Below are 140,535 nucleotides of genomic sequence, written 5' to 3'. Positions count from 1 at the left end.
CAATCTTATAATGACATCGATAACAAATATTAATTCATGGGTCATTGACCTAAAGTACCAAAATAAGTCAAAATTATCTCACTTAAAATAAAATAATAATTTACCCTTAACCTAATTAAGAAACTACATCATGCCACTCTCTATCTCTCTCCTCTCTCATTGACCACTTCTTCTTCTTCTTCTTCTTCTCTCTCTCTTTCCCCGATCTGTACTGTTTTGCAAAGGGTGCGGCGCCGCTACTATACCAGAGATGAAGGCAGTGTCAGCCGAGGAGCAACAGAGCATGGTGGCTCTGTTTATGGAGATCGTCGCTGGCCAGACCGGCGAGACTGCCCCCACGGGTTGGGTAGACCATTGGGGGTTGAGGGTGATGAAGTCAGTCGGGTAAGTGTTGTTGGCATGGATGCGACAGACTTTAGCGGTGGTGAGGATTATGAATTGGGGCTTTTCGGCGGCAAAGAAGGACTTGACGTCATTTTGGCGTGTGAAGTCGAGGTTACCATAAGTGCGGAGAACGAGGTTGGTGAAGCCTAAGGATTGGAGCTTGCAGACGATGGAAGAACCCACCAGGCCACTGTGGCAGGCGACGAAAATCTTTGCGGATTTGTTGGAGAAGAAGGAAGGCAAGGTGGCATCTGGGGATACAGAAAAAGAGAGAATGAAACCAAAGGGATCTGAGCAAATGTTCATGTATAACTACGAAATCAAAATGATGAGGTTGATTGTGGTTACCAGGATAAATGGTCAAAAACCCTTAAGTCGTTGGTGAATAAGACAGGGCAATACATAGAACATGATTAAAATTGCGTCCAAAACTGACTCATTCAAGGCGTGTACAATTCTAGCTAGTCTTGAGGCCCGTGCTTTTCAAGCCCATTGGTTTTATACTTTTTAGTTTTGACTATTGGTTTATTAGCATATGTGCTCCTAATACAAATACTATATTACCATATGGATAGTAGAGGTGGCAAAACGGGCCACTAAGTACGAGCACGGCACTGGCCCGGCACGACCCGAGCAAGTTAGAATAACGGGTCGGGTTGGGCCTAATAATATTGGCCCATTGGCCCGGCACGGCCCAAACACGACATATTGTGGGCCGGCCCGTTACAAACACAAAATTTCATTTTGTTTTTAAAAATATTAAAAAACTACAATGATGAGATTTGAATATGAGACCTTTTTATTTAAAATCTCATGACAATTCCACCAATGCTTTCTTTTATATTGTCAAAATAATGAAACAAAACATTATATCCTTGTTTTGACATAAGTATTTTTTCTAAATATTGAATATATGTTTATTAATAAAGACTAATCTCATAATAATACAACTATAGAATGAAGGAAAGAATAATAGATACTAAATCTTCATTATATTAATAAAGATTAATCTCACAATAATATACTAAAACAATATATTTTGAGTTTTTTTCTTTCTTTCTTTCTTATAGTGGAATATAAAAAATTATTAGAAATCTAATCTTAAAAAGCTAAGATTAAGAAAAACGTTGTAGAACTTAATTTATTTTAATTTTCTAAATAGTTAAATAAAATTAATTTTTATTTGTTCAAATTAAGATTTTAAAATCGTGCTTTATAGTGGGTAGGCACGAGCACGACCCGTTATTGACCCGACACGAGCACGGCTCGCCACGATAATAAATGGGCCGGCCCAAGCACGGCACGAAGCACGACTAGGCCCGCTTGAAATGGGCCGGGCCGGCCCGTTTGCCACATGTAATGGAGAGCATAAAGCAAAGATGGGTTGATGACGTCAGACGCGACGTCATCCAACGACACGCGCATTTTCAATTTGAAATGAATTAGGTGTATTACCCACAAATTGGTTTGAATTCAAAAGTAGGCACATGGAATTGCTAATTTGCTATCTCTATTAGTCTACTTCATTAAACTACTTTTTCCCTTCCCCATTAAATTTTAGAAACTACTCTAAATGAAATTTAGGAAAAAATAAATAAATTCTAGCAAATAATAATATACTTATATAGTATTTTGATCATTTCTTATCTAGCCAAACTACTCTTTGTTTAGCTTGTTTAAGCTTCGTCTTGTCTCAATTCGCTCTTTATAATCGAAAGTGGGTTCCCAACTTCCCATATATATATGACTTATGCAAGTTTGGTTTTCAGGTTGATGCCAAATTGAGTGATATATACTTTTTGAATCAAGGCAGAAGTCAATATATTTATCACAAGTCAGAATGACCATTACATACCCTCCTACTACCAGTTAGGAGTGGGCAAGAAATTGTACTAGTACAGTAGTACCCACAATACGTAGAATCTAGGGCAGTTATTTGACATTAAATACAATGAAATAGCATGAATCTTCTTTCAGTATCACTCCGGCCAGAAGATTCCCTAAAAGACACATAAATTGTGCGTAGCTCCCTAAACTAAGGAAATTATTAAAAGTAAACTAAGCTACTAACATATGGTAGGTCTAGGGCTCACACCCAAACCCAATTCACTCAGACCCAATTGACAGCAGCCTAAAGGATCGTCCCACTCAAACACTAGTAAAATAGCCCAAGTCTCCATCTCTTTCGCACAATGGCTACAACCATGACCACGATCACGTTGATGCCGATTCGACGCCTCCATGACCACGTCGTCTCCAATTCCAAATGTCGCCGACAAAGCAACTCCGACCATCCATGAGCCCTAGACGCTGAAACCCAGGCAAAACCTGAATACAAACCGGTTTGAGTTCACCTAAATGCCAGAACGATGGAGTCTACCAGACACAGGCGTTGCCGCTTGGAAAGGAAGCGGATCGAAATCCAGTCCCTCCCAATCCGCCATTGACATCCCCATAATCAAAACAGCCCAACCACTGTGCTTGAGAGGTGTTGCACCAAGCTCGCCGTTAAAGCCCATCCTGCCAAACTTCACGCAGCGAAAATCCAAGAAAACTATCCCCAAGCCCTTTGATGAAATCACTCGTCTGACAGCAGGTCACGAAACTTCGGCAAAGCCAGTGGCTCTCCCAAACATCGTGCGCCGCCGGATGAGCACGAATGCACAGATACCATACTCTGGTTTTAGGACACGTGCAAGCGCGTTCTTAGGTTTGAGTGATATATACTTAAAACTGAGTTAATGTCATTTTATTTTTCAAAATGTACCAATAGGTGGGCTAATTCTAGTAAAAAAAAATTTTAAATATCTTATGCATAAAACCGCCCTTCTAAATATAAAAGAAGCAATTGATAAATATCATATTATTTTGCTTGGAAGTTGTTTGAAGCCCCCTAGCTTATGTAAAGAAAAGCCGAATAGCGCCGCAGGCCCACAACAACTGGAGTGAAGGCCCAACCCAATAGCCGAAAAGATTACACCGAACCTTATCTACAAAAGCAATAGTCTCAGACTCTCATCAAAGCCAATCTAGAAATTACAGAGATCAGAAAATGAGGGCTAGGGCAAATTGTTCGATTCAATTTCCTCGAATCGGTGGTCCTAGATCTGACGGCGGCTGCGATCGACTCGGTACTGGGCGCCGGCAATCGTCACTGAGCTCGGCGCCTGCAATCGACTATGTAGTCGGCACGGGCGATCGACTCGGTACTCGGCACCGACGATCGATTCGGAGCTCGGCGCCGGCGGTTGTTTCAGTGGTTCGGTCCGCCGGTTAAGTCGGTGGTTGAATTCGTCGATGGCGGTCGATTCGGATACTCTAGGGTTCTCGAAGATGGAGCAGGTGAAAATTTCTTTACGTCTCAGTTAGCAATCAAAATATTCGTCGTCTCCTTCAATATTTTGCTTTCAACAGCAAAGAAATTACTCCGATTGCGCTAATGCTCTATCTACTTTGTTTTTTTATTGGTTTAGTACAAAAATTGGCGAAAGCTGTTCATGATGCATTGGATGTTGCCTTTTTTTGTAAACTATTTTGGTTTTGATAAGACCTTTTCGACACTAAAATTATCATTTTTAAAGCTGTTCAGTGTGGTCGTCTCTGTGATTGAATCAGAGCTGGCTTCTTTTCTTAGGGACTTGCTCAATAGTGAGAAGTGCCTCTTGAAATAGAATAGGAACTCAAATTTGAGGCATAAACTGTACACCTTAAGTTTTGCAAAGAGAGATCGTCATTGTTCGTGATAATTTGTTTTCTTTTCCCATTGCTATTTTGTGGTAGAGCCAGAAAAATATATCGGTGGGGCACACCCCAAGACATGTTGTGAGGTGAGAAACTGAAGATGGAGAGGTGAGAGGTGAGAGGTGAGGGGTGAGGGGTGAGGTCTGAAATTGAGGTAAAAATCTCGAACCAAAGGAACATGGGAGAGACTGTAGTTAAATTTTTAAGGTGACTATGTTTAATAACTCCACACTTTACCTGAAAAATCAAGTTGGGGCATGGCCTCCCACATATGCTTCTAACCACAATATGTGAAGTGGCCTCTAGTAACATTATGTGAAGTAGCATATATTGAAACATTTTTAATTTGAATAAGAATATGCTTATTTTGTAGAGAGAGACCAAAAGGAATGGAAGTTTACATTTACTTTTCTACATGTTTAAGTCGGTAGATAATGTGATCTCTGAAATATATTTATTAATGAGTGCTGCATTTGCTAAGATATTATTAAGCATTATACTGGCAATATAAAAAACTTTGGCTATATCACTCGCTTTGAATGAACTAGAAACCAGGTTGGATGAATGGGTTTTTGTTGATCAAGTTGGCTTATATGATGCATTATCTTCACTTGATTGGTCCCAAAACTAATATTCCAGAGCTTTTGTGTTCTTCGTCGTTGTATGGATAAGGCCTATTCCTAAAACAATACGTCCATTTGTAACTTTGTTTCTAACTATAAAGAGTTAGTCAAGAATCCTTTGTCAATAATTTCCTGTTGAAACGTCTGTTAATTTATGATCAATCAATTGGATCTGACTTGTCTTCTGTTCTGCACAACTCTTCATCAACACTGTTTGATATCCAAGACTTGCTATTTTTCCTATAGACTGTAGTGTTTTCTGCTTTCTCCTCTCTCTCTCCCTATTCCTTTTTGGATATGGCTGGGTAATGAAAATAATTATAAATGTTTTGAGTTACATGGTTGGGATTGCCCTACTACCTTTTAAATTTTGATATTTTTTCCTGGATACCATTACTTTGCTGTCCAGCTGTGGGGTTTCTACTTTCTCATTTGAAAGATGCACTTGTTGAGCTTTAGTCCTATACTATCTCTCGCTTATGCTATGAACATGACATCCAGTTATGCTATCCTAAAATCAGAAAGCTCGTTGGATTTTTGGAATGTGGCCCAGTTGACCTGCTACAGAAAACAGTGGTTTGTATACTTGTGGGAGTTGCCGAGGTCTACTGCTACACAGCAATATTGGATATCTGCTTAAACAAGTGGCAAGATTTGTTTGCATTGGGACAATGGCAAGATTTCAGGTATTGTCTGTTCTTATTGTTTGGATTGCATCTTTACTTTAGCTATGCATACTTCTATTTTTGGGAAACTTGATAGTTATTGTTTCATCTATGTCTCTTCTGTTACTGATTGGATTATATCTCTGTTATATGGCCTAATAGGCTTACCATAATCTGATGGCGTTTCGAAGGTGCAGTCAAATCGGTACTTGGCGGTTGTTTCTGTGGTTCAGTCCAAAGGATAAGTTGGTGGTTCAATCCGTCCATGACGGTCGACCTTGATATTCTATGGTTCTCGAAGATGGAGCAGGTAACAACTTCTTTACGTCTCAGTTAGCAATCAAAAAATTCCTTCTCTCTTTCAATATATGGCTTTCAGCAGCAAAGAAATTAGTCCAATCTGTCTACTTCTTCTTTTTTTCCCAATGTTTTAGTACAAAAATTGGCGATGACTGTCTATATGCATTAGATGTTGCCTTTTTGCCTTTTTGTCTGCCTTGGTAACTATTTTTGTAGTTTGTATACTAATTTTTTTTTTTTTTAATATGACCTTTTCAACACTAAAATTCTCCTTATTAAAGCTGTTCAGTGTAGTCATCTTTGTGATTGAATCAGATCTGACTTCTTCCTCAGGGACAGAAGTGCCTTAGGAACCAAGATTTGAGGCATAAACTAAACACTCTTAAGTTTTGCAGAGATAGATGGTCATTGTTCTTAATAATTTTTTCCCCATTGCCATCTCTGGTAGTGTCAAAAATATATATCAGTGGAGCACCCATGCTAAGACATGGTGTGAGGTCAGAAAATGAAGATGAAGATCCGAGGTAAGGGGTGAGGTCTGAAAGTGAGGGAAAAACCTACAACCACTGAAACAGGGGAGACTGTTAGGTAAATTTTTAAGGTGACTATCACTACAATTTTTACTCAAATACCTGAAAATCTGAGCTGGGGCATAGGGATGTGTTGCACCCCTAACTACAGTATGCGAAGTAGCATATATTGAAACAATTTTTTTTTGTAAGAATATATATATCTATACTATTATTAAGAGAAGAGAGTTTGCTCTCCAAAACTATTTTTTTTTACTAATTTAACCTTTATATATTAAAATACTATGAAATATAATTAATCAATAGGGATAATATAGTAAATTGTAAAAAAAAAAAGAATAAAAATATTTAAAAAAAAAAAACAGAAAATATGGTAGTTGTATGAAAAGTTTTCCCACTATCTTTAACTTCTCTCCACACACATAATGGGTGGGCCCTGCTAGTATGTATATATATATATATATATATATATATATATAATATATATATAGAGGCCCGATCAGGAGCGGACGTCCGCACTTTCGTTAAAGTGCGGACGTCGATGCAGCAGCGGCTTCCAGGCGGCAGCGGCGGCGCGGGGCTGGCCGGAGGGAGGCAGGAGGCGTCCCAGACCTCTTCTGGGCGGCGTTCGAGGTCGGAGGAGGTCGGGCTTGCCGGTTTCTGGGCAGCCACGTCACCTGCAGTTGCAGGTTCTGTGCAGCACCGCATAACCATCGCCGGCGACTCCACCGGACCGCAGACCCCTCCGCACGACCCCCAGCGTCCCTCCGGCAAGCCGCGCCGTCGCCGTTCGATCGAGGCCGGAGGAGCGACGTCCGCACTTTTTCTGGGTTGCGGACGTCCGCTCTCGAACGGCTTTCTATATATATATATATATAAGAGAACCTTTTTTAGTCTGTGGCAACATACTTTTCTATCTGTTTAACTTGGTAGATTGTGATCTCTTTTGACTGTACCACTCACTTTGAATGAAACTAGAAACCGGGTAGGATAAATGGTCTTTGTGGATTATGTTGGTAGTTTGATGCATTTTCTTCACTTGGTTGGTCCCAAGACTATTATTCCAAGGTCACTTTGAATGAAACTAGAAACCAGTAGGATAAATGGATTTTCTTTGTTATCAAGTTGGCAGTTTGATGCATTTTCTTCACTTTGTTGGTCCCAAGACTAATATTTCAAGGCTTTTGTGTGTTCTTCGTTCCTTGTATGCATAAGGTCTATACGTAGAAATTAGACGTTTCAAAAGGAAATTCCTGACAAAGGATTCTTCACTAACCCATTATTGTATAGAAAAGAAAATAAACTGACATGATTTTTTATTAGTTTATGTCTTTATGATCAATCAATTGGATCAGACTTGTCTTATCTGTTCTGCATCAACTTTCCATCAACACAGTTTGATATCCAAGATTTGCTGTTTTCCTATAGACTGCAGTGTTTTCTAAGACTATTCATTTCTGGATATGGCTGGATAATGATTATTATAAATGTGTTGTGTTACATGTTTAAGATTGCCTGACTACCCTTTACTTGTTGATCTTTTTCCTAGGATACCATTACTTTGCTGTGCAGCTGTGGGGGTTTCTACTTTCTCGTTCGAAAAATGCACTTGTTGAGCTAAAGTTCTATATTATTCCTCTTATGCTATGACCATGACATCCAGTTACTTATGATAAAAAAGCCTGTTGGATATTTGACATGTGGCCCAGTTGACGAACCACAGTGGTACTTTGGTTTATATACTTGGGAAGTCTCCAGAGGTCTACTGCTACACGTCAAGATTGGACATCTGCTTAACTGAGGTGTTCTGAAGTGTCACCCAAGCCAGAGACCAAGCAGATTTGTTTGCATTGGGACAGTGGTAAGATTTCAGGTATTGTCTTGGTCAAGTCTTGGTAAAAACTATGAAAGGAAATTCATATGAATTGTTCTGAACTTGGCATTTCAAATTTTTGGATGCTGCAGATCAACTAGTCTAGTTGGATGTTGAAGATGATCAGGGTGAGGACGAAGGGTGAAAAACAGTAGAGGGGACCTTCAAGAGGGTGAGGAAAATGGCAAAACAATGGGACCTTCGGACTTGTATGCAGTGCTGCACCCTGCTAGTCAATGGTTTTTGGGGGAATTTTTATATTTTTTTTTCACTTTATCAACTGTTTTTAGATATGTCATTGTAAACCAGCAAATCTGCAAAATCATAACAAAAGAGAGTGAGAAATGAAATGAAAAAAAAAAAAAAACATAGAGGTACAAAGTAAAAAGATTAGTTTGGGTTCGTCGTTTTGGGCCGCCTAAAACATGAATTGGGCCTATTCAATATGCTGCAACAATGTGGATTGGGCCTCTTGAACAAAAATTGGGCCTATTTATATCTTAAATAGTTAAATGTGCTGCCACAATGTGGATTGGGCTACTTCAAGAAGAATTGGGCCTTTTGTTGGGCCTATCTGACTTGAAACATTAAATGCGCCGACAACTCTAATTAAGCGCCATCAGGTCGGGTCGATCATTTATTGCGCCGCCAGCAGTTAAACTGGGCCTCTTCAAGGTGAATTGGGCCGCGAAAACATGAGTTGGGCCTCGTTTTGAGCCCTCATAACATGAAGCATTAAATGCGCCGCCACCCCAATCATTGTCATTTAATGCTCCGGTCGGGCTAATCATTAGCCGCCACCTGTCCGCCATAACGTAAATTGGGCCTCGGGTTGGCCTCTTCAAGATGAATTGGGCCGCAAAAAATGAGTTGGGCCTTCTTTTGGGCCTTTAATACATGAAGCATTAAATGCGCCGCCACCTCAATCATTGTCATTTAATGCTCTGATTGGGCTAATCATTAGCCGCCACCTGGTCGGGTAAACATTTAATGCGCCGCCATAACGTAAATTGGGCCTCTTCAAGATGAATTGGGCCGCAAAAAATGAGTTGGGCCTTCTTTTGGGCCTTTAATACATGAAGCTTTAAATGCGCCGCCACCTCAATCATTGTCATTTAATGGTCTGATCGGGCTAATCATTAGCCGCCACCTGGTCGGGTAGACATTTAATGCGCCGTCATAACGTAAATTGGGCCTCAAATAGGGCCTCTTCAAGATGAATTGGGCTGCAAAAAGGGCCACAAGAAACATGAGTTGGGCCTTCAGTTGGGCCTTTGACAAAATGCATTAAATGCGCCGCAAACACAATCATTGTCATTAAATGCGCCGACATTTTGTCGGATCAATCATTAGCCGCCAGCTGGTCGGGTAAACATTTAATACGCCGTCATAAAGTAAATTGGGCCTTGTATTGAGCCTCTTCAACATAAATTGGGCCTTCCATTGGGCCACATTAAACAAGAGTTGGGCCTTTTATGACGTGAAAAGCACTAAATGCGCTGCCAACTAAATCATTTTTATTAAATGCGCTGACATATTGTAGCTCAATCATTCAATGCACCAGCACAACGTGAATTGGGCCTTGTATGGGCCTATTCAACATAAATTGGGCCTTCAATTGAGCCACTTCCAACTTGAGTTAGGCCTTCATGACATAAACATTAACTCGGATTATTTATGGATTTGGGTTTGTCATTTTCTCCCGCTTCAAATAAATTGGGCCCCCTTTCAGGGTAATCAAAAAAGAGATACGCCTACTGTGGGCCTTGGGTGAGACAAAACTTGGGCCTTAAACATTAGTTGGGCCTTTTGCAACTCTTATATTTGAATAGGCTTTTGCGCAATTTTTCTTTACCTTTTAATTCGTCAATAGGTTTCGAAAAAAAAAAAAAAATAGTCAATTAATAAATCTGCGATTTTTTTGGGGACAAAAATTCACGTAATTTCAGGAATTGCTTTGTGGACCAATTTTATTCTCAGTGGACGAATTAGAGCTGAGATCGGTTGATTATAAGCGCTTTTAGACATTTTCTGAAATGCTTTGCCACAAAAAAATAAAATACTATAAAAATGTATCTTCCGAGAGATTGCAAGTCTTTGGATAAGAAAGTTGACAAGATAATAAATAAATAAATAAAATGTGCAAGCAATTAATACAAAATAGTTAAAAATGCATCCCAGAGTCCAGGCCCATTTCAGAAACAGAGACGATACAGCAGTACTGGAAATGGAACACCGTAACAGAATCACTTGAGCAGACACCGAATTTAAAAAGCAACAAGCAAGACAGCAACCCTAGAGGCATAAAATACCAAGACAAGACAAGCAAATACTATCCTTTTCCCTCTAAAATAAAACAGTATCAATAGGGAAAAAAAACTTCCTGGATTGATCATAAACGCATTACTAACAGTTTAACAGCCACAAGGGAAATTACAGACAATGGAATGCACTCATTAGAACATTATACTTGACAAACATACCCACAAATCAAAGTTCAAGTCCTTGATATTTCTTTAATGCGCCAGAATATTTGTATATATATAATAGAAGATAAGAATCGCTAACCCAGACCAATGCCAAAAGCAGTAAAAATCTCTGTAACTAATGGTTGATTATTACCTTTATTAATCCTCACATGAGCCTTGAGGGTAAACTATGTTATGCTATGTTGCGCTCTACTATAACATATTGCGCTCTACTTCAACCAATTGTCAAATTCCTGATCACCTAGCAAACAGAAGATGAAAAAAAAATTTGAAAAATGATATACATATATGAAGGATATCAAAAAAGTTAACAAAATAAAATGATTAGTCTTTAAATGTTCTGAACCCGACCCCAATCATAGTTATGGGCAGTTGTAAGGTTGGACATAAGAAAGTAAAAGGAACTAAAGTGAGATCACCATAGGGCCAGACTGATACCCAACTAACGACCAACACATTGTTTGACAAAACAGAAACAAATCTTTCTTCATAAATACAGTAAAGGGAATATTATTCAAATATGCAAAGCTTATATGAAAAACTCTGGCAAATGATATACATATAACTTTCTCTTACCTGTTTCTTATCACAACATACCGATCATGCTTTCAGTCACTTGCAGGAAGGATCCATCACTTCAAATCTACCAAAACCAATGTTCTGTGAGTCAGAATGGACATCTATATCAGTAAAGCAAAGTACAAGAAATCAATATTATTTTGCTGGAACCCCTCACTCCCCTGTTACTTAACATAAGTACATAAACAAATAAACTGACATGATTTTGAAAGGAGATAAAAAAAAAAATGAAAAAAAAAAAGGATGGAGCTGAAGAAACTGATAAAATAAAAAACCAAAAAGAATCATTGTAGGCAGCTAACAGCCCATCTTGTGCTACCTCCAGCAATTTAATTGTAACTCTGAAGTCTCAAACATCATGACCATAGTAGAAAACAACCCTACGGCCCACATAAAATAGGTACATAGATAAACCAACATTGTAACTCATCCACATATTCAGCAGTATGAAATCAAATTATCCACAGGTAAAAGCACTGCTGTAAAAGTAACTCAAGACCTTTGGTCTCTACCCGGACCCCGACTGAATGAAAGGGCATCAATTCAAATCCTGGATTTTAAAGACTTCCTAACAATTCTCAGCTTCCCGGTGAAGACTACCACCCCATTCATCCGGGAAGGGAAAGAGCCTATGTATTTGCCACACAGGTAAAAAGAGAAAAATATCTAAGTAATAACATTGCTTAGATAATAACACTTCAAAGACTCAGTAATAACATTGCTGTCAAAGTAACACACAGGTAAAAAAAGGAATATATGGAACTCATCTACCAACTCATGCACAGTAACTGCATCTATCTATTTGCTACAAGAGGGTATTATCTACATCTAAGCACATATCATCGCACCCGATGAACATCAAAAAACAAACTCATAAGTTTCCAGCCGCCTACAGCAAATAAGACCAATCTAATTGCTCAAGCAAAGCAACTGCATCTACCAAATTTCTACTAAAAATTGCTCCTCAAGACTTTCAGTAGGAGATAAAGATAATTGAGATAATAAGCAAGTGGAAACATTAAACATCAGGAACAATGATCATCAACAAACACACTCACAACTTTTCAAAAGCCAAAAGCAGTCGGTGACCGTAAATTTAAGGATAAAATACACAACCACACACTCATCATTGCTTAATAGATTGAATACATGAAGTTTGAAGCATTGAACCTACCCAAATCAACGATCTATAATGATTTGTTGTGACAACTCCCCAGTTATGGGCATCTAGCTCCTGCAAGGCAATTATACGAAACCCTAACCTGCAATCATCAATCGAAATTAAATTAAACACCAATCGATTCCTGAAAACCTACTGTAAAATCAGAACCCTAACTCAGACTGATCCTCCAAAGCCAAACCAAAGAGAGAAGTTTACCGCATCGTTCGTGCTCCTCCTCAGCAATGAACTCCCAATCGGCATCACTCGTATCGATCGAATCGAAGACCGGAGCGGTATCTCGAACCAGAAACGGCACGCCGTATTGGAGATCGGAGAGGTAAATCTCCGTCTTCTGGAATCGAAACACGATGAGGCAAGGGCGCGTGATTAGCGGTGATGTGGCTCTCGTCCATGAGAAGGAGACGATCGGTTCCGTCGTCGGTGGTGGTGTTGGGCGAAACCCTAGAAATGAGTTTGAGGGATGAGAGGGAGAGAGCACCGGAGCGAATCGACTGGTGGAGATCTGTGATTACTAAAATTTGGCGAAATATGAAGCCTTTGAAATGATCAGAGTTACCAATTTACCCCGCACAAGGAGTATTTCCCATCCTTTTCGAAAAATTTAGAAAATTAAATTTGCCAGAATTTAGTCAATTTAAATGAACATTTTTGTAAAAGTAGAGCGTTAAAATTTAGGTTAATTTTCACGTTAATTGTCCACTTTTTTATTCCTCAAAGAGTGCTTCAGTTATAGATTTGTGCTTAGCAAAAAAAAAGTGTTTTAGACTTGAAATTTTGAGATAAAAATTTGCTCAATTTTAAAAAAAAAATTTAAAAACTCTGAATAAATGATATTCTTATGATATGTGAACCGAGTTAAATTGGCCACAAAAAAAAAAAAGTGATCAACTCTTTGAGTCAAAATGAGTATTTGTTATATATGTACGAAATATATTATCAACAACAAGAACAATTAAAATTTTTAAGACTAAAAAAGACTCTTATCTTTAAGGAGCCGCACAACTTTTCCTATCAAACCCTAGGAACTTTGGCGTTTGTCAAGCGGTACTCGTTCGGTGGTGGCCTAGCGTCAGCGCTGATCTTGGTCGCGGTGATGTGGGGGCAGCTGCCGGACGGGTGGTGGTTATCGGCCTTGCCTTCGGGTCTTAGGGAAATTTTGCTTGGAGGTGGGACAGTGATGGCCATCGACATCAAATCTAGTTTCGATGCAGCGCTGAGTTGGGTGAGATCGCAAGCAACGGTTTATCATGGGTTGGTGTCCGGCGACATGGTTTGGTTACCAAGCAACGGCAGCTCGTGGAGATCAATGGCGGATCGAGATGTTTGGGTTTCCAGGTGGGTTTTGGTCGCATCGTCGCATCAAACTCTATGGAGACGACGGCAAGGTGGGTCAAGACTTCTAGGGGTGTTGTGGTGGCTGGCGTGGTGCTTTCGACGATGCTGTACAGTGCGGCAGGGGCTGGTTTGTGCCATGCCAACTTGTTGTTCTTTTGGGCTTCTGGGTAGCAGCCTTTATTTCGGGCTTTAGGGTTTTCAAGGTTTAGTTTTTATTCCAATAACTCCCTTTTGTTTGGGGAAGGTAGTGAGTTTTGGCCCAATTTATGTTTGCTTTTTTAGTGAGCTCTAGTCTACATTGCTATGGTTTCTTTTTACACCAAGTTAATGAATCTCTTAGAGTACCACAATTGAGTGCATTGACGAAGGGAGATTCACGGTAGTTTTCTTAGTGTAAGCTGAGATTTGTAGTTTTGTAGGCTCTTGAATATTTGCGCGACAATGTACTAGTGGATGGTACCTGTATTCCCTTACCTGCTTGACCACTGATTTAGGGTGCAAGCATATGGGGTTTATTTGTATGTGCCATTCTAGCTTTGGAATTAAATTAAATCTCTATTACTCTGTCAAAAAAAATAAAAAAAAATTAAGACTAACGAGATAATGGAGGGATCTCAACATCTTAAGTATGAGACTTGTATTATCTATATCTATACTATTATTAAGAGAACCCACCTTGTTAGCCAAAGTGGGTGTGAATTTACGTAAATATCCTTAGACTATAGGTTAATTTAAAATACTTTTTAATATATGAGAGGTGTTATGGTAAATAGCAAAATATAAATATAAATAAAAATTCAGAAAAAAAGAAAAAGAATTCATCCCACTTTCTACATATATAACTTCCCACATCTTACAGTTGTAACTTCCTACTTTTTTTTTCCTCCAAAAAATAAAAATAAGAATAAAATTGTTTAACACATGCATCGCATGTGTCAATAAAGACTAGTTATTATTAAGAGAAGATGTTCTGTCTAAAAATTCTGACAGAAATGACCCTGAAAGATTAAAAAACTTTGAGAATTAATTAAATCATTAGGGCAATTATGACAAATTATATTTTAATTAAAAAGATAAAGAAAAAAAAAATCTCATAACTCACTTTTCTCTCTGCAATAACCGTTTTATTCCATTATCTTTTCTTTTTTATTTTTTGAGAAAAAAAAATATTTGTATATGCATAGCATGTGTGGAAGAAGACTAGTGTATATTAATGAAAGTGGACAAAAACCCTTAATGAAGGCTCCTTGACCCAAAGCACTAAAATAAGCAAAAATCATCCCACTTACCCCAGCAACAGATTTTTGTTCCCACATACACAATTTAATATCAAATGACTATTTTACCCTCGACCCAATTAAAAAATGACAACCATTGCCACTCAACATCAATCTCTCTCATCCCACTCTGACTCACTCAGCTCGTCGCCGGTCGTCGAAAATATCCGGTAAGCTTATCCTCTCTCTCTCTCTCTCTCTCTCTCTCTCTCTCTCTCTCTCTCTCTCTCTCTCTCTCTCTCTCTCTCTCTCTCTCTCTCTCTCTCTCTCTCTCTCTCTCTCTCTCTCTCTCTCTCTCTCTCTCTCTCTCTCTTCCCCCCCCGGTGAAGGATCTCGGCAATTGGAGTCGTTTGCTGCTTCACCGGATTTGATGTACCGGGTAAAGTTCGACCCGGCCACATTGGAGCTGGTTCCGTAGATGGAGAACGAGTTCGGCGTCAAATGTCGTTGTACTAGAGGTAGAAGACGGTTTGGCGAGTCGAAGCGGTATCCATGAATCATAATTGAGGACGTCAGGGTCAAAGGGTTCAATTCCGGCAACCGGCACGGGTTAGTTCACTTGGTTCCCTTCTGCATCGTTGTCGTGGAGGTTCAATTGGTTGTGAGTTTTCGTTACCTTGGTTGTGGGTCTTGAACTGGAGGTTCACTTGGTTCTCTTCTCTCCATAACGAAGTCCTCATACAAAATTAAATCAAAGATTAGCTATGCTCTGTAGCTCTGAAGAGGTTAATTAGCTGAACAAAGCATCCATGGAAATAGAGACGAAGCAAGCCAGCAGCCTGGCCAATGTGAGTTTACTATTTGGTGAGATAAACTCTTCTGCACTTGTTGATATATAAAATAGAAAGGAAGGCCATCACGTGCTCTTGTTGATATATAACACAGAAGAAGGCTATCACATTGACATGTGTGAACTAAAAGTTGGAAAATGCAAAATTCTATTCCTATAATATTCTGAAGGTTTCTTATTTTGGAGCATAAGTGCTTTAATTGCTACTAGCTTTTTCTACTCTTTTGTGAATTTGTTCCGTAGACTTCAAAAGTTTATTGGAGGTTTGTTAAAGGTTTATTGGGGGGCAATAGGCGTCTATTGGGGGACAATAGATGTTTTGAATTGATATAATCTCTTCGTTTTTTTTTTCTTTAATCAAAGTTTTATTTGTCTAATTTTAAGAAGATTAGTTCTCATTCCGGTGACAGAAAGTTCTCTTGGGGGGCAATAGACATCTATTGGGAGGCAATACACGGCTGATAGTCGTCTATTGGGGTGCAATAGACTTCTATTGGGGGACAATACATGGCTGATAGTCGTCTATTAGGGGGCAATACATGGCTGATAATCGTCTATTGGGGAGCAATCGACGGCTATTAGGGGGCAATAGACTATTGGGGCAATAGACGTCTATTGGGGGGCAATAAAGGTTTATTGCCCCTCTATTAGGGGGCAATAAAGGTTTATTGCCCCTTTATTAGGGGGCAATAGATGTCTATTGGGGGCAAAAAAAACATTTCCGGTGAGATTTTCAGCAAATTCCGGTGGGCGACGGTCGGTGACCGGATTCCAGCGGCCGGTGACCGGAATCCCGCGACCGGTGATCGGAATCCCGCGACCGGTGACCGGAATCCGGCAAAAGTTGGCTGGATTCCGGCGACCGGTGACCGAAATCCGGCGAAAGTTGGCCGGACTCCGGCGAAGTCTCCTATGGTTTCTCTCTCTTCCATTTTCTCTCTCTCTCTAAGTAATAAAGGGGTGAGGGTAAAATGGTATTAAAAAAAATTAAAAAACAAAAAAAAAATCTTAATGGGGTATTAGGGAAGACCTCCTTAGAGTGTTTTGGGTAAGAGGGAATTAAAAAAACTTAATGGGGTAAGTGGGAAAAAATCTCTAAAAATGGGGTAAATGGACAAAAACCCTTAGGGGGGTGTATTGTATTTGGATTTGTGCAGAATTTTTTTAAATGACAGACTTTTTGAAAAGTCCACAGACTCTTTAAAAAGTTGATAGACTGTTATGGATTTCTTAAAACCATTGATTTTAGCAACAGACTTTTATTGATTCATGAAAATCTATATACTTTATTATGAATGACTTCTACAGATTTCCTAAGATGTACAAAATATTAAAAAAAAACAAACAAACAAACAAAAAAAATTAAAACAAATGCAGCTCAAATACAAAACAAAATAATAAATTGTTGTCTCTTCAATGCTCTAGTATCTTCTAATAGAAATTGACTCAAATAAATGATTGTTAGTCTGTCTAACGAGTTTGTTCTTATTCCTAATCTCCCAACAACATAAATATACAATATAGATCACTTGATGTTTATGGTTAATTATTCTCATCAATTTTGTTTTCGCCGATTAACATATATTGTAGCAATATTGGTCAATGTCTTGATCTATAATCAATCAATTGAAATTCAATTGTTCAACCTTTTTTTGAACCATAATATAAAAAATTCAAATTAATGAGAATAATTAATTAATAAGATAAAATTTAGTATGGTTCAAGGTGTTAGGGTTAGACCACAATATTTGAGTTTTAGGGTTTCATAAATCATTTTTATTGCTATTAGGGTTCAAAGTACCACAATTGAACAAAAAAAAAAAACAAAAATCACATTCAACAACTACAATGAACATGTTGGGTATCAAAAAAGGTTGATATCATAAAGGGGGAAATTCTACAATATGTTAACGTATGACATGCATACAATATGTTAATGAGAAACATTAACATACCATAGCCTTACCCTCATAAAAGATTAGAGAAAAGACAAAAAATTAAGAAAGAGAGATGATGAAGGACAAACTTCTTCGTGCGTGGAGAGAAGAACTTTGATAGACCTTTTTTTTTTTTTTAAAGAGGAAACTTTGATAGACTTTTTGAAATCTTTGGTCTGGAGGCTGGAAAATTATTGGAGTTTGGTATGTATAGTTAACACTACAAAGTCCATGATTATCCATGATTTTCTAATTCCATAAGTATGAATGATATTTTGAATACCTCTGTACTTTTATTCATTTTTAAAAGTCCTAATTGAATACCCCTAGATTTTGGTGGAATTCATGAAGTCTTTAAAAATCCTAATTGAATACCTCAAGACTTTCATGGACTGTTAAAAGTCTATATTGAATACACCCAGACTTTTAAATTCCATAGATTTCTTTAAAAGTTCCACTAATTCCATATACAATACACCCCCCTTAATGAAAGTTAAGTATATCTCCAATGACAATGTGGTAATAAACTAATAATGCATCTTAAGAGAATTTGTGTCTGCACATAGCCACTGTTTGGCTCCAATTTTGTTGCAGCTGGTCAACAGTCTCTTTTCTGCGCGGGAGTGCCAGCACCGTTCGGGTGCGGTCGTTGGGGGTGTCCCTTGACCTGACTTCTATCAAGCGATTGTAGACGAGGAGAGCACCAACCTCGTCGTGGGATTCTTTGTGCCTCGTGGTGAGGACTTTGCTGAAGTTTCTTCTTGTTCACAAGTCGATACTCAATATTGCAGATTGAGCAGAGCGAAATCACCGGGAAGTATTGAGATCTTGCTAAAGCGTGACTTTAGCTTGGCTGGGTTGCTAGGGTGTTACCCTTGCTTGGCTGGTTCTGTAACCGTTGTGGTCGTGGCACTACCGTCGGCTCCCGAGGAGACTAGGACCGAAGCACGTTGACAGAGGGTTTGGTGGCACTGAAAGTCGGCTTCTGAGAAGACTGGGACTAGGAGTGTGATCACCGGTAAGAGAAAGAGAAGGAGAGGAGTTGCTCTTAGAGAGGTTTGCTCTAGAGAGAACTTAGATCATCTTAGAGATGTTTGTAGAGTGAATTGTGTTGTTGTTGTTGTTTCATTGTAACCTCTATTTATAGGCTACCATGCCAGAGTGTTTAGCATTAAACAAATGATAGTGGAGCATTAATTGGAGATAAGAAATGATGAATTTTGGAGATAAGGAAGCATAATTGAAGATCAAGCATGATGAATTTCGGAGATAAGGAGATAAGAAGGCATAATTTGAGATAAGGAATGATGAATTTCGGAGATAAGGAAGCACTTTCTGCTCCTTTATTCCTTCAATTTTATCTCCATCAAGCACTCAGTTTTTGACCGTGACTTCTTCATAAGAAATGTTCCACTATGAGTGTAGATCACCCTGATAAAATTTCAGAGCTTTTCATAAAGTGGTTGGTCAAAAAACGCTGCTAGATGGAGATAAGGAATGATGAATTTTGGAGATAAGGAAGCACTTTCTGTTCCTTTATTCCTTCAATTTTATCTCCATCAAGAACTCAGTTTTTGACCGTGACTTCTTCATAAGAAATGTTCCACTATGAGTGTAGATAACCCTGATAAAATTTCAGATCTTTTCATATAGTGGTTGGTCAAAAAACGCTGCTGGACCTCTTACAGGTCTAGTTTTCCAAGCCTCTCTAGACAAGGAAGTTGGACTGATTGTTTGAAGGCCTTCCACTCAAATCTAGCTCTGGCACTCTTCATAAGAAATGATCCTTGGGATTTCTAGATTTAATCTGGAAAGTGTCAGCTCATTTGAATTTTGTTTGGTTAGTCTGCCGCCCCTCCTTCCTTGTTTAGCTCGGTTTCTCCTAACCGAAGTAGGAAAATGTGCTAAAGTTGACTTTTCATGCTTCCATGCTTCCATGCTTCTATAGTAGGCTTTATTTAGCCTCTAAATATATATTTCGAACTTGTCGACAATATATAGCTTGAGCCACTGACATTGGCTCAATTTCTCCAAGACGTGCCTTGTCAGGCCAAAATGCTCATTTTGGGTCCAAACAACCACATATGAAAATTACCATTTTTTTTTTGTTGAGAAAATATGAAAATTACCATAAAAACGAAGTCCGCATATGATAATTGCTAATTTGCGATCTCTATAACTGTATCTTGAGGCCTGTGGTTGTCAGGCCCATCCGTTTTGACTTTTTACTATTGGTTTCTGCAAGCAGATATGCGTTGATGACGTCATGCGTCTGACGCTTGAGGTACTCCACGATTGACGTCATCCAACCGCAAACGCCCTTTTTCATTTCCCACGCTACTAAGAATCTAAGATGAACAATAAAAGCTGGAAATACCACAGCCAGTAAACTCACTTTACCATTGTTCAAGTCAGGCAAGAACATTTCTTTCATTTTTCTTCACTGGCTTTGATTATTCTAGCTAGTGTACAAGTCTAAAAAAGAGCACCATTGGTTTGGAGGTCAACTGGTCAAAGCAGGGGGGAACTTCTCTTGTAAGTAGATGGAAATCTTTACCAAATTAATGTTTGTTTTCACTTTTGGTGAAATTTGTAATCAGCCAAAATGGTTGGTAATTAATCTTGTACATGGCTTTCCTTGTTCTTGTATACAGCAATGCACGCAGTGCTACATCGTTGATCATCTTTCAATCTGACAAAGAAAAAGCTATTCTGTTTGATCTAATTGATTACATGCAGGTTAAGAGAAGCAAGTGCATGTTGATCATGATGGAAGGTTCAGAAAGCTTCACTGACACTGTGCTTTCTTGGTCTCTTGAAGACATATGTAATGAAAACCTTTACAAGCACCAGGTATCTGATCAGATCTATCTAGAATAATTTTGTGAAACTTGTTTATCAGATTGACTTGATCACCAGGCATAATGAATGCTTTTCCCATTATATGATTTCACTGCGTTTTAAATTCTATGAGCCTATATCTAGTATCTACAAGATATTTTATTTGTAACATCACTTTGCTTAATCTTTTGTGTTTTTTAGGTGGAAAAGATATTAAAACTAAGTAAAACTTTATTTAGTTGTTTATACGTTAATTTTCTGATACTGTCCTTCTTTTGAAGTACTTATGCTCGATCTGCCTTCGGACCTTTCTAGGTTGGAAGCCCTGAATCATTTCAGTCCGACCTTCATCAATATTTTGCTTCTTACAAATATCATTTATAGGAGGACACTCGAGCTCAACTGCAATGCAGGATCGGAACCATGTATAAAGCACCATTTGGTAAAGTAATTTCTATACAAGAATCCAATCCGCATGGAACAAAGCAATACAATGTCAAAGTTGATTCTTGGAGAAACAGTGTCAGTAAGGAATGCAAAACTAGGCCTGGGGATCTTTTTATTTTGGCAGATGCTAAAGCTGAAAGTGTTTCTGATTTACAAAAGGAAGGGAGATCATTGGTGTTTCTAATAGCCATTGAAGTATTCCCAAAGAGTAGGAGTGAGGATGATGGTACTTCTCTTCATTTTAAGGCCAGAACATCAAAAAAGTTTGACGTCAACAGTGGCATTCCGACATCATTGTTTATCATTTTCTTAGAGAACATAGGCCCAAACATAAGAATAGACAAAGCTATGCACATGTGCACAAGTGCTAGATGGAGGGTACAAACTACACTACTTTACAGTTCGATCAGCTTTCATTTCTCTTTAATTTCCAAAAACTTCTTATTTTATTAATTATTTCCAAAAATTGTTGTCCAACTTTGCTAGGTGATTTTCAGTGATAACTTTCTCAAGTCATTCGAGCAACTGATCTCATTTCGTACAAAGATGTCAATACTCAGTTTGCTACTTAAGCTTTCCAGTGGATGGAGGTCTAAAAAAAGTAATGTTGATATAGTTTGTAGAAGCTCTTCAATGATCGTGAAGAAATTCAAAGTGGAAGGCCTATATATTGTTTGTTCAACTGATGTTGTAAAACATTTGAGATACATTCAAGTTTTAAAAATATGGGACATATTGCCTGATCTGTACACTGTCGAAACACTGGAAAATCGCTTAGATTGTTTTTTTGTGAGACATACAAATGGTTTTATCAAGCTCTGCTGCATGAAGTATTTTGAGGGGTATGTCTTACGTTCTAATATTTTTAAAGTGATGTTGCATGTATTTACTCTTTTCTGATTTTATTTGGAATAATATGAAGATGGAAAATTCTAGTATACGTTAATGTATGCCATACATCTTGATACAACTGTTTCATCTTCAGTTTCTTTGTTTAGAAAACAGTAATTAATTTTTGTGGTGTGTCAATTGCAACCAGTGACTTGGAAGTTCCAATGAGCTGGCCAGCCTCCTTGGATGTAATCCGATATAAGGATCTTAGCGTCACTAGTGATTCAGTGGATGACGTGTCTAAGGATGAAAGTTATGTTGAAAATTCAAAGGTCAGTGAGAGTTTGTTGCTGATGAAATTCTAGTTATTCTACTCCTTATCATCTGGGGTGGTGAATCACTTGCTCTCTGACCGTGAGGGTAGAGAGTTGGTTCTCCCATTTGAAGTTACTGACGAAGAAATGGAGGCCATACTTTACAATAGAAGTACCTTCATAGCTGGGCGATCAGGCACTGGGAAGACCACTGTTTTAACAATGAAGTTATTTCAGAAGGAACAGTATTACAATATGGCAGAGGAAGGATTGTCTGCTGTCGAGCAGAGTTCTGGAGGTTTTAATGCAACTGTTTTACGCCAGATATTTGTAACAGTTAGTCCAAAACTCTGTATTGCCGTTAAGCAACATGTTTCAAACTTGAAAAGGTAAGTGGGTTATTTCATGAATACATAACTGATGCTTGAATATAATTAAAAAAATAATTGTTTATTTTCTCTGTATATCTACATACTGAACTGTGAACTCTTGATTTCAAATGCACCATTTTCTTCTTTTAGCAATATTAGATATCTAAGACAATTTATGTTGCTCTATATTAATTCATTGCAGATACCTTGTTAGTATGTAACTGAGTTACTGTACAGTACATGTATTTATGTATGATTCATTCATGTGTATCTCTGGAATAAGTGAATAACTATTCACTACAATTACAAAAGCTTGAACTTAAAGTTACCTTTGAAATACATAACTTCATATGATGACTAATATGATATTAATTTTTGCATCTCTACAGTTTTGCTTCTGGTGTTAGCTGCCATTCAGCTGAATTCGGCTCGATCGGTGATCAGGATGATTGTGATGATACAAAAGCAGAATTCAGGGATCTCCCGAATTCTTTTCTTGATATTCCTTCCAAGTGCTATCCTCTTTTCATAACATTCCATAAATTTTTAATGATGCTGGATGGAAGTTTGAGTAATTCATACTTTGAAAGACTCCTTGACAACCTAAAACTATCTCGTAGTCCACTACAAAGTTCAAGATCAACTTTGCTGAAAAGCTTTATGAGGACAAAGGAGGTCAATTACGAAAGGTTTTGTTCATCATATTGGCCTCATTTTAATATGAAGTTAACGAAGCGGCTTGATGCCTTGAGAGTCTTTACGGAGATTATTTCTCATATCAAAGGTGGTCTTAGAGCTTTGGAAGCAGGTGATGGAAAACTCAGTCAGTCGGATTATGTGAAAATGTCCGAGTGCCGGGCTTCCAATTTATGCCAGAAAGAGAGAGAGATAATATATGATATTTTTCAGGCATATGAGAAAATGAAGACAAGAAATGGTGAATATGATATTGCTGATTTTGTAATTGATATTCACCGTCGGCTCCAACGTGAGAAATATAAGGGTGATGAAATTAATTTTGTGTACATCGATGAGGTACAGGATCTAACGATAAGTCAAATCATGCTGTTCAAGCATATATGCAGTAATGTTGAGGAGGGTTTTGTTTTTTCGGGTGATACGGCCCAAACCATTTCAAAGGGTATTGATTTTAGATTCCAAGATATACGGCATCTGTTCTACAAGAAGTTTGTCTTGGATTCAAGAAGCAATGAGCATAACCAAAGGAATGACAAAGCAGAAATCTCAAAAATATTTCATTTGTCTCAAAACTTCCGCACACATGGTGGTGTACTGAGGTTATCACAGAGCATAATTGATCTACTTTGTCATTTTTTCCCCGAAGCTATTGATAGTCTGAATCCTGAAACAAGTCCAATACATGGGGAATCTCCAGTTTTGCTTCAATCTAGAGAAAATGAAGATATGATCGTAAAGTTATTTGGGAGTAGTGCTACTAATTTTGTTGGATTTGGAGCTGAGCAGGTCATCTTGGTGCGTGATGCTAGTGTTCAAAAGGAAATTTCTAACCCTGTTGGGAAACAAGCTCTTGTTCTTACTATTGTGGAGTGCAAGGGGCTCGAGTTCCAGGTGGTTACAATGTCTATCATTTAATTTGTTTAGTCTTATCATATAAAAGCCGTTGATGATATAAAGCTATGGTATGTTAACATTTCTCATACATCAACTATTTTTACCACTTTAAGAACTCATGTTACCACTTTGAGGACTAATATTACTATTTTGAGGACTCATATGGTAAACTAAGAAAATTTACCACTTTAAGGACTCATGTTACCACTTTGAGGACTAATATTACTATTTTGAGGACTCATGTGGTAACTAAGAAAATTTACCACTTTAAGGACTCATGTTACCACTTTGAGGACTAATATTACTATTTTGAGGACTCATTTGACCACTTTTAAGGCAATTGTATGCATGTCATACGTTAACACATTGTAGAATTTTCCTTCGTGTTGTTGTCCTTAGTATTCATCTACCTCGAAAGATTCTTCTATTTATTTTACTTTCAATTTCTTTGGCTATATATACCATCTGTCATTAATTAGTTTATGTGCGATTCATGTCTTATGTTTGTTGTTTGTTCACTAGTCTTACATACATGTCTTTTTTGTAGGATGTACTTTTGTACAAGTATTTTGGGTCATCACCCATAATAAATGAATGGAGGCTGATATATAATTACATGAAGGAACATGATTTGCTTGATCCCACTTTACCTAAGCCATTTCCAACCTTTGACAGGGCGAAACACAATTTCTTATGCTCTGAACTGAAGCAACTATATGTTGCTATTTCACGTACAAGAAAGAGATTGTGGATTTATGAGGACATGGAAGGTCTCTGCAATCCCATGTTTGACTATTGGATAAAGAAAAGTCTTGTACAAGTGAGGCAACTTGATGATTCCTTTGTAGAAAATATGAAAGTTTCAAGCAGTTCAGAGGAATGGAAATCGCGTGGCATGAAGGTTTGTTTAATTTCTAGTGTAGTAGCATGGGATTGAAAATGAAAGCACTTTTGCTGCTGGTGGTGTTGTTACTGTTGTAATTAATGTTATCAAGTCTCATTATGAACAAACAGAATGAGGGTGTATATGGTTACTGTTATGATTACTTTAAGTATCATGGTGTTATCACTATGATATTAGGATGATCTTACAATTTGTTCTTGTAGGATTTTCAGTTTTCAATTTTTTATTTTTCTTTTTTGGGATCTAACCCATGTTATTTGTATTCTGTAGCTATATCATGAGCGTAATTATGAAATGGCTACTATGTGCTTCCAAAATGCACATGATACTTACTGGGAAAGAAGGTCAAAAGCAGGCGGCCTCAAAGTTATGGCTTACTGTATGCAAACATCAAATCCTGAAGAGGCTAAATCAATTCTTAGGGAAGCAGCTGAAATTTTTGAAGATGTAGAGATGGCAAGTTCTGCTGCCCAGTGCTTTTTTGATTCAGGGGATTACGAGAGAGCAAGTATGAAATTAGCACCCATTATCTTTATCTTTTCGTGACTTCTCTGCCAGTGAAATGGATTTCTTTTTCGTAATATTTTTTTTTTAATGATATTTTCAAGATATCATGTGCTGCATGTGCTGCACTTGACTCAAATTTGTTGCTTGCGTTAAGTTTATATTTCAGGGTCCTGGACTCATAATGTTTTATTGATCCAGGTATGATTTACAAACACAAATGTGGTAAACAAGCACGTGAAAAAGCTGCGGAATGCTTCTTTCTGGCAGAATGCTATGAATCTGCTGCAGAAATATTTCAATCCATAGGCAAGGCAGAGTCTGCTGCAAGATGCTATTACAAATTGCGGGAGAATGAAAGGGCAGGTATGATGTTAAATTTTGTTGTGTTTATGCTGCTATTGAAGTATCATCTGTTTGCACCTGGACTATTAATTTTAAATTTGTCAAGGATATAATTTTATTTCTGCAGGGACTATTAATTTGAAAAGCTCTGGTGATGAACCTGGACTGAAAAGAGCTAGGAAGGCACGTGAGGCTGTCGCCAAGTCTGGCCACGACAATGAGGCAGGAAACGGTGACAGTAAAGCTATGAATCAGAAGTTGGGCGGAGGGAAGCTGCCGACCGGCACTCCCTCGTTGGCAGGTATGATGTTAAATTTTGGAGTTAATTCCAAAAACCATAACCTATTTTGAATGTCCGGACGAAATTTTTTGTTAATTACGGTTCAGTGATTAGGCATCCACATCAGCTTACTTTCCTATATTAGCATGAAACGGTGACACTAAAGCTATGAATCAGAAGTTGGGCGGAGGGAAGCTGCCGACCGGCACTCCCTCGCTGGCAGGTATGATGTTAAATTTTGGAGTTAATTAGTTTTAAATCCAAAACCATGACCTATTTTGAATGTCCGGACAATTTTTTTTGTTAATTGCGGTTCAGTTATTAGACATCCACATCAACTTACTTTCCTATATTAGCATGATGAGTCAACTTCTACTTTTCCACATACCAAATTTACATTTACTCAAAACAATCAATAATTTATTAGTCAATTAATTGAGAGTTAATGTTGTTTTTCAATTAATATGGTATTCTTAAAAACCATACCAATTATAATATGCCATCAACACAACAAAAACCTTAATTGATGCATCGTCATTAAAAAAAATTATAACTTAAATAAAATGATTATACCTTACCATCATTTTTCTACGGTCTATATATATCTTATCTTTTTTCTTCTTCTTTATTCTCATCACTTTCTTCTTGTTTTTACACCTTCATTATAGAATTGTCATGTTGTTCAACTTCATTTTTCAATCAAATAGATATTTCAGATGGATATTTATAAGAAGGTTTTGATCCATCTAAATAGGTAATATTCTACATTGCGCATATCTACCTTTGCACCTTAAGATAAATCGTACAAATGAGAGATATTATGGAAAGGGAGATGCATTTTTCATATCTTAAGGGAAAGGCAAGTTGCTATGGTTTTTTTTTTTTCCGTACTTTTTGATTAGGAACAATGTTAAAACTAAGTTGCTCTTTTTTCATTACCTTGTGCATAGATTTGTTTCCAATTTTGATACCTAGTACAAAGGTAATTTCTTAAGGGGAAAGGCAAGCTACAATGATTCTTCTTCTTTTTTTCTACCTTTTTATTAGGAATCATGTTTAAACTACCTTGCTCTTTTTTATTACCTTGTGCATAAAAATTTGCACTTTTCATACCTATTACAGAGGTAGAGTAGTGTCTGTTTCTTTTTCCCTACCTATTAAGTAAGAATAATATTAAAACTCGACCATGGACTAGTCTATTACTATATCTTTAAGTATTGTTGTGTCAAAGACGCTACTTAGTTTGTCTTATTTTTTCTTTTTGGACTCTATAGATACACTACATTGTTTGAAAATTTATTGACCTTTCATGTAGGTATACATGATATGGTTACATAGATATTTAGTTGCCATATTATTTATTACAATTTCCTTGAGTAGATTTTAGGAATTTGAAATTCAAAATTTCAATATTTAAACTGAAAACAAAGTCATCAAATTATGAGATTTTGATTTGTTTCATTTATTTACCTTGAGGGTCAAAATGGATAACAAAAAAAAGGTGGTTGGACCGCAATTAAATAAAAAAGTGGCCGGACTACAATGAGAATTGATGTAGCAAATTGGACCTTAATTAAAATACCTCTAGATTTTGTTGTGTTTATGCTGCTAAGACTGTATGATATTGAAGTATCATCTGTTGCACTAGCTAGACTCTTGAAATTTGTCAAGGATATAATTTTATTTCTGCAGGGACTATGACTTTGGAAAGCTCTGGTGTTGAACTTGGACTGAAAAGAGCTAGGAAGGCAGGTGAGGTTTTCGCCAAGTCTGGCCACGACATTGAGGCAGGAAAAGGTGACAGTAAAGCTATGAATCAGAAGTCGGGCAGAGGGAAGCTGCCGACCGGCACTTTCTCGCTGGCTTGGTCTGGCGTCGTCGTCGTCTCGCTTCTCGCTGGAGCCTTCGTCGTCCACAGTGTCTACAAGCTCGATCTTGTACTCTCTCTCTATTCACTCTACATTATTATACCTCTTTTGATTTTACAATTTCATTATGAATTAGTGCACGTAAGGTGTTCGATGAAATGCTTGACTCAACTTGCAATCGATGAAATTTGCAGTGGTCTAAAAATCGACCTAGGAGGCGTTAGAAGGCTGGTGACCGACTCGATTTCTTCAAAATTAGGTGGGAATTCAGCTGGCTTGGGCCATCCTAGGCGGGCGTGGGCGTTGTTAGGCGGGTCTGGGCGAGGCTAGGTGCTTGCCGTCTCTCTCCTCTGAGTCATGTCTCTCTCTCTCTCTCTCCCCCTTCAAGTTTCCGAGTATGTTATGAAGCATCAAGTATTCAAAGATCTGTGCTCTGTGCCTAGGGGTGGGCATAAATGACTGAAAGACCGAGAAACCGGAAGGAACCGATCCGGACCGGCCGGTTCGGGTCGGGTTTTAGACTGAAAATAAGTGATTTTGGGCCGGTTCGGTCCCTATACTCAGTGTGCCGGTCCGGTCCCGGTTCTTGACTTGCGGTGACTGCGTGGCCGGTTCGGTCCCTGTACTCAGTTTGCGGTCCGGTCCCGGTTCTTGACTTGTGGTGACTGCGTGGACCGAAAAAACCGAGTTTGTATAGGTGTCTTCCAATTATTGGTTGATTTCGAAGTCTATTGTGTTAGTATGGACATGACCACATGTGATTAGTAAGTAAACCTAAACTCTAAAATCCCAAAACCCAAATCGGTCTTCCTCAGTTCCTCACTTCCTCAGCTCTCTGCGACTCCGCCTCTTTGGCTCTCTCCCTCACAATCGGTCTTCCTCACCAGTCTCACTTCCTCAGCTCTCTGCGACTCCGCCTCTCTGGCTCTCTCCCTCACAACGTCGACAGCAAGGTCATCAAGGCCCAGATTTGGGACACTGCTGGCCAAGAAAGGTACTACTGCTTCTTCTTCTCTTCTCATTGATTCTTTTATGTTTTGGTGGATTTCTGGTTTTGGAGTGGATTTTGGTGCGGAAATGAGTTTGATTTGTGGGATTTGGTGAGTTTCAGGGGCAGATTTGGTGGTTTGTGGTTGCATGTGGGTTTGTTGAGCTCAGATTTGTGTTGTCTCTACATTCCAATTGCTCATCTAGCTATGGGGTTTGCTATCTAGTTTCATTCGAATTTTTCAATTCTGGGTTTTGCAGGCTCAGATCTGAGATCTCCCTTTCTCCCTCTTCTATGTTCTTCATTTTCCCCCAGAGTCCACAGTAAGTGACAAAACTTTGGTTTTGTTTGCGATTTGAGTGACAAAACCATACTTGCAAATGTTGATTGAATGCACTTTTCTCAGTTTATGCTGTTTTATGTTTATATTCCAATGGCTTTTTAACTTTTTTTTGAAATTATTGACTAATCAAAGGTAAGTATTGGTCTTTACAATTTTGGTTATTGAGGTACGTGTTTTTATTTAATTAAGAAAAAAGAAAGAGTTTCTAATCAAAGTTTGAAGCTTCATAGTGACAAAGCCAGCTTGTTACTGACTTACTGGAGCATGGGTTTCTTTACAAGGATGTATGAAGTGGTCCAAAGCACTAACGAGCCACGAGGCTCAGAATAATTTTAGGGTTTGTAGAATTGAATGGAGGAAAAGAAATCGAAATTTTCCAAAAAGAAACAGAGCGACATTGTCCTCTAGCTAGTTGATTAAATGTGTGATGTTTAAATCAATTATGTTTCTAGTTGCTTATAGCGATCTGTGTACTATTTGAATTATATAGTTATAATTGCTCAAATTCTTGTAATTGCAAAACATATAAGTCTGGGTCCAGAAACCAAGTGTGTGTATGTTGTGAATGATTATGTTTTGGTTAATGTGGTTAGCTATATACATGTATATGAGTATATCTACATACTGGTGGTTCACGTGATGATTAGCCATGTACAACAAATGTTGATTGAATGCACTTTTCTCAGTTTATGCTATTTTACTCTTTATACAATTACACTCTCTAAAGTCTAAACAGAAGCAGGTCAAGCAGCAAAATGCAGCAGTGCTGCAAAGATTGACTGGAACCGGAAACCCGAAAAACGGGCATGTTTTGTCCCGGTCCGGGTTTATCCCGGTCCCTGTTATCTGCAACTACGGTCCCGGCCCGAAGTAAGACTGCCGGTCCCGGTCCCTATAAAACCATTGCCGGTCCGGGTTTAGCCCGGTCCCTGTTTTGTGAAACTGCAAGACCGGCCCGAAGTAAGATTGCCGGTCCCGGTCCCGGTCCCAGTAAATGCAGTGTCGGTCTGGGACCGTGCCCAGCCCTATCTGTGCCTCTGTTTTAGTTTTTAGAAAAAGTACATTATCTTCAACGACGCCTTCTGCAAGAGGAACGGCTGTTTTTATTTGGAATAAAATAAAATATAGAGTCTCACTCTCTCTTATTCTCTGTTGTAGCTGTTAGTTTTGGAACTTTTGTCCTTAAATGGGACACTAGGCAAAGGAGAGCAGTTCTCTTTTGTTTTGGGACACCTTTTGTTGTATGACCACTTCAATAATGATCACACGAGACAATGGAGCATAGATCTCAACATCTTAGATATGATACATGAATTGTGTATATCAATGAAACTTAAGTATATATACAATTACAATGTGGTAATAATGCATCTTAAGAGAATTTGTGTGCGCACATGATTGAAATTACCATACAAAAAAATTCGCACATGGTATGTCATCTCTATTAGACTTAATAGACTACTTCATTAAGTGAACAAACCATTCTTTTTCCCACCACTTCAAATTTTAGGATTATCCGATGAAATTTAGAAAAGAAAAAAAAAAGAGTCAAATTCTGAGAGATTATTCAGAGCACCGCCGTGCACTTGCACCAACATAAATGAATGGTTAGATTGCATTAAATACACTTTTTGTTTATTGAAAATAAAGTTGATAATAAATATCAAGGGTTGAGATTATTTTATAAGGGTTGGGTCACTTGCACCGTCGGTGCATAGAATAATTTCCAGTCAAATTCTAGTAAATAATAATATATGTACCTAGTTGGCTAGTTGAAGACCTCCTCGATCAATAAACTATGTTGTCACACGACTCACGAGGGAAAACGTCTTCAGCCGGTGTGTGTGGTTGCGTGCATGTGAAACATCAATCTCATAAATCATATAATGTGACATCAACAATAAATATTAGTTGATTAGTGGATAAGACACCAATGACACGTTTACTTACTTGGAATGGAATGGAATGACTACGGAGTAAAAATACTCCTGTGTTTACTAACACATAAAGGAATCGGAATGATTCCAGGTAAAAGAATTCATGTGTTTACTTACACATGAAGGAATGGGAATTGGTGTAGGTCCCACCTATTTATCAGGAATCGATTCCTGAATACTCATGAATTCGATTACGAAGGGGGGAGATGGGTTTAGGAATCATTCCTCCGGAATCAATACCGATTCCTTTCTTCTCCCATTCCACTTGTCTCCGATTCATGATTATTTTCCATTCCAAGTAAGTAAACGTGCCACAAATAGTAATCAGAACCACAGACTGTAAGTTACAGCCACTGACAAGTGCTTAGTTGGCGTAATCAGAACCACAGAATCAATCAAATTAGGGGCATTTTGTAATTTCCAAAGCGACGGTCGTTAGGGATTAAAGTGGTGACGGTCGTTAAGGTAAAAAAATGGGGGAGTGATTGGTCTATTGTCACAAAATGACAAAATAACCAAGCTCATTCGATAAGCCAGCAGCTCACCATGTCTCTTCTTCATCTCATCGATCAAATGGAGCCTCTGTTCATTAACCCAGCAGGGCCAGAAAGCACATCCAGAGTGAAGGAAGGAAAGTGGTCGGTCAAACATATATCGACGAGGTCTTCGTGCAGATCAATCCGAAGAATTAATTGTGTAGTCGCCTCCAGTCCGGTCGCTTGGGATTCTCTCTCTCATCACTCGCATGTATCGCCTCCAGTTCTTCCTCTCCCCTTCCACCACCATCACCATGTTTTCAAATATATGCAAATGAGACTTAATTATAAGCTGGTGATGTATGAAATTAAAAGTCCAAATTATTAATGGAAGCAGCCAATAGCAGCAATAAATTTAAAAATCCCACCCAAAGATTGATTCTCCCCAGCTTTGTAGTTGATCAATTAATAGTTTTGATTTCTTCAATTCTACTTGGAAGAGTTTGATTTTGCAACAGAAATTAGGGGAACATGGAGAGAGAACTGATGATATCAGTTTGACGTACTAGACCCAAAACGTTGTAAATTTCTCACTCCATTTCTCAGAGAGAGTAATTAAGAACAGAATAAAAGAGATGTGAGAGTAACTTCAGGAAGGACAGAGATGAGTGAGAGTAGATCAACAATAATACAACCGATCGGGTTCACCATGGCGATCGCAAACAGATTGCGACACGTACGAGTCCTAAATCCTTTCTGGAATTCATTGAGTGTGGTGAACTTTTTTTTAACCTTATTACCGTCCTCTGTCTCTAGCACTTGGAAATGTCCACATTGTCCCTCCGGTCGTTTGGGTTGTAAGTTGCGGCCGTTGTACTGATTCAGCCCAAAACAATCCAGGCGTGCACAATTCTAGCTAGTCTTGAGGCCCGTGGTTGTCAGGCCCATCGTTTTGGACGTTTTACTATTTATTTCTTTGCAAGTTTGCAATTAAAGAGTTTAACGTTGATGATGATGTCATGCTCGTCTGACGCTTGAGGTACTCCACGATTTGACGTCATCCCACCGCATATGCCTTTTCCTTTTCCGCATTCCTCCACAGCTAAGTAAACTCACTTTCCCATTGTTCAACTAAGGCAAGAACATCTCTCATTTTTCTTCACTGGTTTTGCTTAGTCTAGTGTACAAGTTTAAAAAAGAGCACCACTGGTTTGGAGGTCAACTGTTCAAAGGGGAACTTGTCTTGTAAGTAGCTGAAAATCTTTACCAAATTAAATGGTTGCTAATTTATCTTGTACATGGCTTTCCTTGTTCTTGTATATTAATGCAATGCATGCAGTGCTAGCTAGATCGTCGATCATCTTTCAATTTGACAAAGAAAAAGCTGTTCTGTTTGATCTAATTGATTACATGCAGGTTAAGAGAAGCAAGTGCATCATGACTTAAAAAGTCTGAAAGTGCATGTTGATTTGTTGATCATGATGGAAGGTTCTGAAAGCTTCACTGACACTGTGCTTTCTTGGTCCCTTGAAGACATATGTAATGAAAACCTTTACAAGCACCAGGTATTTGATCAGATCTATCTAGAAAAATTTTGTGAAACTTGTTTATCAGATTGACTTGATCACCAGGCATGAATGCTTTTCCCATTATATGATTTCACTGCGTTTTAGATTCTATGAGCCTATCTAGTATCCACAACATATTTTGTTTGTAACATCACTTTGCTTAATCTTTTGTGTTTTTCAGGTGGAAAAGATTCCCGAGTCAGTTCAACAATTTGGGGCATGTTCATATCCATTATTGGATGAAACTCGAGCTCAGTTGCAATCCAGTATGGAATCCATGCACAGCGCGCCATTTTGTCAAGTAAATGCCATCCAACAGTCAAAGCCCTATGAAGGAGAAACAAAGCTATATGATATGGAGATTGATGGCTGGAGAAACAGTGATTCTGGCATGGAGTTGCACAAACCCATTCAGGGAGATGTTTTTGTTTTAGCAGATGCTAAACTCGAAACTATATCTGATTTACGAAAGTTGGGGAGGTGGTGGTCACTTGTAATAGTCACTGAGGTCTCCACAGACAAGAAAGAGGATGATAGAACCTCTCTTTCCCTTAAAGTCAGAGCACCGAAAGAATTTGAAGTCAACAATGGCAATGGAACATCACTGTTTTTGGTCTTCTTAGCAAACATAACTCCTAACTTAAGGATATGGAACGCAATGCACATGTGCATCAGTTCCAGATGGAAGGTACACTCATTGGTTCTCAGCATTAATGTTTCTTCTTTCGTTTTACATTTCCAATTTGCAATAATTTAGTGACACTACCAATATTTTTTTCTTCCAATTTTGTTAGGTGCTGTTTGGTGATAACTTTATGAAATCATTCAAAAACTTGAAGTCATTCCAAAAGAAGATGTCAGTGCTGAATCTTCTTCTCAAGCTTTCGAGTGGCTGGAGACCCAAGAAACGAAATGTAGACACAATATGTAAAAGCTCTTCGATGACACTGAAGCAATTTAAGGTTGATGATCTATATATTGTTTTGACAATCGACATTGAAAAGGATTTGAAATACATGCAAGTGTTGAGGATGTGGGACTTATTGCCTGGTCTGTTGGATATCCAAAAATTGGCAGATCGATTGGACTGCATATTTAGTAGATACACAAATCTTTTTGTCAATCTCTGTAGAGAGAAATGTCTTGAGGGGTATGTTAATTTATCATTCTAGTATTATATAATTGATGTTGTCTGAACTTTTCTTTAAGTAGTTTATCTTAAAATTTGCTTTAGATTGTAATGACTTCTGTTGGTTTGTCTTTTGTGACCAGTCATTTGGAAGTTCCAGCAAGCTGGCCCCTCTCTTTGGATGTTGTCCGCTATAAAGATCTAAGCAGCACCGAAAGCATGAGTAATTCTGTTGGTGACTCTTCTGCGAATGGAAGTTGTGTTGAGAATTCAAAGGTCAATGAGAGCTTGTTGCTGATGAAGTTTTACTCCTTATCATCTGGGGTAGTGAACTTCTTGTTATCTGACAGAGAGGACAGCAAAGTGGATCTCCCTTTTGAAGTTACTGACCAAGAAAGGGAGGCTGTTCTTTATGATAGAAGTATATTTATACTAGGACGGTCAGGCACTGGAAAGACAACAGTTTTGACTAAAAAGTTATATCAGAAAGAACAGCAGCACCATATGGTTGATGAAGGTTTCTATGATGTTGAAAGCAATGCAGTCGGGCATGCTGGTCTGCATAATAAAGCTGGACAGAGTTCTTCTTCTGCATTAAATAAAGGGACTGTGTTACGCCAGCTTTTTGTGACCGTGAGTCCTAAACTCTGTTTTGCCGTCAAACAACATTTTTTACGCTTGAAAAGGTGAGCGGATTATTTAAACAAAAAGATGTTAATTTGCTCCTTTCTTTTTCTCTTAAATTAGTTGTTTGCTTTCACTGGATCCATATATTGTATATACTGACCTCTTTAGATCAAGTGCACCATATTTGTTTTAACATTCAGGGTTCTAGAAAAACTGTGTCCTTATTGATTAACTAGCTGCCCTGTAAAATGCAAGAGATATTGTTCTGTTGATCACGATGGATACATGCTATTATCTTTGATGCTTTATAATTGTTAGCACATCTAACATGTGAAATGTATGTAAAATAAAAATAAAAAATAAAAAAACTTATGTATATAGATGTAATGCCTAGTTATTTTTATTGGTTTGATATGTGTATAAATTTTCCAAAAATATAATATGATTATTTTTCATTCATATCTCGTATCTTTGGACAATGTTTTCACCATGCATGGATGCATGTATGTTATGTTTTGCTCCCCTCTGTGTAATAGCATACTTTCCTAGTCATTTATCTGAAGCTCTTTAGACTTATTTCTAGCTGATTCTGGTGCTGTCATGGAAAATCATTTGGTCCTTGTAATTTTATTTCAACTGTAACTATCATCTTCATATTTTATGTGTCCCAGGAATAGTAATTTGAAAGGATTTGTTTTATTTAATGTTCACAGTTTTGCTTCCGGCAGAAGCAGTTTGGTTGATATGGATGATTTTGATGATGAGGAAGCTCAATTTAGGGGTATCCCAGATTCTTTTTGTGATATTCCTCCAAAATGTTATCCTCTTTTCATAACATTTCATAAGTTCTTGATGATGCTTGATGGAAGTCTGAGTAATTCATACTTTGAAAGATTCCCAGACATCACAAAACTACCTCAAGGTCGACAGCGAATATCAAGAGCTAATGTGCTGCAGACCTTCCTCACCACCAAGGAGGTCACATATACAAGGTTTAGCTCATCATATTGGCCTCATTTTGATGTTCAGTTGACAAAGAAGCTTGATGCTTCACGAGTCTTTACTGAGATTATTTCTCATATCAAAGGTGGTCTTAGAGCCTTGGAAGCAGGCGATGGAAAACTCACTCAGTTGGATTATGTGCAAATGTCAGAGGGCCGGGCTTCCAGTTTAAGCCAGCCAAAAAGAGAGATAATATATGATATATTTCAGGTATATGAGAAAATGAAAATGAGAAATGGTGAGTTTGATATTGCTGATTTTGTAAATGATATTCACCGTCGGCTCAAATGTGAAAAATACAAGGGTGATGAAATTGATTTTGTGTACATTGATGAGGTCCAGGATCTTGCCATGAGCCAAATTGCATTGTTTAAACATATCTGCAGCAATGTTGAAGAGGGTTTCGTTTTTTCTGGAGATACAGCCCAGACTATAGCAAGGGGTATTGATTTTAGATTCCAAGATATACAACATCTCTTTTACAAGAAGTTTGTATTGGAATCAAGAAACAAAAAACATGACAATAGGAAAGAAAAAAGACAGATCTCAAACATCTTTCAGTTGACACAAAACTTCCGAAGCCATGATGGGATGCTGAAGTTGTTGCAGAGCATTGTTGAACTGATTTATCATTTTTTCCCCCTCTGTATTGATGTCTTAGAACCAGAAACGAGTATGATATATGGGGAAGCTCCGATTCTACTCTATTCTGGAAATGATGAAAAACTATTCAAAAAAATTCTAGGAAGTAGTGGGATTATTGCCGGAAATATGGGTGGCTTTGGTGCGGATCAAGTTATTTTGGTCCGTGATGATTGTTCTCGAGAAGAAATCTCTAACTCCATTGGGAAGCAAGCTCTAGTTCTTACTATAGTGGAGTGCAAGGGCCTAGAATTTGAGGTAATATTTGTTTATTTAATCTTGCAGATTTACTATCATCATTAGTAGATTACTAGGTTATTGCTTTTGTGATCTGCAGTTAGTTATGCCATCTGGAGGTTGTTCTTTTTTGATGTCGTATGTAATCCCTGTACCTTTTTTTTCTTTCTTTGTCAAAACTTTCCTTGTTGCGTCTTCATCCAATTCTTCATAAATATCATATAAGATGCTGGTTCATGTTGAAATGAAGAGAAGAATATAAACAAAAATATGTTATTGTGTTTGAAATCTATCTTTGTTACATGCATTCTCAGAAACTTAGTCCCTTTTGTAGGATGTACTCCTATACAAATTTTTTGGATCATCACCACTGAAAAATCAATGGAGGGTGCTATATGAATTCATGCAAGAACAAAATTTGCTGGACTCCACATTACCTGAGCGCTTTCCAAGTTTTGATGATGCCAAACACAGCATGTTATGCTCTGAACTAAAGCAGTTATACGTGGCTGTCTCTCGTACAAGACAGAGACTCTGGATATACGAGAATGTTGAAGAACTTGCCAACCCAATTTTTGACTATTGGAAAAGGAACCATCTTGTACAACTTAGAGAACTAGACGATTCACTTGCACAAATTATGCAAGTTGCAAGCACTTCAGGAGACTGGAGATCACGTGGCATCAAGGTCTGCTCAATCCTAAGTTCCTAACATGAGTAGAGAGATACACTGATGATGAGATTAATAATAGTAGGCTCATGTTAAGTGATTATTCATTAGAATTGAAATCATTATGTTTTATTATAACTTTTGTTATCATTAACAAGTCAACTATTGTTGTGACAGCATTATATTTCAACAGTATTAATCTAACATTTTAACATACTTCATTTGATTTGTTTCTTTCAGCTATATCATGAGCATAACTACAAAATGGCCAGAATGTGCTTTCATAAAGCTGGTGATACATTTTGGGAAAGACGGTCTGAAGCTGCTGAACTTAAAGTCAAGGCAGACCATATGCGCACTTCTAGTCCTGGAGAGGCAAATGCACTCCTTAGGAAAGCAGCTTCAATTTTTGAAGCTATAGGCCTGTTTGTACCTTCTGCCAGATGCTTTTATGATTTGGGCGAGTATGAACGAGCAGGTATGATGTCAATATTGGGTCTTCTTATTTTGCCAGCCTTCATATGACAGTTTAAGGGCTATGGCGTTGCATGACACCTTTCAGGGTGTCTTGTTGTACTTGAACATTCAAACTCTTTGCTTATATTAGTTCAATTTTTTTTTTAATTGGTGCAGGTACAATTTATTTGTATAAATGTGGCGAACTGGAACTGGAAAATGCTGGGGAGTGCTTTTATCTTGCTGAAAATTATGTGCTTGCTGCAGATGTGTATGCTAGAGGAAACTTTTTCTTTCAGAGTATTTCTTCTTGTTTACGAGGAAATATATTTCACAGAGGTTTGGAATACATAAAATATTGGAGACAACATGCAAGAGACGAGTATGATCTGGCCAGACAAGGAGATGAGACTCATGAAATGGAATTGGAATTTCTTGAGCATTGCGCATTTCACTATTATGAGGGAAAAGATGACAGATCAAGGATGAAAGTTCTTAGAGATGGGATGCTTTCTACTCGAAAGTTTTTGAATGCTCAGATTTCATCACGCACTTCAAAATATTTGTGGGAAGAAAAACTGCCTGGTGATCTTAAAAGGCCTTCAAACAAAAAATATGAGAAGCAGGTTTCTATTGATTCACTGGTCTACTTCTGGAATTCTTGGAAGGATACAGTTGTACACCTGATTGAATATCTTGGATCAATAGATGTTAATGATTACATTAGTCATGGTGACTCCTTTCTGAATTATTTAGGGGTGTGGAGGCATTTTCATGATGGTCTAAATCCGCTCTATCTTTCACTCATTTATGATATTGACTGGGTGAGAAGTATTGACAAGAGATCTTTCCCAAGAAATGAGGAGTCGGTCCCCATTGATGTTCACCAGCTTGTCTTGGATGCTCAGAGTTATTGGAGTTCAGAGATGCTTTCTCTTGGCATTAAGGTTTTGGAGAAGCTTGAAGTGCTTTACAACTTCGCAATCAATAATTCTGATTCAGTGTTCTGCCAGAGTTGGTCTCTTATCCATATATACGAGGTTGCAATATATCTTCTGGAATCCAAATTTCTGAAGATGACTCATTATCATGCTGAGACACTCCACAGATTTGTTACATTGTCGACTGAGAATTTTGTCTCTTACATATTTCCTTTAGATTGGATGAGGTCATCAAGAGAGGATATGATTTCTCTTAGGCAAATTGATTCTTGTAAGTGTTTACTGCATCAAGTCATAGTTGAGTACATCAGCTCGACAAACAGGCTTTCATCTGGGCAAATGGGATGCATTGCGATGATCATTCTCGGGTCTGGTAAGCTGGATAATGAACTTTATGAGAAGCTTATAAAAAATCTAGACTGCAACTCTCCATGGAAAAAGTTCATTGAGGATCTATGTGACAGTATTCAGTCAGAGCTGCCAGAAGGTTATAATAGTGAGCGACCTAAAAATGCCACAGTTCTAGAATATTCGGTGGCACCTGAGAGAGGTCCTTTACTTGGAAATATCAGTCAAGAACCGAGAGAGGTGTCTCTTTTGTGGAAGTTCCATGGTGCTTTGATCAAAACTTATAGTCAGAATTGGAGTTTACATTGCTACAATATAACACCTGATTGCTTCTTATATCTTGTAGATTGCCTTCTGATTCGGATCTGTTGCTTTCAAGGTTATGCAATCACTACAAGATCTTGTTTCATTGAGCGGCTGATATATAAGGAGGAACATAATCAAGTGATAGTGGATGATGTTCGAATATCTTTTGACTGCATCCTTCAGTTTCTGACTGATGTTCTTCGGGAATTTCTTTTTAATAAGACGGATATGATTAAATGGATAAAAAAGTGTACCAATAATAGTTGGAAGATGTATTACTCGCTACTGATGCAGAGATTGGTTTTTGTGTTATGTCTGCTTTATTTGAATTTTGGGATGGGCTTTGATATTCTCTTGGATTTGCTGAGGAGGAAGTACATCACTGACCAGCTACCAAAGGAGTTCTGCTATGTCCTTAGGGGAATTGCATCTTTACGTGATTCTGTTAGTAGACATGTTGATGTGCTAGCTGGAGCTTTTAAGAAGAGCGGTAATCCTTTGGTGGTTGCAAGTTTTGGGATTGATTGTTCAAGGTTCTTCTGTTCAGATGCCATTATCATCAACATGAAGGCTAACATATGCATGGCTGAAATAGTAAGATCTCTGTTTCCAAAACACTCTATGGTTCGTTCTTCACAAGGGCAAACATACACCACTGAAAACCTTCGGCATTGGAACAGAAATAACTTCCCTGTGGATTTTGATCCCTTGTGGGAAATATTTAAAGGTTTTAAACCAGCAAAGGAAAGAGATCAGTGCAATATATTTTCAGATGCCTCAACAATCAAGGTAATACTAGCTAGCTAGCTTAGTTCTTTACTATATATGGTTCACATTAGCCAGTGAGTCAATGTCTTGAATTTTTCCTTGATGTTCTTTTCAGTTGGATGTGGAGAAGATTATTCGGCTTTTGGCTGCTGCATGGTCTGGCCTTGATGACAAAGAAGAACGAAAGTTATCTAGAGAAGTGCTGAGCATGCTGGATGAATTGGTGCAACTCTATGCCGCATTAGATGGGAGGTCGGCTATAAACATTTTGATTGTCTTCAGATAGCTGTTGTGTCTCTTGATTAGACATCATGATAACTTTTTAATTTGCTATTTCTGGGATTACATCAATCTTAGTTTTACTTCTCTATTTTCTGTTCCCAGCAGCGAACGTGAAGTTGGAAACAATATGGCTACAGTTGCAGAACTTTCCAGGAGGTTGCAGTGGAGAAGTCAAAGATTTTTTTGGCCGGAAAAAATTCAGCCCATCTTCACTGAACTGTATATGGAGCACAATACGAAACTAGCTAGGAAGGCACATGAGGCTGTTGCCAAGTCTGGCCACGACAATGAGGCAGGAAACGGTGATCGACTGTAAAGCTGAGGAAAAAGCATATATATGCTAGTTCCAATTCAAATTAAGCCTTCACAAGTTGATGCTGCCACTGCAGCAGAAACTCAAACTGACAGCTACGGGACTGGAAACATGAAGAAGGCGATGCGATTGATGATGCATGCCACAGAACTCTCTCATTCCCTATTCTCTATTCTAAAGCGCAAACCTCCCTACACTTTTCATTTTCGTTTGTCGTTTTCCTTATGAAAGTGTGTTTTCTATTTGTTTACAACTCCGCTATATATAAATCAAACAGACGTGTGTTTTTGATACAAGTTATTGTAAAACTTGATGGAAGTGTTTTAGGTATATTAATCAAACAGACCAAAGAACATGCAAGAATGTTCACGTGGGCCGGGTCGATCAGAGTATCATCCTTAATCACCGCCAACCTTCATGCAGGAATTAACAAATATTTACAAATTACAAGTGATAGTTTGTCTCGTTGAAGATTTTCTCGATCAATAAACTTGTCACAAGGGAAAAAGTCTTGGGCTGATGTGTGTCATTTTGCATGCATGCGTATGCCATTCCAAACTCAGCAATCATGTTGTGTCACATGAACGATTACTATTCAGGTGATCGGCAAATTAGACGGGTCGAGATAGCCGAAACAGTGTTCTCAAGATTGGTTTCCGTTTTGGATTGATCCAACCCAAACCGTCCGATCGTCTACAGTCCTAGCAAGTCTTGATTGTCTCAGCCCTTTCGGCTTTGGATCGTTTTCTGTGGCTTTCCCAAATAGAGCCCAAAACGTTGAGATTTCTTCACGTTAACGCTTCAGTTCTCCTCTGTTATTGTGCCCACGTCTCTCTGTGCCCCTCTTTCAAAAACAGAGTCTCGGAATTTGAAAATTAACCCCACGAACACGAAACGCCTTCACTAACCTTTAACTTTTACTGCTAGTAATTATAGCGCTCTACTCTGCAGTAGAGTCTGATGACGCCATTTGTCTAAAACCAAAACCCTAGCTAGCTGCTCTCCACGTGTTGAAGTGATAAGAGTATAAGTTAAGGCTAGCTATAAGAGTATAAGTTGAAGTGATTTTTTTTTTTTGAGAAATATGAATTGCATTAATAAGCAATCTAGATAGTTACATCAGAAATAAGTACACGGGAGAGCCATTGTGGTCCCTCCTCAACCCAAACTTGAAATGCAGGAAACAAAAGCGCATTTTTTGCTAAAGTATGCGCTGCCTGATTACATTTCCTAAGGCTATATGTACATAAAACTGAAGAGAAAAAGCGGAAAAGATTTCGCACTTCTTCAACCAAAGCACCTTCAATCGACCAATTGAAGTGATGAACATAAAAAGCTGGAATAAATTTCAAGGCAAGGAAAAAAAAGGAGAGGAGAAGAAATATCAGCATGCACTCGATCGGGTAAGGAAATTTCTGGGTTAGTTACTGTTTCAAATCTCTATCTAATCCAAAAGTGGATTAGTCTCGCTTTTGGTATTGAAAATTGTAATTACCTTAAACTGTTACTAACACATGCAAAGCTTGCTCTTTTCTCTTTCATGATATTGATCTTAATCTGTTGATTAGGTTGATCAGTGAAGCAAGCGTGGAAGATCGATCGACAAAGTGAAGGAGTTCGAGGAATATTACAATGGAAGGTTCTGAGTCTTCTGATGATTTCACTGACATTGTGTTTTCTTTGTCCCTTGAAGATATTTTTAATGAAAATCTCTACAAGCACCAAGTACGTGGTTAGATTTCATAAGTTTTGTTTTCTTAAAATTTGGAATGCTTGGTCTGGAAATGTGTTTGCATGTTTAGTACTACTTGATAGATCATTTAGTTTTTTTTTTTTTTTTTGGTCAAGGATTTTATTTATGCATATCTCTAAACTAAGTAAAACTTTATTTAGTTGTTTGGAAAATTCTACGTTAATTTTCTGATAGACTGTCCATTTTTTGAAGTACTTATGATCGATCTGCCTCCTGACCTTTCTAGGTTGGAAGCCCTGAATCATTTCAGTCCGACCTTCATCAATATTTTGCTTCTTACAAATATCCTTTATTGGAGGAAACTCGAGCTCAAATGCAATGCAGGATGGAAACCATGTATCGAGCACCGTTTGGTAAAGTAATTTCTATACAAGAATCCAATCCGCATGGAACAAAGCAATACGATGTTAAAGTTGATTCTTGGAGAAACAGTGTCATTAAGGAATGCAAAACTAGGCCTGGGGATCTTTTTATTTTAGCAGATGCTAAAGCTGAAAGTGTTTCTGATTTACGAAAAGAAGGGAGATCATGGGGGTTTCTAATAGCCATTGAAGTATTCCCAAAAAGTAAGAGCGAGGACGATGGTACTTCTCTCTTCATTTCAAAATCAGAGCATCGAAAAAGTTTGACATCAACAATGGCATTCCGACATCATGGTTTATCATTTTCTTAGAGAACATAGCCCCAAACATAAGAATATATAAAGCCATGCACCACATGTGCACGAGTGCTAGATGGAGGGTACAAACTACACTATACAGTTCTCAGCTTTCATTTCTCTTTAATTTCCAAAAACTTCTTATTTTGTTAATTATTTCCAAAAATTGTTGTCCAACTTTGCTAGGTGATTTTCAGTGATAACTTTCTCAAGTCATTCAGGCAACTGACCTCGTTTCATACAAAGATGTCAATACTCAGCTTGCTGCTTAAGCTTCCAGTGGCTGGAGGTCTAAAAAACGTAATGTTGATATAGTTTGTAGAAGCTCTTCAATGATCGTGAAGAAATTCAAAGTGGAAGGCCTATATATTGTTTGTTCAACTGATGTTGTAAAACATTTGAGATACATGCAAGTTTTAAAAATATGGGACATATTGCCTGATCTGTGCAGGGTCGAAACACTGGTAAATCGCTTAGATTGTTTTTTTGTGAGACATACAGATGGGTTTATCAAGCTCTGCTGCATGAAGTATTTTGAGGGGTATGTCTTACGTTCTAATATTTTTAAAGTGATGTTGCATGTATTTACTCTTTTCTGATTTTATTTGGAATAATATGAAGATACAACTGTTTCATCTTCAGTTTCTTTGTTTAGAAAACAGTAATTAAATTTTTGTGGTGTGTCAATTGCAACCAGTGACTTGGAAGTTCCAATGAGCTGGCCAGCCTCCTTGGATGTAATCATCCGATATAAGGATGTTAGCGTCACTAGTGATTCAGTGGATGACCTGTCTAAGGATGAAAGTTATGTTCAAAATTCAAAGGTCAGTGAGAGTTTGTTGCTGATGAAATTCTACTCCTTATCATCTGGGGTGGTGAATCACTTGCTCTCTGACCGTGAGGGTAGAGAGTTGGTTCTCCCATTTGAAGTTACTGACGAAGAAATGGAGGCCATACTTTACAATAGAAGTGCCTTCATAGTTGGGCGATCAGGCACTGGGAAGACCACTGTTTTAACAATGAAGTTATATCAGAAGCAGGAACAGTATTACAATATGTCAAAGGAAGGATTGTATGCTGTCGAGCAGAGTTCTGGAGGTTCTAATGCAACTGTTTTACGCCAGATATTTGTAACAGTTAGTCCAAAACTCTGTTTTGCAATCAAGCAACATGTATCGAACTTGAGAAGGTAAGTGGGTTATTTCATGAATACATAGCTGATGCTTGAATATAATTAAAAAAATAGTTGTTTATTTTCTCTGTATATCTACAATTATACATACTGAACTATAAACTCTTGATTTGAATTTTCTTCTTTTAGCATTATATGTCTATATTAATTGATTTCAGGTACCTTGTTAGTATGTAATTGAGTAACTGTACAGTACCTGTATTATATCTCTGGAATAATTATTCATTACAGTTACAAAAGCTTGAACCTGAAGTTACCTAACTATTGTTATGTTCATTGGAAGTTTTGAAATACATCAACTTCATATGATGACTGATATGATATTAATTTTTGCATCTCTACAGTTTTGCTTCTGATGTTAGCTGCCATTCAGCTGAATTCGGCTCGATTGGTCTGTATGATTGTGATGATGCAGAAGCAGAATTTAGGGATCTCCCAAATTCATTTCTTGATATTCCTTCCGAGCGTTATCCTCTTTTTATAACATTCCATAAATTTTTAATGATGCTGGATGGAAGTTTGAGTAATTCATACTTTGAAAGACTCCTTGACAACCTAAAACTATCTCATAGTCCACTACAAAATTCAAGATCAACTTTGCTGAAAAGCTTTATGAGGACAAAAGAGGTCAATTATGAAAGGTTTTGTTCATCATATTGGCCTCATTTTAATATGAAGTTTACGAAGCGGCTTGATGCCTTGAGAGTCTTTACGGAGATTATTTCTCATATCAAAGGTGGTCTTAGAGCTTTGGAAGCAGGTGATGGAAAACTCAGTCAGTCGGATTATGTGAAAATGTCCGAGTGCCGGGCTTCCAATTTATGCCAGAAAGAGAGAGAGATAATATATGATATTTTTCAGGCATATGAGAAAATGAAGACAAGAAATGGTGAATATGATATTGCTGATTTTGTAATTGATATTCACCGTCGGCTCCAACGTGAGAAATATAAGGGTGATGAAATTAATTTTGTGTACATCGATGAGGTACATGATCTAACGATGAGTCAAATCATGCTGTTCAAGCATATATGCAGTAATGTTGAGGAGGGTTTTGTTTTTTCGGGTGATACGGCCCAAACCATTTCAAAGGGTATTGATTTTAGATTCCAAGATATACGGCATCTGTTCTACAAGAAGTTTGTCTTGGATTCAAGAAGCAATAAGCATAACCAAAGGAATGACAAAGCAGAAATCTCAAAAATATTTCATTTGTCTCAAAACTTCCGCACACATGGTGGTGTACTGAGGTTATCACAGAGCATAATTGATCTACTCTGTCATTTTTTCCCCGAATCTATTGATAGTCTGAATCCTGAAACAAGTCCAATACATGGGGAAGCTCCAGTTTTGCTTCAATCTAGAGAAAATGAAGATATGATCATCAAGTTATTTGGGAGTAGTGCTACTAATTTTGTTGGGTTTGGAGCTGAGCAGGTCATCTTGGTGCGTGATGCTACCGTTCAAGGAGATTTCTAACTCTTTTGGGAAACAAGCTCTTGTTCTTACTATTGTGGAGTGCAAGGGGCTCGAGTTCCAGGTGGTTACAATGTCTATTGTTTGATTTGTTTATTCTTATCATATAAAAGCCATTGATGATATATGGATTGGTGTTGTTGTACGTCCATAGTATTCATCTGCCACGAAAAGATTCTTCTATTTATTTTACTTTCAATTTCTTTGGCTATATATACCATCTATGATTATATGCGATTCATGTCTTATGTTTGTTCACAATTCTTAACATACACGTCTTTTTTGTAGGATGTACTTTTGTACAAGTATTTTGGGTCATCACCCTTAATAAATGAATGGAGGCTGATATATAATTACATGAAGGAACATGATCTGCTTAGTCCCACTTTACCTAAGTCGATTCCAACATTTGACGGGGCAAAACACAATTTCTTATGCTCTGAACTGAAGCAATTATATGTTGCTATTTCACGTACAAGAAATAGATTGTGGATTTATGAGGACATGCATGGAAGGTCTCTGGAATCCCATGTTTGACTATTGGATAAAGAAATGTCTTGTACAAGTGAGGCAACTTGATGATTCCCTTGTAGAAAAAATGAAAGTTTCAAGCAGTGCAGAGGAATGGAAATCGCGTGGCATGAAGGTTTGTTTAATTTCTAGTGTAGCCATGATGAGCATGGGATTGAAAATGAAAGTACCTTTGCTGCTGGTGTTGTTGTTACTGTCTTAATTGATGTTATTAAGTCTCATTATGAACAAACAGAATGAGGGTTGATTTATATGGTTACTGTTATGATTATTTGAAGTATTGTATTGTTATCACTATGTCATTATGATGATCTTACAATTTGTTCTTGTAGGATTTTCAATTTTTTTAATTTTTCTTTTTGATCTAACCCATGTTTTTTGTATTGTGTAGCTGTATCATGAGCGTAATTATGAAATGGCCAATATGTGCTTCCAAAATGCACATGATTCTTACTGGGAAAGAAGGTCAAAAGCCGGCGGCCTCAAAGTTATGGCTTATTGTATGCAAACATCAAATCCTGAAAAGGCTAAATCCATTCTTAGGGAAGCTGCTGAAATTTTTGAAGATATAGGGATGTCAATTTCTGCTGCCTAGTGCTTTTTTGATTCAGGGGATTATGACAAAGCAGGTATGAAATTACCACCCATTATCTTTTTCTTTTCGTAACTTCTCTGCCAGTGAAATGGATTTTTTTTTCTTTTTCTTAATTTATTTTAATTATGAATTTATGATATCTTCAAGGTATCATGTGCTGCACTTGACTCAGATTTGTTGCTTGCGTTAAATTTATATTTCAGGGTCCTGGACTTATAATGTTTTATTGATCCAGGTAGGATTTATTACCACAAATGTGGTAAACAAGCACGTGAAAGAGCTGCGGAATGCTTCTTTCTAGCAGAGCGCTATGAATCTGCTGCAGAAATATTTCAATCCATAGGCAAGGCAGAGTCTGCTGCAAGATGCTATTACGAATTGGGGCAGTATGAAAGGGCAGGTATGATGTTAAATTTTGTTGTGTGTCCAAGACTATGATATTGAAGTATCATCTGTTGCACTTGAATCTTTAAATATGTTTAGGGAAGTGTTTCTATCTAGCAGGATGCTATGAGCGTGCAGCTGACGCCTATGCTAGGGGAAATTTTTTATCCGATTGTCTTAGTGTGTGTTTAAAGGGAAAGCTGTTTGACATAGGTTTGAAATATATTAAAAGTTGGAAGCAACACGCAAGAAAAGAGCATGATCTGGCTATAAGAGGAGAACTGGAGTTTCTTGAGAGCTGTGCATTTCACTATTATGAGGTTGAAGATACAAGATTCAAGATGAAATCTGTTAGAAGTGAAATGTTGTCCAGTCGAAAGATTTTAAATGCTCATCTCTCTTCAAGTCCAAAAATATATTTGTGGGATGACAAACTGATTCGTGATTTTCGTGATCTGAAAAATTATTTGAAAGTCAAACAATCTGAAAAGCAGTTTTCTGTAGATTCACTGGTGTACTTCTGGAATGTTTGGAAGGATATGGTAGTTTACTTGATTGAATATTTTGAATCTGTTGAAACCCAAGCTGTTAATAGAAAGAGAACTTTCGGAGACTTCTTTCTGAATTACCTGGGAGTGTGGAGGCAGTTTCATGATGATCTGCGTTTTGTCTACACTGTACTTATCTCTGATGCAAATTGGGTAAGTGGAATGGACAAAAGGTCTTTTCAAATTAACGGGGAGCTGGTCACCATAGATGTTTGGCAGATAATTTCAGCCGCTCATAGCTATTGGACTTCAGAACTTCTTTCATTTGGCATTAGGATTTTGAATAAGCTTGAAGCGCTTTACAGGGTCAAATCTGATTCAGTTCTCTGCCAAAGCTGGTGTCTTACACAGATTTATGTTGTTGCGAAGTGTCTCTTGGAATCCAAATATCTGAAGCTAAGGAATGAAGATTCCTATACACTACAGAATTTTGTTGAACTGTCAACTGAAGATATTGTTGCTTGTATATTTCCTCATGATTGGAGGAAATCTGTAAGAGAGAACATGATTACTCTTAGACAAAAGGGTACTTCTAAAAGTTTGCTCAAACAAGTTGTAGTTCATTTACTTACCAGCTCAAAGAAAAATCTTTCTTATGGCCAAGTTGGAAGGCTGGCAATGATTATTCTTGGGTCTGGTAATTTTGATGATGATGAACTATACAAGAAACTTATGAAAAATCTGAAATGCAGTCCACCGTGGAAGGTGTTCATTCATAATCTGTGTGGGAGTATCATTGCAAAACAGAAAGGGTCTGTACTTATCAATACCAGTCAAGAAAAGAAAGATGTGTCTCTTGTCCAGGGCTTTCATCAGGCTTTGGCAGAAACTTATTATGCAAACTGGAGGGAGCTAGGTTAATGACTATATTTCACCTGATGGTTTCTTTTATCTTATTGAATGCCTTTTGATGTGGGTATCTTGCTTTCAAGGTTTTGTTATCACCACCAAATCATGTTTCATTGAATGGTTGATGCAGAAGGAAGATACCCAACTCACTTCCAGTATACTGGCTGATGTGCTAATATCTTTTGAACCCATCCTTATGTTTCTGATCGCTGTGGTTCGGGAGGTTCTTTATGATAAGAAGACCATGGTTGAATGGATTCAAAGGTCTATCTCACAGTGGGAGGAGTGTCATTCGCTGCTGATCCTGAGATCGGTTGTTATCTTGTGTTTGCTTTATTTGAATTTTGGAATGGGGTATGATATACTCCTAGATCTACTGTGTGGGGAAGATATCACTGAACGACTCCCAAAGGATTTTTGCAATGCCTTGAGGAGAATGCATAAATGTTCTCTTAATGAAAATGTGAATGCTCTCGCTAAAGCTTTTAAGAAGATTGGTAATGATTTGGTGGTTACAAGTTTTGGGGTTGATTGTTCAAGGTTCTTTTGTCCAGATTCCATTTCTGTAGAGATGAAGGCCAACCTATGCAGTAATGAGATACTCAGAAAATTGTTTCAAAGACCACATATTCATGTTCAATATTCCCAAGGTCAAACTATTATCGGGGAAGTTTGCAGTCCTGTTCCTTCTGCTTATGGTTCGGAGGAGACCAAGGTTATTGAGAGTCCTAGGCTTCTTCTATCCAACTCTGGTGTGGTGGAAGATGAGGTCCAACACACTGGAAACAGTAACAAAAGTGACCTTCCAATGGGTTTTGATGCTTTGTGGGACAAATTTAAAAGTTTTAAGTTGGTGGAGAAGGATGGTCAGAGGAGTTTACTTTCAGATGCCTCAGCATTTAAGGTAGTGATTTCCGTTTCTCTTGTTTTTATGGTTCTGATTTTTTTTTTTTTTTTTTTTTTAAGGAGAAATGGATTAGGCGATATTAGTTCCTCGGAGACAGACAATGCAGGGCACTTGTCCCACCCTCAAACCCGAAGGTGAAGGGTCTGCCCCACTCTGGGAACCCACCGCCCGTCCCCCAACTCAATTTATTAATAATAAAGAAGAAAAATACATCGTCCAAGAGAGAAAACAAAATTAACAGCGAAAGAGAAGAGAGGGAAACTTCCCCCTCATGAACAAATCTAAAAGAAGAAAAAATCAGCCACATAAGTGAAAACTGGACACACGAAATATGCCAGAAATTCGCATGCGCCTGCATGTAGATGCTTATGAAGCTAACTTTGCGCACGACCTCCTGGGAATAAAAGCCTCTGAGAAGGTGCGGGCAAGAAAGACAGACGAACCTAATCATCTCAGCAACCTGTGAAGCGATAATTTGGGAGTCCCAAAAAATCCGCCTGCAAGTACCTGTGAAGCTCTGCAGGAGGGCTAGGATACCAGGTAAATGAGTGTTTTGAAACACCTAAGTTTGCCATCTTATCTGCAGCTGCATTCCCTTCCCTAAAAATATGAGTTCTACGAAATTGCATTTGCTGAATGTTCTTCAAGCAATTTTGCTATCTAACTCTCAAGTCCCATGGAGGAGAGAAAGAATTGGAGGAGAGAGATGCTAATCCACTAATGGAATCACTTTCCAACCACAGAGTAGTCCAACCTCTAGTGAAAGCTACTTCAATAGACACAATAACAGCATAAAGTTCAGCATAAAAGGAAGTATTGCAACCCAGAGGTTGGCAAAAACTCCCTAAATAAACCCCAGAAGCATCGCGAAAAACTCCTCCACAAGCTGCAGGACCAGGATTACCTTTCGCCAGACCATCAGTGTTAACTTTAACCCAAGGAGGGAGGGGGGGATGCCATAGGACACGTTGAATCTTGGGCGCTTTACGAGGCTTGGGGCACACCCCAAGGGAAGAAAGAAGCCGGGAATCCAAGACGCCTTTGTAGTAACCAGGAACAAGAGAACCAAATTGCCGAATCCATGCCATAATTGAACAACACAGTGTAGAAAAAATAGGAGAACGATTATCAAACCTGAGTCTATTTCGCGCCTTCCAAATTTCCATGAAAGTAAGCAATCCAGCTGTCAACCACAAATTATAAAGCTGAGGGGAAAAACCCTTGTGACAAAAGCCAACCCAAAAATCCAACAGAGAGTCATAAGCAGGAAATGAGGTTCCAAACTGAGTTGCCAGCCATCCCCAAAGATGTTGGGAGAAAGGGCAGTGTAAAAATAAGTGTAAAGCTGACTCTGCCGAACTGTTGCATAATTGGCAGATGGACACAATCGGAATCCCACCTCTTTTCAGCCGATCATCAGTGGGCAAGCCATCTAAGAGAATCCTCCAAGCCAAGAAAGAAAATCGTGGAGGAATGAAGGAATGCCAAATAGTAGAAGCCCAGTCTCTCAAAATAAAGTGTCGTCTAAGCAAGTTATAAGAATCAGTGAAGGATAACTCTCCAGAGGCTGTAGACTCCCAAATGAGCATATCAGGTTCTGTGTCTAAAGGGAGACAAATATCAGAAATTTTCCTGTACAAGTCTGGAAAGGTATCTAAGAAGAAAGAGGGAAACTGCCAAGAATGATCTGAGATGAAATCAGCCACACGTAGATCACTGAATCCTGACCAGTCGAAAAAACCCAACATTTCCAAAATTGGATCTTGAAGCCATTTATCTTTCCAAAAGGACACTGAACGGCCATCTCCAATAATCCAACGACAATTGTGGGTGATATGAAGAGCAATAGAGCGGAAACCTGGCCAGATTGAGGATTTGCGGTAGCTCACTTTGGAACTAGATAATATAGGGTAACGAGTTCGCATATAATCACCCCATTGGTTCAAAGAAGTGAAAGAGCTCATTGCAAACCTTAAAACAGCTGCAGAATTAAGAGTTATGGTTCTGATTACCAAATTGAGCAATGCTATATTGAGTTTTCCTGATTGGTTGATGTCATTTCCAGTTGTTTGTGGGGAAAATTATTTTCCTTTTGACTGCTGTCTGGTTGGCAAGCTTTCCAAATGCTGTTGACAGAGAAGGACAAATAGTATCTCGAGAAGTGCAGAGCATGCTTGATGAGTTGATGCAACTTTATGCGGCCTTACATGGCAGGTAAGTTTTTCTTTAGCTGAACTTACGTGATTATTCATTTACATACTGTTCCAAGAATAGCTTTAATTTCTTTTGATTACCATCATGAATCATGATGCATGATATAAACCCCTGCATAACCAATATTGGAATCTTAACTTGTCCTTCCTGGTTGATGCATTACTATGGGTTTATATTTGTCTCCGTTTTATGGTTCAGTGAAAAGGAACTTGGGGAACAAAATGTCTACCGTTGCAAAACTTTCTGCTAAGTTGCAAGTGAGGAGGCAAAGAATGGAGCCTATGTTCATGACAGAAACTTTCTCATCGTTTTTAGTTGTCTGTCTTTTGTAATCATGCGAGCTCATAGCAAGTGTCTTGTATGCAAGTGTAAGTCGTACGAGAGAGGAACCATGGTATAAGTTCTATTTATCATGAGAGCATTGTATGATACCTACAAGTTCTCATAACACTCGTAATTTCAAATCTTAACTGTGATTGCTAAGTAGTCTAGTGGTAAAAGTAGTTCTCTACAATGAAGTGTTGGTGGAGCTTCAAGTTCTATTCTCCCCAGTCCCTTTGATCAGAAAGAAAAAAAGCATGACCACAGTAGAATAATTTGGGGGCAATCTAACCAGGATAATTTGTATTTCATTACAAGAAAACTTCTAAAAGTATAAAATCTGTGGTGTTACCCTGTTTTAGCTGAAATTGTAAAAAAAAAAAAAAAAAAGAGAGAAACAAATTTGTTCAAATGCCCTTAGTTTCGAACATATTTCTTCTTGTGCCGCTGGTTTTATGGCATTTCATTGAGCTTCTTATCGCTTTTCATATTATTAAAGTGTCCTATAATGTTACACTCGATCGTTACAGTTTTATGATGGATAAATTAGTTCCTGCAACCATTAAGAGTAACTCGATAAGTCAGAAACATTGTCAACCAGTCTAGCATATTACACGAAATTCATTAATAGAAAATGCATTTCTTGCCACTCCCTGTAATATGCTAGACCGGTTTACTCGTGTTCTTCTTTCTTCTTATATATATATATATATATAAAGAAGGAATTTTGCCATAATTAACTTGTGTATTTAGCCTCGAGCAGTAAAGGCTTAGGGTAAAGGCTTAAACCCTTATTAGTCAACACTCTATCAGACGCCTCAGACTTCTCTGCTCTCTAAAACCCCAAAAAAAAACCTAGCGTCGTCTCCAAAAACAGAGAGAGCCACAATGAGAAAACCCATATCAAAAACAACGCGGAAGCAAAAGCTACTCTCGGAGGTCGAAGAAATCACCCTCCTCAATTCATGGATCGAATCCCAGAAACCCGACTGCGGCTCCAACCCCATGTCTCTCCCGCCTCTTCCCTCCAAGGCCCCCATTGGGCGCGTGGACCCCACCTCCTTCTCCCGCTACGCCGGCGCCACCAGGTTCGCCGACCTCCCCATCTCCAAGAAGACCAAGGACGCCTTGCGCCAGTCCAAGTACACCGACATGACTGATATCCAGAGGGCGTGTTTGCCCCACGCGCTCTGCGGCAGGGATATTCTCGGCGCCGCCAAGACCGGCTCCGGCAAGACTCTGGCTTTTGTCATTCCGGTGAGTGGGTTTGGTTCAAGGGAAGTCATTTGTATCTGGGTGGTCATTGAAATGTTGAGTTTCTGGGTTTTGGAATGTGTTTGGTTTAGTAAATTGAGCTGTGAGAGATTGGTTTTTTTTTTTACATTAGTGCTTGGTTAGGTGAAAAATGGGGTGGCATTGGTTGATGAGAAATGTGAGGAAGTGGATGAATTAGTGTTAAGTTTGTGGGTTTTATGTAGTGCTAGTGTTTGGCTTTGTTAATTGAGTTGTGTGATAGTTTCTTTGAGCCAGATTATTGGCTTAGTTTTTCGATGGTTGCTTTGAGTTGTGTGATGCTTGGTTTTGTGAGGGGGTGAACAATGGTGTCATTGGTTTGCTGAGAAATGTGAGGAAGTGGACAGATAACTATTAAGTTTCTGGGTTTAGATACTGCTAGTATTTGGTTGAGTTAATTGAGTTTTGGAACATGTGCTTTGTGCCGAATTATTGTCTAAAGATCTCTAAAGTATTGATCTTTGATTTATTGCATATCTGCATGTGGGGTTTTTTTTTTGAACTATGCTTTACAGTTCCTATAATCACCAGGCACCTTTGCTTTCCTTTGGTTTTTCAACCTCTTGTGCGTTGTTAATTTCAGCTTCTGGAAAAATTGTATAAAGAGAGATGGAATCCTGAGGATGGGGTAGGCAGCATTATTATATCTCCGACAAGGGAATTAGCTAGTCAAACGTTTGATGTGTTAAGAGCAGTTGGGAAGCACCATAATTTTAGTGCTGGCCTCCTAATTGGTGGTCGAAAAGATGTTGAAGCAGAGAAGGAGCGTGTAAATGAACTGAACATACTGGTTTGCACTCCTGGACGACTTCTACAACACATGGATGAGACACCAAATTTTGAGTGTTCACAGCTACAGGTCCCACTTTTTCTTTCTTGTTTGCTTTTGAGGGGGGGGGGGGGGGGGGGGAATGGTATTTATGCGTGGGCACTAGATGAAAAGAAGGTTGCAGATATCTGTTTAAACCTTAGTCTTGTCTTATTTACAGTTGGAAATATGACTTCAAATCTACTGGTGCTGCTTATTTTGCTTCAGTTTAGTGATGTAGTTATCAGATTTAGTTTAAGATTCTATTATTCTTCTGATGGCATCAAATTCTATTATTTTTTTGGTTAATAGTTCTTCATAGTTATATTTCCTTAATCAGTCATATATACATATATATTTTCTGCTGAATTGGGTGGACTTTCCTGGCCAGGGAACAGGTTTTGGTCCTCGATGAGGCAGATCGTATTCTTGATGTGGGATTTAAGAAGGCACTGAACGCCATCATTTCACAGCTACCTAAGAGAAGACAAACCTTTCTCTTCTCTGCAACTCAAACAAAGTCGGTTCAAGATCTTGCAAGACTTAGTTTGAAGGACCCAGAGTACCTTAGCGTGCATGAGAAAGCTACAAGAGCCACTCCTAATCGTTTGAAGCAAACTGCAATGATTGTTCCTCTTGATAAAAAACTAGATATGCTGTGGAGCTTCATAAAGGCGCATCTGAATTCTAGGATTTTAGTGTTCTTATCGACACGTAAACAGGTGCCATTGTGTTTTTAAGTCTATTTACGCACAGTTATGTCCGGCCAGAAAATGTCAGCATAGCATATGCAAGAGTTCATCTGGTTGTTAGAGACTAGCTTACCCTTTTCCTTTATATGGAAGATCAGTCTATTCTCAGTGGACCGTAGATTTCACCTTCATTTATATCATTTATCTGTTCATCTGGTTGTTGATATAAATAAGTCTTCTTTTATATGTTATAAATTATATCATTGCTGATTAGGTTAAATTGCTACTTTAATAGGTAAAGTTTGTCTATGAAGCATTTAAGAAGCTCCGACCTGGAATACCCCTGAAGTGTCTTCATGGTAAGATGAAGCAAGAGGGAAGAATGGGAACATACTCGCAGTTTCATGAAAAAGCTACGGTCCTTTTCTCGACTGATGTAGCTTCGAGAGGCCTTGATTTCAACCAGGCAGTCGACTGGGTTGTTCAGGTGAGTCGTTGGCTGCTCCAAGATTTTTGTTATTATGGTGTTGTATATGATGAAAACATCGTTTTTCTTTGTTTTTTGTTTTGTTATCAGTTCTTTATATTTTCATCTTCCCATTTGCAGGTGGATTGTCCAGAAGATGTTGCATCCTATATACACAGAGTTGGCCGAACTGCGCGCTATCAATCAGAAGGGCGATCACTTTTATTTGTGATGCCCTCAGAAACAAAAATGCTTGAGAAATTAGATGCCGCAAAAATACCCATAGAAAGCATCAAGGTAAACTGTCTTTTCTTCTTCTTTTGGAAGAGGAAGTGGGTATATGTGTGGTTTGCAAGAGACAGTCCCTTGCTAAGAACTTTATTTATTTATTTATTTTTCGCCATGCTAAATTTGCTGTTATGCTGCTTGCTCAGGCTAACAACAAGAGACTGCAACCTGTCAGTGGGTTGCTATCAGCTTTGCTAGTCAAGTACCCAGACACACTTCCAGGTCTGGCCAAAAGGGCCTTTATCACGTACTTGAAGTCTATTCAAAATCACAAGGACAAAGAAGTTTTTGACGTAATGCAACTGCCAGTTGATGAGTTTTCAGCATCAATGGGTTTACCAATGACCCCCAAGATCCGTTTTTCAAACCACAAAATGAAGTCCAAGAAACCATTGGAACTGTCTCCCATTGTTGAACCAGAAAGTTCCGATATGGAGAATGCATTAGAGACTCCCAGAGAGGAGCTTGATATTGGTGATTCGGAGGAAGAGGAAGTGGAGATAGGTCTTCTTCGAATAAATGATGCACCAACTGAGAGAGAGGAGGAAGGAAGACAGATTGCAGATATTATGTATGTTGCTTGTCTAATATGCTTTTTTATTTGTTTATTATTATTTTTTATATCTTAGTCATCAAGAACCACATATTCACAAATAGGTTGGACAAGTTCAGTAATAGATGCAAATACTGATTCTTCCCATGCAAATAGTTTAATCCATATGTTGTAGTTATGGAAGCATTATCAATGAGTGCTTTGGTGACTCGTTTAATTCACTCTTTTATTCTGTGTGCATTTCCCCCTGTAGGCCGGCAACTCGGGTTCTGAAGAAAAATAAGTTGAAGATCAATCTCGATAGACCATTGGGAACTAGGAAGGTCTATGATGAGGACGGCAATTTGGTGGACCCACTTGCAAGGCTGGCTGGGCCCAGTGATCCTAGCGTTCTTGATGGACTTCAAGGTACGTATTAATTCTTGAATTTAAAAAAAATGAAACCAGAATGTGCCATGAAATATTTGGTTAATTCCACTACAATTGAGTGTCTGAACTTCTATATAAATGAATACTTGGAGTATATAGAACAACTTTTATCGCCTGTTGAAGAATGTGATGACTGTGCATGGATTGGAATGTGTTTGCAGCTGCTTGGTTTAGTGTCCTGATGTATATTAATTTTGCTGCAGACAAGAAAGAAGAATTTCATAAGAGGCTTAGGGAAGAGGTGAAGATGGTAGACAAGGAAGATAAGGTAAAAGATCGCCAGCGTCGCCGTGAAAAACGAATGAAGGAGAAGATGAAGTTGAATAGAGCAGATGCAGAAGAAGAGGATGATGATGATTCTGAGTCGGAAGAAGAGCCATCTGATAATCGATCGCACAAAAGGTCAAAGATTTACTTTGATAGTGATGATAATGGTGAGAGAGAAGAAAAGAAGGATAAAGCTGGGTTCATTGCTGACCCAAGTTATATAGAGCATCAGCAAGCTTTGGCTCTCAAACTGTTAGATTCTATGCACAAGTAGTTGTATGAAATGATCACTTCGGTTGAACCTGCCTAAAGTTTTGTTTTTCCATCATACGAACTTGTTTGGTATATTAATAGCTTTGCAGCTAAATCGTTTTGAACAAAAGGTGGCACCTTAGATTTTGATTACTTGAGTAGGGTGCTTCTCTTTCTTCTTTGTTTCAGCTCGCATGTTCTGTTCTCTCCATATGATACTGAGCTATGGAATTATACTATATTATATAAAAGGGTTTTTGTATAAAATGTGTTATGAGAAATTACTGCATAAACAGGTAGTGGTCGACTTGCATTATTCTGTATATTCATGTTGGGTTGAAATTTGCAGTGCATTTTACCCTTTATGAAAAATGTGCCTATTAACCTCACTCTTTCGCGGTTATTGAGATGTTTTAACGTCAATGATTTTGAATTTTATGGAAAATGTCAAGTGTTGAACACAAATTGCTTCAAATTTGCATACTCGAATATTGACTAGGTGGGTGTTACTAACTCGCTAACATAATTAAAGTGGCTTTGCAACCTCACTTTTGTTAAAAAAAAATATTAAAAAAAAAATTAGCCTACTCAAATGTCCAAACCTTCTCTTCTAACATTTCTCATTCATTGTCTGCCAAGAGTACTTTTTTTTTTTTGACTTTGTCAAGGGGAATCCAAAGGTTTCCTAGGCCCAAGATAAACCCCTTCGGCGCATGTGAAATGCTCCAACTGTGCATTGCAGCACAGTGCCTCGCCACTTTGACAGCTTCGGGGTTCGAACCTAGGTTGGGGAGCACACCCAACTAGACAAGAACCACTAGGCCACTTGCAGTGATTGTCTGCCAAGAGTACTTTGACTTCACTCAAAACTATAAATTCAATGTTGTGGAAACCAATTTTATTTTCTTCCGCATTTGCCCATAATTAATGCAATTTATCTTTTACAATTAATGAAAAGATCTTAACTTTTATACTCTTCTTTTCCATTCGTTTTCTCTTCTTCTCAAATTCTCTCCCTCGTACCATTTTTTTATATTTCAACCTTTAAATAATGAAGCATAATTATAATCTCTCCCAAAATTTAAGTTAATTCTTGACATTGTTGTTCTGGAATGGAAAAAATCTACTACGTTCCTATTCTAGTGACTCTACATTTGTTTTTCAAAACTCAATTTTTTTAGAAATCTTAGAGATTCATTCAAAAAAAAAAAAAAAAATCTTAGAGATCAAATCATTGCTAAATCAAGATTAAAATTATTATTCAAACCCAATTCCTATCATCCTATGTATCTTAATCGAAGTGATTGTTAGTCTGCCTTTATTATTCATCAATTCTCTTTTCTTCTTCTTTTAAAAAAAAAAATGAGAATGAATTTCAGAATGGATGCTAGAGAAATACAAAGAGATAAAAATTTGAGAGAAAAGGAAGGAAGGTAGTGGGGAAGTTTGATCTAGATGAACTCAAGAAGAAGAAAAAACCCCACCCCAGATCCCAAAATAACAATTAAAAATGCAAAATTAATTAAGAAAAAAGAAATGTAAAATTATCAAACATCTTATAGAACAAATGTAAGAGAGAGAAAGAAAAAAATGTGGGACATTTATTAGAAGGGCAGAAATGAAAAAAATAGAAAATGTTTTTCAATGTAATAAATATCGAGTTTTAGATTGTAGTGGACATTCATTTGTTGAGTGAAAAAAAATTGAAAGGAAAAGGTAGTAGAGAAAAGTAACTAGCTAGCATTGCTTATATAAAAGAACAAAGTTGCTTTTTCCTAATACGACCAGTTTAAGACTTTTGTGGAAAAACTTGTCCCGACTCCCAATGAAGGGCTTCACAAAGACTTCCTCGTCCTAAATAAATCTTCATTTTTAATTCTATATCATAAAAAACAAGACCTTTAAAGGTCAAATGGTCAAGAACCAACCTACTGTTCTCATTTTGTGAAGGGAAGAAGAACAACTTCTCCTCCAAGCACAAACCTTCACTATTTGTCCTCACTTTCTCAACCCTTCTAGTTTCCATTTGATTACTGCTCAGAAATTTTACCTCCCTCTTTTCACTCTTGATGATAGCCTTTAATCCCAAAGAGGTGAAAATGTAATGTACATCTTACTTTTCAAGATCATTTCTTTTCCTTCTGTAAACCACTTTGTGGTGAAAAAGTGGGTTTCCAGTCAAAAGGGTTCATAATCATATGCTTTGTTTTGAATGCAGATAAGAAAAGCAAGCGACTTTGAGTTGGAAAAGGAGATAAGATGGAAGGTTCACACAAGAAAAAGGGTAAAAGACCCAACCTTTTGGCCGATACTGTGTTTTCTTGGTCCCTTGATGACATTTTCAACGAACGTCTCTTCAAGAACAAGGTATTGGTTTTCACTTTTACTCCAGAAAAATCTTATCTTTCGTGTTTTTACTGAGAAAAGGTAGCGTCTTTATGTTTACTGTGAAATAGTAAAGGTTTTTTTTTGTCTTGAATCTTGACGATTGTTATGAAAGGAGGTTCCTTTTTTGGTTGTAGCACACTTTTGTAGCTTGTTTTAGTGGCCTTAGACTTGGAAAGACCTAATCTTTAAGTTCAGTTTTTCTGATTTTTCACTAGAATGTAAACGTGTAATGATACTCATTTTCTTCACTTGTTTTTTTTTTTGGTTTTGTTTTTCATCTGATACTTAAATGAGCAAAATAATTGGCTCTGTTAAGATTCATGTAAAGAATTCATGCTTTTGCAAAAACCGGCTTTAGAGATTTCTTAATGCGGGTGTTCAATGTGAATACAAGTTTATTTTTTCAATCAGACAAGGAGTGCTGATTCTTTGTCTCTCGCTTTGTAAGTACTTACTGTGAGTCTTTGTTATTCTAGGTGGAAAAGATTCCTGAATCATTTCACTCTGTTGAGCATTACTTCGGGTGTTATATGTATCCTTTATTGGAAGAAACACGAGCGCAAGTCCATTCGAGTATGGAAACTATTTACAGAGCACCATTTGCTAAAGTAGTTGCTTTTGAAAAAGCCAAGCCATATGGAACAAAGCTATATAATATTAAGGTTGATTACTGGCGAAACAGGTTCAATGACCGTGGCAAGGAGCCATACAAAACTTGGCCTGGTGATCTTTTTGTTTTAGCAAATGCTAAACCTGAAACTGTTTCAGATTTACAAAGGGTAGGGAGGTCATGGGCTTTTGCATCGGTCACTAAAGTCTCGGAAAATGAGAACAAGGATGACACTACTTCTCTTTATTTTAAAGTCAAGGCTTCCAAAGAGCTTGACGTCGTAAAGAGCACAACACCACTGTTTATGGTTTTTCTAGTCAACTTAATCCCAAATGGAAGAATATGGAAAGCTTTGCACATGTCCAAAAACCTGAAGATTATCAAGGAGGTTCTGTGCACTGATTCTGTGGTAAGAGCTTTCTGAATTGTGATCAGTTTTGTAGATTTTGATTAGTTGAGTTAGAAATATGTTCACTGACACGGGAACTAGTTGTGTTACATGAACTTTAACATGATATAAGATGTAATGTAATACTGGCCACACCATAGCAAGTACTCGCCTACTTGGTGTTCACCTTTTTCACAGCTAAATAACCTTTACTATATCACTCATAATATATTAATATTGAGACAATATCTTCCTGTTTAAAGTTCATGAAGAAATATGACAAATCTTTCCTCCCTGCTTTTAACTCTAATATTTGTGTACCACTCAAATTAATGTACAATGGATTCTTAGATGTAATCACATATATGTTTCTATAACACATCTTTCTTTAAATGACATATATTGCTGGAACTGATTGAAGATATTATGCTTGATTACAGGCTCAGAAAAATCTCTGCTCTGAAAAGAACAATGACATTGTGAATAAGAGATTAGTTCAGAGTTTATCATCTGGTTTGAATGAATCCCAGACTGGGACCGTTCTGGCCTGTCTTGAAATGCTGCATTCTTGTGAAAAGTCTGCTGTGGAACTAATTTGGGGTCCTCCTGGTACTGGAAAAACTAAAACTATCGTGACTCTACTTTTAACCCTGCTACAGATGAATTGTAGGACTCTTGTCTGTGCCCCAACAAATGTTGCAATAACTGAAGTTGCTTCTCGCGTTGTGAAGATGGTGACTGAAGTAGAGTCCAGTGCTTTGTTTTGTTCTTTGGGAGAAGTTCTTCTATTTGGGAATAAGGAGCGACTCAAAGTTGGCTCAGACATTGAAGAGATATATTTAGATTACCGTCTCAAAAGGCTTGTTGAGTGCTTAGGGCCACGGACTGGTTGGAGGCATTGTTTTGCTTCCATGATAGATTGTCTTGAAGATGGTGTTTCTCACTACCATACTTTTTTGGAAAACGAGTTTACTATTGAGAAGGAACCAAAGGCTATAGGTCAAATGAAAGCGGAAGAAAGCAGAATTGTCGCTAAAGCTGGCAAGGACACATGCAAAACATTTCTGGAATTTATTAGAGACAGATTTGTTACTACTGCATCACCTCTAAGATATTGCCTTTCTATCTTCTGTACCCACATGCCGAAAAATTACATTTCTGTAGATAATTTCCAAAACATGGTTTTGCTTATCAAATTGGTTGACTCCTTTGAATCATTGTTGTTTCAAGTTAATGTTGCTTCTGAAGCACTTGAAGACATTTTCTCACGTTCTGAAGTTGAAGACATATCAGACACATGTGCTGATAACTCGTTTCTTCTATTCACAAATAGAAGAGAATGCCTTAAAGTCTTACACAATCTATTTGACTCTCTGAGTGAACTTCACCTTCCGGATTTTATGAATCAAGAGTCTCTAATGGCATTTTGTTTTCAAAGTGCTTCCTTGATATTTTGCACTGCATCCAGCTCATATAAGTTGCATAAATTGGCAATGGAGCCACTAAGCATTGTGGTTATTGACGAAGCTGCGCAATTGAAAGAGTGTGAATCAACAATCCCCCTTCAACTACCAGGCGTGAAGCATGCTGTGCTTGTTGGTGATGAATGTCAGTTACCAGCTATAGTGAACAGCATTGTAAGTTGATTTCATATCTTTACTCCTCTTATCAGTTTTTATTCCCCTTCTTATTTATGTTTTATGTATATTAAATTTCTTTACTTCTGTAGGTTTCTGATGAAGCTGGTTTTGCAAGAAGCTTGTTTGAGAGGTTAAGCTCAGTTGGTCACTCAAAACACCTCCTAAATATGCAGTACAGGATGCATCCATCAATAAGTTTCTTCCCAAATTCTAGTTTCTACAATAACATGATCCTGGATGCTCCAAATCTTAAAAGGAGAAGCCAGGAGAAAAACTATCTTAAAGGGTTAATGTTTGGTCCTTATTCTTTTATCAATGTCATTGGTGGACGAGAAGAGAAGGATGAGGATGGACGTAGTCGAAAGAATATGGTTGAGGTTGCTATTGTTTCACAAATACTGCGGAAACTGTATAAAGGTATATCTTGCTGCATTCTTCCTCATGTTCTCATCTCAATTTTTTCAATTATTTTTTTTCTTCATCCATTTTATTTTATGTGATGGTGCGCTTTAGCTTCTGATCTGGCCATAGTTGTCAATAAATTTCAAATTGTCTTGGTGTATGCATATGCATTGATTTGAAAGTTTAAATTGCCTTAGTAAAACTAAATATTTATTCCCTTTTGGATAATGGTTTCAATCTAAATATGAACATTATGTAATTTTCTTTTGCGTACTGTAAACAGTACCATTGATTGATAAAAATAATTGCATACTGTAAACAGTACCGGATCATCTATTGTGTCTACTCTACTCTTTGGGTAAGATCTATTGAACTGCATGCAAGAGTTCTTATGTCTACGCTTTGCTTCATAGCTTCTGGTGGGATTGGTTCATTTTAATTGGGGGTATTTTTTTTTTTTTTTTCTTTGGATGCATGATCCATTGTATATGGTTTGTTTCATAATAAATCTTAAAGTAGTAGAAGAGGCAATGCATGTTTGACCCATTAAGCCTGTTTGGTAATAGAGGTCATTTTCTCAAACCAACACAGAACTTTAAAATACGGTTTGCTAAATTCTATCACCTTTATTTTCTCATAAGACAAATTTTCACTTTTGGTTTTCTCTTTGTTATACAGAATGGGTTGATTCAAAACAGAATCTCAGTATTGGTATAGTATCTCCATATGCTGCTCAAGTAGTTGCAATCGAGGACAAACTTGGACAGAAGTATAATAATCTTGATGGATTTATAGTGAAGGTGAAGACAGTTGATGGGTTCCAGGGTGGGGAAGAGGACATCATTATATTTTCCACTGTACGATCCAATTGTCAACAGTCACTTGAGTTTATTTCAAAACCGCAAAGAATTAATGTTGCTCTTACAAGGGCTAGGTATGTTCTATATAAACCTGTATGCTTTTGCATCCTTGTTAATTAGCTTGGTGGAAATAACTACTGATCCTCTGATGTTTTCAGGCACTGTCTGTGGATTTTGGGGAATGAAAGAACTCTATGTGATAGTGAGTCTGTTTGGGAGGCCTTGGTCCTTGATGCCAAAAATCGCCATTGCTTTTTCAATGCTGATGAAGACAAGGATTTAGCCAAGGCCATATTAGAGGTGAAGAAACAGTTCGACCAACTAGATGATTTGCTTAATGCTGACAGTGTACTTTTCAGAAGTGCTAGATGGAAGGTAATCAAAGATATTGATTTTTGTTATTACTTCTTGATTCCCCCCCACTAATTTTCCGAGAACCTAATGTGCACTTATCAAAAAAATTCTGAAATTGGATTTTCTGGTCTATAAATTATCTTCAGGTACTTTTTAGTGATAACTTTTTGAAGTCATTCAAGAAACTGATGTCAGTCCGTTTGAAGAGGTCAGTGCTAAATGTTCTACTAAAGCTTGCCAGTGGCTGGAGACCGAAGATGCAAAATTCAGATATAATCTGTGGCAACTCTTCACTGATCTTGAAGAAATTCAAGGTTGAAGATCTATATATTGTTTGCACAACAGACATAGCAAAGGATTTGAGATACATTCAAGTATTGAAGATTTGGGACATATTGCCTATAGAGGATGTCCCAACGTTGGTAAATCGCCTGGACAATATATTAAACAAATATACAGATGATTATATTAATCTCTGCAAGGAGAAATGTCTTGAGGGGTATGTTAAAACCTTCCAGATTATAATACAGATGATTATACAGATAATCAGCGTTTTCCTTTTTGTCCATGATTTTATATAGTGACTCGTCTCTTAGCAGTGATATAAATATACATTTTTGTTTTTCATATTTTGAATTTCTAACTAATTGTCGGTTTTCTTTGTTTTCCATTTTGTGATCAGTGATTTGGAAGTTCCAAAGAGCTGGCCAAGTTCTTTGGAATTTATTCGGTTTAAGGATCTTAGCTTCACTGAAATCCAGAATGATTTAGTTGGTGACACTTCTCATGGTAGAAGTTATGCTGAGAATTCACGTGTCAGCGAAAGTTTGTTACTGATGAAATTTTACTCACTATCATCTGGGGTGGTAAACCACTTGCTGTCTGATCATGAGGGTAGAGAACTGGATCTTCCGTTTGAAGTTACAGACCAAGAATTGGAGATTATCCTTTATCAGAGAAGTTCCTTTATAGTTGGACGGTCAGGAACTGGGAAAACCACAGTTTTAACCATGAAATTATTTCAGAAAGAGCAGTGGCACCAGTTGGCAGTGCGAGGATGCCATATTAGTGAAAGCAACAAGGTTGAACAGAGTTCTGCAGCCACTGAGGGGAAAGTTCTACACCAGCTTTTCGTGACAGTGAGTCCGAAGCTATGTTATGCTATCAAGCAACATGTTTTACACTTGAAAAGGTGTGCTAATTATTCATCTTTTCCCTATATATTATTTTCTTAAGACATGATTGAAAATTACTATTTCATGTCCCCTTATAATTCATCTTTCTTATGGAAGGCGTTTCTTGGCTTATAAGTCTGTCAAAGCTTAAATTTTTTTATCTCAAATACTAAACTTGAGATTGAATCAAACATGTTTGATGGGTTTACAACTATGGTTAGAATATACCGGTACTGCTAGTATTTATTTTTCATGTAATTTACAATTATGTCGGTGCTTTAAGTCATTCCGCATTTTCTAGTTTGAATACACTATATTCTTCTTTTACCATCAGGGAATTTATAGAATCCTAGTTCAGGATGTTCTGCTCTAGTATGTCTCTGTTGCTTGTGCAAGAGTTTCTTTCTTATATTCTGAATGAGATATTTTAATTGTTCTGTAAATATCAACTTCACACCAGCCACTTGAAGGAGAAGCATAATTTTAAGTTGCTATTTTTTTTGTTATCTACACAGATTTGCATCTGGTAGAAGTCATTCAACTGAAACCGGTTTGATTGATATGATTGATTTTGATGAGGATGAAGCTCAATTTAACGATATCCAAGATTCATTTCATGAAGTTCCTGCCCATTCTTACCCTCTTTTCATCACATTGCATAAGTTCTTGATTATGCTTGATGGAACATTGAGAAACTCATACTTTGAAAGATTCCTTGATGCAACTGAGGTTACTCATGGTCAACCACGAAGTTCAAGATCAATTGCCTTGCAGACTTTTATAAGGACAAAGGAAGTCAGTTATGAGAAGTTTAGTTCATTATACTGGCCTCATTTTAATACCGAGTTAACAAAGAAGCTTGATGCTTCAAGAGTCTTTACAGAGATTATTTCTCATATAAAAGGTGGCCTGGGAGCTCTAGAAGCGTGTGATGGTAAATTGAGTCGAGAGGATTATGTTCAACTGTCAGAGAGCCGAGCTTCCAATCTAACCAGCCAAGAGAGAGAAGTTATATATGACATTTTTCAGATGTATGAAAAAATGAAGTTGGAATATGGTGAATTTGATCTTGCTGATTTTGTTACTGATCTGCACCGTCGACTCAGGCATGAAAAGTATGAGGGGGATCATATGGACTTTGTTTATATTGATGAGGTTCAGGATCTCACAATGAGTCAAATTGCCTTGTTTAAACACATGTGCCACAATGTTGAAGAGGGTTTTGTTTTTTCGGGTGATACTGCTCAAACAATTGCAAGGGGTATTGATTTCAGATTTCAAGAATTACGACATCTATTCTACAAGAAATTTGTGTTGGAGTCAAGAAGCAATAAGCACGATGAAAGTAAGGAAAAGGGCCAAATCTCAGAAATTTTTCACTTGACTCAAAACTTTCGTACCCATGCTGGAATCCTCAAGCTATCACAAAGCATTGTTGAACTTCTTTATCATTTTTTCCCCCTTTCCATTGATGTTTTAAAACCTGAAAGCAGTTTGATATATGGGGAAGCTCCAGTATTGCTTGAATCTGGAGAAAATGAAAATGCAATCGTAAAGATATTTGGAAATACTGGAAATATAGTTGGATTTGGTGCTGAGCAGGTAATTTTGGTGCGAGATGATAGTGCTCGAAATGAGATATCAAAACTTGTAGGGAAGCATGCTCTTGTGCTAACCATTGTCGAGTGCAAGGGCCTTGAGTTTCAGGTGATTTACAGTGTACTTGGTCACTTTTTTTGTTGCAGAGAAGTAATTATCACTGTTTTTAGTTTAGTTATCTATATTAAAATAATATATTGTTAATTATTTGTGATCTTTTAATCTACTGTGGTCCTTAGTTATGCCTCTGCCATGGTATGAATCTTCTATTTTTTGGCCCTTGAAGACTTTTTCTTGGCTGCATTTTCCGACGAAATTCTTGATATATAGTGGTTTTAAATCAGAATGTGATTATCAACTGCCTCAATTATTTTTGATGTTGAAATACCTAGACCTAACATCTGTCTATCCTCATTATAGGATGTTCTCTTATACAACTTTTTCGGATCATCACCTTCGAGAAATCAATGGAGGGTAATATATGATTACATGAATGAACTAGAGTTACTCGACCACACATTACCCAGGGGCTTTCCAAGTTTTAATGTAGCCAAACACAACATATTGTGCTCTGAACTGAAACAACTATATGTGGCTGTTACTCGCACGAGACAGAGATTGTGGATATGTGAGAACTTTGAAGATCTCTCCAAACCAATGTTTGACTACTGGAAGAAGAAGTGTCTTGTGCAAGTTAAGCAACTGGATGATTCCCTTGCACATGCAATGCAAGTTGCAAGCAGTCCAGAGGAGTGGAAGTCACGTGGCATGAAGGTTTGCTTAATCTTTCTATACATTGAAGAGAAAATAGTATTGATGAAGAGGAGAGATTAACTAAAACAGAATTGTGGTTGCGGTAGTAGTAGATATTTCTATTCTAACACCAGTATTTCAATTAATATTTTCCTACTCGTTCTTTTGTTTCTTGCAGCTATATCATGAACATAACTACGAAATGGCCACAATGTGCTTTGAAAGAGCCGGTGATGCTTACTGGGAAAGAAGGTCTAAAGCTGCTGGCCTTAAAGCACTCGCTGACCATATGCGAACGTCAAATCCTGAAGAGGCTAAATCTATTCTCAGGGAAGCTGCTGAAATATTTGATGCTATAGGCAAGGCAGATTCTGCGGCGAGATGTTTTTCTGATTTGGGGGAGTATGAAAGAGCTGGTAAGAATTCTTGATGTTTTTCTGATTTGAATTTTCATTTTCATTACATGTTTTAAATTTAAATTCTTGATTCGATGCTTGCATGTCTGTGTACTCCCACTTAATGTTGAAATCTTTTGTGGTTTTTTGTTCTGAATTAAGACTACATCATTTTCATTTTCTCAATTTCTATCTTTAATTGGGGCAGCTAGGATATACTTGAACAAATGTGGCGAGTCTGAACTGGAGAGAGCCGCGGAATGTTTTTCTCTAGCAGGATGCTATGAGGAGGCTGCAGATGTGTATGCCAAGGGAAATTTTTTCTCAGAGTGTCTCACTGTTTGTGGCAAGGGAAGACTATTTGAAATGGGTTTGCAATACATCAATAATTGGAAACAGCATGCAGAAGAGGACAGTGCTATGACTACAAGGGGAAATGGAATAAATAGAATGGAGCATGAGTTTTTAGAGAGCTGTGCAGTTCACTATTATAATTTGAATGATAACAGATCCATGATGAAATTTGTTAAAGCTTTTCATTCTATAATTTTGATGCGAAACTTTTTGAAGAGGTTGGATAACCTTGATGAGCTTTTGTTGTTGGAGGAAGAATTTGGAAATTATCTGGAAGCTGCAAACATCGCACAGCTTAAAGGTGATATTCTACTTGAATCTGATTTCCTTGGAAAGGCAGGTAAGTTCAAAGAGGCCTCACTGCACATACTATTCTACGTACTTGCCGAGTCTCTTTGGTCATCTGGCAGCAAGGGCTGGCCTCTGAAGAAGTTTCCACGACAGGAGGCTCTTTTGGCACAAGCCAAGTCACTTGCCAAGAATGAGACAGACAACTTTTATGAATTGGTTTCCACTGAGGTTGATATTTTATTAAATGGGATGGATAGGTTGGCTGTTTTGAAAAATCAAATCAATTCTTCTGAGAGACATAAGAGTATTAGAGGGGAAGTGTTATCAGCTAGAAAAATTTTGGATGCCCATCTTTCTCGAAGAACTGATAAGTATATATGGGAAACAGAATTGATTGGTGATCTTGTACAGCATTCAGAAGAGAAAATATCTAAAAATCAAGTTTCCATCGATTCACTCATCTACTTCTGGAATTCTTGGAAGGAGAAGATTCTTCACATAATTGAATCTGTAGGTTGTTTGGAAACACAAGACTACAAAGGTTATGTAGAGTTTGGTTTTACTTTCTTAGGAGTCTGGAGGCTGTATCATAATCTGAGTCCAGTGTATGTTTTACTCATCTCTGATGCTGATTGGGTTAGAGGTCTGGACAAAAGACATTTCCAAAGTTATGAGAAGTTGGTCTCCATTGATGTTCACCAACTCATTCCAGCTGCTCAAAATTTTTGGTGTTCAGAACTGGTCTCTGTTGGCATTAAGGTTTTGGAAAAGCTTGAAGCACTTTTCAAGTTCCCAGTCAAGAGTCCTGATTCAATTTTCTTTCAAAGCAGGGCTCTTACTCTGATCTATGATGTTGGAAAATATCTTTTGGATTCCAAGTGTCTGAAGCAAAGGAATCAAGATACCATGACACTACAGAAGTTTGTAACCTTTTCGACTGAAAAATATATTACTTGCATATTTCCTTTAGATTGGAGGAATTCAGCAAGAGAGAATATGATTTCTCTTAGAAGAACTAATGCTTCCCAATCTATGCTGAAACAAGTAATAGTTGAATGTATCAGCGGGAAGAACAAGATGTCTTATGGGCAAATTGGAAAGGTCATCATGATCATTCTTGGGTCTGGCAAGCCAAGTAGTGAACTTCACAGCATGATTGTGCAAAAGCTGACCTGCAACCCGCCATGGATGTCATTCGTTGAGACTTTGTGTGAGAAGGATATGGGACCTTGGAGTCGTAGTGGAGAACCTAAACAGACGTCCGTTTTGTGGCGATTCTATGAAGCATTAGTCGAAACTTATAGTGCAAACTGGAGGGCTCTTCATGACTACATATCACCTGGTTGCTTCTTGTATCTTGTAGAGCGCCTTTTGACTTTGGCCTCTTGCTTTCATGGTTTTGTTATCTCCACGAGTTCAAGTTTTATAGAATGGCTGATATACAAGGATGGAGATACCATCATAAGCTCACCATCCCTGGGAGAGATTGCTGATTTTGTGACTGATGTTGTTCGAGATTGTATTTATAAAAGGGGGAATATGACTGATTGGATTAGAAAAACTGATGCAGATGGGAAGAGTTCTTATCCACTACTCATGTTGAGATTGGTTATTCTACTATGCTTGCTTCTTGTGAACTTTGGGAAGTCTTTAGATATGCTCTTTGATATTCTGGGGAAGAACTATGTCATTGGAGTACTGCCCAAGGAATTTGTTGAGGCCCTTAAGAAGGGGAGGAAAGACAGATCTGCTAGTGCCTGTGTGCTAGCTATAGCTACTGCTCTTAAGAAGATTGGTAATCCTTTAGTAATTGCAAGTTTCGGGTTCAATTGTTCAAGGTTCTTATGCACAGATGCCATTTATGTTGACATGGTATTAAACCCGAGCAAGGAGGACGTACTTGGGAAATTCTTCCCTAAACCACCTGTTGTCCCAGCTTCACAAAGCCGAATGAGACCTGTTGAAGGGGAAGGTAATAATCGTTATACTGTTCTGTCGGATGCTGAAGACACTCACAGTGAAGATGAGGAGTCGAAGCCGAAGTGCCCAGAACCTGATGCTGCTTCTGCAACCCATGGGAAGAAAAAGGGCAATCCCAAGAAACACAAGGGGAAAAAGGGTCGAAAGTAGCCATCAAATTCCTTGATAGAGATGCTACTTGAATATTTTGTAATGTAGGAAAGTTGGTAAGTTGATGTACATCAAACAGATTATCTTCCACTACTATTTTTAATCCATTCAAGGTAGCAATGTTGTTGGTGATTGCTGGATGCAGCTATTTTTTTCTTTTCTTTCTACACGAGAGAATATGAATATATGAAATTATGAATAGAAAGCGGTCTTGACAGAAATTTGACGCCTTTGGACATGTCGTGACGTGTCAAATCATTCGGTTGCTCTGAGTTCAGATTTGTCACAGGCTCACAGCAAATCTTCTACTTGAAGAGCCCTGGCCCCTTTGTAGAACAATATTCTTCAGTCACATGCATGCCCATTAATAAGCTGTGATCTAAGCCTTGATGGCTCTGCTGTATATAATAATTCACTCTTGGGTGTGTAGTTCTAGTTCTACTATATGAGGACTAGAGTTGTGTCAGCAGCAGGCTTCAAAGACGATAATAGGGTGCATGTCACCTAGTGCCGTTCATGATTATATACCCTAAAACCCCCTAACTTGACATGGGCCGAGCGGGCCAACTGTAGTTTAAAGTTGATGCATGAATTGGTCCAGTATAGGCTTCCAACACGAGAGGAAAAAATTGTATACAAAGAAAGAACAGAGTGCCTCTAGGGTTTTGTTTATACGTATTTTGATTGGAGATCGAGTGTTTTGCTTGACAGTGTGCACCTATTGCAATGCCAACTCTTGGAGGCGCATTCTACTATGCCAGAATTAGACTTGTGTTAGCGGTAGGCTTCAAAGAAGATAATAGGGTGTGACACTCTCAGTAGTGCCGCTCATGTAGCAATGGATCGGGTAGACGATCTCATTGTGTGTTGTGACTGTTCAAACTCAGTGGGAGTAGGTACGTCTTTGGCGGTCGGTCGTTACCTAATGGCGAATGTAGAGGGATCCTTGTCCAATTCATGCAGGAGCAGTTGGTTTGTATGTTTTGAAATAAAGCCCTATATAATTATCGGCATTCTCGTCGGTATATTAATATATCAATACATGGATCATGAATGATAGATCACATGATGTAATAGTAGATTAGACGGATTAGTTTACAAGACGCTAACCTATTTATGATCTATTCTAGTCTACTATTAAGGTACGATTTTTTTAAGCTATAGTATTTTGCTTCTTGTTGAAGGATATCGACATAATGTGTGCCTCTACAAACTAGGGTTTGTTGTAGAGTTGTAATAGGAGTAGTTATAGATTCCCTAATTATGTTTGGACTCTATTACCTTTACGGTACTTTGTAATTCCCTATATATAGGGCTCCTATTATCAATAATAAACACAACTATTTCTACACAATTCTATTATCCTACAACACGTTATCAGCACGAGTTCTAACCCTAGCTTCAGAAAAGAAAAGAAAAAAACCTAGAACTTCCTCTCTGCCGCCAACCCAAAACAAAACAAAAAAAAAAAAATCTCCATTCCGGCCTGCCTCAGCCTCACCTCATCTCATCTCACCTCACCGGCCGAACCTGCAAACCCAGCAGCCCAGCCCGGCCGGCCTCCTCCCCAGCGCCCCCGCGCCCAGACGCCTGCGGCTCAGCACACCAGCCTCACCCCAGCAGCCCACTGCAGCCCCTGCTGCCTGCACTGCTTCCTGCGCGCTGCTGCCTCCCTGCCAGCACACCACAGCCTCCCTGCCACTGCGCTGCTCCTGCTGCACGTCCCTGCCAGCCTACCGCGACCCCGCAGCCCGCTCAGCAGCCCTGCAGTACGCTGCGACCCCGAGCACCGCTAAGCAGCCCCGCAACCCCGAGCACCAGTACGCTGCTTCCCTGCACCCATACCACCAGCGAACTGCAGCAGCGACCCACTAGCAGCACCGCCTCCGATTTGCACCACCAGCAGCAGCCCAGTCCGCCTGCAGCCTAGGAGGAAGAAGAACGAACGAAAGAAAGAAGAAGAAGACCGAAAAAAAAAAATAATAAAAAAAAGAGAAGGGCTGGGCCCGAAAAAAAAAAAAGAAAAAAAGGGAAAGGGTTGGGCCCGGAAAGAAAAAAAAAAAGGAGAAAGAAGAAAAAAAAAAGGGGAAGGGAGAAGGGCAGCCCACCAACTGCCATTTCCGACCAGATTCCAGCGATCTTATTTTAGCTACACGCCTGCATCAACACGCGCGTGTCTTCAAGCCAAGAACAATCACGTAAGTTTTTATAATTAAGGTTGCTGCTTTCTTGTATTTAAATTCCTTTTATTTTCTGCAAATATTGGAATATATGTTGCCAAATGAGTTTGATATTTAACAAAGCGGAATTGTGGGGATTCACGCTTAACGAACTAAGAGTGTTCATAATTAAACGAACTAAGAGTGTTCGTGTGAACTAAGAGCGTTCACAATGCTTGGACTAAGAGCGTCCGTAAGCATCAAATTGTGACCATATTAAAACATCATTGTTTGGTCTAATCCAAAAGAGATTCTTGGAAATTGATTTCTTGGTAGCATAGCTCGGAAATCTTATTATTTAGTTTTCGTGGAAGTTTAGCTCCGAAACTAATATATTTTCTCTTCTTATTTTCAGGATGTCGAATGAACCTAGACTCGACTTTCCCATGCTTGACTCAACAGGCTCAGATTACCACAGTTGGGTAACCGATGTTGAGAACCATCTCACTTCAAAGGGAATATTACCCATAATCCAGGCACCTAACCCGGATCTTGTGTTCATCAGAACATCTGCAAAGAATGCTCAAGCAGTTATCTTGATGCGACGTCATATGGACAAAGCACTCAGATTGGAGTATATGTCGATCAAGGATGCAAGAGAGCTATGGGTAGCGCTAGAAGAGCGTTTTGGCAATGTCCAAGATTCCCTCCTCCCTGACTTGAAAGTTCAATGGAACAATCTGCGCTTTGCTGACTTCAAGTCTGTTGCTGAATATAATTCAGAGGCTCTTCGCTTACAATCCATGTTGCGATTCTGTGGACAACCTGTCACAGAGCAAGAGCTAATTGAGAAAACTCTCTCCACCTTCCCCGTCTCAGCCATTGTGGTATCAAAGCAATACCGTACTGAGGTTAATGCTGGACGGATCACGAGGTTTCATCAGCTTATCAATATCATATCTGTAGCTGAGAAACATGATAACATACTCGTGAGAAATTATAATTCAAGGCCCATTGGAACTAAGAGCGTTCATGAGGCGAATTATAATGCACCCAAAAGAGGGCGCAAGGAGCGAAACCCTAATGAGGGACATGAAGGACGTATGGGTCCATATAACCGCCCTAATAAGGAAGGAAACCGCAAGTTTGGTGCGGATACACGTGGTGGCAATGTCACACGTGGGGGAGATGGTCGTGGTCGTGGTCATGGTGGTTGCGCCATGGCTCGTGGTGGAGGTACCATGGGTCGTGGTGGTGGCACCAACCCTCCTAGGGAACGCCCACAACGTGCACAACGTGCACCTCAATTAAAGGGAGGCAACCGCAATGATGAGTGTCATCGATGTGGATCAATTGAGCATTGGTTCAAGCAATGCAAGGCAAGTGAGGAACTAGCTGCAAGATACAGGGCATATAGGGACCTGAGAGAGCAAGAAGTGTACCTTGCAGAAGAAGAAGAAGATGGTGGAGATGTCAATCTCACCATAGAGGACTTCAAAGCTGAAGATGAAGTGCACATGGATGCAACAGACTTTGATTAGATTAGTCCTTTTTATTTTTCCAAGAACTTTTGTAATGGCAATTTGCCTTAGTCAATAAATGACAATTGTATTAACTCTTTCTTATGTGGCGGACCCAATAAAATGTGATGTCTAGGAAAGTCATTGAGATTATTGGTACTTAAGAGAGCCTCGCTCCACCAACATCTCTCTCTACTTCCCTGGTCATATTTGATTGGAGTTACCAAACGGATAGAGTGACTACAATGTGTCTTACTTTGATTTTATTTTGGATTAGACTTTGGAAACTTTGATGTAATCATTGGCTATTAATAAAGTGTCAATTCTTTTACTTAATGTCTTGGACATACATTAATTCGAACTTTATTATATAAGAGCCAATGTTTTTCATGTGGAAACACATTATGAGAATGGACAGAGTTCCTTTGCATCACCTCTAATGACTACGAACGTAAACGAGTATTAGAGAAACTTATGTGTCGCTCTAGTGGGTTGTATGCAACCACTATTTGAGTTATTGAATCCAACTATGTCATGAGAGACGACTTATGGGATTTTGGCACATATAGGCTTTGACATGATGATCCGTGTATTAAAGACTTTACACAGACATCCATTTTCAGAACGAAGAAAAGTAAGAACCAAGAATTGGTTCGAGGAGCTGCACATGCGCCTCATGGCGTCATGATTGTGCAAAGACAGGCCATACATGGCCAGTGCCGCCTACCCCCTGCGGCAAATACATGGCATTGACGCCATAAACTCCTCTCTCTACTTCTCAAGTCTATTGTGACATTATGGCTTAACCAAAACCTTCATTGGTTGATTATAAAGCCCATGTTTCATTCTGTAAAGCCTGTTATTTAGGATTGAGACCATCCTATGCAAAGGAGATTGAGGAAATAATTCCATTCTTACAAAGAATCCAAGGGAATTCTATGGATTTGATCAACCAACTTGCGGACCATATAGATGTTTTATGGTGTTGGTTGATACGCAAACACGCTGGTCACGTGTTGTGCCATTATCCACTCGTAATGCTGCTTATACTACACTCCTAGCACATAACATATGGCTACGGGCTCACTACCCAGATCATCCCATTCAGTCAATTTGACCTGATAATGTTAGAGAGTTTACATCGACAGTTTTCGATGACTATTGCATATCATTGGGTATTGATATCAAGTATCATATTCCCATGTACACACCCAATTGATCTCGCGGAAAAGCCACCATTAAACGACTACAATGGTAGCCCGGACATTGGTAATGCGCACCAATATTTCCGCTTGGGTTATGCAATATCGCATGCAGCTATGCTAATTCGTCTACGACTCATAGCAGCCACTCAACTTTTATTTGCGTTACAGCTAGTGACTGGGTTCGAGTCTAATATCTCGTATTTATGCATATTTGAGTGTGCGATTCATGTGCCAATTGCGCCGCCACAGCGCATCAACATGAGTCATTGCAACGAATGCATATATATATATATATATATTTGTTGGACATGAGTCTCCAACTGTAAGTCCGCTATGTAGAACCCTTGACAGGCGATCTCTATTTCGCTGGATTTGCGAATTGTCACTTTGATGAGACAGTCTTCCCGTCGTTAGGGGGAGATTAGAACGTCAATGTTCAACAGGAACGACAGGAATTGTCGTGGTCTGTCCCCACTATGTCTCATCTTGATCCCCTAAAAGTGACGAGATCACATATACTTGCTGCAAACATGCCTGCAAGGATTGATGTCCCCACAAGAGGACATGGTGCCACCCAGAGAAGATGGGTACTGCACCACTACCATGGATGGTAATATGGTGACGCCACAAGGTGGCATAATGGCGTCATAGGCCATGGGTTCCGCTAGAGAGCGTAGGAGACCCATAGGTTCGATGGATTCTCTTCCTAAGAAGAGAGCGAGTTTGGCACAACTTGATCCATTGATCATTGATACTCAAAATCCATCTCATGAGAATATTTTGGATTGTGGTTATGTCCAAGAGACATCGTTGGGGGACGCCTCAATGTTAGAACCAATTCCTGAGAATATAGAGATCTCTACGAACTACACTAGTGTACATGAGGACGTGGAATTATTGAGACCAATGACATCGAACCTTACTCCGTTGAAGAATGCCAACGTAGAGAAAATTGGCCTAAATGGAAAGATGCGATCCAGGTTGAATTGGATTCACTAACGAAGAGGAAGGATTTCGGGCCTGAGATGCCAACACCTCCTAACATAAAACCTGTTGACATTAATAGGTCTTCGTTAGATAGCGTGATGAGAGAAAGAGATGGCAATCTCGCCTTATGGCGCAAGGTTTCTCACAACGCCCTGGAATCGACTACGAGAAGACATATTCTCTCGTAATGGATGTCATTGCACTCCACTACCTTGTCAGTTTGGTAGTTTCCAAATAACTGAACATGCAGCTTACGAATGTGGTCACTACGTATTTCTATGGGGATCTAGATACGGAATATAATGAAGGTTCTTGTGGACTTTGTTTACCCAAGTCAAGTGGCTCTAGACCACGGAGCGCATTTGCAACGAGGTTGAAATGCTCACTAAAATGACTACTTGATTGGGAAGGGATATGATGAACTATGCCCACGCGTTTCCATGACAAGTTCCGGATTTGCAATTGTCGCGGTTTATGTTGATAAACATAATTGGAACCCTTGTGAGTTAAGGAAAACCGCTGAACACCTGAAATCCGAGTTTGAGGGGAAGGACCTTGGGAGAACACGGTTTTGTATACCGTGTCAATAGATGCTTAGACATTTTTGATAAAGTCAAAGATGCACCATGGTCGTCCGTAGTCTTGGCCCTAAAATGGATCCGTTTCGTCCCAGGGATGATGACGAAGACGTGTTAATAGCAGGAATGCTTACTCATGTACAATAGGCGCATTATTGTACTTAGCACAATACAAGACCGGACACCTCAATTGTTATGAACTTGTTGGCTAGATGTAGCCATGCGCCAACGCAACGCCATTGGACTGGTATAAAAACAATCTTTCAATACTTGAGATGTACGATTGATATGGGCTTGTTCTATCCCTACAGAGAAAAGAGATGACGGAAGTGTGGGATCGGACCCCACAAGGCAAAATGCCACCTTCCGTGCTCCTCATCCCCTCCATCAAAATGACAACAAGCACTTCTAAATATTGAAGTGAACCATATCCAATCAGAGGATAATGTAGCGGACTTATTTACTAAGTCGTTACCAAAATCCACCTTCGAGAAACATGTGAAGAGCATCGGATTGAGAAAGTTATCCGAACTCCCATGATTGTAGCAATCAGGGGGAGATATTGACATCAGGGGGAGGCATGATGTCTACATGTTCGATCTCGAAGAGTGAAGGACGTGTTGTGCTCTTTTTGTCCTTCGACCAGGGTTATTTTTGTCCCACAGGGTTTTTGTTACCTGGCAAGGTTTTTAACGAGGCAACAATCAAAGCGTCATCACCAAGTTTGAGCGGCACAAGGGGGAGTGTTGAAGGATATCGACATAATGTGTGCCTCTACAAACTAGGGTTTGTTGTAGAGTTGTAATAGGAGTAGTTATAGATTCCCTAATTATGTTTGGACTCTATTACCTTTACGGTACTTTGTAATTCCCTATATATAGGGCTCCTATTATCAATAATAAACACAACTATTTCTACACAATTCTATTATCCTACAACACTTCTTTAATACATTTTTGATTTTTCATTTCTCATGTCATGCTGTCAAAGTATAACCAGACAACAAGTAGTCCAGATAGGTTTTCCTCCTGTTTTTCTTCTTCTTTGAAAAGTCCAATATGGTCAAACAATGTAATTAAAGCAGGGTACAAAATACAAATGCTGTGTATAACTTGGCAATAAATTAAATTCATAGAATTTCCTAGTAGCATCACAAGACCAACCAATTTCCCAACCTTTGAAATTCCCATATGTATCTTTCGGGAAACTCATCAGACCCTTCTTTCCCATTTATCCACATTATCTCGCCGAGTATTTAACAATAAGACTTTAATGAATAAGTAAAACCAAACCAAAAGCAAAACTAGAAGCAAGTGTGAAGTCCACCATTGTTGATTCAGGTATCACCTTTTACTCTCTGTATTTAGAACATGATGACCAGTTTATATGGTCAAGCAAATTTAATGTGTTCATACTTAGTGAGTAAGCTTTGGTCTTGGGGAGCTCTTTTTTTTCCCATAAGATCTTGGGGAAGTCTTTTAGATACAAAAGTAGCAGATTAATGCTTTTTCCTACTATGAACAGTTTGATACTTTCCTGAAAACCTGTCCCGGTTCCCAATATTTTTCTTGGAGAAAAATGAAAGAGAAGACTTGTCCGAGTGAACTATGCGTTTTTTTAAAACCAAGAAAGAAGACCTTTTGAGGTCAATGGTCAAGAGGAGAGAGTTGAGAGTACGGACCAGCCAATTGACGAGAAGAACTTCGCCTCTAAGTAGAAAAGTACAGGCCTTTAGTGTCACCGTTCACTCTCTTCTTTCTTTTAAAAGGTTTTGGAATCACTTGTGCTTTGATCAAAGCTCTAATCCAAAAGCATTTTGGTTTTGGAATCACTTGTACTATAGCATTGCATGCAGTGATCATCCTATTATAGATTCCTACACTTGTCTCTTTTCTTTGTGCAAAGCTCTCATCTTTTGCAAAATCTAAGAAGTGGGTTTTCTGTGAAACGGTTCATAATCATAGGCTCTGTGCTGAAGAAGGCAGAGAAGAAAAGCAAGAGTCTTTGGTGGAGATCATGGAGGTTTCCGGCAAGAAAAAGATCAAGCCTGACCCTTTCACTGATACTGTGTTTTCTTGGTCCCTGGAGGACATTTTCAATGAGGATCTTTACAAAGACAAGGTATTTGCTTCCACTTTTAATAGTATAGATCTTATCTTCTTGTTTTTGTTAAGAAAGGTTGTTTCTTTATGTGATTATTATGTTCTATTGTCATCATTCTGGATTCTCTGTTTCTTCAAATGTTGTTGAGTTTGGTATTGCAGCTTTCCTTTTGGTAATGTATTAGTGGGGAAGACCCACAAAAGGAAAAGTTATTAATATGATACCGGGTTTCGTCTTGCATCTTGTTACCGATGAAAGGGGGTTGCTTTTTAATTAGCACATTTTTTTTTCTTCACTTTTTAATGTAATTGTGCTCTTAAAAGAAAAGCGTTACTCAGGAACAAAATGGTCCTAATAGAAAATGGCATATATTGGTTGTGCACATATATAGCAAATGTTTTCTATTTACTTCAGGAATTCAGGCTAAACCAGGATTAGTTGAAAGAATTGAAGCTTTCACAAAAGAATTTTTGATTACTAGTCCTGAATTCCATTATTAGATACCAATTACCAAGTTCTTAGAAGTATAATTTTGAGACCTCCATTGACAACAATCATCAGCTTGACTTAATTTTCAATCAAATTGTAGTATTCTTTTTAAAGTATACTAACTCTAACTTTTATGATATCATTATGTGTTGTATGAAAAGGAGTACTCATTCTGAGCCTTTACTTTTCTAGGTGAAAAAGATTCCTGAATCATTTCAATCGGCTGAGCATTACTTTGGGTCTTATATATATCCTTTGCTGGAAGAAACCCGAGCAGAATTGCATTCAAGTATGGAAACTCTTAATAGAGCACCGTTTACTGAAGTAGTGGGTTTTGAAGAAGCCAAGCCATATGGAACAAAGCTATATGATGTCAAGGTTGATTACTGGCGAAACAGGTTTCGTGATAGTGGCAAGGAGCCATATAAAACTTTGCCCGGTGATCTTTTTGTTTTAGCTGATGCTAAACCTGAAACTGTTTATGATTTACAAGGAGTAGGGAGGTCATGGGCTTTTGCATCGGCCACTAATGTCTCAGAAAGTGAGAATGAAGATGACAGTACCTCTCTTTATTTCAAAGTCAAGGCATCAAAAGAGTTTGAAGTCGAAAATAGCAGGTCATCATTTTTTCTAGTTTTCTTGGTGAATTTAACCCGTGATGGAAGAATTTGGAAAGCGTTGCACATGTCCAGAAATCTGAAGATTATCAACGAAGTTCTATGCACTGATTCTATGGTAATAAAGGTTTTGCTTAGTTTTCTTGGTGAATTTAAACCCTACTGAATAATGTAGCTTTTGTTTAGTTGATAGAGCTACATTTACATTCCCTAATATGGGACCTAGTCATGAATCAGTAGGTTTTCATAATTATTAAAATAATTCCCTACAAATTCTGACACAATGTCTTCCTGTTAGGATTTAGGGACTGATGCATACACATGTTTTGACTTTCTTTAGCCATGTATCTCTCCCATCTAATTATACCATTTGATTTTGAATTGGGAGAACTTTTGAGTTGGATTAAAAGCTGACATTTATTGTTGGAAGTTGGAACTGACTGAATATGCTCTGCTTGGTAATAGGTTCAGAAAGATTTCTGCTCTGAAAGGAATAATGACATCTGGAATCAGAGTATAGTTGAGAGTTTTTCATCTGGATTGAATGAGTCCCAAACTGGGGCAGTGATGGCCTGCCTTGAAATGCTGCATTCTGGTGAAAAGTCTGCTGTGCAACTTATCTGGGGTCCTCCTGGTACTGGAAAAACAAAAACCACAGTTACTCTGCTTTCAACCCTGCTACAGATGAATCGTAAGACTCTTATTTGTGCTCCAACAAATGTTGCAATAACTGGAGTTGCTTCTCTTCTTGTGAAGATGGTGAGTAAAGCAGAGCCAAATAATTTGTTTTGTTCTTTAGGAGAGATACTTCTATTTGGGAATAAGGAGCGACTCAAAATTGGTTCAGACATTGAAGAAATTTTTATGGATTGCCGTGTCAAAAGGCTTGTAGATTGTTTGGGGCCAAGGGCTGGTTGGAGGCATTGCTTTGCTTCCATGATAGGTTTACTTGAGGATTGTGTTTCTGATTACCATATTTTCTTGGAAAATGAGTTCATGAACGACACAGAACAAAAGAATGTTAGTGAAACTAAAGATAAAGAATGCAGAAGAGGTGCTGAAGTTAAAAAGGAGAAGTGCAAAACATTTGTTCAATTTTTGAGAGATAAATTTGCGTCTACTGCAACGCCGTTAAGATATTGCATTTCTGTGTTCTGTACTCATATAGGGAAAAATTATATTTCAGTAGACAAATTCCAAGACTTGGTTTTGCTTACCCAGTTAGTTAATTCCTTTGAGTTACTGTTGTCTCAAGATAATGTTGTTCCTGAAGCGTTGGAAGAACTCTTTTCTCATTCGGATGTTGAAGATGTGTCCGAGTCGTTTGTAGGCAACTCCTTTGATCTTTGTATGATGAGAAGGGATTGCCTTTCAGCTTTACGCACTCTACAGGATTCTCTTAGTCAACTTAAACTTCCAAATATTAGGAATGAGGAATCTATACGGGAGTTCTGTTTTCAAAGAGCATCTCTAATATTTTGCACTGCATCTAGTTCATATAAGCTGCACAGAGTGGCAATGGAACCACTAAGCATTGTTGTTATTGACGAGGCTGCACAGCTAAAAGAGTGTGAATCAACAATACCCCTGCAGCTTCCAGGTGTGAAGCATGCTGTTCTTGTTGGTGATGAGTGTCAGTTACCAGCTACGGTAAAAAGCAATGTACGTTGACGCTACATAGACACATATTCTTTCCTTCTCTTCTCATAATTTTATATTGTACTTCTTTCTTATTGCAAAATCTGCTTTCGTATCTTCTATAGGTTTCTGATGAAGCTGGTTTTGCAAGAAGCTTGTTTGAGAGGTTGAGCTTAATGGGTCATTCAAAACATATTTTAAATATGCAATACAGAATGCATCCTTCAATAAGTTTATTCCCAAATTCAAATTTCTATGATGACTTGATACGGGATGCTCCAAATGTAAAACGAAGAAGCTACGAGAAGCACTATCTTCCAGGAGCAATGTTTGGTCCTTATTCTTTTATAAATGTGATTGGTGGAAGAGAGGAGAAAGATGAGGATGGACATAGTCGGAAAAATATGGTGGAGGTTGCTATTGTTTCAAAAATACTGCGGAATCTGTACAAAGGTATGTCTAGCAGGAGATTCTTCTTCATGTTCTCATCTCAGTATTTTAATCGTTGGGATTTCTAACTTGATGCTTTTTATGCTTTTGGTTTAAATTTTACATTACCTTATTCACTAAAGAATACTGACTTGAACTGCAAGAAATGTATTGTTTCTTCATACTGCACAAGTGGTATCACATAACTGGCATTGTATGGCTGATTCATTTTTGCTTAAATCTGTTTGCAATTTGATTCAGCACTTCTCATGTAAGTTTCCATTGCTATAGTTTTGACCCAAGAAGTATGTTTTTAGGGTTATATTATTGAACCACCAAACATGCCAAAGTCTTGTGCTGTTGTGCTCGTATATTGTTATTTTGATGTTCTCTTTTGGCTTTCTTTTTGGATACAGAATGGGTTGAATCAAAACAGAGACTCAGTATTGGTATAGTGTCTCCCTATGCTGCTCAAGTAGTCGCAATTAAGGACAGAGTGGGTAAGAAATATGATCAGCTTGATGGCTTTGAAGTGAAGGTAAAAACAGTTGATGGGTTTCAAGGTGGGGAAGAGGACATAATTATAATATCCACTGTACGATCCAACAGCCATCAATCACTTGAATTCATTTCAAAATCGCAAAGAGTTAATGTCTCTCTTACAAGGGCAAGGTAATGTTTTACTTCAACTTTTGTGCCTTTGCATTCTTGTGTATAACTTTGGTGGAAATATCTACTGAACCTCTGATGACTTCAGGCACTGTTTGTGGATTTTGGGGAATGAAAGAACGCTTTCCGATGGTGAATCTGTTTGGAAGGCCTTGGTCCTTGATGCCAAAAGTCGTCAATGCTTCTTTAATGCCGATGAAGACAAGGATTTAGCCAAGGCCATATTAGAGGTCAAGAAAGAGTTTGACCAATTTGATGATTTGCTCAATGCCGACAGTGTTCTTTTCAGAAGTGCTAGATGGAAGGTAAAGATCTTGGTATTTGTTTCAATATATATGTATATATACATATCTTTTTTTTCTTTTTCATTTTCTCCTCTTTTATTTCGAACAACTTCTACTGATGGAACTTTTCAATATTTTTGCTTTAATGGGATTATTTGGTTTGTACATTATCTTCAGGTACTTTTCAGTGAATACTTTCTGAAGTCATTCAAGAAACTGACATCAGTCCGCTTGAAGAAGTCGGTGCTAAATCTTCTACTGAAGCTTTCCAGTGGTTGGAGACCTAAGAGGCGAAGTGTTGAGACACTTTCTGGTAGCTCTTCCATGATCTTGAAGAAATTTAAAGTTGAAGGTCTGTACATTGTTTGCACTAATGACATCTCAAAGAACCTACAATACGTTCAAGTATTAAAGATCTGGGACATATTGCCTCTGGAGGATATCCCAAAGTTGATAAACCGCCTGGATGGTATTTTCAACAGATATACTGATAACTTTATCAATCTTTGCGAGGAGAAGTGTCTCGATGGGTATGTTGTCTACCATCTAGTTTTTGTTAGCATGCCTTGAAAATATAATAATAATGAGTCCACCCTTCTATAGTTTTAACTAGTTATTGGTTTTCTTTCTTTGTCATTTGTATCCAGTGATCTAGAGGTTCCAAAAAGCTGGTCACCGTCTTTGGAATTTTCCCGGTTTAAGGATCTTAGCATCAGTGAAGCTCAGAGTAATTTAGTTGGTGACACTTCTGATTGTAGAAGCTATGTTGAGAATTCACAGGTTAGCGAGAGTTTGTTGCTGATGAAATTTTATTCCTTATCATCTGGGGTAGTAAACCACTTGCTGTCAGACCGTGAGGGTAGAGAACTAGATCTTCCATTTGAAGTTACAGATGAAGAGATGGAGATTATCCTTTATCGTAGAAGTTCCTTTATAGTGGGACGGTCGGGAACTGGGAAAACCACAGTTTTAACCATGAAATTGTTTCAAAAAGAACAGTGCCACCAATTTGCAGTTGAAGGATGCTATAGTAGTCAAGATACTAGCAAGGTTGAGCAGAGTTCTGCAGCTACTGAAGGGAATGTTCTGCGCCAGCTTTTTGTGACAGTGAGTCCTAAGCTATGTTTTGCCATCAAGCGACATGTTTCACACTTGAAAAGGTGAGTGGACTATTCATCGAAAAGACATTTTCTGCCTCTTTTAGCTTTAATGTGAATTTATGGTTATGATATAAATCATTAGACTACATTGTTCTCTCTCGGAAAGAACATGCAATAGAAATGTTTCTCGGTTTATAATTAGCTGCAAACAGGTTATGGTGTTGCAGTAAACTATAAATAGTTTTTAATTGTTGTTTTTTCTTGTAAAATAATTATCCTTCTCAAATATAATGACTTTTCATGTAAATTAAACAACCTACCATACTTCATTTGATTCTAAAGTCTAAAATGTGTTTGTTTGGAAATTCTAGTTTGAATGCACCATAGTATTGTACTTTTAATACTTAACAATATTGGAAATTCTAGTTCAGGACTTGCTACACTGGTAACCAAGGATACTGATCTCTCTTGCTCATGATGAAGTCTCTTAGTCCAAACGCATGATATTTAAATTTTCTGTATATATTGAAGTACTAGAGGCACAAGTTTAATTTGCTAATTTTGATGTCCACAGTTTTGCATGTGGTGGAGATAACTCAACTGACTCAACTGAAAGAGGTTTAATTGATATGGCTGATTTTGATGAGGAGGAAACCCAATTCAAGGATATCCAAGATTCATTTCACGATATTCCTCCAAGTTCTTACCCACTTGTCATTACATTTCATAAGTTTTTGATGATGCTCGATGGAACATTGAGTAACTCATACATTGAAAGATTCCTTGATGTGACAGCTACTGTTGGCCATTTTAGGAGTTCGAAATCAGTTGCATTTCAGAGCTTTATAAGGACGAAAGAAGTTAATTATGAGAAGTTTAGCTCTTTCTATTGGCCCCGTTTTAATACTCAGAAAACAAAGAAGCTTGACGTTTCAAGAGTCTTTATAGAGATTATTTCTTATATAAAAGGTGGCTTAGGAGCTATAGATGCATGTGATGGTAAACTCAGCCGGGAGGGTTATGTTCAAATGTGCGAGGGCCGGGGTTCTAATTTGAGCAAGCAAAAGAGAGAAGCAATATACGATGTTTTTCAGGCTTATGAAAAGTTGAAGATGGAAAATGGTGAATTCGATCTGGCTGATTTTGTAATTGATCTTCACCGTCGGCTCAAGCATGAAAAGTATGAGGGTGATCAGATGGAATTTGTTTATATTGATGAGGTTCAAGATCTCACAATGAGTCAAATTGCTTTGTTTAAACACATGTGCAACAATGTTGAAGAGGGATTTGTCTTTTCTGGTGATACAGCACAAACAATAGCAAGGGGTATTGACTTCAGGTTTCAGGATATACGACATCTGTTCTACAAGAAGTTCGTATTGGAGTCAAGAAGCAATAACAATGATGAAAGAAAAGAAAAAGGCCTCATCTCTGAATTACTTCAGTTGACTCAAAACTTCCGTACTCATGCCGGTATATTGAAGTTATCACAAAGCATTGTTGAGCTACTGTATCGGTTTTTCCCCTTTTCTGTCGATGCGTTGAAACCTGAAACCAGTCTGATTTATGGGGAAGCTCCAGTTTTGCTTGAATCTGGAGAAAACGAAAATGCAATCATGAAAATTTTTGGAAACAGTGGAAATATAGTTGGCTTTGGTGCAGAGCAGGTGATTTTGGTGCGAGATGATAGTGCTCGACAAGAAATATCCAAATTTGTAGGGAAGCATGCTCTTGTCCTAACCATAGTGGAGTGTAAGGGCCTTGAGTTTCAGGTAATTACAATCTGTATTCACTTATTCACTTTAATTGCTGAGAAAGTTACTGTGATTGATTCAAGTAAAGACATGGATTGATATATTTATATATTCAAATATATGTGTATGTGTATGTGTGTGTGTGTATATATATATATATTGATCTTTTCTCTCTTGCCCTACATTTTTCAGATGAATTCTAACTACACATCAGAAAATGATCAATTATGAATTATCCAGTCCATTCAATCTTGACTATGCTTGAAGTCTATTTTTGGATTCATTCTATCCCTCTCTCGAGGATGTACATATTTATATTCTGGTTTTACATCAGAAAAATGAATGTTATGCTGCACTTTTTTTTAGATGTTGAAATATTCGGTCCTAACATTTATCTATAATCTTTATAGGATGTCCTCTTATACAACTTTTTCGGCACATCACCTTTGAAAAATCAGTGGAGGGTTATATATGATTACATGAAGGAACAAAATTTACTCGACTCCACATTACCTAAGCGCTTTCCAAGTTTCAGTGAATCAAAACACAACATATTGTGCTCTGAACTGAAGCAATTATATGTGGCTGTTACTCGAACAAGACAGAGATTGTGGATTTGTGAAAATGTGGAAGACCTCTCGAAACCTATGTTTGACTATTGGAAGAAAAAATGTCTTGTGCAACAAAGGCAGCTAGATGATTCACTTGCCCAGGCAATGCAAGTGGCAAGCAGTCCAGAGGAGTGGAAATCACGAGGCATTAAGGTTTGCTTCATCTTTCATATAAAAGATAGCTATATCTGTTGTTGACACCACTATTTCGAATAATATTTTTCTGTTCTTTTTGCCCTTGCAGCTATATCATGAACATAACTATGAAATGGCCACAATGTGCTTTGAAAGAGCTGGTGACACTTACTGGGAAAGGAGGTCTAAAGCCTCCGGCCTTAAAGCTATTGCTGACCGTATGCGAACATCAAATCCTGAAGAGGCTAAATCTATTCTTAGAGAAGCTGCTGAAATATTTGATGCTATTGGCAAGGCCGATTCTGCTGCGAGATGTTTTTCTGATTTGGGGGAGTATGAAAGAGCAGGTATGGCTAATCTAGTGCTCGTTAATATGCTTTCAGTTTTCCTTCCTTAGTATTAAAGTGATTCTATTGCCTTTATGGTCTGTTGGACTTGAATCTTCGTATTGGTTGCACAATTTGTGTAACTTTAGGGTTATTAGATGCATTTTGATAAAATTTAGTCTCTCATTTTGTTAATTTTAATGGTGCAGCTAAGATATATTTGGAAAAATGCGGAGAATCTGAACTTCAAAGAGCAGCAGAATGTTTTTCACTAGCGGGATGCTATGAGGATGCTGCAGATGTCTATGCCAAGGGAAATTTTTTCTCGGAGTGTCTCACTGTTTGTGCAAATGGGAAACTATTTGAAATGGGTTTGCATTATATTAATGATTGGAAACAGCATGCTGTTGAGGACTGTGCTAAGGCTAGTAGAGGAGAAGAAATATATAAAATGGAGCAGGAATTTTTAGAGAGCTGCGCACTTCACTATCATAAGTTGAAAGATAACAGATTCATGATGAAATTTGTGAAAGCTTTCAATTCTATAATATTGATGAGGGACTTTTTGAAGAGTATAGGGAGCCTTGATGAGCTTTTGTCATTGGAGGAAGAATTTGGAAATTATCTGGAAGCCGCAAACATCGCCCAGCTTAAGGGTGAAATCCTACTTGAATCTGATTTCCTTGGAAAGGCAGGTAAGTTCAAAGAGGCCTCACTGCATATTCTGTTTTATGTGATTTCCAAATCTCTTTGGTCATCTGGTAGCAGGGGCTGGCCCATGAAGAAGTTTCCACAACAGGAGGAGCTTTTGACAAAGGCCAAGTCATTTGCCAAGAATGGGAAAGATAACATTGATGAGCTGGTTTGCTCTGAGTCAGAGATTTTATTGAATGGGCAGGATAACTTGGCTGTTTTGAAACATCAAATGGATGCTTCTGAAAGACATAAGAGTATTAGAGGTGAATTATTATCGGCTCGAAAAATTTTGGACGCCCATCTCTCTCCAAGAACTGATAAGTATTTTTGGGAGAAAGAATTGATTGAAGATCTTGTAAAGCATTCAAAAGATAAAATATCTAGAAATCAGGTGTCCATTGATTCGCTTGTCTACTACTGGAATTTCTGGAAGGAGAAGATTCTTCACATTATTGAATCTGTAGGATGTGTGGAAACTCCAGAGTACTATAGTTATGTAGAACTCTGTTTTACTTGTTTAGGAGTTTGGAGGTTGTATCATAATCTGAATCCAATCTATGTTTTACTGGTCCCTGATGCTGATTGGGTTAGAGGTCTGGACAAAAGGCATTTGAAAAGTTATGGGAAGTTGGTCTCCATTGATGTTCATCAGCTCATTCCAGCAGCTCAGTATTATTGGAGTTCAGAACTGCTCTCTGTTGGCATCAAAGTTTTGGAAAAGCTTGAAGCACTTTTCAAGTTCCCACTAAAGAATTCTGACTCGACGTTCTTCCAGTGCAGGGCTCTTACCCTTATCTATGATGTTGCAAGAAATCTTTTGGATTCCAAATGTCTGAAGCCAAGGTATCAAGATTACTTGACACTACAGAAGCTGGTAACATTTTCGGCCGGGGAGTATGTTGCTTACATCTTTCCTTTAGATTGGAGGAATTCGTTGCGACAGAATATGATTTCTCTTAGAAGAACTGATGCTTCAAAGAATGTGCTGAATCAAGTTATAGTTGAATATACCAGCTCAAAGAACGAGCTGTCTTATGGGCAGATTGGAAGGATCGCAATGATCATTCTCGGGTCAGGTAAGCTGCTGAATAATGGGCTCTCTGTTCAGCTTGTCAAAAAGCTTGAAATTAATACACCATGGAAGGCCTTCATTGAGGATCTCTGTACGAGCGTTGGACCTGGACATACCCGTCAGGAACCAATAGAGGTGTCTGTCATGTTGCGGTTACATGAGGCTTTGGTTGAAACATATAGTGTCAACTGGAGGAAGGTTTCCAACTACATATCACCTGGTTGCTTCTTGTATCTTGTGGAGCGCCTTCTGTTTTCAGCAAGTTGCTATCAAGGTTTTGTCATCACTACAAGTTCTTGCTTTATTGAATGGCTGATATACCAGGATGAAGATACCAGCTTACGTTCCATAGTGACTGGTGGGCGTCCTTCTCTGGGAACCATTCTTCCATTTGTGATTAATGTGGTTAGCGATTGTATTTTCAAGAAGAAGGATATGATTGAATGGATTGAGAAGTCTGACAGAAATTGGAGGAAGTATTATCAGTCACTCATGTTGCGGTTGGTTACTGTCTTGTGTTTGATTAATTTGAACTTCCGCTTGTGTTTGGATATAATCCATGATTTGCTGGGGAGGAACTTTATCACTGAACTCCTACCATGGGAGTTTTATGATGCACTTAGGAGGAGGAGGAAACCCAATTCTCTCAGTTTAAATGTTAATGTGCTTGCTGGAGCTCTCAAGAAGATTGATAATACATTGGTGATTGCGAGTTTCGGGGTTAATTGTTCAGGGTTTTACAGTTCAGATGCCATCTTTGTCGACATGACTACCAATCAATGCAAGGATGACATATTGAGAAAATGGTTTCCAAAGCCGCCTGTCATTCAAGTTGCACAACATCAAGTTGCATCTGTTGAAAATGGTAGAAGTTCTTGCAGTCCTGCACTCTCTGCAACTGATTCTGAAGAAGGTAAGAGTTCTAAACTTGCGCCTTCAGAATCCAGCTTGGTAAAAGAGACTGCTGTTGCAGCTGGTAAGCAGTGTGAAGCTGAAGACAGTCACAGTAAAGATGAGGGTAATTGCATATCCAATGCATCAGATCAGCAGTGTCCAGGCCCAATCTCGGAGCAGCATGACGCTGAGGACAGCCACACAAAAGGCGAGGAAAACAACGCATCCACCGAGTCAAATCCGACATGTCAAAAAGATGATGGTACTTCCACCCCATCTAGCAGTAAAGAAGCTGGAAGCAAGGCGAAGAACAAGACAAAGGGCAAGAACAAGAAAAACAAGAAGAAAGGAGGCAAGAAATAGGTGTCACATGCCCTGCAATTTCTGTACTTTGGAATTTTCATCTGGGAAACTTGTTTATATCTGATGTAACTCAAACATAATATCTATGGTTAGTACATATTATCTATGGTCTCTACATTTCATATCATCATGTTATTAGTAATCAGAAGAAAAGATTGAACTGCTATAAGAAACTATTCAATGAACAAAAATGCCTGGCCTCTTAATCTCTTATTATGAACTTTCAGTGAAGTCTCGATCGAAAACAAACAAGTAACAAAACCTTAACAGAGAATGCACTATGCTCTTTTTGGCTCAATTCTCATCGCTCCCGAACCTCAAACTTGTTCGGGCGAAAGCTGCCGGTACTTCTCAAACTGTTCCTTGGCCTCTTCATTCCTCTCAAGCAAGCTGTAAATCATTCCTCTACAAAAATAAGGCCGGAAGTCTTTGGGATCCTCCTTGACCAACTCATTGTAGCTACTCAACGCATCCTCCACATTCTTCTGCAGGAACTGTATCTGCCCCATTATCAGCTTCACATCCCTGGCCTCCTTTGCCTTGTTCTCCTCCTCCGCCACCTGATCACGGCGTGGCCCTCGCCGGAGCGGTCCATCAGCAGAGCATTCTCGAACAACAGTGGATTCGACTCGAGAATTTCCTCAAACTCCTGGCGTGCTCGCCGCTCTCGAGCTTCTGCTGCAGAAGCGACTTGAGGGCGTCGGAGTTGGAGCCGTGGAAATCGGACAACGGAGAGGACGCCAACTCCGACCTGGGCGGTCAATGTGGCCGGCGGGGGCTGCTCGGCCCGGGCTAGGAGTTTGGAAGACTTGTGGAAGCTTAGTGAGTAAGCTTTTGTCTTGGGTAAGTCTTCGTCTTACCCAATATGTTCGTGGGGAATAATGAAATGTCCGAGGGAACCACGTGTTTTTTCTTCTTTATTCCAAGGAAGAAGACCTTTTGAAGTCAAATGCGTAAGTGGAGAGAGCTGAGAGTACGGACCAGCCAATTGATGAGAAAAACTTCGCCTCTAAGTAGAAAGTACAGGCCTTAAATGTCACTGTCTTCTTTCTTTTAAAACGTTTTGGAATCACTTGTGCTTTGATCAAAGCTCTAATATTCCAAGAACGTTTTGGTTTTGGAATCACTTGTACTATGGCATTGCATGCAGGCAGTGATCATCCTATTATAGATTCCTAGACATCTCTCTCTTCTCTGTGCAAAGCTCTCATCTTTTGCAAAATCTGAGAAGTGGGTTTTCTGTGAAACGGTTCGTAATCATAGGCGGCTCTGTGTTGAAGAAGGCAGAGAAGAAAAGCAAGAGTCTTTGGTGGAGATGATGGAGGTTTCAGTTTCAGGCAAGAAAAAGATCAAGCCTGACCCTTTCACTGATATTGTGTTTTCTTGGTCCCTGGAGGACATTTTCAATGAGGATCTTTACAAAGACAAGGTATTTGCTTCCACTTTTAGTAGAATAAATCTTATCTTCTTGTTTTTGTTAAGAAAGGTTGTTGCTTTATGTGATTATTATGTTCTATTGTCATCATTCTGGATTCTCTGTTTCTTCAAATGTTGTTGAGTTTGGTATTGCAGCTTTCCTTTTGGTAATGTATTAGTGGGGGGAGACCCACAAAAGGAAAAGTTATTAATTTAATACCGGGTTTCTTCTTGAATCATCAAGAAAATGTAGCACATTTTTTTTTTTTTCAATTTTCTTCACTTTTTAATGTAATTCTGCTCTTAAAAGAAAAGGCGTTACCCAGGAACAGGCCCAAATAGAAAATGGGCATATATTGGTTTGCACATATATAGCAAATGTTTTCTATTTACTTCAGGAATTCAGGCTAAACCAGGATTAGTTGAAAGAATTGAAGCTTTTACAAAAGAATTTTTGATTGCTAGTCCTGAATTCCATTATTAGATACCAATTACCAAGTTCTTAGAAGTGTAATTTTGAGACCTCCATTGACAACAATCATCAGCTTGACTAAATTTTCAATCACATTGTAATATTCTTTTTAAAGTATACTAACTCCAACTTTTATGATATCATTATGTGTTGTATGAAAAGGAGTACTCATTCTGAGCCTTTTACTTTTCTAGGTGAAAAAGATTCCTGAATCATTTCAATCGGCTCAGCATTACTTTCGGTCTTATATATATCCTTTACTGGAAGAAACCCGAGCAGAATTGCATTCAAATATGAAAACTCTTAATAGAGCACCGTTTGCTCAAGTAGTGCGTTTTGAAGAAGCCAAGCCATATGGAACAAAGCTATATGATGTCAAGGTTGATAAATGGCATAACAGGTTCATTGATAGTGGCAAGGAGCCATATAAAACTTTGCCCGGTGATCTTTTTGTTTTAGCTGATGCTAAACCTGAAACTGTTTCCGATTTACAAAGAGTAGGGAGGTCATGGGCTTTTGCATCGGCCACTAATTATGTCCCAGAAAGTGAGAATGAAGATGACAGTACCTCTCTTTATTTCGAAGTCAAGGCATCAAAAGAGTTTGAAGTCGAAAATAGCAGGACATCACTTTTTATAGTTTTCTTGGGGAGTTTAATCCGTGATGGAAGAATTTGGAAAGCGTTGCACATGTCCAGAAATCTGAAGATTATCAACGAAGTTCTATGCACTGATTCTATGGTAATGAAGGTTTTGTTTAGTTTTCTTCGTGAATTTAAACCCTACTGAATAATGTAGGTTTTATTTAGTTGATAGAGCTACATTTACATTCCCTAATATGGTACCTAGTCATGAATCAGTAAGTTTCATAATTATTAAAATAATTCCCTAAAAATTCTGACACAATGTCCTCCTGTTAGGATTTAGGGACTGATGCAATCACATGTTTTGACTTTCTTTAGCCATGTATCTCTCCCATCTAATTATACCATTTGATTATTTTTTTTTTTTTTTTATGAATTATACCATTTGATTTTGAATTGGGAGAATATGCTATTGTTGGAACTGAGTGAATATGCTATGCTTGGTAATAGGTTCAGAAAGGTTTCTGCTCTGAAAGGAATAATGACATCTGGAATCAGAGTATAGTTGAGAGTTTATCATCTGGATTGAATGAATCCCAAACTGGGGCAGTGTTGGCCTGCCTTGAAATGCTGCATTCTGGTGAAAAGTCTGCCGTGCAACTTATCTGGGGTCCTCCTGGTACTGGAAAAACAAAAACCACAGTTACTCTGCTTTCAACCCTGCTACAGATGAATTGTAGGACTCTTATTTGTGCTCCAACAAATGTTGCAATAACTGGAGTTGCTTCTCGTCTTGTGTAGATGGTGAGTAAAGCAGAGCCAAATGATTTGTTTTGTTCTTTAGGAGAAATTCTTCTGTTTGGGAATAAGGAGCGACTCAAAATTGGTGCAGACATTGAAGAAATTTATATGGATTGCCGCGTCAAAAGGCTTGTAGATTTTTTGGGGCCAAGGACTGGTTGGAGGGATTGCTTTGCTTCCATGATAGGTTTACTTGAGGATTGTGTTTCTGATTACCATATTTTCTTGGAAAATGAGTTCACGAAAGAGACAGAACAAATGAATGTTAGTGAAACGAAAGATAAAGAATGCAGAAGAGGTGCTCAAGTTAAAAAGGGGAAGTGCAAAACATTTGTTCAATTTTTGAGAGGTAGATTTGCGTCTACTGCAACACCGTTAAGATATTGCATTTCTGTGTTCTGTACCCATGTAGGGAAAAATTATATTTCGGTAGACAATTTCCAAGACTTGGTTTCGCTTATCCGGTTAGTTGATTCCTTTGAGTTACTGTTATCTCAAGATAATGTTGTTTCTGAAGTGTTGGAAGAACTCTTTTCTCATTCGGATGTTGAAGATGTGTCTGAGTCGTTTGTAGGCAACTCTTTTGATCTTTGTATGATGAGAAGGGATTGCCTTTTAGCTTTACGCACTCTACGGGATTCTCTTAGTCAACTTAAACTTCCAAATATTAGGAATGAGGAATCTATACGGAAGTTCTGTTTTCAAAGAGCATCTCTAATATTTTGCACTGCATCTAGTTCGTATAAGCTGCATAGAGTGGCAATGGAACCACTAAGCATTGTTGTTATTGACGAGGCTGCACAGCTAAAAGAGTGTGAGTCAACAATACCCCTGCAACTTCCAGGTGTGAAGCATGCTGTTCTTGTTGGTGATGAATGTCAGTTACCAGCTACGGTAATAAGCAAGGTACGTTGACACTACAGAGGCACATATTCTTTCCATCTCTTCTCATAATTTTATATTGTACTTCTTTCTTATTGCAAAATCTGCTTTCGTATCTTCTATAGGTTTCTGATGAAGCTGGTTTTGCAAGAAGCTTGTTTGAGAGGTTGAGCTTAATGGGTCATTCAAAACATATTTTAAATATGCAATACAGAATGCATCCATCAATAAGTTTATTCCCAAATTCAAATTTCTATAAAGACTTGATCCAGGAGAAGCACTATCTTCCAGGAGCAATGTTTGGTCCTTATTCTTTTATAAATGTGATTGATGGAAGAGAGGAAAAAGAAGAGGATGGACCCAGTCGGAAAAATATAGTGGAGGTTGCTATTGTTTCAAAAATACTGCGGAATCTGTACAAAGGCATGTCTAGCAGGAGATTCTTCTTCATATTCTCATCTCAGTATTTTAATCATTGGGATTTCCAAATTGATGCTTTTTATGCTTTTGGTTTAAATTTTACATTACCTTATTCACTAAAGAATACTGACTTGAACTGCAACAAATGTATTGTTTCTTCTTCCTGCACGAGTGGTACCACATAACTGGCATCGTATGGATGATTCATTTTTGTTTAAATCTTTTTGCAATTTGATTCAGCACTTCTCATGTAAGTCTCCATTGGTTTAGTTTTGACCCAAGAAGTATGTTTTTAGGGTTATATTTTTAATGTTCATATTGTTATTTTGATGTTCTTATTTTGGTTTCTCTTTGAATACAGAATGGGTTGAATCAAAACAGAGACTCAGTATTGGTATAGTGTCTCCCTATGCTGCTCAAGTAGTCGCAATTAAGGACAGAGTGGGTAAGAAATATGATAAGCTTGATGGCTTTGAAGTGAAGGTAAAAACAGTTGATGGGTTTCAAGGTGGGGAAGAGGACATAATTATAATGTCCACCGTACGATCCAACAGCCATCAATCACTTCAGTTCATTTCAAAATCGCAGAGAGTTAATGTCTCTCTTACAAGGGCTAGGTATTGTTTTACTTCAACTTTTGTGCTTTTTCCTTCTTGTTTATAAGTGTGGTGGAAATGTCTACTGAACCTCTGATGACTTCAGGCACTGTTTGTGGATTTTGGGGAATGAAAGAACTCTTTGCAATGGTGAATCTGTTTGGAATGACTTGGTCCTTGATGCCAAAAGTCGTCGATGCTTCTTTAATGCCGATGAAGACAAGGATTTAGCCAAGGCCATATTAGGGTTAAAGAAAGAGTTTGATCAATTTGATGATTTGCTCAATGCCAACAGCATACTTTTTAGAAGCGCTAGATGGAAGGTAAAGATCTTGATATTCGTTTCAATATATATGTATATACACATATCTTTTTTTCTTTTTCTTTTTTCTCCTCTTTTTTTTTCGAAGAACTTCTACTGATGGAATTTTCAATATTTTTGCTTTAATGGGATTATTTGGTTTTTACATTATCTTCAGGTACTTTTCAGTGAATACTTTCTGAAGTCATTCAAGAAACTGACATCAGTCCGCTTGAAGAAGTTGGCGCTAAATCTTCTACTGAAGCTTTCCAGTGGTTGGAGACCGAAGAGGCGAAGTGTTGAGACACTTTCTGGTACCTCTTCCATGATCTTGAAGAAATTTAAAGTTGAAGGTCTGTACATTGTTTGCACTAATGACATCTCAAAAAACCTACAATACGTTCAAGTATTAAAGATCTGGGACATCTTGCCTCTGGAGGATATCCCAAAGTTGATAAACCGCCTGGATGGTATTTTCAACAGATATACTGATAACTTTATCAATCTTTGCAAGGAGAAGTGTCTCGATGGGTATGTTGTTTACCATCTAGTTTTTGTTAGCATGCCTTCAAAATATAATAATTGTTGAAGGATATCGACATAATGTGTGCCTCTACAAACTAGGGTTTGTTGTAGAGTTGTAATAGGAGTAGTTATAGATTCCCTAATTATGTTTGGACTCTATTACCTTTACGGTACTTTGTAATTCCCTATATATAGGGCTCCTATTATCAATAATACACACAACTATTTCTACACAATTCTATTATCCTACAACACGTTATCAGCACGAGTTCTAACCCTAGCTTCAGAAAAGAAAAGAAAAAAACCTAGAACTTCCTCTCTGCCGCCAACCCAAAACAAAACAAAAAAAAAAAAAATCTCCATTCCGGCCTGCCTCCTCCCCAGCGCCCCCGCGCCCAGACGCCTGCGGCTCAGCACACCAGCCTCACCCCAGCAGCCCACTGCAGCCCCTGCTGCCTGCACTGCTTCCTGCGCGCTGCTGCCTCCCTGCCAGCACACCACAGCCTCCCTGCCACTGCGCTGCTCCTGCTGCACGTCCCTGCCAGCCTACCGCGACCCCGCAGCCCGCTCAGCAGCCCTGCAGTACGCTGCGACCCCGAGCACCGCTAAGCAGCCCCGCAACCCCGAGCACCAGTACGCTGCTTCCCTGCACCCATACCACCAGCGAACTGCAGCAGCGACCCACTAGCAGCACCGCCTCCGATTTGCACCACCAGCAGCAGCCCAGTCCGCCTGCAGCCTAGGAGGAAGAAGAACGAACGAAAGAAAGAAGAAGAAGACCGAAAAAAAAAAATAATAAAAAAAAGAGAAGGGCTGGGCCCGAAAAAAAAAAAAGAAGAAAAAAAGGGAAAGGGTTGGGCCCGGAAAGAAAAAAAAAAGGAGAAAGAAGAAAAAAAAAAGGGGAAGGGAGAAGGGCAGCCCACCAACTGCCATTTCCGACCAGATTCCAGCGATCTTATTTTAGCTACACGCCTGCATCAACACGCGCGTGTCTTCAAGCCAAGAACAATCACGTAAGTTTTTATAATTAAGGTTGCTGCTTTCTTGTATTTAAATTCCTTTTATTTTCTGCAAATATTGGAATATATGTTGCCAAATGAGTTTGATATTTAACAAAGCGGAATTGTGGGGATTCACGCTTAACGAACTAAGAGTGTTCATAATTAAACGAACTAAGAGTGTTCGTGTGAACTAAGAGCGTTCACAATGCTTGGACTAAGAGCGTCCGTAAGCATCAAATTGTGACCATATTAAAACATCATTGTTTGGTCTAATCCAAAAGAGATTCTTGGAAATTGATTTCTTGGTAGCATAGCTCGGAAATCTTATTATTTAGTTTTCGTGGAAGTTTAGCTCCGAAACTAATATATTTTCTCTTCTTATTTTCAGGATGTCGAATGAACCTAGACTCGACTTTCCCATGCTTGACTCAACAGGCTCAGATTACCACAGTTGGGTAACCGATGTTGAGAACCATCTCACTTCAAAGGGAATATTACCCATAATCCAGGCACCTAACCCGGATCTTGTGTTCATCAGAACATCTGCAAAGAATGCTCAAGCAGTTATCTTGATGCGACGTCATATGGACAAAGCACTCAGATTGGAGTATATGTCGATCAAGGATGCAAGAGAGCTATGGGTAGCGCTAGAAGAGCGTTTTGGCAATGTCCAAGATTCCCTCCTCCCTGACTTGAAAGTTCAATGGAACAATCTGCGCTTTGCTGACTTCAAGTCTGTTGCTGAATATAATTCAGAGGCTCTTCGCTTACAATCCATGTTGCGATTCTGTGGACAACCTGTCACAGAGCAAGAGCTAATTGAGAAAACTCTCTCCACCTTCCCCGTCTCAGCCATTGTGGTATCAAAGCAATACCGTACTGAGGTTAATGCTGGACGGATCACGAGGTTTCATCAGCTTATCAATATCATATCTGTAGCTGAGAAACATGATAACATACTCGTGAGAAATTATAATTCAAGGCCCATTGGAACTAAGAGCGTTCATGAGGCGAATTATAATGCACCCAAAAGAGGGCGCAAGGAGCGAAACCCTAATGAGGGACATGAAGGACGTATGGGTCCATATAACCGCCCTAATAAGGAAGGAAACCGCAAGTTTGGTGCGGATACACGTGGTGGCAATGTCACACGTGGGGGAGATGGTCGTGGTCGTGGTCATGGTGGTTGCGCCATGGCTCGTGGTGGAGGTACCATGGGTCGTGGTGGTGGCACCAACCCTCCTAGGGAACGCCCACAACGTGCACAACGTGCACCTCAATTAAAGGGAGGCAACCGCAATGATGAGTGTCATCGATGTGGATCAATTGAGCATTGGTTCAAGCAATGCAAGGCAAGTGAGGAACTAGCTGCAAGATACAGGGCATATAGGGACCTGAGAGAGCAAGAAGTGTACCTTGCAGAAGAAGAAGAAGATGGTGGAGATGTCAATCTCACCATAGAGGACTTCAAAGCTGAAGATGAAGTGCACATGGATGCAACAGACTTTGATTAGATTAGTCCTTTTTATTTTTCCAAGAACTTTTGTAATGGCAATTTGCCTTAGTCAATAAATGACAATTGTATTAACTCTTTCTTATGTGGCGGACCCAATAAAATGTGATGTCTAGGAAAGTCATTGAGATTATTGGTACTTAAGAGAGCCTCGCTCCACCAACATCTCTCTCTACTTCCCTGGTCATATTTGATTGGAGTTACCAAACGGATAGAGTGACTACAATGTGTCTTACTTTGATTTTATTTTGGATTAGACTTTGGAAACTTTGATGTAATCATTGGCTATTAATAAAGTGTCAATTCTTTTACTTAATGTCTTGGACATACATTAATTCGAACTTTATTATATAAGAGCCAATGTTTTTCATGTGGAAACACATTATGAGAATGGACAGAGTTCCTTTGCATCACCTCTAATGACTACGAACGTAAACGAGTATTAGAGAAACTTATGTGTCGCTCTAGTGGGTTGTATGCAACCACTATTTGAGTTATTGAATCCAACTATGTCATGAGAGACGACTTATGGGATTTTGGCACATATAGGCTTTGACATGATGATCCGTGTATTAAAGACTTTACACAGACATCCATTTTCAGAACGAAGAAAAGTAAGAACCAAGAATTGGTTCGAGGAGCTGCACATGCGCCTCATGGCGTCATGATTGTGCAAAGACAGGCCATACATGGCCAGTGCCGCCTACCCCCTGCGGCAAATACATGGCATTGACGCCATAAACTCCTCTCTCTACTTCTCAAGTCTATTGTGACATTATGGCTTAACCAAAACCTTCATTGGTTGATTATAAAGCCCATGTTTCGTTCTGTAAAGCCTGTTATTTAGGATTGAGACCATCCTATGCAAAGGAGATTGAGGAAATAATTCCATTCTTACAAAGAATCCAAGGGAAGTAAGAACCAAGAATTGGTTCGAGGAGCTGCACATGCGCCTCATGGCGTCATGATTGTGCAAAGACAGGCCATACATGGCCAGTGCCGCCTACCCCCTGCGGCAAATACATGGCATTGACGCCATAAACTCCTCTCTCTACTTCTCAAGTCTATTGTGACATTATGGCTTAACCAAAACCTTCATTGGTTGATTATAAAGCCCATGTTTCGTTCTGTAAAGCCTGTTATTTAGGATTGAGACCATCCTATGCAAAGGAGATTGAGGAAATAATTCCATTCTTACAAAGAATCCAAGGGAATTCTATGGATTTGATCAACCAACTTGCGGACCATATAGATGTTTTATGGTGTTGGTTGATACGCAAACACGCTGGTCACGTGTTGTGCCATTATCCACTCGTAATGCTGCTTATACTACACTCCTAGCACATAACATATGGCTACGGGCTCACTACCCAGATCATCCCATTCAGTCAATTTGACCTGATAATGTTAGAGAGTTTACATCGACAGTTTTCGATGACTATTGCATATCATTGGGTATTGATATCAAGTATCATATTCCCATGTACACACCCAATTGATCTCGCGGAAAAGCCACCATTAAACGACTACAATGGTAGCCCGGACATTGGTAATGCGCACCAATATTTCCGCTTGGGTTATGCAATATCGCATGCAGCTATGCTAATTCGTCTACGACTCATAGCAGCCACTCAACTTTTATTTGCGTTACAGCTAGTGACTGGGTTCGAGTCTAATATCTCGTATTTATGCATATTTGAGTGTGCGATTCATGTGCCAATTGCGCCGCCACAGCGCATCAACATGAGTCATTGCAACGAATGCATATATATATATATATATATTTGTTGGACATGAGTCTCCAACTGTAAGTCCGCTATGTAGAACCCTTGACAGGCGATCTCTATTTCGCTGGATTTGCGAATTGTCACTTTGATGAGACAGTCTTCCCGTCGTTAGGGGGAGATTAGAACGTCAATGTTCAACAGGAACGACAGGAATTGTCGTGGTCTGTCCCCACTATGTCTCATCTTGATCCCCTAAAAGTGACGAGATCACATATACTTGCTGCAAACATGCCTGCAAGGATTGATGTCCCCACAAGAGGACATGGTGCCACCCAGAGAAGATGGGTACTGCACCACTACCATGGATGGTAATATGGTGACGCCACAAGGTGGCATAATGGCGTCATAGGCCATGGGTTCCGCTAGAGAGCGTAGGAGACCCATAGGTTCGATGGATTCTCTTCCTAAGAAGAGAGCGAGTTTGGCACAACTTGATCCATTGATCATTGATACTCAAAATCCATCTCATGAGAATATTTTGGATTGTGGTTATGTCCAAGAGACATCGTTGGGGGACGCCTCAATGTTAGAACCAATTCCTGAGAATATAGAGATCTCTACGAACTACACTAGTGTACATGAGGACGTGGAATTATTGAGACCAATGACATCGAACCTTACTCCGTTGAAGAATGCCAACGTAGAGAAAATTGGCCTAAATGGAAAGATGCGATCCAGGTTGAATTGGATTCACTAACGAAGAGGAAGGATTTCGGGCCTGAGATGCCAACACCTCCTAACATAAAACCTGTTGACATTAATAGGTCTTCGTTAGATAGCGTGATGAGAGAAAGAGATGGCAATCTCGCCTTATGGCGCAAGGTTTCTCACAACGCCCTGGAATCGACTACGAGAAGACATATTCTCTCGTAATGGATGTCATTGCACTCCACTACCTTGTCAGTTTGGTAGTTTCCAAATAACTGAACATGCAGCTTACGAATGTGGTCACTACGTATTTCTATGGGGATCTAGATACGGAATATAATGAAGGTTCTTGTGGACTTTGTTTACCCAAGTCAAGTGGCTCTAGACCACGGAGCGCATTTGCAACGAGGTTGAAATGCTCACTAAAATGACTACTTGATTGGGAAGGGATATGATGAACTATGCCCACGCGTTTCCATGACAAGTTCCGGATTTGCAATTGTCGCGGTTTATGTTGATAAACATAATTGGAACCCTTGTGAGTTAAGGAAAACCGCTGAACACCTGAAATCCGAGTTTGAGGGGAAGGACCTTGGGAGAACACGGTTTTGTATACCGTGTCAATAGATGCTTAGACATTTTTGATAAAGTCAAAGATGCACCATGGTCGTCCGTAGTCTTGGCCCTAAAATGGATCCGTTTCGTCCCAGGGATGATGACGAAGACGTGTTAATAGCAGGAATGCTTACTCATGTACAATAGGCGCATTATTGTACTTAGCACAATACAAGACCGGACACCTCAATTGTTATGAACTTGTTGGCTAGATGTAGCCATGCGCCAACGCAACGCCATTGGACTGGTATAAAAACAATCTTTCAATACTTGAGATGTACGATTGATATGGGCTTGTTCTATCCCTACAGAGAAAAGAGATGACGGAAGTGTGGGATCGGACCCCACAAGGCAAAATGCCACCTTCCGTGCTCCTCATCCCCTCCATCAAAATGACAACAAGCACTTCTAAATATTGAAGTGAACCATATCCAATCAGAGGATAATGTAGCGGACTTATTTACTAAGTCGTTACCAAAATCCACCTTCGAGAAACATGTGAAGAGCATCGGATTGAGAAAGTTATCCGAACTCCCATGATTGTAGCAATCAGGGGGAGATATTGACATCAGGGGGAGGCATGATGTCTACATGTTCGATCTCGAAGAGTGAAGGACGTGTTGTGCTCTTTTTGTCCTTCGACCAGGGTTATTTTTGTCCCACAGGGTTTTTGTTACCTGGCAAGGTTTTTAACGAGGCAACAATCAAAGCGTCATCACCAAGTTTGAGCGGCACAAGGGGGAGTGTTGAAGGATATCGACATAATGTGTGCCTCTACAAACTAGGGTTTGTTGTAGAGTTGTAATAGGAGTAGTTATAGATTCCCTAATTATGTTTGGACTCTATTACCTTTACGGTACTTTGTAATTCCCTATATATAGGGCTCCTATTATCAATAATACACACAACTATTTCTACACAATTCTATTATCCTACAACAATAATAATGAGTCCATGCATCTTTCTATAGTTCTAACTAGTTATTGGTTTTCTTTCTTTGTCATTTGTATCCAGTGATCTAGAGGTTCCAAAAAGCTGGTCACCGTCTTTGGAATTTTCCCGGTTTAAGGATCTTAGCATCAGTGAAGCTCAGAGTGATTTAGTTGGTGACACTTCTGATTGTAGAAGCTGATAAGCTCATAAATGTACATGATTTTGTATTGATTTCTTCATGTTTTCTTAGCTAGTTTTCCATCTATTTGAGTCATTTACTTTATTTTTATGTTTTGTAGGTGTTATGGAGCAAAGTAGAAGAAAGGAAGCTAAATCAGTAAATCTGCCTGTGCAGATCAGTCAACTTCGACATGAAACAGAGAGCATCTCAGAATGAACCAGACAGTGAGCTTTATATGGTTGGAAAGCCTTCGATGTCTAGTTTCCAGAACTTTTGACGGTTCATTCATATCATTTTCCTACAAGAAGTTATGGCTGATTTAGTACAGCAAGGTCGGGCAGTCCGAGAATCTGACACTTTGACGGAAATCCATGATTTGAGGCCCGAATTCGTTTTAGAAGCCCACCGACGAGTATTAACCGAATATCTCTGTTTATTAGAGATATATGACATATTTTTATGGGTGAAAATTATTAGGAATCTTAGAGGAGAAGCTACTTGAATCCTAAAAGGAAAAGAAGTGAAAATCTCCTAACCTAAGCAATAAAGGAGGGAGACGTTCAGTTGAGACGGATGTTCTGCCGCACAAGAAAAAGAAGAAAGAACGACATCTTCTGCCTTCAGCTAGCCGCCATCTCTTCCTTTTCTTTTCTTTTAGTTTTTGTTTTCTTCATGACTATGTCTGGCTAAATACTTTTGTAGCTAGGGGTGATTTCAAAGCCCCAAACATGTTCAATTCATATTGAAGACAATTCAGTTTTTGGTTTTCTATATTATCAATTGAGTGTTTGTTTCACTGTGTCTACAAGATGAATCTTTGCTTGTTTGTTTACTAAATGAATAGGTTAGGGTTCTAATGCTAGGAGTAACACTAGATTCGTATATGTCGTGTGTTGATTCCAATTGAGTAGCAAAATGTTTTCTTGAATTGAATTACATGTGACTCAAACCCTAGGTTTAGCAAGACTGCAATGTACTTGTGACCCTAGATTTATCCAAACCCTTTTATTGCTTAATGATTTTGATATGTTAAACTTAGTGAGCTTGTGTTTAGGTTTCATAATCGGAAATAGATTAAGTGGTGAGCTTGTATTCACTTAACGAGGAACTAAGAAAGGGTAATGGGTTAATTCGAGCTTGTGAGTTAACTTCGGGTAAATTCAATTGAAAATTAAGATTCCATAACTGAGCTTTGATATTATTGAGTGTGTTTGGTGGTAGAGAATGAGTCCTTAGCTTTGTTTCTATCAATAGTTTAAAAGTTATAAAATCTGTTTCTGCTTCGTTATCTTTCTGTGTTCAGTTTTACGTGAATTATTTCATATATCAAATCAACTCTGATTATTCTGAAATTTTGTATACGTGTTATTCAATGTGTATTTAGTGTCCTGTAAAATCTATAGAAAATTCCATCGAGTCTAGGTTAGTTAATTAATTTATTTTCGTTAACTGTTCAGTAGCATGGTTTAGAGTAGTTTGTGACATTTGTTTAGCAGTTTAGGAACAATCTTCAGCAGGTAATGACCCTTGCTTGATCACTATATTACCAGCGATGATATTTGAGTGCAAGGTTTAAGTTGTGCATCTTTAGACGTATCAGAAGCTATGTTGAGAATTCACAGGTTAGCGAGAGTTTGTTGCTGATGAAATTTTATTCCTTATCATCTGGGGTAGTAAACCACTTGCTGTCAGACCGTGAGGGTAGAGAACTAGATCTTCCATTTGAAGTTACAGATGAAGAGATGGAGATTATCCTTTATCGTAGAAGTTCCTTTATAGTGGGACGGTCGGGAACTGGGAAAACCACAGTTTTAACCATGAAATTGTTTCAAAAAGAACAGTGCCACCAATTTGCAGTTGAAGGATGCTATAGTAGTCAAGATACTAGCAAGGTTGAGCAGAGTTCTGCAGCTACTGAAGGGAATGTTCTGCGCCAGCTTTTTGTGACAGTGAGTCCTAAGCTATGTTTTGCCATCAAGCGACATGTTTCACACTTGAAAAGATGAGTGGACTATTCATCAAAAAGACTTTTTCTGCCTCTTTTAGCTTTAATGTGAATTTAGGGTTATGATATGAATCATTAGACTACATTGTTCTCTCCCGGAAAGAACATGCAATAGAAATGTTTCTCGGTTTATAATTAGCTGCAAACAGGTTATGGTGTTACAGTAAACTATAAATAGTTTTTAATTGTTGTTTTTTCTTGTAAAATAATTATCCTTCTCTCAAATATAATGACTATTCATGTAAATTAAACAACCTACCATACTTCTTTTGAGTCTAAAGTCTAAACTGTGTTTTTTGAAAATTCTAGTTTGAGTGCACCATAGTATATTAGTATTGTACTTTTAATACTTAAGAATTTTGGAAATTCTAGTTGAGGACTTGCTACACTGGTAACCGAGGATATATACTGATCTCTCTTGCAGTCTTGCTCATGATGAAGTCTCTTTCTTAGTCTGAACGAATGATATTTAAATCTTCTGTATATATTGAAGTACTGGAGGCACAAGTTTAATTTGCTAATTTTCATGTCCACAGTTTTGCATGTGGCGGAGGTAATTCAACTGAAAGAGGTTTAATTGATATGGCTGATTTTGATGAGGAGGAAACCCAATTCAAGGATATCCAAGATTCATTTCACGATATTCCTCCGAGTTCTTACCCACTTGTCATTACATTTCATAAGTTTCTGATGATGCTCGATGGAACATTGAGTAACTCATACTTTGAAAGATTCCTTGATGTGAAAGCTACTGTTGGCCATTTTAGGAGTTCGAGATCAGTTGCATTTCAGAGCTTTATAAGGACGAAAGAAGTTAATTATGAGAGGTTTAGCTCTTCGTATTGGCCCCGTTTTAATACTCAGATAACAAAGAAGCTTGACGTTTCAAGAGTCTTTATAGAGATTATTTCTTATATAAAAGGTGGCTTAGGAGCTATAGATGCATGTGATGGTAAACTCAGCCGGGAGGATTATGTTCAACTGTGCGAGGGCCGGGGTTCTAATTTGAGCAAGCAAAAGAGAAGCAATAATATACGATGTTTTTCAGGCTTATGAAAAGTTGAAGATGGAAAATGGTGAATTTGATCTGGCTGATTTTGTAATTGATCTTCACCGTCGGCTCAAGCATGAAAAATATAAGGGTGATCTGATGGAATTTGTTTATATTGATGAGGTTCAAGATCTCACAATGAGTCAAATTGCTTTGTTTAAACACATGTGCAACAATATTGAAGAGGGATTTGTCTTTTCTGGTGATACAGCACAAACAATAGCATGGGGTATTGACTTCAGGTTTCAGGATATACGACATCTGTTCTACAAGAAGTTTGTATTGGAGTCAAGAAACAATAACAACGATGAAAAAGGCCTCATCTCTGAATTACTTCAGTTGACTCAAAACTTCCGTACTCATGCTGGTATACTGAAGTTATCACAAAGCATTGCTGAACTACTGCATCGGTTTTTCCCCTTTTCTGTTGATGTTTTAAAACCTGAAACCAGTCTGATTTATGGGGAAGCTCCAGTTTTGCTTGAATCTGGGGAAATCGAAAATGCAATCATGAAAATTTTTGGAAACAGTGGAAATATAGTTGGCTTTGGTGCAGAGCAGGTGATTTTGGTGCGAGATGATAGTGCTCGACGAGAAATATCCAAATTTGTAGGGAAGCATGCTCTTGTCCTAACCATAGTGGAGTGTAAGGGCCTTGAGTTTCAGGTAATTACAATCTGCATTCACTTAGAATAAGTCTTATTCACTTTAATTGCTGAGAAAGTTACTGTGATTGATTCAAGTCAAGTCATGGATTGATATATATTTGTATATTGATTTTCTCTGTTGCCACATTTTCCAGATGAATTCTAACTACACAGCAGAAAATGATCAATTATGAATTATCCAGTCCATTCAATCTTGACTATGTTTGAAGTCTACTTTTGGATTCATTCTAACATTTATGTATCCCTCTCTCTAGGATGTACTCATGTACATTTATATTCTGGTTTTACATCAGAAAAATGATTGTTATGCTACAATTTTTGTTGGTTGAAAACTTGAAATATTCAGTCCTAACATTTATCTATCATCTTTATAGGATGTCCTCTTATACAACTTTTTCGGCACATCACCTTTGAAAAATCAGTGGAGGTTTATATATGATTACATGAAGGAACAAGATTTACTCGACTCCACATTACCTAAGCGCTTTCCAAGTTTCAGTGAATCAAAACACAACATATTGTGCTCTGAACTGAAGCAATTATATGTGGCTGTTACTCGAACAAGACAGAGATTGTGGATTTGTGAAAATGTGGAAGACCTCTCGAAACCTGTGTTTGACTATGTTGGGGTTGAGCTATTACTCACCTCCTTTGATCCAAGCTTGCTGCCTTGTTATGCAACTGCTCTTCACAACTCCAATCAGGTATGTTGCCTTGATTAGCTTCTTAGATCAGTTGATCTGTATCTCCTGCACTCAATCACACACATACACCAATATATATTTGACATAGAAGTGATGTATAATAACAAAGATACAAGAAGAAGATGATATTGTTGAGAAAGGGGCTGTAGCACTCTGATGCTCTGTCCTCTGTTTCTTCTGATATTTCTGATCAGATTTTTCTCTCCACTGTTTCTAGAGATGCAGCTGCCATATTAGACACCACACTCAAAATACAAAAGTCAAGGAGCATTAAATGTCTTACAACAACTTATTTAACTAGAGTTAAAAACTAACTAGCATAAGGTTAAAGTAAACTAAGCATTAACTTTAACAGACTATTGGAAGAAAAAATGTCTTGTGCAACAAAGGCAGCTAGATGATTCACTTGCCCAGGCAATGCAAGTGGCAAGCAGTCCAGAGGAGTGGAAATCACGAGGCATTAAGGTTTGCTTCATCTTTCATGTAAAAGATAGCTATATCTGTTGTTGACACCACTGTTTCTACTGAAGAATACGGAACGAGACTAAGTGTGGATCATGAGAGGGAGAGAGAGAGAGAGACACAAGCATGTATAGTGGTTCACCTTGCCCTTGAGGCAAGGCTACGTCCACTTAGATATTGTACTATGTAGTGAGGCCAAGTAGCCTTTGATAGTGATACAAGTGAGGGGATCATGGATCCATCCCTTCTAAGAAGGGGAGGACTTCCCTTTATAGCTAAGGGAAGTCCCCATCTATTCTATATTTCCGATGTGGGATACAATGTACATATTGCTTCTCTTGAAGCCTCTTGGAGAGCATGGGAGGGTGGCCTCCCTATGAGGTACCGGCCGACTTCCACCACAGCGAGGTAGCTCGGGTGTCGGAGTACCGGATGCATGTTGTAGGCGGGACTAGCTATGTCGCGGGGCCCACCTAAGAGGTCGTTGCTTATGCTTGGCGGTATGTAGTATAAGTGATATCAACAACCACTATTTCAAAATAATATTTTTCTGTTCTGTTTGCCCTTGCAGCTATATCATGAACATAACTATGAAATGGCCACAATGTGCTTTGAAAGAGCTGGTGACACTTACTGGGAAAGGAGGTCTAAAGCTTCTGGCCTTAAAGCTATTGCTGACCGTATGTGAACATCAAATCCCGAAGAGGCTAAATCTATTCGTAGAGAAGCTGCTGAAATATTTGATGCTATTGGCAAGGCAGATTCTGCTGCGAGATGTTTTTCTGATTTGGGGGAGTATGAAAGAGCAGGTATGTCTAATCAAACACCACTGTTCTTTAATATGCTTTCATTTTTGTATCCTTGGTATTCAAATGATTCTATTGCCTTTATGGTCTGTTGGACTTGAATCTGCGTCTTGGTTGCACGATTTGTGTAACTTTGGTTATGAGATGCAATTTAAAATTTAGTTTCTCTCTTTGTAAATTTTAATGGTGCAGCTAGGATATATTTGGAAAAATGTGGAGACTCTGAACTTCAAAGAGCTACAGAATGTTTTTCACTAGCGGGATGCTATGAGGATGCTGCAGTACGTTGTCTATGCCAAGGGAAATTTTTTCTCAGAGTGTCTCACTGTTTGTGCAAATGGGAAGCTATTTGAATTGGGTCTGCAGTATATTAATTATTGGAAACAGCATGCTGTTGAAGACTGTGCTAAGGCTAGTAGAGGAGAAGGAATAAATAAAATGGAGCAGGAATTTTTAGAGAGCTGCGCACTTCACTATCATAAGGTGAAAGATAACAGATTCATATCCTTTCAAGGTGCAGAGATTGGTGATCATTCACTTTGGGGGGATGATGACGCTTCCTCAGATCTTATACGTGTTCCTTCTGCAGCGGAATTCGAAGCTTACTCTTTACCCAAAAAAGGAACACAAAATGCGAAAAAAGACTCCCAGCAAGTTGACCTTAAAGGTACAGTTCTTAAGCCTATGTATTTTCATCTTACTAGAAACTTTTTAAGCTAATGAAATACACATGCGCATGTCCACTTACCAAGGTGAATCCTCCTAAGTCTTTGAACACTATTGCCTTTTCTGAGGCCTCTCTTGGTGGCACTGCTGTTATAGATGTTGGTCAAATACTTCGTAATATTCGCCAACAAGCTGCTACCGCAATTTGTGAACAAATTGAAGAAATGATAATGAAGCACTCTTCAAAGACTATTCTTTCCAGCAAGGGAGAACTTGACAAGCTGATAGTCGAACTTAGCCTTTATGGGATTGATCCTTCATCAATAAAGAGCAAAGTCGAAGGACTGTTGACTAGTGCCGACCAATATAACTTGGCACGGCTTGCTTGTTCACACAAGGCTACTCCAGGCACATGTCAGAATCAGAAATTGCGAAGGTCACTTCAATTCGTCAAGCTGATCGACTCTGATCATCGCCAATCTGCCCTCAAGTCTTTAGAGAAATTAAAGGAGGAACAACGAAAATTAGAGCAAACAATGACTTCATTAGATGAGAGACTTCTACTACATGAGAAGAAGCTTGTTGACTTAGAGAAAGAGAAGACTCAAATCAAAGAGACTCTCGAGGTGACCATTGCAGAGCTTGAGGCGACGAAATCATTGCGAGATGTTTTTGAGAGCCATCGTAATAGCTTCAAAGGTTTGACTTGGGTGTGAAGAGTTCACCATCTGTAGTTTATGATTTTTTTTACCTTTTCTTTCATCACTTGTAATAAGTCAAACTTTGACAATCATAATTTATTAAGGAAATAAAGAAATTTTTATTTAGGGTCCTTGACCCAAAGCACCAAAATTAACCAAACTTATCCCACTTACCCCAGCAACAGATTTTTATTCCCACTAACCCAATTTAAAGTGAAATCACAATTTTATCCTTAATCTAATTAATGAATTACAACTTGCCATGCCACTCTTCCTCTCCTCTCTCTCACCTCAAGACGTAGACTCCTCCCTCTCACCTCACGACGCAGACTCTCTCTCTCTCTCTCTCTCTCTCTCCCCAGCACAATGCTGACACTGCCCCTCCATGGAGGCTTCAGACCTGGAGGACGAGATCCGGAGTTTCGGAGCTTGCTTCGCAGGTAGTCGTACTCGGCGGAGCTTTTCTCCTGTTACGGCGAAAAGACTCGGCCCGGACCAATGCTCCGGCATCAACTGCTTTGTCGCCTTCTTCGTTGTTCCCTTACTGTCCTTCCACTTCATCGGCGAATAGACTCGGCATCAAAAGCGACCTCAGATTTGCGTTTTGGTCTGCGAAGAGACTCGGCTAAGGATTCTGGTGGTGACCTCCGATCTCGGTGGGAATTGCGATTCTGGTGGTGACCTACACATTCCAGGACTTTTCCTGGGAAATGAGTCACCAATCTTCTCCTTTGTTGCTGTTTCGGTCGGACGGCGCACTCATGGCTTGGTATCTTTGCAGGTGCTCGACTCAAGCTGTGGCCTCTGAGATTGGTGATTGGGTGCCCAAGATGAGTTTCTTTTTCTTTCTTTTTTTTTGTGGTAAAATGTGGCAGAAGCTCAGAAAGAAAGAAAAAAGAAAGGAAAAAAGGTTTTATTGAGGGCCAATAGACGTCTATTGGGGGGCAATAGATGTTTTAAATTAATGTAATCTCCTCTTTTTTTTCTTTAATTAAAGTTATATTTGTGTAATTTTAGAAAAATTAGTTCTCACTTCGGTAATCAAAACGTCTATTGGGGGGCAATAGACGTCTATTGGGAGGCAATAGACGTTTTAAAATTGATATAAATTCTTCATTTTTTTCTTCAATCAAAGTTTTATCTGTCTAATTTTAGGAAGATTAGTTCCTATTCCGACTACCGAAAGTTCTATTGGGGGGCAATTGATGTCTATTGGGGGGCAATACATGGCTGATAGTCATCTATTGGGGGCAATACATGGCTGATAGTCGTCTATTGAGGGGCAATAGACGTCTATTAGGAGACAATAGACTATTGGGGCAATAGACATCTATTGGGGGGCAATAGACGTCTATTGCCCCTCTATTAGGGGGCAATAGATGTCTATTGGGGGCAAAAAAACTTTCCGGTGAGATTTTCAGCAAATTCCAGTGGGCGGTAGCCGGTGACCGGAATCCGGCGAAAGTTGGCCGGAATCAGGCGACCGGTGACCGGAATCCGGCAAAAGTTGGCCGGAATCCGGCGACCGGTGACGGGCTCCGGCGAAGTCTCCTATAGTTTCTCTCTCTTCCATTTTCTATCTCTCTCTCTAAGTAACAAAGGGGTGAGGGGTAAAATGGTATTAAAAAAAAATTAAAAACAAAAAAAAAATCTTAATGGGGTATTAGGGAAGACTCCCTTAGAGTGTATTGGGTAAGAGGGAATTAAAAAAACTTAATGGGGTAAGGGGGAAAAAAATCCCTAGAAATGGGGTAAATAGACAAAACCCCTTTTATTTATTCTATGAATGGCAAACAAACCCTTTAATTTTTATAACAAATTACATATAAGTTTTTTTTTTTTTTGAAATAGGACGTCAAGCCTTTCATATATTCGAATATAAGTGATTATACAACATGACCTACCCCCGAAAGGGCCACGTCAATATCAAGCCATGCAGGCTACCCTAAAGCAACCAAATGAAATCACTATGGTAATAGGACCAAGAACCATAACCTAGACAATGTTAGGGCAAGAAAAGAAATAAAAACCCCAACTTATTTGACAGAACCCAAGACCTCCCTACGCAGAGGGGGCTTCCCCAAGTCCAAGTAGAAAATAGTCAACACTATTAAAACAGTCCCAAGCCTTAAGGACAGGCCTAAGACCCATACCAGCCATTTTAACCAGCAGAGCCCAAAGGCTAGGTCCAATAGTTTGAGGAAAAAACCCCAAACCCTAGCCCTGCCTTGCCATGCTCGATGTCTTCAGCCTTCCTCAAACCCTCGCCGTCACTGCCTGCATACCAGAAGCAAACCACTAGACCACCGCCGTCGACAATCTCCCATTTACGTCCAAGCTCGCCTGGAGCCGTTGCTCCACTGCAACATGAATCCAATATCAGACCCGAGTCGAATCCTGCCCAAGTATCAGCAGAGACTCTACGACCACCCCTATCAACCTGCCAGCCAAAATCCTGTGTTGCCCAAGATCGACCCAACCCACGAGGCTTGCTGCCATCTAGTCGTCCCTTTATCGGGAGAGTCCCATTAATCAAATCCCGATCTGGTATAGGGATTTTGTTCATAGCTCCTCCATGGAGAGAGATGCAGAGAAGACTAAGTAGACAACAGCCTACCCATACTAGAGAATGGCGAACGAAGCCGCTGCCACCCTCTCGAGAGGCCAAGAAAGGCCGGAGGCCAATCCAAAACCATCGTGCATAGATGCCGCCTAGAAACCCTAGGAAGAGCCTACCAGAGAGAGAGAACCCATCCTCACCAATAGATAAGTGTGAGATAACTCTAGCTGAAATTAGAATAGATAATGATATATAATTATATTCTGCTGAAGGACAGTCTAGACAGTTCATGATATGACCTCCCCTAGCTGGATTCGCATTTTTTTTTTTGGTTACAACAGAGAATACAAAGGGGAAGAAAACCCAGAAAAACAGAAGGAAAAAACTGAAAGCTAAGAACAGAAAAAAACAGAGCTCCGAGAAGACTCAAGGAGGAGGTCCACTTGCATCGAAGAGTAAGATGCGCATTAGGGAGGGAGGGGGATTGGTTACCCAGTCCGCCGGGCACACCCTGCGCGATGTCATCCCTGCGACAAAATCTGCAGCAGCGTTGGCATGTCTACTGGTCCAAAGCCAGTTTACTCGATCGAAACGACTAGCCGATGCTCGAATATCCGCAACAATATGCGTGGCAGTCCAATCAATCGACGAAAGGGGGTTTAAAAAAGTTGAAATCAAGACCAAGGAGTCAGATTCCAGCTGAAAAGAAGAAAGGGATAAAGAAGATGCAAGAGAAAGTCCCAGTCTGATCGCCATGGCTTCAGCTGCAATAGCTGAGGAGGCATGAGTTGACTTGGAAGATCCTCCGAGAATGTTTCCATTGGAATCCCGAAGCAAGGTTCCCAGCCCACAGGCCAAAGAGATGGGATCCCAAGAGGCATCGGTATTTATTTTCAGAGTGCCTGGGGCGGGAGCTTTCCAAATTGCAGGTTGTGCAAGATCAAGAGATGGGCTCATGAAGTTGGGGGAGAGAATCCTTGGAGGGATCATGAGAAAATCCGTTGAAGCAGAAAAAGCTCTTGAGGCAACAGAGATAGAGGATGGAGCTTCACAATTGAAGATACAATGGCATCTGTGTTTCCAAATGAACCAAAGTAAGAACAGAGCATGGGTTTGGAAGGCCGTATCAGCAGGGGAAGAAATCCCATTCAGATTAAACACGGTAAAGATCCACCGATCAAGGGATGTGATGGATTGGGGGTCAATCCTATACGAAAGAGGGTGACAAAACCATGTTTTCATTGCCCAGGGGCATAAAAGGTTTCAATCTGTTGGACATGATCTTTGTCAAGATTTTGTAGGCAAAGTTACATAGAGCTATGGGCCGGAATTGTGAAGATGTCTGGGGTACTTCCACCTTAGGAACCAATGCAATAAAAGTGGAGTTAAAATGCTCCAAAATTGAGGAAGAGGCACATGATTGAGCAGTAGCTTCATGGACCACACTTTGGACAATGTCCCAATAAGTTTGGTAGAAGGTTCCGGAGAAACCGTCGGGGCCCGGGGCCTTTAAAGCACCCAAATCAAAGACAGCTTCTTTGACCTCCTCAATGGAAATATCAGCCAAAAGGGCTGCATTCATTTCCACAGTGACCACTGGATCAACAAAATCAAGGACAGTTTGCATGTGATCAGTGGGAGAAGCCGCATATATTTCCCGGAAGAAGAGATTTAGATGATTAACAATGTCACTGTGATTTGTTAACCAAATACCGGAATCATTCTTGAGTCTTAGAATCTTGTTTCTTCGACGATGCATGATAGTTGCCTGGTGGAAGTAACGAGTGTTGAGATCACCATGAGCAAGCCATGAAACTCTTGAACGCTGTTTCCAGTAAAATTCCTCCAGGGACCAGTGAGAGTTAATATCCGCTGCAGCAGAAGTAATCTGCTGATGAGCATCAGGAAGATCTGATTCTAGTAGGGACTGAATCCTCTTTTGGCAGCCGACAACTTGTTGAGCAAAATTTGGGAAAGTGTTCTTTGCCCAGGGCGAGAGAGCAGATTTGCAACTATCAAGATTTGTTGCCCAAACCTGAGCAGCGGGCTTTGCAATCGATGAGGTGGGTTGCCAACAAGAGCGAACCAAGTCAAAACTTGCTGGATGAGTGGTCCACAGGTGTTCGAAGCGGAAGATTGGGGGAGGCTTGAACTCATATGGATTTGTATCGAGCATGATTGGCCGGTGATCCGATCCAAGAAGAGGTAAATGAAGTACCTGAGATCGGGGTTGGCTTGTGATCCATTCATTATTTTCCAGAGCTCTGTCTAACCGTTCTTTGATTACAATCTTGCCATGATGAAAGCAGAACCAGGTATAATCCGGACCATGAAAAAGAAGATCCGATAGTTGTGAGTGGTTGAGGAAATCTTTGAACAAGTTGATCCTCCAACGGGGTTGCGGGAGACCCCCCTACTTTTCATGCAACCACAAAATTTCATTGAAATCCCCCAAGCACAACCAAGGTAGGGCATGGGCAGAGAAGGTTGAGTAGAGAGAACGCCAAAAGGCTACTTTTTGATTAACATGGGGGTTCCCATACATCCAAGAAACATTACAATGGAAAGCATCAGAAGTAAAACACACAGTAGTATTTATATAGTTAACCGAGCCTGTTATAGTAGAGACATGAACTGAGTTGTTCCAAAAGAGAGCAAGACCACCACCACCACTTCGAGATGGGTTGACCACAAACAAGTGATCAAACAGTAGTTGTTTTTTCCAAAAATTGAGCACCGGCTCTTGCTGTCGAGTCTCCATAATAAAAAGCATCGAGGGGTTGTGACATTTGACCAAACGTCGCAGTGTTTTTCCCGTCAGGTCCGCCCCAAGGCCCTGACAGTTCCATGAAAGCAGCCTCATGGAGGCCCCGTGGCTGCATCAGGCCAGCCACCGGTGCCTTGATCAGTATGAGGATCCTGATCCGATCCCCTGCCATTACCTCCCAAAGTAGAAGTGTCTGCAGCTTCAAGAGCCAAAAGAGTAGGAGGAGTTATAGCGGAAGCAAAAAGGTTGCCTGTGAGTAACTGAGTCTGGTCCCTGATTGGGATAATTGGAAGAGTATCCAAGACTGAGATTGGAGGGGGTGAATTGTAAGTGATGGAGTGAGAACTTGTTGGGTTTGGGTCGAAAGAAGCTTGAGAGTTTTCAGCTAAGATGAGTTGGACTGCACATAAACCTTCAGTGGTGGCCAGAGTTTCCCTCAGAAGAGCATCTCTCTGAATATCAGGTGCATGAGTAGCATTGAGATTTGTCCGGCGGCCACGACCTCTTCCCCTGGAACCACGGCCCCTACCCCTTCCTCGGATTCTACTGTAAGTAATGGCAGGTGGGTTGGTGCAAGGAGGGCCGTCAGCAGCGAAAAGGGGGCCAGTAGGGAAGGAACAGGTGAACTCAAGGTTGCCAGATGGAGCCAGAGATAGGCCCGGATCAGTAAAAGAGGAAGAACCAGATTTCTTTTTCTTTCCTTTTCGATCAAAATCAGGTGGAGTGTCATCGGCTAATCGCTTGAGGCGAAGTTGATCGAGGAAATTTGCGATGCCAGAGATGGTGTTGTCAGATGATGGAGTGGTAGAAGTGGTGTTGTCAGATGGTGGAGCTGTGTGAGAATATGTGTTGGCTTGGATAGTGGGGTGAAGATATGGACTTGATGGTAGGAGATCCTGCAGAGATCCAGTGGGTTGAGTATGGAATCTTGAAGGTGGTGTTAGGTGGATCGGTCCAGTTCTGGTCTGAGTTGGATTATGGATTTGATTGAGATGAAAAGGGTAAACAGGTGGGGGAAGTGGAACAAAATCATTAATGGAATGATCAAAGATGAATTGGGTAAGACCCATGTTGAGTTCACCAGATAGTCCCAAAGTGGGATAGAGATTCGGACCCGGTCCGTTAGCCAAGCTTATATTGTCATCAGGGATAGCATCGACAATGGGTTCAAGTTCACAAGATATCTTTGCTTTTCCTTTGTCTCGGGATCTGGTTGAGGGAGAGGCATCACCAGTTGTGGGATGAGATTGGGGAGGGTGGAACTCCCTTTCAGGTGATGGTGTTTTGTCGGAAATAACAAGAGTTGTTCTGCCATGATTCCTGCTGAAGTGGTTATTCGGATTCGGAGCTTGAAGAAGAGGCTGAGGCGTGGGCTGAGTGCCAGGATATTGCCGACAATTCTGTCTAGTGTTGAAACATTGTCGCTGGAAACGGTCCCACCCATGAACATCATCAGTATGGGGGCTTGGTGGTAGGCGTCTGGCAGCCGGAGTAATCATCCAAACTCCTAACCGATCAGCACAGGTTGATCGAACTTGATTACAGAACCGTTCACTGTGACTGAGTCTTCCACAGTTATAGCAGAGGAGAGAAATCCTTTCGTACCTAAATTCCACCCATACCGGGGGGGATGATCCACCTCTGATCCACACCCCTGGAACAAGGGGCAATTGAGTGTTGATGTTCACTCTGACTCGCAGGAAGCCTCTCCACCCATTTGTGGTATTGGGATTCTCAACAGTGAGGACAGACCCAGCAACCGCTCCAAGAAGTTGAGCATTTTCCCGAGTCATTTGGCCCCTAGGTAGGCCATGAGCCTGGATCCAAATAGCAAGGAGGTGGACTGGGACATCCTCGAGTCTGGCATCAAGAGGCCAAGTATTTATACTGATGGTATGACCCATGACCGACCAAGGACCTTTGTTCAGGATCTGCTGTCCAGTTTCCCCCTCCATAGTGGTGATGGTAAAAGTCCGATGATCACGGATAGCCTCAATGTGGACCTCCCCAAAGTCAGCCCAAGCCCGAGTGAGGATCCTGATAACAGCCGCCACATTGAGGAATTTGTTAGCTAAGAGGAAGCCAAGGAGAGTTAAAGGTTGATCAGCTTGTGGATCAGGCTGGTTCAGATCCAGGACATGGTCATCCGGATTTGGGTTTCCCAGGTCAGGATGTGCATTTTGGTCGGGATCCATGGTGGAATGTGGCAAAAAGGTAGGCTTAAAAGGTGATAGATGGAAGAAGTTTTCTGGGGAAGTGAATTGGCTGTGTCTAGATTTGGTGGTGATTGTGATTGTAACCGGGCCGGAATTGGCAACTAAATAGGCGGAGTAATAAATGGAAGTCATAAAGGATGAACTCCGGGATGGGATGTTTGGTCGGGTTCCGAAAGGGGTGAGAAAGGTATATTTTCCGAGGTTCAGGGGATTTTGAGTGGGGTTACAGGGGACAGAAGGTATGTGGTTGCCGTTAGCTAGGTGAGGCAAGGGTTGTAGGATGAAGAATGGTGGTCTGAAAGTACAAGCTCTTGCAGGGGAAGTAAAGGCTAGGTGGAGAGAATCTGGACATGTTGATATGACCCGGGTTGGTTTGAGTAAATACGACGCGGCGGAAATTGATATCTTGAGGCAGATGGTCTGTTTGGGATCTGGGGAAGACCCAGATGGTAGTGTGGAGTAATGGGTAGATAGGAAAAACTGGGTTCTATGATTTGACTTGGGTGGATGATGGTAGGAGGGGGACGGCGGAGATGAGATGATTGACAAGACAAGGTGGGTTTCACCGGTCGGAAGCATTGATATGGGAGATCGGAAGAAAAATTCCGGGGATTCCACAATTGAGGGTGGGGGTTGCTCTATTCTAGAGAGAGACGCTCTCAACCTAGTGAGAGGAGCTTAAGGATGCTATATAAAATTACTTGGTCATTGTACTCCCTGGATTCGCATTTTTGAATAACTCTTTCTTTTTCTTTTTTTTTAAGGGTTAAAAAAAAAAAAAAAAACCAATCACATCATACAAAATCCACAACCAAATTCCAAATCACCAACCCAAACAAAATTAATCCGCACGTGTGTAACAAACCACCTAAACTGATAAGCAGCCACAATGGCAAACCCAACCGGCACTCTCCCTGACGCCGCCTTCTGCTTCAAGTACCAGCTCCCCGGCCAGGATCTCGACGCCCTCATCTCCGTCACCAACGATGAGGACCTCGACCATATGATGATCGAGTACGACCGCCTCTATCGCGCCTCCGCTAAGCCCGCGCGTCTCAGGCTCCAACGAGTCTAAGTCTGAGCGCCGGTGGTTCGTCGACGCCTTGGCCCTTTCAGATCCAGTCCCCGGAAGGCTCCTCTCCCAACGCTCCGATCTTTGCCTCCTCCACCAACCCCCGATTTCCTCTTCGGATTTGACAAAGGATACGCCGCCGCCGTTCCCGCTGCGAAATTGCCTAATTCCGTCACGCCTCCGACGATTCCTGATTCACTTGTGAAGAACATTATGGCAGCCAGACCGGAATTGGTCTCAGAGCTGACGCAATCTCAGTTGGAGGATTTGCTCGGCAGTTATTTGAACAGGGGCTGGCGTTTTATTCTTAACCAATGGCAATGCGCATAAATTTTGATAAAAACTGAGTATTTTGATCATTTTTTATTAAAATTTGGAGTCAGGCCTGCATTATTTTCTATCATTTGGTTTTTGGGCATGGGCGTATCCTTATTTGTATAAATCTAATTGAAAGTGAGTTTTCTGTGTTTATATCTTTGGTCTGTTACTTGTGTGTAATTTTCTATATTTTTTATTTGATGTGACTGAACTTGAGATTATTATTCCCAAGCTGCCTACGTATTCTTCAAAGAAAGAATCATGTCATTACTTAGTTCAATGGTTTATGAATGATGATGATTTTTTTTTTGTCCTTATTTTGTTTGAGCCGCCCTTTCGGGTTTTCAACTCAACAGACTTATTTTTTTTTGTCCTTATTTTTGCTTGAGCCACCCTTTCGGGTTTTCAACTCAATGGACTTTTTTTTTTTTTAGTGCCATGAGTTTAGGCTCATGCTGGCTAGGAGCATCTTCTACTTGCTTCAAGCGTAGTATCTCTTCAAGAACTTTCTAATGATAGGACCAATTCTCAAGCCATCTTCAGCCACAATTTTGTAGGCTCCATTAGTGTAGACTTCCCTGACGACATAAGGTCCATCCGACTTTGACTTGAACTTAGGACCAGTCTTGTGTGTCTTGATGATAGGTCTGCGTACGGCAAGCACTAGGTCACCAACTTGAAAGGATCAGGGTCGAACCCTTTTGTTGAAAGCTCGCAACATTCGAGTTTGGTAGCATTCCAAGTGTTGTTGCGCATCAAGTCTTTTTTCATCTAAGCCTTCTAACTCTAGCTTGAAGGCGTAACTTCATCAATCAGTCCTTCTTGCAAAACAATCCTTAGAGATGGAATTTGTTTCTCTACAGGCAAAACAGCTTCAACACCATATACAGGAATAAGGTGTAGCTTTTGTGAGAGTTCGATATGTCATTCGAGATCCTCGTCCAATTCATGGAGGAGCAGTTGGTTTGTATGTTTTGGAATAAAGTCCTTATATAAACTAGAAAGGGTACCCGCGCTATGCCCCGGGATTTGTCGTTAATTGAGAGAATTATAATTTTAAATATATGGTTAATAAAATTATTCTATTCTTAAGAAATGGAAGGCCATTTCAAGTATCATATATATAGGTATCATATTTAGTATTGATTTGTCAATAAGTTGACTAATGTGAAATTGAAATTAGTACTACGCAAATGATTGCTTAGTATTCAATTTTTGGAAATTATGAGTGTTTCAATTGAGCCTATTAATCCATATAGAAAAGGCCACATTCTCTGTTAACTACCAGTGATGAAGTTTTGTTTTTTGATTTTGTATGTATTGTTGTGTAAAAACTGATACGACGAAGATGTAAGCAATTCATATTCCATCTTGCAATGAAAAATTGAGCAATGGACCAAATTGATTAGCTGAATCTATATACTTAATCTTGGAAAACATTGAATCGCACCTGACTAATTATTAGTCAAATAGCAAATAGCGAACTGTTGATTTTAAATGTTATCCATATATAAGCACTAAGAAATCATACTTTCAATCAAGCAACACTGAAAGAAAAGTAGACATATATCGAGCAACTATAACTAATTACCTGTTGTTTGTGTTCAGCTACTTCAGCTTTAGATTGTACATTCCACTGATTTAATCCATTAGCTTTATATAGTAAATTTTGTTCATCAGCTTCAGCATTTTCATAATCCACTGCATTAGGTTTCATATTACCTGACCGCTACAACAATAAATTAAGTTTTACCTGACCGCTACAACAATAAATTAAGTCAAGTAACTTATTCATCACTCTAACTCATTTATATGATATTAAGTTCTAAGATAGGTGGTTTAAATACAATAGTATTTACCGGCCGACTTCTAACATATTGGTTTTCTGAAATGCAGGTCTTAGTGAGCTTTGTTTCATTTGATCCAGGTCATTGTCACTGACCAGCTTTTTTAACGCGATGTTTCAGATCTGCCTTGGTTTTTGCCTCGATGACAAAATTTTATATCAATCACTATCACTTTAGATTTTAATTATAAGAGGAGATGAAGATTGAGACTGGATCTGTTAAAAAATTTTACTTTTTAAGTTACAGGATTAGAACATATTTAGTTGGATGCTAATGCCAGAATGCTATTACCTGAATTACTGCACACCAACCTTGAGATCTGCAATAGTTACTGGAGAAGTCAGTTTCTTTTTTTATTATACTGGCAATATACTGTTAAAAATTACTCTCTCTCTCTTTCTTTCTAGATATATCAGTGACACAAAAGCAATTAAGATGAACACTTGAAAATAAAGGCAATGTGCAAAAGTAAATGTACATAATCAATTTTATCTGTCACATGGATGAAAAGTAATTTGTTGTATTGGCATGATTATAGCATAGTAAATAAGTGATTTACCGTAGTTACTTTGGACATGAAAATGAGAATAACCTCTAGTTATCTATTTGATTTATCTGATTATGAAATGTTATGGGTAGGATTAACAATTTATATTGAAAGATTGCAACAAAGATTGCAACCAACAGTTGCTTGATATGAACATTGAGCAAACATATGAAATTTTATATTTTATTATGTGTTAATAGTGTCTATAATTTAGCTGAGCGTAGATGAACTGAGGGAAGAAGCATTCTTCTCTGCATTTGAAGTTGCATTTACATGTTGTAGGTACAGAGTTTCTGCAAAACTAAATAGAGAATAACTATAAAGACAATAGGTAAATACAAAAGAATTTATTATCAAAGCTTAGAAATATAACAGTTCAGGTATGAAGACTTCACTTTACCTTTCATTTCTTGTTTTTTTTTGCCTGTTCGTATCACTTTTGACTTTTCATCAGGATCATTTACAAACGACCATACAGTTATTGTATCATACGAAAAACACATTCAGGCAAAAAAATGATGAATTCATATCACATAACATTGTAAAACTGATCTGCACGGGCCAAAGCTTGGTTGCACATTTGCAGCCGCTTTTGAAGATCATCAAAATTCTGGTTTGAGACTCCAGGTTTGTGTTGAACAAACAAATCTCATCAAGCAATGAAGACCTCTGCCTCTCCCATTCCTTCTTACTTTTCTTGAACTGGTCTCAGAGCTTCTCATGTGCTTCTTCTAGATGCCTGAACTGCGTCTTCATCCACTTTAGCTGATCTTGAACTTTCCGATTTTCCTCCTCTACTCTTGAGAATCATTACTTGAGTTTATCCAGATTGTTCCTATTTGAAGCGATGATATTACGTGTCACAACTTTATTACAAAGTAGTAGCTCGCTTGTTTAATTAGTAAAAGCTTCAAATTGAAATATAAATGAAAATTATAAAAACATATGATTGCAATGAAGGTCAAGTAGTCGAAAAGAAGCTATTTACCTGGTCTGCTTTCAGACTTGTATCTACAGGATGGTGGAACAATTGCTTTCAGACTTGTATCTACAGGCATGCTGTAACTCTATCTCCCTCTCTCAGCCTCTCTGTCACTTATTCTAGTATTAATATTATACTGTAAAGAGTGAACTGTTCAAATTAGAAGCACAAATTGAGTCAAAATAAGTAAAAGGAAAAAACTCAGATCAAGTCAGAGCAGACCCTTCACTTTGAAAGCGATCATACTATTCTCCATGATCAATCATTTTCTTTGTCCATCAAAGAAGCAAACACGTTTTGAAAGCTTCAAGGTTTGCATATGATTTCCATTAGTTGTTACATTTAGCTTTTAAAATGTTCATGGCTTCTTCTCTGCCAAGTTGTGAGAATGATTAGGGACTAAGACTGGTGAATAAAAAATAAAATTAAAACAATGACCTGTCTGATGAATAAATATTAACTCCATGTATTTGTCTATTCTATTGTGTTCTAAATTCAGTAATTTAGTGCATTATACAGCTTTGAATATTCCAAATAAAACCAACTTGGATAAAACATAATAAATACAGAGTCAGAATGTTAATGTAGCTTTCCAAGATACAATATTGAATCCAGGGATACCCAAAATGATGCTGTTTTTGAAGTGGAAAATTCTACTTTTTAGGTCAAGGAAATTCTTCTGTGATAGAAAACTCATGAGTAACATGAATGTTTAATCATGAATCTTTTGAGGCAATTAAGTTGGTTGCTAATGAGACATCATGATGAATTATGACAGCAGTTAAAAATTCTCATTCAGAGTTAGATTGCTAAGAAAATTTTGACCATGCAGCTACAATGTAAAACAATAGGCGAAATACTTGAAGATGGATATTCTGCCTAATTCTTCTTCTGGTGATGCTAATTCTAATGAAATGAAATTGAATAAAACCAATCAAAAGATGGATATTCTAGCAAATTTGTTGCAGAAGAATTGCACATTCCTTGGTTTTCAATGGTCTCAGCTCTTCATTTATATTTGCTGGTTTATTTGGAAATGGCGCAATAAAAGCATCTTTGATACTAATTTTCAGAAACCTCACAACGCTGCTTCTGTAATAATTCATTACATTAGTGAATGGGCTAATGGTAACATGAAACCCAGAGGCAACTCTATTATGAGAACTGAAATGCTAAGCTGGCTGAAACCCTCTCCTGGTCATTTCAAATTGAATGTTGATGGTTCTAGAACCCATAGTGGGTTGATTGGTGCTGGAGGAGTTATAAGAGACAATGATGGAAACTGGACCTATGGCTTTATGAGAAATCTGGGCAATGGTGAAGTGCTTAAAGCTGAGGCATGGGGTTTAATGACTGGTTTATCCATTGCCAGGGAGTTGGGTATTACACATATTGAAGTTGAAACTGACTCGGCTGTTCTTATGCAGCTCATGATGCATTGTGATATTGATCTTCATCCTTTGGGAACCTTATTATCCAACTGTCAAACTATGCTCAATTCCTTTGAATTTCATTCCATACAACACATTCATCGGGAGCGAAATATGGTAGCTGATGGATTAGCTAAAAGAAGTACTGATCAAGAGCTTGGATTATGCAGGTGTCCTTCAGCTCCTTCCTTTATTTGTCAAGCCATGCTTGATGACATTGATGGCTTTGCTAGGCCTAGAGTGTTCAGATCAGTTGAGGTTTTTAGCTGTTAGTTTTTTTTCCTGTTCTGGGTCTTGGACCCCCATTGTACCAAAAAAAAAAAAAACTATATTGAAAATAGATGTGCAGTTGGAAGAGAAAACACCACAGGGTAATCAATGCTTCACTCAAACTACCTGCCAGGTATTCTGTTTTGTCAGCCAACTTGTCCACAGGATCGCTTTGAAGACCCGAATCACCACCTTCTTCCTTTTGGTACGATCAAAGGGGACAATCTGGAAAAAAAAAAAAAAAAAAAAAAAAAAAAAAAGCCAGAATATTAGCAGTAATTGAGGGACTCAAGACATGGTATCGGATATTCCAACCACCTAATTTTATAAGAATTCTAGGAGACTTAAACATCACCTGGAGGCTCCTAATTGAAATTCAAAGCCAAATTTTGCAGTAAAAAAAACAGTTAAAGCAATTCAAATCAGAACAATTTAGGCTCTTCCAACAATATGAAACCGTTTTCCAAAAACTAACTACTAAAATACTTGGAAAGCAGATTACTTTTTCATTCTTCTTGGTTGGAGCTTTCATGGACTGCAGCTTTGTCCTGACTCTTGTATTCATTTTCCAGGCTTGTATTTATGTCTGCAAGACAGTGATCAAACAAATTGAATAACTTCATCACTGTCAAGCAGTCCACAAATTCAATTGTAGGTAAATCACTTCTATTAACCAAATTCAATAGATTCACTACTGCAAATTAATAAAGGGGTGAAGATCTCTTGATGCAAGAAAATGCAGATAACTGAGGACTGGAGAAGCCAAATCCATCCTATGACACTTGCAATATGAGTTTGATTTCAAGTGAGAGAAAACAAACAAAAAAAAAAGATAAAATGGAAAAGGGCACAACTATTGACTGGAATTACTACTAAGTACTAACCTGTACTCAAAATCACCATCAGCATTGCGGCTCGAACTAATGAAGATCCCATCTGCTACCATTTTCCCTCCAAGTTCACTGAGGCAATAATCCAGGAGATCACCCACAAAACCAAAAATAAAACAAAAACATACTGGTGTAATCACTTGTCACAAATAATCCCACAGTGTGCAAACTTGAAAAAACGCACACCAACAATTTAGAAAATCATGCTCTGCAGAAAAATACAAACACATTCTCTGATATATTGACTACCCAAACTCTTCCTTCCCAAATCAAAACCCAATAACCCCTCCATGTGTTTTCTATCAGATCAGAATTTCAACCATAAACATTGATTACATCCCAAAATTGACCCAGACACCTCACAGTGATATTCACATAATTTACAAAAAAAAAACAACAGAGATAGATTCAAAGAACACTCAGTTTTTCCAATTACATGATCAGATCAAGTTGATATGTAATTCATAGACAGAAAGCAAAGTGACTAGGCACGTACATATACATTCAATCAACTAAAATTGATTGCAAAATCCTTGCAACTAAGCAAGTAAAAGATACAATTCTTTGACGCCATATGATACCCATAAAAATCAAAAGTAACGCAACTTTGACTGACAGCCACACCTCTTCTTTTGCTGAAAGATCCCTCCCAAACCCGATCCAAATCTTTTCCAGCCGATCTATTTTCAGCAAAGTCTTCCCGTCTCTATTCTCCTTCTTTTTCTTCTTTAATTACCCGTCCTTTTTTCAATCTTTATGTAAGTCGCTCAATTGCAAACCTGACAATCATCCTTATCCGTGCAGCAATAGCAACTTCATCTTATCGGAGAAAACCAGGGTCAAAAACGACTTTTCAACCCCATGAATGGCAGCTTCGTATTATCCCAGAAATGCGAGGGCAATAACGACTGTTCACTGTACTTAGAACAGTGTAACAGTGCATCAACGCTTAATATAAGTTTGTTATATTAATATAGGTCGATGGTTAATCAGATAGAAATGAAAAATATTAGGCCCTTAGAAGTTAGAAGTAGTGAATTAAAAAAAAAACATATTTCGACATATTAAAAAAAAAAAACATATTTCGACTTTAAAAAATGCCACTTATCATAATGATTTCGTTTTTTTTTTTTTAATCTATACTATTATTTAAAAGAACTCACTTTATCAACTAAAGACATACTTGATGACATGTCATTTTAAGAGAAAATAAAAAGCAACTGGGACAAATATGATTGCAGGCTGTTATATGTAGTCCCACAAAATCCAGGATATAGTTACGATGCCGGCGTAATGGGCCGGTAAGTACCTAGCAAGAGGAGGAAAAGAAAAAAACCCTAGAGAACGCGCCCCACGCGCAGAGTAAAGGCAAAAAATCCCGAAGGTTTGTTCTCTCCCGGGTTCCGGCCCGGGAGGGGATGCTGATGATGAGTAGCGGTGGGTTGTCTGAGAAGAGGTGCATGTGGTCTGGGAAAGAAGGCTGGGTCTTCGACCTTGGGCTGGATAGACAGATCCCGTTCTGTTCCTCTCAGATCAGAGACGAAGGTGGTTGTGGAGCATCGACTCGATGGTCCTTTCCGGTGGTGGGATCTGGCGCCACTATTCAAGCGATCTGTGATGCGGCGGACGAGATCGAAGAGAGGCCAGGATCGGTCGCGGTTTTGGATTTGGTTGCTGTCGTATGCAGGTTGTCGGATCTGTCTGCAGCGTGGCCAGGAGGCGCGGTGGCGTAGGGTTGCGGCGGCTTGGCGGCGAAGTGGTGACATCGGAGCTCGCCAGCGTCAGGAAGGACGATCTGGGGCGCTTGCTCTCTGTTGGGGAAAAGGGTGTTTGGGCTGGGCTTCTTTTCTTGGGCCTCACTGGTTTTGTGTTGTTTTCAGTTTCTTTAGGTTTTGGGGTTTCTGTCCGGTTGTTGTTCTGTTGAAAATAAGTCCCTCCTCTTGTGAGCGAGGGTTTGGGTGTTTCTATGTAGTGTCGATGCCATTGTTATGGTGTCATGGTCGTTCTGCTGTGTCATGGTCTGGTCTTTTGTCGGTGTTTTTTGGTTATCAACGTGATGGTGAATCACCCTTACACGTGGTCTGGCGGTTTTGGGTCGCGGTGTCCAAACGGGTGAAAACAGTTCATCGTAATGTTGGTGGCTGGGTTGTATCGGTACTGGTTTGGTTGTTACTCATTGTAGCTCACAGGTATGAGTGTAAAATTTGGTTAGGGGTTTGGCCTTTTTGGCTCATGGAAGTCACTCATGTTGACGGTCTCGTAACTATGGATCCATTGCTATGTAATCTATTTGATTATTAATGGAATTTTCATCTTCTCAAAAAAAAAAAAAAGGCGTAATGGGCCGGTGACCCAGAGCATGATCCACCCAGACCGCCTAAGTGGTCTGTTAGGTAGGGGTGGGCAAAAATGACCGAAAGACCGAAAGACCGGAAGGGACCGATCCGGACCGGCCGGTTCGGGTCGGGTTTTAGAAGGAAAATAAGTGTTTTCGGGCCGGTTCGGTCCCTATACTCAGCGTGGCGGTCCGGTCCCGGTTCTTGAAAATAAGTGTGTTCGGGCCGGTTCGGTCCCTGTACTCAATGTGCCGGTCCGGTCCCGGTTCTTGACTTGCGGTGACTGCATGGACCGAAAAAACCGAGCTTGTATACGTGTCTTCCAATTATTGGTTAGTTTCAAAGTCCATTGTGTTAGTATGGACATGACCACATGTGATTATTAAGTAAACCTAATCCTAACGGATGAGGACAGGTTCTTGTTTCGTAAGATTGGTCTCAATATGAAACCCTTCCTACTTTTAGGTAAGAACTACTTCCACAGCTGTGCTTTCAATTTTGATGAATTTTTAGGGGTGAGCCATATGCTGAGTGATTTCTGTTTCAGGGAGGCGAGAGGTTTACTCTGGTACCATAGAGAGTTGGTGAAGATAATAGTGAGAGGAAAAAGTTTTCAGCAAGTCAAGCATATAGCAATCTCCTTGGAAGCGGAGAGTGCCAGAGTGGTGGGCTGCTAGTATCTCTAGATAAAACTACCAAAGGTTCTGATATGTTCTTATAATAGGTCTGCTAATACTTTGTTAAATTTTTATTTGCCTCAAAGCAACATAATTTATTCCTCATATCGTTAAAATTAATTGTTTATATTCCTATTTTAGGAGGATGCTATCATTGCTATGGTTCAGGACGTCGTGGAGGGGAAGTGAGTTTGAAACCTTTTCAAATTATCTAATCTCTTCTTTTGTGAATATTATAATTTAACAATTCTCTCTTAGTGCATGCATCTCACTCACTGTGTATCTGATCGTCCATGTTGGTCATTATGAGAGACAAGGCGTTAAGGACCTTAGGAGAGACCAATTCTGATGGTTATGTATATAGCTGTTTATAGTAAACAACTGAGTTCCATTGATATGAATCTCATTGTTGCAGGTAGCTCAGTTCTTGGTGGGTCTTGCTGAACGTCCAGTTGCTGAACCGAAAACCCGAAAAACGGGCCGGTTTTGTCCCGGTCCGGGTTTATCTCGGTCCCTGTTATCTGCAACTACGGTCCCGGCCCGAAGCTTGACTGTCGGTCCCGGTCCCGGTCCCGGTCCCGGTCCCTATAAAACTAGTGTCGGTCCGGGTTTAGCCCGGTCCCAGTGTTCCTCAATTGCAAGACCGGCCCGAATTGACATTGCCGGTCCCGGTCCCGGTCCCTGTAAAACCGGTGCCGGTCTGGGACCGTGCCCAACCCTACTGTTAGGGCATCTCCAACCCTTTAGTCAAAAGCCAAAGTCATTTGAAAATTTTGACACCCCTAGAGTCATTACTATTCATTCATATTTTGCATCTCCAACCCCCTTTAGTCAAAAGTCATAGCATTTCATAATTTTAATTATTTTAGATAATTATTTAACTACAACATGAATTTATATATCATACATAATAATTTTATATGATATATCGTCGTTTAAAATTTTTTTAGAAATTTTTATTTTATTTTTTCAATTTTTTTTCGTTTAAAACTACATTACTTTATTATTAGCCATTGAATATAATTCATCACATTTTTCTGATAGTCAGATTAGAACTTAAGTAATTATATATTTAATTTTTTTATTTTTGGTAACAATTAATCTTTGCCTTCCATTTTGAATCGAGTTAATGAGTGAATCAGAGCCGTTCATTTTGGATAGTGGAAGGTGGGGCCCAGCCTTCTTCCCCTAAGCCATTTTGTTTTTCTACCTTCATTCCTTGGTCATTTTGACTCAAGGTATGGCTCAAAAGTCATTTTAACACCCTTTTGATTTGGGTTGGAGATGGTGAAACAAAAGCCCCTTAGTCATTTTGGCTTTTGACTCAATTGTTGGAGATGCCCTTAGAGTGAATAGATTCGGTCAAAGTTCTTCACCTATAATAACATAGATATAGTCTTCTTTGCAATCTCACGGTTTTCAAATGACATAGATAGGTGCAAGAAATGCCACATTGGTTTAAAACCTTAATTAAGACTAAAAATGGGGATTTATTGTTGGTAATAATCTATAATAATGAAAGATATAATTGAAAATGGCTTTATTCTTGATTAAACTGTTAAAATACCGTATATATATATATATATATATATATATATATATATATATATATATATATATATATATATATATATACAAATTTTATCCAGAGCGGAGCTCCACTTTGAAATTAACGTGTGAAGTTCGAGTTTTGGGTCACTTTTCAGTCGCATATCCACATCTCGACCGTTCAGTTTTTAGGTACTAGTGTATAGATCATCTCTGCAAATTTTCAGCCCAATTGATGATCGTTAAGATATCTAACTCGCTTAAACCAATGGACGGACTGAATCTGTCAACCTGAACCGTACTCGCTTTAAGGCAATTATCAATGCCTTAACGAACATCATTTTGGCTGAAAATTTGCAGAGATGATCTATACACTAGTACCTAAAAACTGAACGGTCGAGATGTGGATATGCGACCGAAAAGTGACCAAAAACTCGAACTTCACACATTAATTTTCAAAGCGGAGTTCCGCTCTGGATAGGATCTGATATATATATATATATATATATGGGGCCGTGACCACTTACCCAATTTGAGCCTAAAAATTGTCCACTTACTCCATTAAGAGTTTTTTACTCTCATTTACCCAATCTAACATCTATTGACAGTATTACCCTCCTTAAACGGCTGCAAGCACTTGTCTCTCGCAAACCCAACGCACTTCTCCTTCGCCTTAGCCAAACACCCCTCCGTCTCTCTCTCCTCGCACTCTGCCCTCTGCTTCAACTCCGGCGCTTTCTGCCCAATCAAAAACCGCCACCACGGCAGCTTACACTTGCTCGATGCACTGAGGGTGCACCCGATTCTCGACCCGGTCTCGCACTGGTGTAGGATCTTCAACTCGCACGCTCTGTAGGCGTTGGCCCAGATTTTCGCGTCGCGGAATGCCAGCACGTACGGGTCGGACGACGAGTCGTTGAGCGAGCCGGTCGAATAAGATGGTCGTGGAAGCGGCGGAGAGCTCCTCGTCGATGTTACTGGGTTCCGGGGTTGCCATTTTGAAAGGGTTTAAGGTAAAATTGGGATTTGGGTTTTTCAATATTGGATTGAATTGCTTAATCAGGTCTCTGGAATTGGTTGTGATTCAGTTGAGAGCTGCGAGCTGGTTGAGGTTTAAGGGTTTAAGACGAATGCGGATAATAGTTATGTTAAATGGGCTTCTTGGGCCAAGTATGAATATCGGGCTCCATGTTTTTCATGCCCAATTCGAGTTTGCAAAGTCATTGTTCTAAACTTCTAATGCTTGAAATGGAAACCAATTTACTAATGAAGATAGTGTAAACTTTTATTGGCTTTTATTGGGGTCTATTGGGGGGCAATGATATGATTATTGAGGGCAATAATATGATTATTGGAGGGTAATAATATGATTATTGGGAAGCAATAATATGAGTATTGGGGGGTAATAATATGCATATAAATTGATCAATTATGCCTGTAGTGTATTCATTTTGGTTTTGGGAGTTTATGCAATTCACTGGAGGGCAATAATATGAGTATTGGGGGGCAATAATATGATTACTGGGGGGCAATAATATGGTTACTGGGTATTATTAGGGGGCAATAAATTCAGACGCCGGAATCCGGTCACCAGTCCGGTCGCCGGAGTCTGCCACCGGAGTCAAGCAAGGTCTCCAATGACTTATTTCTCTAAGTGACAAAAAAGGAAAGGGCAAAATTGTCCTAAAAATAAATAAAAATGAATTAAAAAATACTTAATTGGGTGTTAGGGAAATAATCTCTTAAAGTGTTTGGGTAAGTGGGCAATTTTTAAGCTAAAATTGGGTAAATGATCATTTATATATATATATATATATATATATATATATATATATATATATATATATATATATATTACATTAATTGGAATAGTATTTGTGTGAAGAGACGCAAATTGTTCTCGATTGAACTGCTCCAGAAAGTACTTCCATATCATCTGATCCCTCCAAGGCTTTGATATGTATCCCTCAGGAGTCAGGACACACTCAGCTTCCTGTTTTAGCTGTCCAACAGTTGCATCCAGCGGCATTACCATTATCTCACCTGGTGGCAACTCCCTCTTGAATTCAATTTCCTTATTAGTCAAACTTGATTTGGCAAACCAATGTCAGTATCAACATATCTGAAAGAAAACAAAGAACATACGGACCATCAACCCAACAAAACGGAAGAGGTAGAAGAAAAAAAGAATCTGAGAAAATACAGAAGTCTCATCAACAATCCACTCGACACATGCTGCAATTATGAGCAGACCAACTACACACTCATTCAAAATCTAATGTGGTTGGACTTGTGCACACACCTAGTTCACTCAGCTAGAGCAATTTGTTCATATATAACTATGGCCATTAACCACAACCTTCAACTTTTCCGTTCCAAAACTAAAACCAGAACTCTAAATAGTTTATGCAGCTCTTAATCACCAAATAACTCATTAAACAACAGAAAATTTAGTAGATCTTTTGCTATTAATTCAGATTAAATGTCACACTTCTCTGTACACTTCCATTGGCCCTCAACAATACTTTTCACATTCCATCTGATGATCTGAACTATCTAATCGAAGAAACTAAGAGCAATATAAAGGTTTATAACATAAACATACATAACAATAGTTATTTCAAAGAAAACAACAATAACTGGGTAACTCACACAATGCTAAGCAACCAAAGGCCCAAAATAACTCCCAAAAGGCATGCCCAATTCAAAACTGAAATGCAAACAATAATCAACCATGACCACAATAGAACAAATAGGGTTGTTCAAAGTAATCCAAAAGCAAAGTAGAAATCTTGAAAAGAGGATACCAATTAGCAGAGACTAAGAACTGACTTGCAGAATATATCTTGGGATGGCTGATCGTAGAAAATTTGAAAGGGTACTACAAAGTGCTTAGTGGCCAAGAAGAAGCCTTTGCTTACTGTCTCGATGTATCACCTTTGGTTCAATGACCTTCTATAAATAAGCAAGGCTGCAAAAAGTATATCTACACCAAGATGCAAGAAAACCAACAACAAAGAAACCACACCACTGCCACTTTGTGTTAAGCTTAAGGTAATACAGCTGCAGAATAAAATAGTTATATATATATATAGTAAGTGAATAGTTATAATCATGCAGTAAACTCTGAGACCATAATGCTATTTACAACGATACTTTACATGCAATATTGAACTGGAGAAAAATAAAAACAGAGCAACTGATATTGCTCAAGAAAATCATACCTTCTGTGAAACAAAATTGGATTTCCAAGCTTACTAGAAATAATTGAAACCAGGGTACCAACTACCAAGCCTTTTGGGAGCAATTCAACCTTAGAGAACTGCAAAACTGTTAATATTTTTGTCACGCCCCGAATTTTGAATAAAGGAATTCAAATCCGAAACGCGAGAACAAACAATCACAAGAAGACTCTTAGAAAATTTTTCAAATAAAATAAGCAACTACACAAATCGAACTCACAATGTCAATACCGACTCGTTCTTTAGAGTCACATATTACATTACAATAGTTTACAAATTAAACTGAATATCAATTCAACGTCACCAACTCACTACACAGCGGAAGACTACAAGTATAAGCGCCCTTCTACACCCACGTGACGGAAATGTCCATCTCAGCTTCGATAACGATCACCCGATATTCTAACCTGCACAATAAACCCTACACCATAGAATAGTGCACCGGGATTGAACAAAACAAACCCGGTAAGCTTTTCAGCCCGTATGAGTAAACTCAATTAAAGTGACTCACGTCACTCATGCTTATAATTTCTCAGCTCGTGAGATAATTAAAGCAACAATATTTAAGATCACAAACACAATCAAACATACAATCACACAAGATAACAATTAGTAATCCCTTCATCGAAAGTTAGTTCAGGAGATCACCAAAGTCACCCAATTCAAATTATAGTAATCCCTGCGTCGAATTTTAGTTCAGGAGATTACAATTAAAGAAAACAATAGAAATCATATAAATCCCTGCATAGAGTTTAGTTCAGGAATTTACATTAAAACAAACAATACAAAAAGTGGTAATCCCTGCATATAACTTAGTTCAGGAGATTACATGAAAACAAACAAAAGAATTCATAGTAATCCCTGCATAGAAACTTAGTTAAGAAGATTACCTAAAATTCAACAATAGAATTCATAGAAATCCAAATCTCACGTAAACACAAACGAAAAACCCCAAAAACCTTCCCTGAACAACGACAGACTCGAGCTCAACTGAATCGTAACCTGTCACCTCTGCCGAGGTTCAACCTTACGACCAAACTTCAGACCCTTCGGTCCTCAGAATAGAAATCCAGGTTACCACTGTAATCTTCAAACTTCAGACCCATCGGTCATCAGAATAGAAATCCAGGTTACCACTGTAACCTTCAAACTTCAGACCCATCGGTCCTCAGAATAGAAATCCAGGTTACCACTGTAACCTTCAAACTTCAGACCACTTGGTCCTCAGAATAAACCCAGGTTTACCACTGAAACCTTCTGACTCACAATTGTCACATCACAACTCCAAATAACTCTTTCAACAATATAATCATCAAACATATACATATCACAACGCCACTCCATCTATATATATATATATATATATATATATATATATATATATATATATATTCCACGTAAATATATATATACGTAGTCATTCACGCAGGAATGACCACTAATACCAACTATAGTTTTACAAATTAACCACTCGAAAATCATTTTATATCAAAACATTGTTTTAACTTACCCATGAACCGTTGTCGATCAAGTTCATATATTTTAAAACAAATAATTTGTTTCGAAAATGATTTCTCATGCTAACAATAAAATATACTAAAATAAAACATAACTAATTTATCAACCGAAACACCGTGAGATTTACTCACCTCCAAATCCTGCTGCGTCTTCTCTAACAGCCAAGATACGATTCACAATCGTCCGCCAACTCAAACCATCAATCACCTAACCAAATCAAGGCCACACTCAATACAACACAAAGCACACAATTCACAAAACACACTTATACGACGATCCAACAGTCGGATCCTCATCCGAGACCATCCAACGTCTTCAGAACACTTCTACGATCAACAAATCAAAACTACAAGTCGATCAGACGGCCAAATCCTCACGGATCGAAAACCGAAACGAATCGAAAACCCTAAAACCCTAACATGCATCAACTTTCTCCAAAATAACCTTATAATATATCAAAACGACCGTATCGATGCGTAGATGCATAAACTGAAAACAAAACACAAAAATAAGGCCAGACGCGCCGCCACAAGCGGTGGTTCAGATTGTGGTCAACTACGGCGGCGAATCAACCACCTCCGATGCCAAAGTCATCAACTACAAACTTGTTCAAAATGAAGTGAGATTCGGTCTAGATCGTCCTAGATCAAGCCTGGAAGTTGGATCAATCTCGTGCGTCTGATCAGATCCTAGATCGAATCAGGACCATCAAAAAAGTCAAACCTTGATCTAGCGCTCTACACCCCAAATCGTGATGCAAGGCCTATATGGGGATGATCAGCAGGAAGAGGAGATTCCAAAACCGGGAAGGATCGGCCAAGGAGTAGCCGGAAACTGGGAAATCTAACCGGGTCGGCCCGCCGTCACTGTTCACGTCTCCGATCTCCTTCTGGGTTGCTCCACCGGTGCAACTGACACCAGTGGTCGACGGAGAAGGGCTGGGCGAGTCGATCTGGGCCGGGTCCTCGGTCGTCGGCCGCCGGGAAGGCTGGTTTCCAGCCGGGTCGGGTCGAGCGGGTCTGCCGCGTGGGAGAGGAGAGAGAACGGAGAGTTTTGGGGAGGAAAATAAGAAAAAGGAAAGTTTTGGGATTTAATTAAAAATCCGGAATTTTCTCATATTTATAGAATTTTCCCCAAATTTCAATCACTCATAACTTTCTCATACGAACTCCGATTTCCGCGTTTCACATGTCCACGAACTCGTATAGACGCGGTCTACAACTTTCGTGAAGGAAGTTCCCGTAGAATCCAAACGTATAAAAAGTCAAACTTCGTAACGCCCTAAAACGTGCACTTCGAATAATTATTCGTCCGAAAATAATTCCACTCCACCCTCGAACCACGAACTCGTACAAATGAACACTTTATTAATTCCTGGAGACCATTAGAAATTAATAACGAATTTCCAGGGTCTTACAATTTTTGCCTGTTAATATATCATTATTTCCTGTTAATATTTTTGCCTCTATTAATTTGTCAAATAATTTTGTTATTATTAGTCTTGTACCATTACATAAACCAGAAGTCTGATTGAAATTTCGCAGTAACATGATAGGCATTCCAATTTTTAAAATTAGTTGATGTGATGGTAATCCATTAAATTCAAGTTTATTCAAAAATTTTGTTAGGTATAAAAGGTTAATACTTTCATTATTTCCAGAATTGATCGATTAAAATGCTGTCAGCACTTAAATAAGTTATTTTGTTACCTGGTAACAAATTTATAATATAATCATTTATATCTTTAACTGTAGAATTTTTAGGTGTGACAATCGCACGTTCTTATAGATAATTAAAGTTATCATAATTAACATTGAAATTTGTATAAGTTGCAAGAAATATTGCTTCAATTGGATGTGTATTTGTGTGAATAAGCAAGTCATTTGGAATTTCAACCCAGGATGTATCTTGATCATTTCCATCGTTTATTGAAGATATATTTCCTTCTCCAATTTGTAGCAACCAATTTGCAAATGTTGAAATATTTATTTTCTCCTCATAAGTCAATTGTTTTTTTGATAACCTCATGTTTTCTGTTAAATGATATATTTTAAATGATGGCCAAAGATATGAACTATTTAAAGAAACTTCAATGATTTGTTCTTGAGAAGTTTTAAATACACACCCCTAATTACTTAATACACACTCCTTACTCAATACACCTACCATTTAATTACTCATTCTAATATTTTACTAAATACACAACCCAAATGACCTAAAATATCCTTAACCTAAAAAACCATGAAATACACTATTATTTAACTACATTAAGGCCCCGTTTGGTTGGCCGGAATGTCGAAACATGAAAAGGATTTATTTTCCTTTCCAAACTGATATGGAATGGAATAGGTTTTGGAATTTCCATGTGGGTGTTTGGAACATATTGGAAATTAGATTCTGGAATTAATTTTTCCATTCCTATCGTAGTGTTTGGTAAGTCTGTTTGGCTCCAATTTTGCTGCAGCTGGTCAACAGTCTCTTTTCTGCGCGGGCGTGCCAGCACCGTTCGAGTGCGGTCGTCGGGGGTGTCCCTTGACCTGACTTCTTTCAAGCAATTGTGGACGAGGAGAGCACCAACCTCGTCGTGGGATTCTTTGTGCCTCGTGGCGAGGACTTTTGCTGAGCTTTCTTCTTGTTAACACAATCGATACTCAATATTGTAGATCGAGCAGAGCGACATCACCGGGAAATGTTGAGATCTTGCTAAAGCGTGACTTTAGCTTGGCTGGGTTGCTAGGGCGTTACCCTTGCTTGGCTGGTTCTGTAACCGTTGTGGTCGCGGCACTACCGTCGGCTCCCGAGGAGACTAGGACCGAAGCACGTTGACAGAGGGTTTGGTGGCACTGAAAGTCGGCTTCTGAGAAGACTAGGACTAGGAGTGAGATCACCTGTAAGAGAAAGAGAAGGAGAGGGAGAGGAGTTGCTCTTAGAGAGGTTTGCTCTAGAGAGAACTTAGATCATCTTAGAGATGTTGTTGTTGTGTTGTGAATGGGTCTGTGTCTGTTGCTAGGGCGTTACCCTTGCTTGGCTGGTTCTGTAACCGTTGTGGTCGCGGCACTACCGTCGGCTCCCGAGGAGACTAGGACCGAAGCACGTTGACAGAGGGTTTGGTGGCACTGAAAGTCGGCTTCTGAGAAGACTAGGACTAGAAGTGTGATCACCGCTAAGAGAAAGAGAAAGAGAGGGAGAGGAGTTGCTCTTAGAGAGGTTTGCTCTAGAGAGAACTTAGATCATCTTAGAGATGTTGTTGTTGAATGTGAATGGGTGATTTAGAATGAGAAGAGAAGGTGTTTATATAGGGAAGAAAAAGAAGAGTGAAATGATGAGTGGAAGAAAAATAATGAAAGTGGAATATGAAAGTGATTTGTAAAATATGGAAAAGATAGAGAAATGATGAAATGAAAGCAAGGCATGAAGGTGCAACAACATGGAAGTGATGATGATCTATTAAAGAGATTGTCTTGAAAAATATATCCAAGGAAAAGAAGAAAAGCATCTAGCTTTCTTCATGTGGGTAGGAAACATGAACATGTGAATATTGAGCTGGTTTTAGGTCAGTTTCTGCCCCTTTATTCCTTCAATTATTTCTCCAACAAGACTTCATTATATTCCTTCGACTTCTTCATATGAAATGTTCCACTATGAGTGTAGATCACCCTGGTAAAATTTCAGATTTTTATTCCATGTGGTTGGGCCGAAAATGCTGCTGGACCTCTTACAGGTCCAGTTTTCCAGTTTTGCTTCTGTAGAAAATTGGGCTGATTGTTTGAAGGCCTTCCACTCAACAAAAGTTCTTGCACTCTTCATAAGAAATGATCCTTGGGCTGTCTAGAATGGATCTGGAAAGTTTCAGTATATTTCGATTTCATTTGGTTAGTCTGCCACCCCTCCTTCCTTGTCTAGCTCGGTTTTTCCTAGCCGAAGTAGGAAAATATGCTAAAGTTGACTTGTCATACTTCCATAGTAGGCTTTATTTAGCCTCTAAATATATATTTCGAGCTTGTCGACAATATATAGCTTGAGCCACTGATATTGGCTCAATTTCTCCAAGACGTGCCTTGTCAGGCCAAAATGTTCATTTTGGGTCCAAACATTGCCCCCCAGACCTCGAAGTCAAAGGTCCTCGTCTTGACTGAAGAGGTCTTGAATCAGCACTCCTCTTATAATGTCGTTGCTCCAAAGCCACTTGTATTGGCTTGACTGTTTCCATATAGGCCTCTAAATAGGCCATAAAGCTTGAATGCCACTATTGAATTGCCTTTGTCATGAACTGACGCTTCCTTTGCCAACTTTATAGCCCCCCATGGATCTGGCAAAACTTGGGCAGGTTGTAGGCATAGTGAAGAAATGATTATGGGCCTCAAAAACAGGCCTTCATGAATGGGCTTTACGAGTGTAGGAACACTAGAATTGTCCCCCATGTCTTATGCGAATAAACTGTCTACGACTCCTCCGAGTCCCAGACATTAGGAAAGTATTTCTTCAAGTATCTCCCATTGATAGGGTTATGATGGACATCTCCATCCAGGTCCTTGAGATGAAAAGCTCCTTTCTCTAAGATTTTATAGATGATGTACGGGCCTTCCCATCTTGGAGTCCATTTGCCGCGACCATCTAATTTTTCGCCAAGCGGGAGAACTGCTTTCCAAACCAACTCTCCTTCGCTGTAACTCCTTCCCCGCGTCCGCTTGTCATAGGCGCGAGCGACTCGTTGCTTTTCCATGACCAAATTATCTAAAGCCTCCAAGCGCTTTTCGCTAAGGTCTTCATGTTCCTGCCACATAGCCTGAACGTAGTCTTCTCCAATGAGATGATGTTGCTCTTGAACTCGTAATGATTGGACGTTGACTTCCAACGGCAGAACTGCATCATGGCCAAACATCAAAGCATAAGGTGTTGTCGCGGTGGGATTCCGCTTAGAGGTGCGGTAGGCCTAAAGAGTTTCATAAAGTGTCTCATGCCACTGTCGTGGATTAACTTCCAACATTTTCTTCAGCAAATTGATAATGATCTTGTTGCTGGCCTCTGCTTGACCGTTAGACTGAGCATAATATGGACTGGAATGGATGAACTGTATTCCCCATTCTCTTGCCAGTTTATCAACTTCACCACCCATGAAAGCTGCCCCCCGGTCCGAAACAAAAACTTCTGGGATCCCAAATCTGCAGATGATGTTTCTGAATAGGAATTGTCGCAACGTGCCACCAGATGCTTCCTTCAAAGGTTCTGCTTCAACCCACTTTGTAAAGAAATCAGTCGCGACGATGATGAACTTGTGTTGAAGTGATGAATGTGGGTGAATCATCCCAATTAAATCCAGCGCCCATCCTCTTGCGGGCCAAGGCTGTATAATGGGCTGCATTGGAATATTAGGAACATGCTGGACCGGCCCATGAGCTTGGCAGTCCAAACAACCTTTAGCGAACCCGATACAATCCTTCAAAATACTGGGCCAAAAATATCCGTGTCGTCTGAGCAACCATCGCATCTTTGGACCTGCTTGGTGGGCGCCACAAATGCCAGAATGAACTTCGCGCATGAGTTGTTTCGCTTCGTGGCCATAAACACATCTGAAATCCATGCTATCTTCTCCTCGTCTGCGAAGTTCATCACCTCTGAGGAAGTAGTTGAGGGCAAGATAGCGAATCCTTCTATCCGTGGCCTGATCAGGATGCTTGAGATAATTGATCAAAGGGATACGCCAATCCACGTCAATGGATTCCAAGGTCGCGACTGAGGTATGATCTGGAGGATCTCTTCTCGCCATCCATGAAGGAAGCGTGCGACGCTCGACTTTAAGGATTCTCTCCCGCACGCCATATCTCAATGTTACCCCTGTTGCCAGCTGGGCCAACTCGTTCGCTGCAAAATTTCGCTCGCGAGGAATGTGCTCAAGATGTATGTTATCAAACTGGTCCAACAGGTCTAATGCCCTGTTCCAATAAGGAACCAACGTGAAGCTATTGCATCTGAACTCGTTACACAACTGATTGATAACCAAGAGAGAATCGCCAAGTATTTGTACATCTCCGATTCCCATTTCCAGTAGTACTTCTAGGCCTATAATGAGGGCCTCATACTCTGCTTGGTTATTGGT

The 140,535-nt window shown here is 39.0% G+C and overlaps 11 protein-coding genes and 4 long non-coding RNA genes across 21 annotated transcripts; 13 read left to right on the top strand and 2 right to left on the bottom strand.

The window, feature by feature from the left end:
* Nucleotides 1-3,403: 3,403 nt before the first annotated feature.
* LOC133710354 (uncharacterized) lies at nucleotides 3,404-8,449 on the top strand. Of its 3 annotated transcripts, none has more exons than XR_009846613.1 (5): nucleotides 3,404-3,726; nucleotides 5,270-5,434; nucleotides 5,576-5,723; nucleotides 7,793-8,104; nucleotides 8,209-8,449. It is a non-coding gene; the product is annotated as an uncharacterized LOC133710354 (long non-coding RNA). The 3 variants fall into 3 exon arrangements; XR_009846612.1 differs by having other exon boundaries at nucleotides 7,793-8,116; XR_009846614.1 differs by having other exon boundaries at nucleotides 5,250-5,434; nucleotides 7,793-8,116.
* A 1,740-nt stretch (nucleotides 8,450-10,189) lies between these two features.
* LOC133709960 (uncharacterized) lies at nucleotides 10,190-12,882 on the bottom strand. 2 transcript variants are annotated; one of them, XR_009846409.1, is made up of 4 exons: nucleotides 12,563-12,882; nucleotides 12,359-12,446; nucleotides 11,182-11,265; nucleotides 10,190-10,846 (listed from the first exon to the last, which is right to left on the bottom strand). It is a non-coding gene; the product is annotated as an uncharacterized LOC133709960 (long non-coding RNA). The 2 variants fall into 2 exon arrangements; XR_009846408.1 differs by having other exon boundaries at nucleotides 11,182-11,248.
* Nucleotides 12,883-20,334: 7,452 nt separating this feature from the next.
* LOC133709044 (uncharacterized) lies at nucleotides 20,335-28,228 on the top strand. The gene is made up of 10 exons (XM_062134649.1): nucleotides 20,335-20,559; nucleotides 20,932-21,372; nucleotides 22,191-22,528; nucleotides 22,900-24,100; nucleotides 24,651-25,004; nucleotides 25,278-25,515; nucleotides 25,713-25,877; nucleotides 25,984-26,157; nucleotides 27,829-28,073; nucleotides 28,199-28,228. The coding sequence occupies exons 1-10, from the start codon at nucleotides 20,335-20,337 to the stop codon at nucleotides 28,226-28,228; spliced, it is 3,411 nt and encodes a 1,136-aa protein (XP_061990633.1).
* Nucleotides 28,229-32,769: 4,541 nt separating this feature from the next.
* LOC133710960 (uncharacterized) lies at nucleotides 32,770-41,367 on the top strand. 3 transcript variants are annotated; one of them, XM_062137113.1, is made up of 11 exons: nucleotides 32,770-32,993; nucleotides 33,165-33,313; nucleotides 33,498-34,004; nucleotides 34,111-34,466; nucleotides 34,589-35,131; nucleotides 35,786-36,974; nucleotides 37,288-37,641; nucleotides 37,864-38,083; nucleotides 38,257-40,463; nucleotides 40,558-40,694; nucleotides 40,827-41,367. In XM_062137113.1, exons 2-11 carry the CDS (start codon nucleotides 33,227-33,229, stop codon nucleotides 41,038-41,040), a joined length of 5,814 nt encoding a protein of 1,937 aa, XP_061993097.1. In that variant the 5' UTR covers nucleotides 32,770-32,993; nucleotides 33,165-33,226; the 3' UTR covers nucleotides 41,041-41,367. The 3 variants fall into 3 exon arrangements, with proteins under 3 accessions (XP_061993097.1, XP_061993096.1, XP_061993095.1); XM_062137112.1 differs by having other exon boundaries at nucleotides 37,864-38,101; nucleotides 40,830-41,367; XM_062137111.1 differs by having other exon boundaries at nucleotides 37,864-38,101.
* Nucleotides 41,368-53,274: 11,907 nt separating this feature from the next.
* LOC133712260 (DEAD-box ATP-dependent RNA helicase 32) lies at nucleotides 53,275-57,806 on the top strand. The gene is made up of 8 exons (XM_062138368.1): nucleotides 53,275-53,722; nucleotides 54,342-54,617; nucleotides 54,965-55,288; nucleotides 55,554-55,745; nucleotides 55,866-56,021; nucleotides 56,159-56,583; nucleotides 56,819-56,973; nucleotides 57,198-57,806. The coding sequence occupies exons 1-8, from the start codon at nucleotides 53,354-53,356 to the stop codon at nucleotides 57,533-57,535; spliced, it is 2,235 nt and encodes a 744-aa protein (XP_061994352.1). The 5' UTR covers nucleotides 53,275-53,353; the 3' UTR covers nucleotides 57,536-57,806.
* Nucleotides 57,807-59,772: 1,966 nt separating this feature from the next.
* Nucleotides 59,773-70,894, top strand: LOC133709040 (uncharacterized). Its single transcript, XM_062134644.1, has 14 exons — nucleotides 59,773-59,880; nucleotides 60,378-60,920; nucleotides 61,340-62,536; nucleotides 62,629-62,956; nucleotides 63,620-63,875; nucleotides 63,960-64,176; nucleotides 64,302-64,654; nucleotides 64,838-65,156; nucleotides 65,283-65,347; nucleotides 65,861-66,059; nucleotides 66,105-67,037; nucleotides 67,350-67,703; nucleotides 67,861-68,098; nucleotides 68,286-70,894. The coding sequence occupies exons 1-14, from the start codon at nucleotides 59,773-59,775 to the stop codon at nucleotides 70,850-70,852; spliced, it is 7,677 nt and encodes a 2,558-aa protein (XP_061990628.1). The 3' UTR covers nucleotides 70,853-70,894.
* Nucleotides 70,895-72,035: 1,141 nt separating this feature from the next.
* On the top strand, nucleotides 72,036-74,862 carry LOC133708039 (uncharacterized). Its single transcript, XM_062133490.1, has 2 exons — nucleotides 72,036-73,050; nucleotides 73,427-74,862. Exon 2 carries the CDS (start codon nucleotides 73,428-73,430, stop codon nucleotides 74,550-74,552), a length of 1,125 nt encoding a protein of 374 aa, XP_061989474.1. The 5' UTR covers nucleotides 72,036-73,050; nucleotide 73,427; the 3' UTR covers nucleotides 74,553-74,862.
* Nucleotides 74,863-78,574: 3,712 nt separating this feature from the next.
* Nucleotides 78,575-93,732, top strand: LOC133708379 (uncharacterized). Of its 2 annotated transcripts, XM_062133840.1 has the most exons (15): nucleotides 78,575-78,641; nucleotides 79,266-79,422; nucleotides 80,086-80,628; nucleotides 80,976-82,172; nucleotides 82,274-82,601; nucleotides 82,994-83,249; nucleotides 83,335-83,551; nucleotides 83,708-84,060; nucleotides 84,178-84,690; nucleotides 85,205-86,402; nucleotides 86,795-87,148; nucleotides 87,240-87,477; nucleotides 87,666-91,910; nucleotides 92,564-93,109; nucleotides 93,463-93,732. In XM_062133840.1, exons 2-13 carry the CDS (start codon nucleotides 79,318-79,320, stop codon nucleotides 90,479-90,481), a joined length of 8,118 nt encoding a protein of 2,705 aa, XP_061989824.1. In that variant the 5' UTR covers nucleotides 78,575-78,641; nucleotides 79,266-79,317; the 3' UTR covers nucleotides 90,482-91,910; nucleotides 92,564-93,109; nucleotides 93,463-93,732. The 2 variants fall into 2 exon arrangements, with proteins under 2 accessions (XP_061989824.1, XP_061989823.1); XM_062133839.1 differs by lacking the exon at nucleotides 78,575-78,641 and having other exon boundaries at nucleotides 78,826-79,422.
* Nucleotides 91,800-95,309, top strand: LOC133709038 (uncharacterized). Its single transcript, XM_062134635.1, has 6 exons — nucleotides 91,800-91,910; nucleotides 92,564-93,109; nucleotides 93,463-93,654; nucleotides 93,754-94,659; nucleotides 94,761-95,202; nucleotides 95,296-95,309. The coding sequence occupies exons 1-6, from the start codon at nucleotides 91,800-91,802 to the stop codon at nucleotides 95,307-95,309; spliced, it is 2,211 nt and encodes a 736-aa protein (XP_061990619.1).
* An 85-nt stretch (nucleotides 95,310-95,394) lies between these two features.
* Nucleotides 95,395-103,837, top strand: LOC133708383 (uncharacterized). Its single transcript, XM_062133844.1, has 5 exons — nucleotides 95,395-95,672; nucleotides 95,758-95,974; nucleotides 96,131-96,483; nucleotides 103,056-103,186; nucleotides 103,274-103,837. Exons 1-4 carry the CDS (start codon nucleotides 95,587-95,589, stop codon nucleotides 103,171-103,173), a joined length of 774 nt encoding a protein of 257 aa, XP_061989828.1. The 5' UTR covers nucleotides 95,395-95,586; the 3' UTR covers nucleotides 103,174-103,186; nucleotides 103,274-103,837.
* LOC133708380 (uncharacterized) lies at nucleotides 96,511-99,302 on the top strand. Its single transcript, XM_062133841.1, has 2 exons — nucleotides 96,511-97,490; nucleotides 97,867-99,302. The coding sequence occupies exon 2, from the start codon at nucleotides 97,868-97,870 to the stop codon at nucleotides 98,990-98,992; it is 1,125 nt and encodes a 374-aa protein (XP_061989825.1). The 5' UTR covers nucleotides 96,511-97,490; nucleotide 97,867; the 3' UTR covers nucleotides 98,993-99,302.
* A 2,380-nt stretch (nucleotides 103,838-106,217) lies between the features above and the next one.
* On the top strand, nucleotides 106,218-107,807 carry LOC133708381 (uncharacterized). The gene is made up of 2 exons (XM_062133842.1): nucleotides 106,218-106,877; nucleotides 107,254-107,807. Exons 1-2 carry the CDS (start codon nucleotides 106,227-106,229, stop codon nucleotides 107,599-107,601), a joined length of 999 nt encoding a protein of 332 aa, XP_061989826.1. The 5' UTR covers nucleotides 106,218-106,226; the 3' UTR covers nucleotides 107,602-107,807.
* A 131-nt stretch (nucleotides 107,808-107,938) lies between these two features.
* Nucleotides 107,939-109,313, top strand: LOC133708382 (uncharacterized). Its single transcript, XM_062133843.1, has 3 exons — nucleotides 107,939-108,048; nucleotides 108,617-108,854; nucleotides 109,044-109,313. The coding sequence occupies exons 1-3, from the start codon at nucleotides 107,981-107,983 to the stop codon at nucleotides 109,107-109,109; spliced, it is 372 nt and encodes a 123-aa protein (XP_061989827.1). The 5' UTR covers nucleotides 107,939-107,980; the 3' UTR covers nucleotides 109,110-109,313.
* A 12,564-nt stretch (nucleotides 109,314-121,877) lies between these two features.
* On the bottom strand, nucleotides 121,878-125,909 carry LOC133711970 (uncharacterized). Its single transcript, XR_009847088.1, has 6 exons — nucleotides 125,742-125,909; nucleotides 125,112-125,189; nucleotides 124,730-124,813; nucleotides 124,354-124,452; nucleotides 122,534-122,899; nucleotides 121,878-122,380 (listed from the first exon to the last, which is right to left on the bottom strand). It is a non-coding gene; the product is annotated as an uncharacterized LOC133711970 (long non-coding RNA).
* A 1,938-nt stretch (nucleotides 125,910-127,847) lies between these two features.
* LOC133713129 (uncharacterized) lies at nucleotides 127,848-129,673 on the top strand. Its single transcript, XR_009847799.1, has 4 exons — nucleotides 127,848-127,918; nucleotides 128,001-128,154; nucleotides 128,272-128,315; nucleotides 128,546-129,673. It is a non-coding gene; the product is annotated as an uncharacterized LOC133713129 (long non-coding RNA).
* The last annotated feature ends 10,862 nt before the right edge of the window (nucleotides 129,674-140,535 follow it).

The sequence above is a fragment of the Rosa rugosa genome, chromosome 5, assembly GCF_958449725.1.
Source record: "Rosa rugosa chromosome 5, drRosRugo1.1, whole genome shotgun sequence".
Classification (NCBI taxonomy): Eukaryota; Viridiplantae; Streptophyta; class Magnoliopsida; order Rosales; family Rosaceae; genus Rosa; species Rosa rugosa.
The sequence above is the reverse complement of the archived record's forward strand: the minus strand, read 5'-3'. Positions and strand labels throughout refer to the sequence as shown.

What these genes read in the sequence shown, in the direction of transcription:
- LOC133708379 (XM_062133840.1), top strand. Translation starts at nt 79,318, where the DNA reads ATGGAGGTTTCCGGCAAGAAAAAGATCAAGCCTGACCCTTTCACTGAT. An exon ending in CATGTTTCACACTTGAAAAG is followed by an intron (nt 84,691 to 85,204) that starts GTGAGTGGACTA and finishes TGATGTCCACAG; the next exon opens with TTTTGCATGTGGTGGAGATA. An exon ending in GTAAGGGCCTTGAGTTTCAG is followed by an intron (nt 86,403 to 86,794) that starts GTAATTACAATC and finishes TAATCTTTATAG; the next exon opens with GATGTCCTCTTATACAACTT.
- LOC133708380 (XM_062133841.1), top strand. Translation starts at nt 97,868, where the DNA reads ATGTCGAATGAACCTAGACTCGACTTTCCCATGCTTGACTCAACAGGC.
- LOC133709040 (XM_062134644.1), top strand. Translation starts at nt 59,773, where the DNA reads ATGGAAGGTTCACACAAGAAAAAGGGTAAAAGACCCAACCTTTTGGCC. An exon ending in GTTGCTCTTACAAGGGCTAG is followed by an intron (nt 63,876 to 63,959) that starts GTATGTTCTATA and finishes TGATGTTTTCAG; the next exon opens with GCACTGTCTGTGGATTTTGG. An exon ending in GGAAGTCACGTGGCATGAAG is followed by an intron (nt 67,704 to 67,860) that starts GTTTGCTTAATC and finishes TGTTTCTTGCAG; the next exon opens with CTATATCATGAACATAACTA.
- LOC133709044 (XM_062134649.1), top strand. Translation starts at nt 20,335, where the DNA reads ATGGCTTTCCTTGTTCTTGTATACAGCAATGCACGCAGTGCTACATCG. An exon ending in AGGGGATTACGAGAGAGCAA is followed by an intron (nt 25,516 to 25,712) that starts GTATGAAATTAG and finishes TTATTGATCCAG; the next exon opens with GTATGATTTACAAACACAAA. An exon ending in GCGGGAGAATGAAAGGGCAG is followed by an intron (nt 25,878 to 25,983) that starts GTATGATGTTAA and finishes TTATTTCTGCAG; the next exon opens with GGACTATTAATTTGAAAAGC.
- LOC133709038 (XM_062134635.1), top strand. Translation starts at nt 91,800, where the DNA reads ATGGAGGTTTCAGTTTCAGGCAAGAAAAAGATCAAGCCTGACCCTTTC. An exon ending in TTCTATGCACTGATTCTATG is followed by an intron (nt 93,110 to 93,462) that starts GTAATGAAGGTT and finishes GCTTGGTAATAG; the next exon opens with GTTCAGAAAGGTTTCTGCTC. An exon ending in CTGGAAAAACAAAAACCACA is followed by an intron (nt 93,655 to 93,753) that starts GTTACTCTGCTT and finishes CGTCTTGTGTAG; the next exon opens with ATGGTGAGTAAAGCAGAGCC.
- LOC133710960 (XM_062137111.1), top strand. Translation starts at nt 33,227, where the DNA reads ATGATGGAAGGTTCTGAAAGCTTCACTGACACTGTGCTTTCTTGGTCC. An exon ending in GCATCAGTTCCAGATGGAAG is followed by an intron (nt 34,005 to 34,110) that starts GTACACTCATTG and finishes CAATTTTGTTAG; the next exon opens with GTGCTGTTTGGTGATAACTT. An exon ending in AGAGAGAAATGTCTTGAGGG is followed by an intron (nt 34,467 to 34,588) that starts GTATGTTAATTT and finishes TTTTGTGACCAG; the next exon opens with TCATTTGGAAGTTCCAGCAA.
- LOC133708039 (XM_062133490.1), top strand. Translation starts at nt 73,428, where the DNA reads ATGTCGAATGAACCTAGACTCGACTTTCCCATGCTTGACTCAACAGGC.
- LOC133708382 (XM_062133843.1), top strand. Translation starts at nt 107,981, where the DNA reads ATGATTCACTTGCCCAGGCAATGCAAGTGGCAAGCAGTCCAGAGGAGT. An exon ending in GGAAATCACGAGGCATTAAG is followed by an intron (nt 108,049 to 108,616) that starts GTTTGCTTCATC and finishes TTGCCCTTGCAG; the next exon opens with CTATATCATGAACATAACTA. An exon ending in GGGGGAGTATGAAAGAGCAG is followed by an intron (nt 108,855 to 109,043) that starts GTATGTCTAATC and finishes TTAATGGTGCAG; the next exon opens with CTAGGATATATTTGGAAAAA.
- LOC133708381 (XM_062133842.1), top strand. Translation starts at nt 106,227, where the DNA reads ATGGAAAATGGTGAATTTGATCTGGCTGATTTTGTAATTGATCTTCAC. An exon ending in GTAAGGGCCTTGAGTTTCAG is followed by an intron (nt 106,878 to 107,253) that starts GTAATTACAATC and finishes TCATCTTTATAG; the next exon opens with GATGTCCTCTTATACAACTT.
- LOC133708383 (XM_062133844.1), top strand. Translation starts at nt 95,587, where the DNA reads ATGTCCACCGTACGATCCAACAGCCATCAATCACTTCAGTTCATTTCA. An exon ending in GTCTCTCTTACAAGGGCTAG is followed by an intron (nt 95,673 to 95,757) that starts GTATTGTTTTAC and finishes TGATGACTTCAG; the next exon opens with GCACTGTTTGTGGATTTTGG. An exon ending in TTAGAAGCGCTAGATGGAAG is followed by an intron (nt 95,975 to 96,130) that starts GTAAAGATCTTG and finishes CATTATCTTCAG; the next exon opens with GTACTTTTCAGTGAATACTT.
- LOC133712260 (XM_062138368.1), top strand. Translation starts at nt 53,354, where the DNA reads ATGAGAAAACCCATATCAAAAACAACGCGGAAGCAAAAGCTACTCTCG. An exon ending in CAGTCGACTGGGTTGTTCAG is followed by an intron (nt 55,746 to 55,865) that starts GTGAGTCGTTGG and finishes TCCCATTTGCAG; the next exon opens with GTGGATTGTCCAGAAGATGT. An exon ending in CGTTCTTGATGGACTTCAAG is followed by an intron (nt 56,974 to 57,197) that starts GTACGTATTAAT and finishes ATTTTGCTGCAG; the next exon opens with ACAAGAAAGAAGAATTTCAT.